General features: G+C 43.9%; 1 protein-coding gene and 6 long non-coding RNA genes across 14 annotated transcripts; 6 read left to right on the plus strand and 1 right to left on the minus strand.

Moving 5' to 3' along the window:
* Positions 1 to 1444: 1444 nt before the first annotated feature.
* On the minus strand, positions 1445 to 66852 carry FGD5 (FYVE, RhoGEF and PH domain containing 5). 2 transcript variants are annotated; one of them, XM_083869357.1, is made up of 21 exons: positions 66636 to 66852; positions 56214 to 59154; positions 41058 to 41187; positions 40504 to 40562; positions 40361 to 40391; positions 32264 to 32415; positions 31411 to 31567; positions 30912 to 30996; positions 29548 to 29598; positions 27957 to 28015; positions 24169 to 24240; positions 22608 to 22676; positions 17635 to 17718; positions 16051 to 16130; positions 13263 to 13362; positions 11132 to 11269; positions 9968 to 10070; positions 7977 to 8104; positions 6217 to 6345; positions 4402 to 4550; positions 1445 to 3680 (listed from the first exon to the last, which is right to left on the minus strand). In XM_083869357.1, the coding sequence occupies exons 1-21, from the start codon at positions 66646 to 66648 to the stop codon at positions 3644 to 3646; spliced, it is 4767 nt and encodes a 1588-aa protein (XP_083725483.1). In that variant the 5' UTR covers positions 66649 to 66852; the 3' UTR covers positions 1445 to 3643. The 2 variants fall into 2 exon arrangements, with proteins under 2 accessions (XP_083725483.1, XP_083725482.1); XM_083869356.1 differs by having other exon boundaries at positions 30912 to 30999.
* Positions 66853 to 97750: 30898 nt separating this feature from the next.
* On the plus strand, positions 97751 to 100276 carry LOC310913721. Of its 3 annotated transcripts, XR_014590877.1 has the most exons (5): positions 97751 to 97893; positions 97971 to 98012; positions 98111 to 98337; positions 98504 to 98625; positions 99539 to 100276. It is a non-coding gene; the product is annotated as an uncharacterized lncRNA (long non-coding RNA). The 3 variants fall into 3 exon arrangements; XR_014590878.1 differs by lacking the exon at positions 97751 to 97893 and having other exon boundaries at positions 97999 to 98175; positions 98264 to 98337; positions 99539 to 100275; XR_014590879.1 differs by lacking the exon at positions 97751 to 97893 and having other exon boundaries at positions 97999 to 98337; positions 99539 to 100274.
* Positions 100277 to 101962: 1686 nt separating this feature from the next.
* Positions 101963 to 104756, plus strand: LOC310913722. Of its 2 annotated transcripts, XR_014590881.1 has the most exons (4): positions 101965 to 102002; positions 102103 to 102293; positions 102373 to 102413; positions 102499 to 104756. It is a non-coding gene; the product is annotated as an uncharacterized lncRNA (long non-coding RNA). The 2 variants fall into 2 exon arrangements; XR_014590880.1 differs by having other exon boundaries at positions 101963 to 102293.
* A 4177-nt stretch (positions 104757 to 108933) lies between these two features.
* On the plus strand, positions 108934 to 109360 carry LOC310913599. Its single transcript, XR_014590850.1, has 2 exons — positions 108934 to 109098; positions 109198 to 109360. It is a non-coding gene; the product is annotated as an uncharacterized lncRNA (long non-coding RNA).
* Positions 109361 to 122099: 12739 nt separating this feature from the next.
* On the plus strand, positions 122100 to 124625 carry LOC310913723. 3 transcript variants are annotated; one of them, XR_014590882.1, is made up of 5 exons: positions 122100 to 122242; positions 122320 to 122361; positions 122460 to 122686; positions 122853 to 122974; positions 123888 to 124625. It is a non-coding gene; the product is annotated as an uncharacterized lncRNA (long non-coding RNA). The 3 variants fall into 3 exon arrangements; XR_014590883.1 differs by lacking the exon at positions 122100 to 122242 and having other exon boundaries at positions 122348 to 122524; positions 122613 to 122686; positions 123888 to 124623; XR_014590884.1 differs by lacking the exon at positions 122100 to 122242 and having other exon boundaries at positions 122348 to 122686; positions 123888 to 124622.
* A 1686-nt stretch (positions 124626 to 126311) lies between these two features.
* LOC310913724 lies at positions 126312 to 129105 on the plus strand. 2 transcript variants are annotated; one of them, XR_014590886.1, is made up of 4 exons: positions 126314 to 126351; positions 126452 to 126642; positions 126722 to 126762; positions 126848 to 129105. It is a non-coding gene; the product is annotated as an uncharacterized lncRNA (long non-coding RNA). The 2 variants fall into 2 exon arrangements; XR_014590885.1 differs by having other exon boundaries at positions 126312 to 126642.
* Positions 129106 to 133282: 4177 nt separating this feature from the next.
* On the plus strand, positions 133283 to 133709 carry LOC310913600. Its single transcript, XR_014590851.1, has 2 exons — positions 133283 to 133447; positions 133547 to 133709. It is a non-coding gene; the product is annotated as an uncharacterized lncRNA (long non-coding RNA).
* Positions 133710 to 142771: the final 9062 nt, after the last annotated feature.

A 142771-nucleotide genomic window follows, 5' to 3' on the forward strand; every position in this document is an offset into this window, starting at 1 on the left:
CAGTCGGGTCCTGGGAGATCCACCACCTGCTCGTGTGCCCAGGAATTCTGAGCTCCTGGAGCTGGGCCCGCCCTGTCCCGCCGTCGCGGCTTCTTCGGCTGCTCTTTTTGCGGTGATGTGGCCCTGCCCTGCCGGGACATCCCGCCATCCCCGGAACTTTCCACCATTCCAGCTGGTGCTCTCAGAGCCCTGCAGGGGCACGGAGATCCAACTGCCCCGGATTTTTGTGAAGCAAAGCCCCTCGAGGTCACTGGTTCTATTTTGTTGTTAATGCAGTAGTTGTTTCTTTTGCTTTGTTATACATTCCAGTAATGAACTGTTATTCCTATTCCCATATCTTTGCCTGAAAGTCCCTAATTGCAAAATTATAATAATTTGGAGGGATATTGTCTCTTTCTTTCACCTTCACAAGCGGTGGTATTTGCTAAAGGTTACAGCCAACATTGTTTTTTCTGCTTTTGTATCAAAGTAGCGTGCAAACAGGAAAGCCTGGTTGGTGTTCATAGCTGTGTGGTAAAAGCAGCAGAGAATCAGCCCAGGAAGGGTAGCAGTCCAAGGTCTTGACCAGCAGTGCTTGTCTTGGTGGTATAGGATCTTGTCATGTTGATATTCTCCGTCTCCAAATGACTTGTACTTTGATTTGGAAGAAAAATTTAATAACTGTTTAAAAATCAGATTTTAAGTAGGCATATGCCATAAAATAGGTCTAAATATTATTTGTAAATAATAACTAATAACCTTAACGCTTTTTTAGTAAATCAGTAATAAACAGAAAAACTGAAACAACAAATGGGAGAAGCTTGAATCCCAGGTGTTGGCTGAGCAGCTCGAACAATGTGACTTACTACTACATTTTTTTAATAGTATTTTTGAAGATATGGAACAAATTTTTTGTTTTGAATAAGTGTTGCTTAGCTATAAATTAGTAAGAAAAAGCTGTGTAAGTAAATCTCAGGTAGTAAACTGAGTATATGCCTCTGTTTTAAGATGTTAGCATTTTCTAAAAGGCAATTACTTGGTTAACTCTGAAATGAAAATTTCTGTCTCTGGTGCTTCGCTTTGCCCTAATTCAGCTAACGGTAGGACTGAAATTGTGAAAACATTTTCTTTTTCTTTTCTTTTTTTTTTTTTTTCCCTCTCTTTATGCTGCATTGAGACCATTTGTATCTGTAACTGAAGTCAAGATGAAGCAAAGTGGGTGGGGTTTACAGAACATAAATCAGTGTGACTGAAACACGTCATCATACCAATTAGGTCTAAATCCTGTTTTTACCAGAAGGCCTCCAGTACCATCTTCTGATTTGATGCTCTTCCTTAGTTCGTCAGAGAACTGTTTAATAGGCAAGTGTCTGTTAACAGTAACTGGAACTGCAAAGCTGGAATTTAGAAAGGTAATAATGGTGTAAAGGAAAAGCCTGTAGAACTGCATTTTTGTTTTGCTCTTTTATTTTTCTACATTACTTAAACCAATGTTTAATAGCACTGCATCTTATTTTTTACAACAAAATATTTCCACGTTCATTTCCTGCTTCTAACTGAAAGCTTCATACAACAGTCACTAAACGTCAGCACCTAAATCTTCATAGTATTGTCATTCTGTAGTGCAGTTTTGTTTTGTTTCAGACCATGGTTAGAGATCTTGCCCTGTACTCACTGTTGTCTTATTTTTCTTGTCAGTGCAAAATATTTTCAAGAGGGGATAAACATTTACAGTGCATTGGTAGCAAGGCCATGGCTCTTACATGAAACAAAGAGTTAAGATTGCTGTTCATCCATTAACTAAAGAATACAAAAATTTTAATTTTCTCATTTTTGGTTTCTGTTTGCACATGATAATATATGTTTAATGGAATGATCAGAGTCAGATGTATTAAAAAAAAAACCAAAACCAACCCAAAATTACATTTTCATTTAGTGATAGATGTGTATTTGTTTCTTTAAGCTTGTTTATTCAGGTGATAAACTGATCTACCTTACCATTTGGATATATATTATAAACCTTTAAAAATATGGACAATTCTAAAAAATTTGTTAGGGTCAAAATTTCAGATATCCATTAAGTTTCTTGAAGAAAGGGAAAAAGGAAAGTAATAAAAATTCCTACCAATATAATTTAATGTAAGTAAATTCTTGAGCATGTTATTTTTATACAAAGATATATTTTAATCCTAGATGTCGTTCTATTCCTCAGTTAAATATTATGACTGAGGAAAAATACTATGACTGAGGACAAAACCACTGTATTGCAATGATTAGAACATCACTTCTCAGTCTCCTTTACAAAACCCCCCAACCAAAACACTAAAAAAACCCACCCCCCCAAAAAACAAAAAAAACAAAAAAAACAACAACAAAAAAAAAAAAAAAAAAAAAAAAAAAAAAAAAATCCACAGAACAACCCCACCATCAAAAAAATTTAAAATAACCCAACAAACCCAAACCAAACCAAACCCCCCACCCCCCAAGCTCCAGAGATCCATATCCTCAGCTGGTCTAAAGCACCACAGCACCTTTGCAGTCACACAGACACAGCTGCCACTGAGAATCCGGCCCTGGAGATGTAGTGCATGGCAGCAGTCTGACACAGGACAGGTGTGGCCACAGGAGCTCCAAATGACTCCAGCAGAGCAGGTTCAGACAAGTGCATTTCAGCCCACCCAGCATATTTCCAATGCTGGTTATGTGGATTAAACTTCTGATGACATTTTTCGTAACAAGAACAGCAGAAACAACAGGAATTTTGAAAATTAAGATACAGTATTTAAATAGATGATAAAAATCTTAACACTACTAGGTAGACGTGTTAAATAAAAACTGTCTGTAGGTTTATAATAAATTAAAAATAACCTTTGGGTTTGAGTATGAAGTATTTAGAGAGAAGTCATAATTCAGCATCTGGATCTGTAGAGCTACCGGAGTGCATTTCAAAGTACAGCAGTGATATGACACTAAACCTTTAACATAAATTATACAGTGATTTGTGTAAAATTATAAATTGATAGTAAATAACTATGTTGGATCATAGTCAGTGAAGTGTTGGTAGACCAGGTAAATTGAAGGCGCCGTTCTTTCATTTTCTGTGGAAGCAATTTAGCATACGTAGGGCATGATATCATGCTGACACCTGTTAATGGACGAGTAATAAGTCAGGCCACAGAACTCCTTACAAACACGAAGAAAATGAAGCTGTAGTTCAATAAAAATGATAAAGTGCTTTAAATGATCATTTTTTGTTTACTGCATTGTTTCTCACGTCACGGTAGACATCAAAACCAGCCCAATGAAATATGAGTGCTCTGGAGTAAGTAAAACTGAGTCTGTTATTTACTGTAGTCAACATTTCCTGGTATATTTTCTGGTCTTGATGTTAGTTTACTGTGGGATCAGAAGAGAAGCTTATAGTACAGGCTGAACTTGCACAGACATAAATATCACCATAAATAATCTTTTATCTTGAAATTTTCATTTGCAACAATGTGGATGTAGGAAGAAGGAAGAAAAAGACCAAACTGGGAACAGTTCAGATCCAGCATGTGTGGCCAGTGGGCCTGAAATACACTGTTCAGTTTTGTAAGTCAGAAGAGGATTGCTGGAAATGTGTTCAAATCTGAGAATTTATTTCAAGTTCGTTGAATGAAAGCTGCTATAATATGGATGCTTCTTCCATGGCTTCAATCCACCTAAAAAGTAGAGGAAAGAAAAATGATACATGTAATTTTTTTCTTTTTTTTGCATTTTATGAAAGTAAGTATTTTAAGAACATAATGCTTGAAGAAGACTTTTCCATGCCAACTCTAATGAGGAACATAAGTTCCACGATTAAAGCAGAGAGCTGAGTACTGGGAGTCTTGCTTTATAGTACAATCTTGACCAGTAATTTATTGTAAAATTTCAAAGACAGTACAAATGCTTTCTTAGAATAGGAAAGATGAATCTGGTGAAGTATGATTTAAAGCAAAACCTCCTATAAACACTTATTTCTTTTTCTGTGTGTCTTAGGGTACTGGATTTTTATTACCAATTTTGTGACTATCTTATTATGTGAAAGTAGTAACATTATAATGGGAAATCCAAGCAATTATTTGTTGATGAGAAAACTAAGAAGTGGCTAAATTTAACATATAAATTAGAAGTTTCTCTACATCTTTGACAGACTTCTAGCTATGACTCTTGAGGCTCAGTTTCTTCTTTACCTACAGAAGGGAGCAAATTCTCCTTCCTGAAGGAACTGAAAAGCACCAAGTGGATTTTTAATGTCAGTCAGGCTAGTCACATGCAACTTGGCCTAATCAAAATTCTGAAAGCTGTTTGTTTTATCTGTTACGAAGGCGTTCTGAAGTGAAGGAGGAGGGAAAAACTCTGCATAAGCTCACTGGCTAATTTGGAACTCTATCCCCATACCTGTGTGCCGAATCGTTATCCTCTGCTCGGAAGCTATAAAAGAGTGTCTGCTTGTGGTAGAGATGAAAAACTGTATCTGTGCTTCCTTCCTCCTTTTCTGGGGCAATGGTGAAACCCAACAAAGGTAAACTTTCTGTAGCAACTTTGTCCTGAAAGTGAAGGAGTGAACCAAAATTTAGAGAGAAGGCTTGTAACAGTTTGAGGACTCTTTCTGAAAAGCAAATGATGCAACTCCTCTGTGACAATTTTGCAAAAGCCGTAGTGTGAATGTTCTGCTGGACTCATGGCTTTTAACCCAAACAGCAGCACTGCCTGTGTACTGCACATGTTTTATCTAGTCTGAGTCTTGAACACTAGCTCTCAAAGTCCAGTTCTTCATGGTCATCCACGTGGCCATGAAGGTCAAATTGGCCATTACTTTGATAGCTGTCTTTGACATTATGGTCCAGGAGGCAAACTTGAGATTAATCAAAGTACAGCAGCAGTTCTGAAAGCCTGAGACTCACTTCCAGTTATGTTTCTTTCAATCATTTTTGTTTGCTGGCTGCAAGTAGTAGTGCTTTTGGTATCTTGTAATTTCTTTTCACAGCACTAGTGACTTTTTAGAAATCTGCTCTTTTTCAAACAGCACACATGCTTTCCCAAAGGCTCTTTGGAAATTTCCTAGTTAGTAATGGAATTAATCAATAATTTACTCCCAGGAAACTTCTGTGAAAATTGCTTGGCAGATGCAGCTTTGTACAAGAAAACCATAAGCCTTAGTGAAATTACTGTTTAGCTGTTACTGATAGCTGCAGTTCTGGTCAGTATATTTAGGTAGATTATATATGTATATTGCCTTTGCCTCTGCTTTTGGAAGGTAAATTGTGGACTAAGAATGTGAAGTAAACCATTGTTGCTTTTTCCCTATTGCTGAACAAGAAATAATCACTTATAAGGTTAAAAGACATAAGGTAATTGTGTTGGATACAAAATTTGATGCTAATGGTCTGAACTGCTGGCCAAACCATGAATCCTTTCTTGACTCAATCTCCTCATCTGTTTAAAGGAGACAACATTGCTTCATGTGACCATCACAGGGTCATGGTGATGCAAGTTTAAATATCTGATATTTGCAAAGTATTCTAAAGACTTGAAGTACTAAGCATTGCTTTGACAGGTTTTTGCTTTCTATATCCTTTATTTGAGCAAAATGATTTTTTATGTTTTTTCTTATAAAATCTATCCATTATAACCAAACATTTCAAGTTTATCTGTATTACAGCTATTATAAAATAAGAAAAGAGATAAAATACATAAAAATGATCTAGTTGATACTCAGTCTCCTTGACTGTGAGGAAAACCTTACAGGCCAAATCAGCAGGAGTTGTTCTCACATCTGCAGACTCTCCTCTCCTTCCCTGTTGGTGCTAGTTGGACAAGCATGCCCTATTTATACTTGGCAAACTGCTAGACTCTCCTCCCCACCAGAAATGGACCATAGTCTCTCTATCTACAAAAAAATGTGGCAGTTACTAAATGCACCAGAGAACAACGAAGGATCTTGAAGTCTTTAGGTGTGAATATGTATGTTAAGGTTCCAAGTGGTTGACAATTTATAATACTATGAATACTAAGAAATCAAATAATAAAGGACAGCATGTGGGGGCTGCCAAGCTAGGACCGTGGCTGAGCCAGTCAGTTAGGACTAAGTCTCAGAAGCAGGGAGTTGTATGAACTACTATTTATACCTTTCCCATTTACTGGTCTCCTGCCTGAATGGAGTAAAGAAGGAGTCTCAGATAGAAAACTATTTCAAATCAGATTGCACAGTACCTCGTTGGCTGTGTAGGTGTAGAGGACTTTGCCTTTGATAACAAACCAGCGTTTCTTCCAGTGTCTTTTGCCTCCCTTACATCTGCTGAGGTAACCGCTGATGGTAGCTCCCTCTCCTGAGGCTGCCACCTGGAGCAGGGTAGGAGAAATCAGGATTTGTAACAGTAAAGGCTTTCCCCTTCCTGATTAAGCATGTTTGCATCACACCAACCAGTAAGTGAAACCATAAAGTACTGATAGAGAAAAAATATAAGCATGGTATTATGGTTCTTTTTAACTGTTTGAATGTTTATACTTAAACTTAATTCTCAGTAACTGTAATGGAAAATAAGCAGTTATTATTGAGGTCAGTAAGTTTACAGCTCTGAAAAGCCAAGCTTGTCCCTTTTCTCACAGCTTGGTGCTTTTTGTATTTTAAAAGTACATGGTTCCAGAAGTGAATTACAGTCTTGTGGCTGAACACTTTTGAGACATGGGTGTATTTAGGACCTTGCTGTACTTTTATAATAATATAATGTTAATCACTTTGGTAATGCCTTGGTTTCATTTTTGAAATAATATTTCTGAGAAGACTTGCTCCTCTCATGGAAATATTCTGAGGTATAAGTGCTTAATGTTCTTAAAAATCCAGGTTTTGAGTAGATGGAACTATACATATGCACACATAGAATGCAGTGTACACATTAGTTACAGCAGTAAATTGTAGTAGTATTGGATTTGGAAACAAAGGGCAGAGATTCAAAACCAACTTTTGTAACACTGATACAAGAGATGACAGAGAATTACTATAGCAGTGTTTTGCAGCAGAACAGAAATGTTCCAGGACTTGGAGTAATGCTATTGTGAGATAAAGATCTGCTGCTTCCCTGTGGATGGAAAGGTGATGTTTTTTTCCCTCACAAGGTCGAACTTCTGCTTGATAGCCCTTTGAGTGCTCAATTTGTGTGTTTGTATTACATGCATGTATCTTCGGCAGAATTTCATGAACAAACCTCAAGAAATTCCAGTGTCTTGACTGTACAATGAGTTCAGCACCCTAGTCTCTTTAGTACAATGATAAATGCCTGCAGGAAATGGGAGTACTTTACTGTACTCAAGTTAAGTGAGCAGTTCAGCTATCTAGAATCAATCATCAACGTGATTGGCACCTTGTTCCTGGAAAGAAAACTAGTACAATTGGAGAAATCATGGCCCATTGAAAGTAGTGGGCATTTTCTTTACATTGGTGAAACCAAGATTTACCCACTTGATTTGAATTAGTTTTGTTTGAGCTGGAGGAAAAGTGCCTGGTGAAACATGTATGCTCTTGAATCGACTGCCAAGGACTATTCATTATGTAAGTCTTTTTCCTAAGTAAGTGTTATTTTATTCCTCTTGAAATCAAAGTAAGGGTCTTGTCAAGAAAGGTAACGGAAGAACAGTGTATCATGCTCCATTGATCTGGCCTCTTGTTCTACATAGTACATCGAAAGCATTTTAGTTTTTTCAAGACTTCTTAGGCTGATGAGCAAATTAAAGTACCATACTCTAACTGGGTTTCTGGTGGGGCTCAAGACAGTTCTCTGGTATCTTTAGAGCTCAGAGTATTTTTGTATTTTAAACACTACTGTGATAAGAAAAAAAACAAAACTTGCATGGTGAAAGTAAACCAAGGCATGTTCTGAACCCACCACACACAGTATAAATTAAAATGTAGCTGCTGTAATATGAGCACACAGCTTTCTATAGTTCCTTGCCTTTCTCAGGCAGCTTGGTCCTACCTCCGTGAGAGCTGAAGGGATTCTCTTCTGTTTCTTAAAAGATGAATAATGAATATTGTGGAAGACAGAGAAGGCACTGCTTGAAGGCCTGGATGAAGTTGGAGGGAAGCTCACACTTAGTGGCCGCTCTGCAAGATTAAGAAAATTCAGAATTGGAAGGGGGAAATAGAAATAGATAAGTCACTATATATCAGGCTACAGAAGACACATGATACACTAATACAAATGACTAAGGAAAATGCAGTGCCTCCTCTATACACAGTTTTTATTTTAGCCTTTCTTTCAAATACTTTTTTATATCTGATGAGTGGGTTCTATGGCACCCTCAGTTCATGGTACTAACCTAAAGTTTCTTGAAAAGGTCTGTAAGAAAGCTGACAAAACACAAAACACAGCTTGTTGTGTTCTTATTTAAAATTACCATTAAGCAAATGGCTTAGGCCTACATGTCTGAGTTCATATCCTCATGACTTCACTTCTGGCAACACATTATTTGCGAGCTCTTAGTAAAGCACAGCATTAGTTTAGAGCGAATGTGAGTTACTGTTACTGGACACACAGTGGCTTGGGGATCCATTTTTGGCTGTTGTGACAGCATCTGTTTATGTGTTTACTTGGCTAGTGTGAATTTCTTTATTTAGGATGGTAAAATGGCGCTTCATCTGTCCACACCTTTTTTTTCTCGGCAAGGTAGTAAGCTTACTTTTAGAGACTGTCCACATGAGTAGTTGTGCAAGAAAATTATTTCCTGTTCACTCTCTGTTCATATATTTGTAACCCCTCTCTCCCTTTTGTCTTGTATTTGGATGTGTACTTAAATCAGAAAAAAACCTTACATAGTAGGACAATAGTAAAAAATTCTAGATAGGCAGTAGCTATTCTGCTTTGAATTCACACTTTCATCTGTAACTAGATAAGCTCACCCTGTAGAACAGCTCTTAGTGACTCTGCACTTAGCCCCAGTATTTCTTTTTGTAAAAGATACAACGTGGATGAGGACAGTGAAGAACCAGAAAGACATTGTTTAATTTTTTTAAAAAAATTCATTAGAAATGACAGGGAATAGTTATCACCTATAATTACATCACAAAATAAAATAGTTCAGTTAGAAAGAATCTGCTTGACCAATTAAGGGTTTCCCAAACATTAAAGCATGTTATTAAGGGCATTTTTTAAATGTCCCTTAAACACTGAGAGGCGTGGAGTATAGACCACCTCTCTAGAAAGTCTGTTCCAATGTTTGGCCACCTTGGGAAAATAAAGATTTCCTCATATCAAGTAAGAACCTTTCCTGCTGAAGTGCTGAATCTTTCTCATGTGTCTTGTCCGTGAATCAGACAGAGAAGAGATCAGCACCACTGTTTCCATGTTCCCTCCTCAGGAAGCTGCAGAGAGCATTGAGGCCACCTTTCAGTCTCCTTATCTTCAAACCAGGCAAGCTCAGAGCCCTCAGCTGCTCCTTGTAGGAAATTTTTTTTATCATTATTCTGGTTTACCCAAAGGCCAGGGGAGCTCTTAGAGAACCTGGCTTATAATCAGAATCCCAGAATGGTTTGAGTTGGAAGAGACCTTAAACCTCATCTTATTCCACCCCCTGCCATGGGCAGGGATGCCTTTCACTAGACCAGGTGACTCCAAGTTCCATCCAGCCTGGCCTGGAACACTTCCAGGGAAAGGGCAGCTGCAGCTTCTCCAAGAAACCTGTGCCAGGGCCTCAACACACTCTGAGCAAAGAATTTCTTCTGCATATCTAACCTAAGCTTCCCCTGTTCCAGTTTGAAAAAAGTTTGCTAAACTTCATTTTATTGCTTGCTTAAAAGTTTTAGTTGCCATACAGCCTGGCTCTCCCAGAGCCTCAATACACATGCCTCAAACTTGAAATGAGGAGTACCATTTAATAAAATGCAATATAGATGGAAGGTTCTAAATCTTCCCCGTTATATGAGCAGGAAATCAATTTGTCAGTTTTGCCAAGAATTCAGGAATCTTACCTCTTCTCTTAAGTTCCATGTAGCAGCTATCACAGACTTTGGCTACTTGATCTTTGAGATACTTCATGGGGTACTTGTTTCTTGAACAATTTCGACATACAATCTGTTTCAGCAAGAGTAGAGGCACTTAAACATAGTATAAATTTATAAATATGCATAAACAAAACAGATCCCCTGAGCTGCCTGGGAGAGGAAGTGGACCAAACATGACTCTCTCCTAAGTCTGTGGCAGTCAGGAAAGCTCTGCTGATTGAAATGTGATTGCCGTAGCTTTACGCTGTTGTAAGCCAAGCAGAATTGGTCACTCTATCACACCATTGCTGTGTCCTTCTTCACGGGAATTCACACCTTCCCAACCACTCTATCACAGAAAGACACTTTAATACTACCATTCTTTTTGTAGCTTTGTTAGTAACATCGTTTTCTTAACCAAGCTTGCGTGGGCGTCCAAACCCTGTGTATATACAAACTCTTTCTTTTCTGTGGAATTAGAAAAAAGATTAAATTAAATGCCTTTTTATCCTATCAAAAATCGCTGGTAGTTTTATTGAAATAAATTTTAAAATCAGGTTAAAAGACAGCCATGGTTTAAAACAGGATTGCAGATTTATATATACAGGCAAATCTTTCGAGTCAGAGGTTAAGGGACAAAACCAAGAAAGCTTATAGATCCCCTGAGCTTTAGGGCAAAAGGCAACAGCTCTTTGGAGCACAGAGGAGACTTTCCCATTAGTCACTGATCAAACCATGCTCTACTGCTGAGTTTCTTCACTTTCCTTGGAAGATCATTTTACTAGCTGTTTTTAGGGACAGGACATGGAGTAGTTGTGCTACTGCTCTGGTCCAGAACAAAGACTGCATTTTTAGTACACTGCTTCATTGTCTCCAGCTGTGTGTCAGATACAAGGGCTGCACTGAACAACCACTATCCTGTCAACTTTTAACTACCAGCCTTTGGGAGTTAATTTGACCTTGAGGCAAGGTTACTGTTATACCTTCTAGCAACATTAGAAACCTGGCTAGCTAATTTAGCAAAGTGCTCACTGGTTCTGTGAGAAGTCCAATTCTGGTCTTGATGTTGCTACAAAGTTTCAGGTTACAGCAGTGGCAGTCAGGGTCCTAGAGATGTGAATAAACCCCATGAGAAGCTTGCATAGCTCTTACCTTTCCGCAGGCATGGCAATGATGTCTCCTCAAAGTGAGGGTGAAGTCACAGCCGCAGTTCATGCACATCATGACATGGGACACAGGCACCAGCGTAGGAGGCCTCTCACCCAAGGGTATTCCAAGCCTTTCCCTTAGCTTAAAATCAAAGAAGAATAAATGAAGAAGCATCCACACTTCCGAAGTCCACTTCATCAGACCTGTTGCATTATATACAATTCTCATTTCAGTCTACTGTCACCTGCTAAGATCCCCAAATTTTCTCATTCCTAATGCACTTTTATATACGTGACATACAGCTGCTTTAGCACTGAAAGATTAGTACATGCTGCTGTTAAAGCCAAAGTCACAAGAAGTAAAAATCCACATAAATCTATTTTTAGTCAGGCCCTGACACTTCCACATCAGACAAGTATCTGACTAATTGCATATGAAAATTGCAGGTAGGAACACGAGTTAAAAGCATCTTTTTGTTAGCAGCTTTTGAAATAATATCCATAAAAAGCTCTACAACCTTCAATCGAAAAAGCACCTGAGCTCTTTGTCATTACACCTTGGACAGCTGTGTGATAAAGGAAGAGAGAATAAAGAAAACGGTAGAACCAAAGGCGAGTTTACCCCAATCCAAATCTGATCCATGCTTTCTGGTTCATCTCAGTCTGTGTAAGCAGCTTTAGGAAATGTATTTGCTGTTCCTAGTTCTTGAAATGCACCACATGGCCGTGATGTTCTGGTGCCTTTAAGCCTAGGGAGCCACAATCAGTGTGGAATTGAACACAATCTAATAAGCTGTGCTGAGCTGTGCTACTTCAGGTTCAGCACCAAAGTATTATGGGTCTGCCACTGTCAGCTCACAACAGCTCTGCATTTGGCACAAGTAGGACAAACTCTTGTGGTTTTGAAGGATTGTTTCCTATGTGGAAATTTGACTTCTGCAGACACACAGGATCTAAACAAAGACAAATCAAATTCCTCTAAGTTTCTCCATGGGCACATTCAAGCTTACACCAGAGGCAGAGATGCAAAAGAAATTATTTATTCATTTGTTGAAAAATAATTTGGTTTAGATTACTAAACTGCCTAATTTCCAATTTTTTTTTGTTAAATATTTGAAAGTAGATTAGATAGAGGCCAGAAAAAAAAGGCCTGATATGTTTTTGAGTTATTTTTTTACTTTCTGAGGTCTTCAAAATTAATTTATAGAATGGATAAGTTTGGAAAGGAATGCTGAAGATCACTTGGGTCAACCACTCTGCTCAGGCAGAGCCACATAATGGCAGTTGGCAAGAACTGTGTCCAGGTGTCTTCTGAACATCTCTAAGGATGGAGAATCCACAACCTCCTCAGGCAATCCTGGGTGCCAGTGCTTGATCCCTCAGGGTGAAAAAGTGTTTGCTGCTGTTTGAAGGAATCTCCTGTGTTTCAGTTTGTGGCCAATGCCTCTAGTCCTGTCACTGGACACCACTGAAAAGAGCCCGGTTCCTTCTTCTTTGTACCCTCCAGGTATTCATACAGTAGATTCTCTCTGAGCCTTCTCTTTTCCTGGCTGAAGAGCCCCAGCTTTCTCAGCCTTTTCTCCTATCAGAGGTGCTCCAGTCCCTCATCAGCTTTGCTGCCCTTTGTTGGACTCTTTCCAAGGTTTCTGTGTGTCGTACTGAGGAGCCCAGCACTGGACACAGCACTTCAGATGTGGCCTCACCAACACTGTTTCTTATTTAATAAAACTGGGGTTCTACATAAATCACTGGTGAAGTTTGCACTGGTAGTGATTTCATTGTGTATATGATATTAGTGTAATTAATGGGTAGCTTGGGTTTTTTTTTTTTTTTAATCTATGAAGTTTGTAGCTATTTTTAATTAATCCAAAATAACTACTTGTTTGTCCTTTAGGACAAAAAATCTTCCTCCAGAAGAACTAAGCAAAGGCCACAGGGTATGGAGTGTGATTAATGTTTCAGAGGTGGCCCATGAGCTGTGATGAATTTCATTATTCAAGCTTGGCACACTTGTTTAAATGAAAATAGAATGTCTGGCTACTAGGAACTCTGCATTGTATAACCTTCCTCCTTTCCCCTCTCTCTCTTTCTCTCCCTTTCCTTTTCAAGCATTGAAATATTTGGCCTCCTTTTACCTCCACGCTGCTGTGGAAAGTCGAAGTCTTGTGAGCTTTGCAGTCATCTGGGATGTGTTTGCTGATGCAGCTGTACCAGTCATCCCTTTCTGAGCAAGAGCTGGGGAATTAAATACAACAGAGCAGTCAATGCCATGCACAGCAGGGACTTAAAACGAGCTGATCAGAGGAGAAATGTTTCACTTCGTGAAATGTTTGCTTTTCCGCACTACTGCACTGAACTGATAATTTTCTGACCAGGAACAAAACTGCCTGTTGGACATATTCAGAGTGATGATTAGTGTAGCTCCATGCTTAGGACTGTGACTGAGAAGGAAATAAATGCCCAGAAAATTTTTCAAAGTAGTCTCTGGCTTTGCTGTAAACGGCTCAATCCCAGATCACACAGGACAATATGAAGTGTCTCTTTTTGTCCTGTCTGCCCTATCTTTTAGGCACTCTAGTGCCTACAGTGTTGGCATGTTTGGGTTGCTCAAAGCAGGTGTATTTATGCTCATCTCTACAGTGGGCTGCTTAGATGAATTGCATGCTGGGAAATGCAGAATTGTGTTGCCCACGGTAAAAATGTGAATGATTCAATTTTCCTTTAGCTTTTTCACAGACAACCGCCAGTCTCTTGGAACAGAAGAAGCCAGGACAGCCATTAGTGAAGGAAGCTGGGTGTCCCCTGGAGTTGCAGTTACACGTGGAGGCCAGTAGTTCTCCAGACTGGCCCCTAGATGCCCCATGTGCACAAGGCAAACCAGCGAGCACTTTGCATTTCCCTGCTAGTCCAGCTATCCCAAACAAGCAGCAGGGTGCCTGTTAGTTCAATGATGCATTTGCTCTGTTACAGCCATGAGGTATCCTGCCTGTTTTAGCTGTTTTTTCTGCTGACTTCAAACTGTGCACTTCCTGTTCATCTGAAACTCTGCACAGCTCTAGTGGTTTCCAGCCTCAGTCACAGGAGGGAATGCAGCTCAGTATGGTCTCCCCTCTCCAAATCACACCAGCCACTCACATTAAAGCTATCCACTAGACTTTGTTGTAAAAGCTAGCAGTGGCATTGTTGCCAGCTGCTGTTCAGCTGTGATTTCCTCACACTGTCCTCATGAAGCCTTGTCAACAAGACATCTGAGAACAATTTGTGTTTTGTGGTCTTTAAAAAAAAAAGAGCACCAAAAGAGAGGAAATGCCAGATTTTCTTGATGATCTTTGACTTGGCATCCCTCTGCACTATGAGCATAAGTCATTGTCTGAAAAACAACAGCCTGTGCAAAATTCAACAAGCCTGGAGCAGAAACTGAGCTAGTGTATGCACTACAAATTGGTTAACCTCTGGAAGCCAAGGAACTATGTTACAGGAGATTACAGAATGAGCAGCACAAGGAGAGGGAAGGGGCTCTATCCCAGCCTCTGTCTGCCTGTTATTAGAAGGGTGACCTTAGTTTAGGGTCCTGGTTCAATCTACTACCAAATAAACACAGCTCACAGTTGCCTCACAGACTTTGTTTAGGCTAATTAAGCATGGACTTGATATGAGTACAAAAGGCAAAGAAACATCCTAATAATGCAAGCAGTGCATCCCAAGGTGGTCACTACGGATGACAACTTCAGTTGCTCTGGGGAAAGGGGACATGCAACAAAATGTCCCTTTTGCAATAGAGAAGGACTGTACACATCTTGCTTTTATAACTGGAAGGTAATTCAGAATTATCGTGAGTATATTTTGAGGATTGTGAGGAGTGTGGAGGTCTAAGAAAATCTCAGATATGGTTATGGTTATAAAAGGAAATGAACCAAAAGGCTTTGACAGGTAGCTGAGCACTCCCCAGAGATGTTAAATGCTCTGGGAAGGATGAGAGCTCCAAATTCGGATTCTGAATAAGAAAGTGGCATCCCTGTATTTCTCTTGTGCTGTGTAATTTGGGAAGTCTGCTGTGTTTCTAGGAATTCTGTTGCGTGCTGTAGTTGCAGACTTATGGTGCAAAAGTCAGTATTTAAAAGCACTGAAGAACTTGTTATTTGGAAGAATTAATTTTAATACCACTGCTAGTGTGCTATATCTTTTGCAATAAACTACATGTGGAAAACAAACCAGTTGCCTTTCTGCTACAGCTGTAGGAAAATTAGCGGGATCATTTTGGGCTAGAACCATGAAAAATACAGTACATTGCTATCTTCTGATCAGAAAATGATCTACAATCTCTTTTTGGCACTGGCTTGGGATCCTAGGACAGAGATCTTGACTCCCACTTGCAATCAATACTAGCAGTACACAATCTCATTAGTGAAATTCCTTTTATTAGAAAAACCCATGAGGTTGCCAATAAGGTTTAATTTTGACTTTGACATTTAAGCACTATTAAATACTTTTGTGTCTGCCACGTGGTATGACCTAATTACTATTTTCTCCAGGAGTTTTACTGTCCTAGAGGTACGAGGTAACAAGGGAACTCATAAAAGGGGGATACAACTGACTCCTCTTGTCACAGGGAAAGAATGTGTGAGATAATGGAAAGTACCCAGGATTCTTCTTTCTTTTCTCTTCAAGATGTTATCAAGAGCCAACTTCTAGTCTTTAGAGAGTACATTATTTGAATTAGTTACAGTTTATGAGCCTCCCATTTATAATGACTGTTGATTGCATAATCGAGTACTCAGCCATTGTCTGTCACCAATAGCAGACTGAAAAATGCTAGTTAAAAAAGAAAGAGACACCACTTCAGTCTTGGGTATTGGTTGGACTAATCCAGTGACACAGCTCTAGAATGTAATACTCTCTGCCACGGACATTTGGGAACAGTACCTTGCTGACAGGGTCAGGCAATGTTCATCATATTCAATCTTCAGGATGTTTTGGGCTTTCTCTATCACTGGGCGACTGACCTAGGAAAAAATACCATGAACATGAATGTGGACGTGAGTTAAACTGTCTATAACCAGTACACCAGACAAGTCTCAATGCATATGACGTGTAATATCCCCACCATTTGTTTCATTTTTCAATGCAAAAAGATGGGCATTAGGGTTTTTTGTATTGCTGTTGTAATAAGGAATGAACTCTATTTCAATATCATGGTGTGCTGAAGGAAGAAAATTGCTTAATCCAGCCTATAAGGATGATCTATGAGGGTTCAGTTTTAATGACAAGCTTAGGAGATGTTTATTCTGCCAAGTGCCAGAGCATTTTGGTCTATGCTTGTAATGAATAGAAGTCACATTTTTTATGACATGCAGGCATTATACAGTGAAGCATTTCAGTTTTGTGAATGCCTGTCTGCAGCAAGGCTCTTCAACAGCAAAAAAAGGAAGCCAACTTAAAAGCCACAGCTCAGCTAAAATCTTTTCCCTAGCATAGAGTATATTAGTACCCTGCTAACAGCAACAGCTGAGGAGAAACATAGCGTCATGGTTTCATACATTTTTATTAACAAGTATTATTATGTTAGTGACTCTGTTTCAAATCTACCTCAGCAAGTACTTGCTCCACAACTCCTTTTCACTTAACAGTAGAATATTTTGGCAATTCCTAGGAATTGCTTGGATCCCTGCGTTAGTTTTAAACTCTTGGGTCCCTGGGGTGATCAGCCTCCATCTCCTTTTCACAACACCTTAAATTTTCTGTCATTCCACTGAGATTAATGATTAGTAATTCTCATCTTGTGTGTTTTCTAGATCATCAGACTTGTCACTTAAAATCTTCTTTCCTATACATACAACTTGGAATATTAACTATAGAACAGTTATGAAGGTTTAATAGACCTCTTTGGTCCAATATCTCCCGTTGGATAGGTTCTGGTGCCAATGAGTACTTAGGGAAAGAGTATAAGGACATCTTCACTGTGTTTGCAATTTATAAATTTATTGAAGAAGAAAGTGGTTTTGTATCACTGCATGAAATTGCTCTCAATACGCATTTTCCCCATAAAGTTGGCTCATTGTTTTTTGAACCATTAATGCTTTCAATGAAAACAGTTAAAAGGCACATGAAAAGCAGCCATGTGTAAATTTTGAGTAGCAGGAGTTTAAGACCAGGCAGACTAAGCTCTAGTGAATATGCTGAAGAGACCAATAATGCATTGGCTGGAGACAAAATGGGATAATAAATATTTTCTATTTCCTGTTTCATGATCAGAGGGCAATTGATTTTGGCTTGTATTATTTATACAGCCTGAATAAGGCTGTCATACTAAGTCACAGACCTAGAGATAATCTTTTTATGTTTGATTTTTACCATTTTTCCTTCTGTCTCCTATAAGAGATAAGGGAATGCCCTGGTAACAGGTCTGTCCCCTCTTTCCCCTTGCTGGATATGAGACATAAACCAGCAAAGCACCAGCAGCTGACTATAAAACTTTAATTCAAGCTTTTGATACAGATGAAGCATTACCTTCATGCCTGACACAGCCAAGGTGTTTTTAAGTCGGTATTTGCCATCCTTCTGGGGATATGTGTACAGCAGAACATCATTCATCTATATGAAAAGAAAGACAAAATCAATAATTTGCAATATGGTTTGCAGGCCTGTCTGCCCATTCTCCTGGGGGGGATACCCAGAACAAGCTGTAACTTGATGAACTGCTGGGGCTGTTACTGAACCCTAACATCCAGCCTAATGTCTCCTGACAGCTTCATGCCATTCCCTTGGATCCTGTCACAAAGAGCAGAAAGTGGTGCTGCTCCTCTACTGCCTCTCCTGAGGGAGCTGCTGGCCACGATCAGGTCTGACCCCAGTCCCCTCCAGGCTGAACAATTCAAGTGTTCTCAGCCACTCCTTGTATGGCTTCTCCTCCAGATCCTTCCTCATCTCTGTGTTCCTGCTTTGGATGCTCTCTCTCATAGTCATGAAGAAAGAAAGGGTTTTCACTCACTGCTGTCTCCTTTGCTACATGCAGAGTAAAGACCTTAGTGATGGCTATTTGAATGGTATGGACAGAACTAGCATCAGTACCAGTGGTTTCATGCATCCTCCTGCTTCAACTGTCCTGTGTTCCCTGAAGCAGTGAGGACTGGCTGATGATGAAAGCTGATCTTGCAGCCTCTCAGAAATCTGCAGTAGAGGAGATGGACTGCTAGTACCCTATGGGAAGTTCCCACAAGTCCCTAGGCTTCAGACACACTTCTTGTTTGCCAGAATACTTTTGAATAATTTGGATTCCCAGACTGCTCAGAATTTGATACTGAAGCACATACCCTTATTCTGCATTGCTCTATGCACAGACATGTTCTCCAAAACAGCAGTTGACAACACAGAGAAAGAAGGATACGTCTCATCTTTAATTCCCTGTTTTTCTGTTACTTTTTACAATTCTCCCTGTTGTGGCAGGTTTCCAGTAACATTAGAGTCAATGCAGGTTTTCTAACCTACCATGTTCAAATTGATTGATCCAAACAAGTTCATACCCTGCTGAACTTCTGGCATCCATATGTGATATATGCTTTGTCTAAAAGTTTCTACCACATGTTTGGTTTTTCTGAATTTTTTAAAGGCTAGTTAATTATGAATCCTGAGTTAAACATGCCCTGAGTGTCAGTGGAGCAGTCTGAATGTGTGCTGGAGCTGTGCTTTCCAAGTTGTGACTCCAAAAATCTATACTCCAACCCTGCCAGTTGAAGCATTAAACAGTCTCCCATTTGATAGCAGCTTCCTGCAATCCATTTTCAAAACAAGTGGCCTTTGTAGAGAAATTCTTAGTGGGGTGAGATAAGAGACAGGCTCCGAGTTGCAAAGTCTTGTGTCTGGGGGGCAGTCAGGGGACCTGCCAGTTTCAGCAGGCCATGCTGGGCTGCACAGAGGCCACAACATCCTTGTAAACAGAGATGGGGCTCAGGAAACAGACATACAGCAAAACTCACCAAAACATCCTGCCAGGAAACACCAGATTCAACAATACCATCAGCTTGCACAAAACAGCCAGTCCAAGTAACATTATGATACACACAACATCATAAACATATGAAATTTGTCTTTACACTGTCATGCCTATATAGGCTGTGCACAGACATACAGTGTTCCTTATGGGCAGATATATATTCACAGCACACCACTAAAGCATACCTTGATAGCACAGGCCAAGTAGGAGTCTAGCACACACTCAAGTTTTACAGCATATTTTAACTACAACTTCAGTTTGATGGGCTCATCTCCTGGGATGTGTAGAGATTAAATCCTCAGGGTTAAATTCTCAGGGTTATCCTTCAATGTGTACTCTTACTCTGAAATTCTCTCCAGGTTCTGGTCCTGATTTAGCTTCAGTCAGAGTAAGTTTGCTGCTAAGAACTTCAGAAAATGCTATTCATGTAAAAAATCTCTTTTTTTGTGAAAGCAAATACACTTATTCCATCAAAGCTAAGCCAAACTACACCTATACATGCTAGCTTCTGATCTTTTTTGCTTCACTGCTGACATGTGAAGCATTAAAAAGAAGTACTGAAAGGTTTGGGTTTTTAAAAATACGCAAACCTGAGCTTTGCAAGTGGCTTCAAAAGATTATAATACGGCCCTTAGAAGATAAAGGCTTTAAATGTATGTAAATTTTAAAGAGACAACGTTTAGGAAATTACTCTAGTCTGAGGGTTTTGGCATGAGTTTTTCTTCCACAGTGTCCCCAGGCATCATAATCAAGATAGCACTCAAAAGAGAGAAGGATATTTTTGTGTAGGTGTGGCCTATTAGTGAAAGGTATTGGCAGTGATGGTTGGTAGGGGCTTAACACCTATGCTTAAGACCATAAAGATACAATAACCATGCTGTATGCCAAGACAGAAATATGCTGACATAGCTGTGCAGTCGTTGTCTTGGTCTATTCACAGGCTCAATAGTCCTTTAAGCAATGCAGGAGCGGTAGGGGCATGCGCAGTGGCAGTACCACCACCAGTGAGAATCCATAGCAAGAGTAGTGACAAGCAGATAAAGCAAGACCATTCAGGTGTTAATGCAGGAATTACCATACTCCACAACACCTTTCCTGCAATATCCACCGGAGGAGCATTCATATAGAGGAGACTGGATTAAAAAGACAAAACACTGAGCTCAGAGGTAGATATTTGCCAATAAGTTTCAAGTAGTTGATCAAATCACCCTCCCCCTGCCCCTGCTGGAGATACAATACAGGAAGCCTGAAGTGATTGCAATTTCAGCAGGCTAGACCAGGAAAGCCAGGTTTACCCGTCTCTTGGTTTTTGAAAGTGACCATTATGACTAGCTCCACCCCATCCTTTTGATGACAGCACATTTGGTCACAATTTGCCTTGCCGACTGAAAGGAAGAAAAACCCCATTTTTGCTCAATACTGAAAGCATCTATTAACAAGACATTGGCTACTGTAATGTTGCCAGCTGTCAAGAGACACTTCTCTCTTTGCAGTTAACATCTGACTTCGAGCATCTAAACCTTCCCCAGGAAATAATTCCTAAACTAGAGAGTTCCAGAAAGTATTTTCTGTGCTTGCTTTGTTCCAGTAATACTTTTGGCCTCTTGTGACTTGTGACCTTCAAGCTGATATAACTATTTTGGATGACTTGAAATTTATATAAGTTTATCCCACGTTTAAATTACTTTCCTCTCAATGTTTATTATCAACCTGATTTCTGATCTTCCATTAAAATTCTCTATCAGTTACAATAGCTAATTTGTAACACTTCAGTGTTCGCCATAGTAATGGGTTATGGTGGCAGCAATACACACACTGGAACACTAAAGGGTAGTGATGGCTTGGAATTTTGTCCCAGCTTTAGCCACGATTCAAAAATAATTTTCAATACAAGAAAAGGCAACTGTTTCAAAAGAGAGATCAGTAGAGATGCAATTATCATCTGTTATTAAGTGGTCATCAGTAGATTTCAGAGTTGCTGCTGCTGAGAACATTGTTTAAGACCAGCTCCTGGAGTTTCTGGCATAGCCTTTTTCCTGTGACAGTCACAGAAAGTCATGATTTTGACATTTATAGCACTTACTACAGTCCATTGATGCTGACTGCATAAAACAGAACTGCAGCTATCTCATATTTGAAGATTTGCATGAAATCCATAATTTTCAGTGCATGAAAGTTTGAATTTTCCCAGAAACCACTGAAACCATCAAAAAAGTGCAGCACCACACTTTGTCCCATCCCACCTGATCTTTGATTATGACTGCAATATGTGATTGAGGAGAGAAAGAAGATTGTGCATACACTCATGCACAAATAGGAGTTATAAGCAAGAAGGAGAAATAAAAAGGAATATTGCAAAATATATGGCTTCTGTAATAAGCCATCTTTCCTTCTTATGATCTCATGGTGGAAAGCTATCAGCACTTAAAGGAGACAGAAAATATAAATTCCAGGCATATAATTAATTTATTTTAAAATAAATTCTGCAAGCAATATTTTAATGTTAATAGCAGTAGTAATGCTCAGCTCTTTATGGCTTTTTTTCTGGGAGGGAGCTCTAAAGAATTTTTGAAACTTTAACAGGTAAACAGGTAGCAAAGTTCTAAAACATGGGCAAGTATATCATACTCCCTTTCATATTGATAAGTGCATAAAAATACATGTGGTTACATAATAAGCTACCTGAAAAGTTGAGAACAGAGCTCAGGAGCTTGGAGTCACAGATACTCTTTAACCGCTCAATGGAGCGTGTAATGCAAAGCAGAAAGTGTAAGTGTTCATAGTATATCTCTGAAACAGTGGGGTTTCATTTGTTTTGATTTGTAAATACTAGCAGTAGGGTTGCGGACCCTTGTAAAGAGTATTCCAGCCAGGTGATGAAAGATCCATTTTTCCTAATTATCCTGGGAGAGTGTTGCAAACTGCCACTGAAAACTGTTCTAATCCAAACTAAGATGGAGGTGTGTGTTTAGAGGAACCACACTGAGGCAATGCACAAAGTTATCAGGTAATTTACATATATGTGGACAGCAGGAGCTAATATTCAGTCCTTCAGTTTCAAAGATATAAATCCCTCCCAAGTGTGACCAAAGGAAGTCTTCAGCTGCTTTAGCAGTAGGGTATTCTCTCTTGCGTCTGATTAAATCTTCTAAGGTCTTAGGACTTTCAAGTGTGCAGCCAAATTTCTGAAGGTATTTAAGAATTTTCATCTTCCCAATCCCCTTGAAAACTTGCACTTCTTTGCAGAATTGCGCCCTGGTGAAGGTTGTATGTAACTGTGGCACAAGCAGAGGGTTGCACAGCCCGTATCTCTGTATGTGGGGCCAATGGGACCTGTGAAAGGACTACAGCCCTATTATCAACAGGAACTAACTCACCACATCACTGTTGATGGTTAAATGACTTGCAGCCTAAAATCTGCCAGGCTTCAGGGTTGCACAAGTGCATTGAAATATATGAGAGAGACAGTAAAAATATAAAAAAATCTTACCAAGAACAAATGTCGAGGATGCCTGTTTTTGCCAGAGACTTTCATCAGCGTTCCCTCTTTAACAAAGATCTGAAGGAGAAAACAGCAGATTGTAATTCTGAGATTTCATTCTGAATCTTACGGCAAAAAGAGAGTATTTCTCCTGGGGAAGGAGCTACTCCAATGCCATTCATCAGCACAAGTAGAGACAGAGAACCTCAACACTTGTTTCTAGCCTTACTCCTTATGATCTGGCTTAGTCTTTTCCCAGGTTAGCTCTGCTGCCCTTCATGGCTTGCATTTGTGTCAGTACAAAATGGGTTGGAAACCCACCTGTTCTCAGCCCACTCTTTCTGCACTGTGGACTGTGCTCAAGAGATGACTGTCACAGGTTGAAAGCTAATATACAATGGGCTTTAGAAAAGAATTCTTGTCTTTAAAAGTTCTCTAAAATTGATCAGAGAAAAGCTGAAACCTTTGGTTTTAGTATGCTACATTAATTTAACTCTAATTGCATACATAATTTGTATAATTGTGCAAGCACAATACTTTTTCAGTCCATCTTGTTACTATGTATGTAGGTAGGACTGTGTGTGTAAGCAGCTAAACCAGCACACTAGAACTTCATTGCAGTAATGTTGGAAAAAGTCTGCCATAACATCACTGGATTAACAGTAATCTGCTCTTTTCAGGTGGAGAACAGATTCTAGTGTACTTTTTCACTCTTGAACGGTTTATAATCAAAGAGACAAATCCTGCAAATTCTGTATGCTGGGCTTTGTAGAGTTTGTTAAAGCATTACCTGGTAAGGGCAAGTGAGAATATTGATGTTAGAGAGAAAAACAAAGGTTGACCACAATATTTGGCTGATTAGCATTCTTATGCTATGAGTATGCATGGCTTGAAAATTGCTTCATGAATTTTGTTAAAGATATTGGTGGACTGAAGGGAAATTCAGAGTTGCAGAGCTCAAGAAAGAAATCTTTTGAAGCGTAGAAGCAGGTTGGAGCTGAGGAAACTGGGCAGGTTTGAAAGTAAGAAGAAGAAATTTGCATTTGATGTGGATAGCAAGACAGAGCTGTACACTCCCTCATGTTTGTGTTGCTGTGTTTCTTTAAAACAGCATCTTGTATTAAAAGCACCATGGGAGAATGGTGAAAATATAAATTTGAAAAAAAGTTAATTGCCCTAATTTAAGGTTCTTAGTCAGCTATATAAAGTACAGAGCCTTTTTAGGCTGCAAGCAATTCCTGATAGAGTTGCAGCTTTTTGGCAGGAGTATATAAGGAGGAAATCATTAGCTCCATCAAAATACACTGCACTTGTGGTGTCTGAGGACAGCTGAGATGAAAAGCCTGCTCTATGTAAAAGTAGAGACAATGCATGTCTTTCCCAGCATGACCTTCTTTTTGTTCACTGCCAGAGTGATGTTTTTTATACAAACCAGTGCTCCAACTCATATCACAATTGCTCAGTAAACAACATCTGTAGACATCTGAAACACGGCCATCTACATCTATGCAGATTTGTTGCTGGCAAGAAACAATGCCCTTATCAGCACAGGTCTGCCTGCAGCACTCACCCTTCCTGGCTGGAGGAGGCCGCTCTGCCCTCTCACACTGTGCTCAATGTGCACTAGCTTCTGCAAGTTTTCCTGGGAGAGAAAAACAGCATTTAGAAGGCTGCATGGAGACTGTTTTTATACAAGCAGGCAAAAATTCCCTCACCCCTCCTCACCATTTTATTTCTTTAGAACTGATATTACACAATTAGGTTTCAGAGAGAACTGGACCAAGGATTTACACCCAGTAAGTCTACTTCCTGCCTTACGGATTTTACAAAACCTCATCACCTGCATTCACGCCTGCTGTGACCTTCTAGAGTTCTTTCACCTGTGATTCTCTGGTTCACCTTCCAAAGGAACCTCTAATTTCATACAGTATTTATACATTGGCTTCTTTGCCACTTCCTGGCTCTGTGAACTAATGAAACAGGGACAGACGCAAAGAACAGAATCTGCTCCAAAGGCCTGTGCGTAAGTGCCATGACACACATAATCCAAAGCACTCTTTCACACTTTTAGACTGTTGCTAGGATTATCTGAAGATTTACATTCTGTGATAACGGATTCATGCCTTTGCAACAGGGCATTAGGCAAAGAAGCTGCATTTCTGTTTGGATGCTTTGCAAAAATCAGGAAGTTCCTGATTCAAGGTTATGATTCTGATGCTATTAACTATCTACCTGGCATTAAAGCACAGTCAGTCAGTGGGCACCAGCACCAGGCATGAACTTATCTATGAAGATGGTAAATAAGATTAACCTAGATAAGTATGGGCTCCCATAAAAAAACATCAGAATATAAGAGGGAAGAAGGGATGTCTGTACCGTTGCAATATTGCCAGTCTTTTCAAATATCCTTCCATTTAGCAGGTGAGGCTTTTAAAACAGAGGGTTGTGCATAGGATTCAGCTGTGATTTCTATCTGATCAGAACAGTAGAATGGGTGGCCCAGCAGCAGTGAATCATCACTGGAATATACCTAAAAATTAGGAGTATTCTATCTAAGTTAGCCACTGTATCTTCAGTTACACACCTGGATAAACTACAGAATAAGGACCATACTTGATATGGACCATACTTGGTCAGCTTTGTGACCTGACAGCCTTTGAGTACAGTTTTCTGCTACAACAGGCAATGGTCTGTTTTCCCTTTGCTCCATTGACTGGCATTAATGTACCCCTGGGATTAGTGAGACTTGATTAGATCATACACTGTCTCTGCCTGATACAAATCAGTGGTGTCTACAGGATGAGCTAATTAAGAAAGTTATCAGAGATACCAGAAGGAGCATATCCAAGTCAACATGATGGTATGTCAAGGCCTGGATTTCAGCTAACACAGTTCACATACCTATCTAGGCTTGTTTTTTGATATAAGCCTGAAATACCTCCCTATCTTACTGCCTTGGTGAAACACTGCACTTGTTTAGCATGATACTAAGTTTATTTCTTAATCAGTAACTGGATGTCCAATACATGGAAATACCTAGAAGGCTTGACCAGCACAGAGCTTCACTGTGCCCATGCAATGTAATTGACTGTTGACACATTTTCAAGAATTTGAGGTGTCAGGTATCTCTTTGCAATGCAGGAAGTAACAAATGGATTTTTTTCTAATAAATAGGGAAATAAAAATTAAAACAACATATAAAACAATAGCACAAGACATATCAGGGATGATGGGACAGCTGACTTTTGCAAAAGGTATTTGCAAAGGAGTTTCCTGTCACTGAAGGGTATTTTAGCCTGGCAAAACTTGTCCAATTGACAGCTTCCACAATGGAAACCTGTTTTTCATCTGCAGAAAAAGCAGTGCTCTCCCGTGAGAACACTCATGCCAGTGCTAGTACTACTCATCTGGGGTTTTACCAGAGCAAGAGGAGTAGTTGCAGCAGCCCAGCTTTTCTCAGGACTGCTGGCAGACTGTTGAAATGCTGATGTTTGCAATACGGACACATGTTCACCAGGAAATGGATGGAGAAGTACTGAACTCATTTCCTGAAGGAAGTCAAACAACTATCACATGTGAAGGATAGCGGTTTATCTGGGAATGTGGACAGCTGGGGGGGGCATAGTTTCCCATCACTTCCCCAGAATTCCCAGTTTATATAGCTTTCTTCCTGCGTCTTAAAACTACCATCATTCATCTTTCAAAGATCCTTCACAGTCCTACAATTAAGGAATAAAAGCTCCACCCAGATAGTACTGCAGAAGTGGGTGTCAGAAATATTGCTGTGGCCACTTTAGCAGGGAACTGCAGCTTCCATAATTTTATCATGATGTCTGTGCAACAGGAAAGCCTCCCCAAGGAATTCACCAGCTGTTAATAGCAACAGTGATTTATAGCTCTTAGCATCTCAGGGCCCCTAACAGATTGTAGACATTCAGAGAGCAATACAAATCCTGCTTCGTTCATCTCCTGGAATTACAGATAGACATAATACTCTGTGGTGATGGTGTGCCTTGTACTTTTGTTTGTACATCTGTAAGTTGAAAGTAATATTTTTTTACGTGGTAAAAATGCTGTGGAGATAGGTATGGTCATAATTTGCTTGAAAATCCTGGGTTAATAGTTTCCAGGAAAAAAACGCTGGAGTCTTATTGAAAAAGAGTAGATGTGCTCTGATGATATGATAAGAAATAAATGTAAAAATCTATTTGGAATTTGTGATGAAATTATTCCAAAACAGTTGCTGTTTGGATTATTATTGCTATTATTATTAATAGCAATTATTACACAGTCTGTGACATGTGTAAGACTCAGATGATATGATGACATTCTTTAAATTAAAGCATGGTTTAATAGAGGCAAAATGATTTCATGGCAATGCACACAGCAAATTTGATTTTAGCCACTTATATATATATTTCTAACTTCAAAGAAGTATTTATATAAATATCCCATATACCTAAGTGAAGTCTAAGGTAGCAGAGGTGCCAGGAAAAGATGTGTGACCTTGATCTGTTAGGAACCGAGCTCTTAAGAGTTCTTCAACCTCTAACACAAATATCCCTAAAGCTCTGATATCCCTAAAGCTCTCCAGATTTTTCTGGAAGGTTTTCATGAGATCTCAGGTTTTTGATGAAATACTTATTTTGGTACAAAGACCACTTTAATAATGGAAAAATATGAGTATAAATTCTTTGCCTGAGGAGAAGGAAAATCAGAATCAAGCCAGTTGAAAACTTTGCTTAGTAAGTCTGTAGTTTCAGAGTCTAGTTTATAGAGGGGTCAGATTAAATTCCTTTTTATGATAAAACTCTAGGCTTGTTAGACATCATCCCTTCAACCTACATCTGTTCTTTCATCTTCATAACTGATTAGCATGTTCTTCTCTAACAATGCAATCTCTTCATATGCATCCATTTTTTTCAGCCTTAAGAGCCTACCTGAAAACAAGCCCTTATTAAGAAGATTGATATTTCACTCCTTTCCTTCATCAGCATCATCTTAATGTGATGATGCTATATGTGATGTTTTGTTTCTTGTATTTCATGTTTTTGATGCCTGAACGATTATTAACAACCCTCTCACTGCTCAGGCAATGAAATAATAAAGAAGTGAGTTGAACTCCAAGAGGGGAAAAAATCCTTTTTGCAGCTGGCTATAGTGTCTTGCATCTTTCACAGTTGCACTAAATGGCATAGACCAACTCCATATCTGCAGTACTGTAAACCAGATCTGTATAAGCCCTTGAGCCTCACCTTGGAGGAGGCTTCAGAATTTAATGGACATATGTATTTACTTGAACAGATGTACACAAAACACACTATTGATCCAGGGAGCATGTGTCATGGTAGGACTCACCGCTTGGAGCATGCTGTCATTGGCTTGGTCCGTGATTTCAGAAATTATGAATAAGGCAGCTGAGGGATGAAGGAAAACAAACACTATATATCACACAAGAGTAGAAAAATAACTCAAATCCCTCCTGTTTGCAAGGGCATCCTTTGGCTTCTTTGTCACTTCCATAATGTAACTGCCTAGCAACTCTGACATGGCACACAGTGCTGTCTCCCCTTCTTCCCATCATCATTTTCTTGGGTGAAATTACATCATGTTTGTGCTGACTCAAAGAGCTTATGAGGACCGTTTTAAACATCTAGGATGGCACTTAATCTTTTTTGTAATGTTTTCTAGTGGCAGATGTTTTTGTCAATGTCTTGAGATACAGAGAGATGAATGTAACCCAACTTTAGCCACCAAATAGCATGGCAGTCTAAGCTGTAGCTCTTACTGCTGAAGGAGTGGACATATCATCCCTTTCTGATAGAAATGTGTATGCAGTGGTGACATGAATGAACTCCTGGATTCTCCACTGGCAAATAACCTGGGCTACAATGTGTTTGCTGGCACTAAAAGCAGTGGTGTAACCTGGCTCAGATCCCTATTTCACATCCCTTCCCATGTGGCACAGGGCTTTCTATCAATTTCTGGCCATACCTTGGCAGCATGCTGGCTAGGAATGGCACAAGCATCTCCTAACCACAAATGAAAATGGCAGTTGTGGTCAGAGGGCTTGAGTGTCTGCCCTGCTATTGTTTAAATTACTGGTATAGCTGTAGTTCTACTGTCGGTGACTAGGGTCCTAAATATTGCATGAATCTCTGTTCTTGGGGAGAATAAACTGACTTTCAGCACTCAACCACTGACTTTATTGCAATGAGTTGGTTTGGATTTATAGTCAGTGTAGGAGGGGTGAATTGATTTCATCAATACAATGTTACTGCTGCTTACTCCAGCCTCGAAACTACTCCCACAGGCACCACAACTAAACCTTGCTTTGATTTCAGTGTGAGTAAGAGACTTCTGCTTTGTCTATCTCATGTATTGAAAAGGATGGTGTTAGCAGTGGATTTGTTCCTGATTTTGCAGAACTGTTTTTTATGCAATGTCTTTCAACTTTATATAACCTTACGGAATCCAGAATACAGATACGCAACTCAAACCTCCTGGGTTTCGCCCAAGTTCACAGAGCAGAGTAGGCATACCATAGATAATGGTACACAGTCAGGCAGGGGGAGCCATCCAAATTGGCTTTACAATGACCCAGCCAAGTATTTACAAAGCCAAAGAGGACTAGGATTTCCTTGATGACTGGGGCAAAACTACAGTGTCTGCACTATGTCTGTATAGATGTTTTCTTCTTCTGTAAGTTCCATCACATCAAAACTATGGGAAGTCCACATGCTTCAATTAAAAAAGAAAAAAAGATAGGATTCTTGTCCTTAATAATTTGGCTAAACTAATAAGCAGTTCTTATAGATTTTACATCTAACCTATAAACTCAAAATCCTGAAAATAATCATCCTCTATATACTGTTAGTATAAAGATCTCACACCTCTTTAGAAGCAATGTTAGCAAAACAGAAGTTTTCTTCTGCCAAGTTCATTTTACCTTGAGTGGCTTCATACTCTGTAGAATCAGGGCAAAGATTATTCAAGTAATCTGTGGGAAATGAGCAAACAAACACAGAAATCCAACAATCAGAATACAGATCACCATAATTTGTAGTGTTGTTAGCTAAAGCATTAAATCCTTATCACAAAATCAGACGCAGGTTGGGGTTGGAAGGGACATTAAGTATCATCTTGTTCCAATCCCTCTGCCACGGGCAGGAACACCTTGCAGCAGTTCTGGTTGCCCAAAGCCCCATCCAGCCTGGGCTTTGAACACTTCCAGGAATGGGGCATCCACAGTGATGCCCCACACCAATTTATTCCCAAATAATTAAGTGTATATATAGACTCCTTCCAAGGCAAAACTCATCCTTGATGGTGTTTTACTTTGAGAATCAATGCAAGAGCACTGATACAAATTTGAGCTCACATAACTTGGCAAGTATAAATAAATAAACAATGTCAAAAATGTTTCAATCAAGAGAATTGCTGAGTAGCACCACTTTACAAATAATTGTTTTTCTAATTAATTCTGTTTTCCCAGCTGAATTCTGTTTTCCCATGTTGGCTATATTTACAGTTACAGTAAATGAATCATATGTTTTTTATAGGCACGGGAAGGAGACACTACTTCTGTACAGTCAGGCTTCAGAAAGCCTGCTCTCCTCACAGGCTCAGACTTGCTAGATTTGGGGTGGCTTGCAGTGAAGGAACATAACCCCCCTTGGAAAGACTCAAGTAGTAGTTATATATGTGGTCCTGAGTGTACAGGGAAGGTATAACAGTAAATGCAAAATCTGTAAGTGTACTGTTAATGTACATTTCTATCTCTGCCTCCTATGATGCAGCAAAATTGGAGTGGGTTTTTGACTAATCACTAGCTTTAGGTGCACTGTGGATAGGACTTATGACACAGTACTGGGTAGAACTGCTTTGTTAAAAAGAAGACAGCGCTTGCCACTGTCATACAGGATGCAGTGCAGTCTCCTTGCGAGGTAACCTGTCTTCTACTGTCTCTGATAACTACCCTTGACATCATAAAAAAATCAAACCTGTTTGCTGGCAGTGAGGGTGAACTCTGCCTCTCCTGATTCATGGAAGGAAAAAGCCAAGAAGGAATGGCTAAAAGCATCTGACTATACTTTTTGTGACCTTTCAACATGGCTGTCCCATAGAAGTGCCTGCCTCTTCCCATGCTGACATTTCCTGAATCCTGAACTAGGCATATTGAATTTTCCAGGAAATCCCATACTTGCTCTAGCCCTATTTTAGCTGTTATGGCATCGATACATTGCACAGTGGAGGCACAGAACATCAGGGGACAGTTTCTCTTTGGGTACTTTTGAGAGTGATTTTACTGACCTGTGAGCATCACACGATACTGGAAGACACGGTGTACCACTTTCAGAAGCTGGTGTTTCACACTGTAAAGGCTGTCACCAGAGTTCTGCTGTCCTCAGTGGAAGGGAAGAAACACAAAGATTAGCAGGATGCAAGCTCAGCAGCAAATTGTCATCTTAGTTATAATCCTAGTTATTAACTCAAATGCATCCTCAAAGAACTTGGTAAGTTAAAAAGTGAACTGAGAAACCACTTCACTGTGTTTCAGCCAAATATACTCACGGATCTGTATGCACACGCAGGAGTTGTGGGCAACAGAGATACAAACAAACACATCATGCACAATTCACAACGTGAAATTCTCACTTCAGTTTTTGCACCTGGGCTGTGAAAGAAGACTATTCTTCCATTCTACCCTATGTGTGAACACTGGTGGAGTTCCAGGAAAAAAAAAAATCCTTGAGTAATCCCCATGGTAAAGCCAAGCATTAGTGCATGTAAAAAAACATGTGATCCTTACCTCAAACTCCTGAATCATGGTAGCCAGTTGGGAATATTTAAGGCACGTTTCATCTAGCAAAGCCAAATTCCTGTCAAACTGCATAATGTATGCTGTGTGGTGATTAAACCTTGATTTTCTGGAGAGAAAAACATCAGCAACTTTCTGGTGTTCATCCCTAAGGCCACAGAAAGAAAAGAAGCAGCAAATAAACAAATAAGCAAATAAAAGTAAAGAAGTAGAGCCATACTTCTTGCTTATTGCATTAGACCCACAGTGGCTCTGTACACTGTGCACCTAAAGCATGGAAAACTTTAAAGTCAGGGAAAGACTTTGCCCTGCAAAGATGTTTGATGGAGTCCCATTAACAGGCTGCCAGTGTCCATTTGGCTTGGAAGCCTGGGGTAGCAGATCCCTGCCTCGGTGCTGGGGGCAAGGGGATCTCCCTTAACAGAGAGCTACACAGCTGCTATGTAAATTTCTGGAAGTGGATCTTCTTCAAGATCAGTTCTGATGTAAGTCGTTCCTGCCTCCCACAGCACAAGTCTGTGATCTTCAGGCCATGAGTTTGAAGCCACTTGGTGATGACTGAGAACTAGCAGGGGATAATGATATGAAGCTGCTGTTCTCACACTGACTGACGGGGGGTCATTCAGAGTTATGGGCTGTTCACTGCACATGTATTTCTGTATTTGATTTCTTAGCCTGACAGCCTCTACATTCACTTCCTTCCTATCTGTACGCAAAATCTGCCAAAGTAGTTCAGGTTCTACTCTTTTCACTTCTGCTGGAATGGTCAAGGGAACACAGTGAGTTCACCCACCTGCTGTGGAGGGTATGTTAAGGCCATCAAACTATGCCATTCTGTACTTGCCATTTAAGGACTCTCTCTTCCAGTTCTTTCAGGATGTCTTGATGTAATTCATAAATTTCAGGGAGTTCACTTAAACCCTGCTTGAGTTTAAACTCTTCTTGTTCATTTTCGTCACCCTCTCCAAGCACTTTCAAGATACCTTCATAGAAATCCTGTAAACAACAGCATTGAAGTGAGGCAAACAGACTTAAAATATTGTTTCTGAAATTATTATTACAATTTCTTGACTCCTAAACTATGATTTCTAAGAATTAAAAGATATGCTATCAACAGTGATAGTGTTCAGTATGCCAAGGAGATCATATAATATGTTTTTTTCATCCATTAGTTCATACACAGTTTCAGCTGAATTCCACAGTGCTATCAGCCTAAACTGGAACATTTCACTGGATCAAGCCATGAGATTCTTATGCCTACAATGATTTGGTATCTTTTTATTTACCTTGTCTTTTCCCCCTGCTTTTCTGAGTGTGGTTTGTCTCATTTTTACAGTGTTTCTTAACCAGAAACATAATTTTTAAAAATGAAGGATAAGATTCTCATCTCATTGGATCCAACAGCTTGACATGAAAAACACAAACTACACGCCTTGTGCTAGAATTTGAACTGGCTACACTTCTGAGCTTAAATTTAAGCTATAGAACAAATAATTTTCCCAATGAAACCTGAGTCCTTTCTTCTTCATTTTACAAATGATTTTCACCATGAAGTGGTTTATAAATTATGTAGGCATAGGAGAAATTTCCTCTGTATTAAGATATAGCCAGCTCTGGTGCTTAACAGGGCACCTATTTCAGAGTGCAGAGCAAAATGCTTTCCCAGGTTTGAGTTGCCAAGAAATAAAATTCTGTTCCCCGAACTTTTAGGGGACAATCTTACGAACTTCCCTGGGCCATAGTGGGATTTACCATGGCATTTCTCATGACTCTGGCTTCTGTCTAGTTAATTTTTTTTAAGTGAATAGGGTTATTAAAGAGGAGTCTAAAAAGAACTGACTTCCATAAAACTTGCTATGAGCAACTCATCAGAATATGCTTCACTGTAAATCTACACTTGACATTGGATTGCCACTTTGGGCTGATTAAATCAAGGTTGCTCCGTTGATTCCAGCATAGTGGGATCTGGTTGGTACGACTGTGGTCTTGCTGAAAGGTTCTGTTCTTACAGAACAAGTAGACTCTAGTCAAAGAACTTCAAAATTTCTCTCTCATCAATAGGAACTGACTCCAGGCAATATCAGGTTTTAGTCTCCTCAGATGCATTCCTGGCTTTTCTGTTGTTACTGTCAACTGCAATGTTCACACTGGGTGTCTACGAACTGGGATGACTGGATTATCTAATGGATACTAGCCAAGAGTCACACATGCAGTGTTGGGGTTTTTTAGCAACTAGAACTAGGTAAAAAAAAAAAGATCATGATGACATTTTTTTTATTAACTGTATCTTAAATAAAACAATATCATAAAGATTTCTGAAAAAATATTACTATGTTTCCTAATTATCTGGGTCTGATTTCTGCAACATGTCCTGCCTGAGTACCATAAATAATCCCAATGTTGTGCTTTTAGATTTTTTTTCTGATGTGAGTTAGCCCATCTAATTTTATGTTTCGGCTGGTATACAATCCAGAAAATTTTCAACCAACTAAGCCAATCAATTTGTCTTCTGGATACTTTTACTAAGTCCAAGGAATCTGCAACCTTCCAAAGTCCTCAGTCATCATAATTAATCCAGACCAGAGAAAGGGTTAGGGTTAGAGTTAGGGAAAGAATCTTAAGGGTTCTCTCAGCTTATTGTGCCTGGACAAGTGAATAGCTTGTAATTTACTACTGATGTGCTTAAGTAATCTATTATGTTACAAAGATGTAATCTTTTCCAAATTAACAGTTCTGTATCTGTCCACTTTCCACCACAACTGAGCAACAGGATTAACGCTCCTTTCCCACAGCATCTCAATGGATTTAATTAGTTATTAATTGTCTGTCCCCTTGATTATAATGAATTCTCAGACAAATAATTAAATTCCAGTTGCCTGGATAGACAGCTTTCTAATGATTAAAAAAAACCCTGCAGCATAACAGTAATCACTAAAAACATCCATTAAAAAATAATTATGTCACTGTTGAAAGTGCTGAGTGCCTGTGAAGCTGGTAATCAAATGCAAAGTGCTTTTCCAGTCTCACTAACTGTAATCAACCATGACACCTCAAGGTCCCTAAGTCTGTCACAAAAGCCCAATGTCTAAGTACAGGAGGTACTAAACACTGAGTCCATAAATTCCCTGGTGGATCAAAACTTCCTTAAAACAGCTTCATGAATTGAAGTTGCTCAGTTCAAGGTTCCGTAATGATAGCTACATCTAGGAGTGAGTGAGCCTACTGATCTCTTATGCCTCTACCTGCATGTGCATGGGAAAGCATAACCCAAGCTGCCTAGGTGACATGGAAGGTTAGCAACTCAGTTATAAAAATACGTTTCTGAAACATAAACCTTTTCATTACATTTTGGGCATCCATAAATAAGCCCTTTATAGCCATGGTGGCTCTTGGAGGGATCTGCACCACAGTCAGCAGCCCCTTTCCTAATGATGAAAGTGGCACTCCCGAATTAAAAAGTGGCACATCTCCTACAGTAGACTGAATGACCCCTGATCTGTATGGAGGAGTGATCTCACATTTCTCACTACTGGACTCAGCAGAAACGATGCCAAACGAACAGCAGAAAATGCTATGGCAGCAGCCGCAATTAGTCTCTTGTCCTGCCATGCAGGGTACAATCTAGGTCAGGAACCCTGACCTCAGCACACACTCACATGTAGCCAAATAGACACGTTCATCCAAAACACTGCAAATAAATTTCAGAACCAGCAGGCTGTACAGTATGCACTGAGAATACTGTACCAGTGCAGCTTTTTACCAGGGAATTGTCCTGATCCAGGTGTGCTGGTGTGGCTTCCTTCTCCTTTTAAGAGATATTCAGATTATCTGAAAGATATTTTGGCTCAACATTCCCACTGTGGAAGCTCCCTGGCCAATACATAGTTATTTTCCCACTGCCAATGAACACAACAATGAATAAATAAATGAGAAAAATTTCAGCCTAGTGTAAGTGAGGGCAGGCTATTCTTTTGTAACAGTCTGTCCTTAGGCTTCTATAAGAGCTTCAGAAGGCCTAACAGCAAGCTAGCTCTTTGTTTAGCCAGCACGTAGCATTCACTAAAACATTTAATTAGTAAAGTAGTGACTTGATTGGTCCAGCAGAACTTTGAACATCCAAGAAATTCACAGTAATAAAAAAGGCTCAGCAAATGATTCACTGGAAGTGTAAATAATTAGAAAGATGGAATTCTGTTTTGTCTAACATGTAGCAGTAGTTCCTAAATTAGGCAGTTATTTTTTGTTCTTGAGAATGTGCCACCCTCAAGAGTTCTGAAAGTAGCGTTTAATCAATGAGGTTTAATCTCAAGTGAGAGGCTTGAGCACTAAGATTATTTTGTTCTTTTTTACTTCCTAAGATTTATTTTGCAGTCATGAACATTGGGATGTCTAGTGCAGGGTTGAATTCCAAACTTCTCTGAAGTCTGGAGAACCAGCACATATTTATTCTTATCGTACCTATTCATATAGATATCTCCAAATGCTTAGGAAGCATAAATCTGAGTCTGTTTCTAACAATTGTGGTCCGTTGTTATGTGGAAAATGCAAACCAGGAAACAGGATCAATTTTCTTTTTAAAAGGAGGTGTTGGGGCTGATGTCTTTTCAGTGCAGAGCTGTCCTTAATTCAGTAAATATCTTGGAGGGAAGTAAGAACTACTTCAAAGGGGTTTATGCACACACAAAGAAGATGATTTTATGTACAAAAGCCAAAGGCAAAATAAACATGAACATGGTCCACTATCAGAAATGAAAGGCAAAATAAACATAACCGTGATACATTATCAAGCAAATGCTTGGTCCCATACAGACTGGGACCCTGAAGCAGTCTGAGTCACACTAAGTTTAATTTGTGTGCATCTTGTAAAGCCATTTGAAACAGACCAGCTATGGAGAAGCAAACAAACCATCTTGGTGATGTGTGAAAATTTAGGCTGAGAAAACCACCTGCAGCATTTTTTCAGGAGCCAGTACAAAGAAAAACATGTCAAGTGCAGCCTCATTGCTGGGGAAGTATAATAGGAGACAGAATGACAAAACTTCAAGATTAAATGATCCTGAAGGAAATTGAAAGACTAATCAACTTTGGAAAATCTGTGAGTACCAAGAGGTCATGAACTTGGACTAAAAGGCCCTGCCAGTTCCATCTGCTCAGACCAGAACGAGCTCTTAACTCACCGCTGCAGAGAACTGCACTACCTTTGAGTAGGGCAAGTAACAGCTAACCTTTGAGATTATTATCACTACTACCGCACCAACTGATACCAAGTTTGTGAGGTAACACAATGTTTCCAGTCTTTCAGTTCAATAGCAGAGTGGGTGTATGGAAATGTCATCATTTTGGCAATCAATCAGTTTATTAAAGTCTCCACTGAAAGGCCAAACAAATTCTGTTATACTGAATGAACAGCAGCACTAGCCAAGCCTGGAAATGAGATGGGAAATTGCTCTTGCTGCAGGCTAAGAAAAGCCTTTTTTTTCCCTTTCTGAAAGCAGCTAGGGTGTGGTTTAGTTCTTTCCCTTTATTTCCAACATGTGTGTTTACAGGAGAAGATGAAACTTGGGACTTGATAAGCATTTAGAAACAGCTTTCTTGAGAAAGCTGGTGATGGGAAACAGAAACGTATGCCTGGGTTGAGGAGTGTTGTCAAGGAAGTCTTTGGTTCTAACCAGCCATGAGTGGTATGTTGTACCTTGAGAGCAATTTGGTGACTGTGGTCACTCGTGGTTGCTTCTGAAATCTGCCAGTGGAACTTGTATCAACAGCAAGAGCACAGTATGATTTTTTGCTGATGTGGCTATTCCTAAAACTATTCAAATATGTGAAAAGGAGCAATTAGATTATTGCAACTTTTAATGTTATGAGAATATTGAAAATATTGCCTTGGTTAGGCAATATTACCCCAGCATTCTAAGGGACTTACATGTAGTAAAATTGCTAATAGTTTCTCTAGATATTCTGAACAATACCCTAGGCAACAGGCAAACATAAAGATCCAAAATCAGTTAAGATGGGAAAAGTGACAGTGTTTTCTAGATTGAGAGTGATTGCAATGGAGAAACCTGCAGATTATATCTGAGTGCCACTGCAGTAGGTAGGTATCCTACAGACATCAGCCTATGGCAGTAGAGATATGGAGTATGCCAGAGCAACAGGCAATCAATGAAACATGGAAACATACCCTGTGAGCCTGCTCCCATAAAGACTTTTGACTTCTTCTAAGCCAACGAGTGCCCGAACTAGCAGACAAGTGTGCAAGCAGGCTGCCTGTTTCTCTCTTCTCCCTCATTCTCTGACCCAGGTTCCATTCATACATACATCCTCAGTAGTTAGAAAGCCAACTCATACAAACAATTAAATCTTATCTGCAAAACTTGCTTGTTGGCTCTGCTGAAGAAAAGCCTCCTGTAACCCCTAAAGGAATGTATGGGTCAAGATACGTAAGAACTTTTCTACTCTACAAGGAAATAATTAATCAAAATTGTGATTTTGCCTTTTTTAAACTTCATACAGTTGGTGATTGCTCATCAGGTCTGATGGCTCCTTCCAATTCTAAAATGGATGAGATTTTATTAAATTTCTAACCCAGGGAATTGGGACAGGGAATGTCACAGTGCATGGTTACAGATATTCTGACATTTCACAACTTATATATGCCTTAACTTTGCCCACCAGTGCATTCATCCAAGGGTTTACTTTAGGCCCATTTCTTGCTTTCATTTGACATATTAACTTCTCTTTCTTTTCTTCTTCTCTTTTCCTTAATTACTTTTGTAACTAGGGAAATAATGAGAATATGCAGAATGTTCATAAGATCCCTTTACTCCAGTGGGATGGGCAGGCAAGGAAACAAATTTCACTACACTGGCATTTACTAGAGGAAGCAGAAGAGGGAAGAGACAGGGAAAGTCCTGAGGCATTTCTTTCCTGACCCAGTAACAGCATAGGCAAGGTACCCTGACAGTAACACGGTGCTATAGCAGCCATGAGGGCGTGCAGCCATTTATACTATGGATAAAGGCACTGAAGTGCATTTATAGATTTGGATCTATATAACAAAAAGTTTTCTGGCATTAGTAAGCCCCTTTTATCTCCTAGAGGTGTATGGAAAATACAGGATATAATGCAAATTAGAGGCCTCTCCCAGACACCTCCACTGTATTCACGCTCTACTTCAGGTCTGCTTTTACATGCTACCTATAACGTACCAAAGCATGAATGTATTTGGAAATGGAAAAAGATGAAGAATATTTTAATGAAGGTGCAGAGTGGCTAATACTTTCTGTGCAAGGTATTTTCCTGTATAGATATTTCTCTTCTCTGAGGCTGGCAGAGCCTTTTCCTTTTTCTTTTTCTTGGTGATACTTTTGGAAATATTAATTTCAGTAATGAGTTCTTTGAGTGTTCTCAGTGGTCAGAAGCCCTGTATGCCACAGGTGAAGAAACCACCCTGGCTTCCCCAGGGAACAGCAGATAGCTACAGCTATGTCTCACTGGTGTCAAATAATGTGTTTGGTGGTGCAAAAATCAGAGGAAAGCCAACACAGAAGAACAAAATGGCTAGGAAGGTTATCACAAATTTATCAAAGTTTTGGCAAATTAATTATCTAAGTCCCTTAAGGTGTCTGGTCCTACTGCTTTGGTAGATTGCTTGAGAGGCATGCCGTGCAGGAATTGTCTATCAGGCACTAAAGCTATTATTTCTGGGTGTTCTCTCATGTGTTTCTGACACCAGAATCTGTATTTTCCCCATGGTGACTAGCTGTGTCCTGGGTTACCCAAAATGTTTTGGTATTCCATACCTATCTGAGACCAAAATTGTTGCTGTCTCATTAAGACCCCATGGCATGACCAGAAACAGAACCAGAGGGTGCCTGTCTTTTTCAAGTTAAGGTGGCCCAAGCAGAGCTCTCTTGCCTCTTGGCTCTTGCTCTTCCTGCTTTTGTTCTTGCAGGGCAAGATAGCTGAGGCAGCACAGGTAGAAGTTACGCTTCGGTTTGCTTCTGTTTCTCTCTGGCCTTAGGAGGGAGTTGCTTCCGGGTGGCAACAGTAGCCCCCTGAGAAGCTGCATTTCAAAATCAAAAACTTTCAGAGTGAATTTTGCAACAGCTGTCTGCAGCACAAGGCTGGCACCGGTTTGGGGTTGGGCCACTGTTCTTTGTGTGCTTGAGCATCCATTTTCTCCCTAGCCCCCATTGGAACAGGGACCCGAGAGAGCAGCACAGCACCAGTGGCTTGGAGGCTGCAGCGCTGATGCTGGTTGGATGCCGCCAGCCTAAGGAACAGGCAGAGAGGCTGGCACTGCACATTCACTGAGTTCTTCAGTTCCCAAATTACAGACGCCAGAGGGTCCGGCCACCTTTGTCAACGGAGCTGCTGCCACTGGAGAGATGAGAGGGGGGAGGGCTGCTGCCATCTTTGTCTTCCCACTTGTAGTTGTCTGCGCCATCTTGGGAGAGGGCTTACTCTGCTCTTTGGAGTTTATCTTTGTTTTTAAAGTATCCGCCTCTTAAATTGTCTTAAACCAAAACACTGGGACACAGTATGGATACCCAGAGCACGCTGGCTATTACCAATCTGCATTATCAGAAAACAAAATGCTTAAACGGAAGCAGAGTGAGTCCATTAAAATCAAATCCCCATGTGTCATAGCTCTATTTCCATCTGTCCCACTCTGACAGGAGAGTGTTCACCTGTTTTTCACCATCTCTGTCTCTGCACTAGGTTAATTTTGTATTTTACGCCAGTCTCAGGCCCAACAAGCCCCAAATGTTGGCCAACACTTTTCCCCCTAGATGACAAATCATAAATTTGAATGGTTGGTTCACAGTAAGCCATTCCTCCTCAAATTCACTTAAATCCCTTTGGTACTTTTATGTCTTTTAAATAGTAGCTAAATAAAAGGGTATCTAGGTTTCAAGGATTAAAATTATTTACTTACCGTATGTAACAACTGGAGCATTTCCACATATCTGGGGAGAGAGAGACAAACTTTTATTAACTGCCATCAAATGAATACTGAAGGGTGGACTGTATAGCTTCAATTTCAGAAGAGCAACAGGTAGGCTGTAAAAGCAAACTCACATTTTTTCCGAAGTCATTAGCTCCTGGGCAATGAGGTAAGCTCTGGACTGGCCTTCTTTCTGTCAACAGAAGTCAGAAGCAATTAAGAAATTTCTCATTCTACAAAGTAAAGCAGTGTTAGAGAACACTTTGAACCAACATATTTTTATAGTAAAAATAGTGACCAGACTTTAATTCTTTGTTGTTCTGTGTCTGGCATCCTAGACTTTTGTGAAAGTCTTCTCCATCTGTCTTTTTTGACTCAATGTAATTTTAAATTTTCAAGATTGCAACTAAATGCTTTGGAGTGTGACATTTTTCCTGACATTCAAGTCAAGCCTTTCTTGCTGTTTATGTTGTCTCCACTGTCCATCTTCAGACTACATTCTTTGCCTTTGTCATGTGCTGTAGAGGTAAATTATTCCTAGTGCAGTGAAGGAGTATAGGACTGATGGCTCTGCCATTTCTGAATGAGCAATAGACAAAAAGCAGAGAGAGCTGAGAATCCAGGTTCTTCTGCAAGTTGCTTTTCCTTCTCCATGTTTCATGCATTAACCATTTTTAGGGTTTTTTACCTTGTTGGTGAGACTGGGATCACCAAGGCTGGTCTCGTCATCTTCTGAACCCTTTTCTTCCTCATCTGATGTGACAACTTCCACTGGTGTCACAGAGACTGGGCAGACCTTGTAGGGCTCAGTGTAGGCACTGCAGAAAAACAGAACAGAGTGGCTCAATGGTATTATTCCCAGACTTGCTGTTGCTCATATATATAGAATCTCTGCAGAACTGCAGGGCTTGGAAAGCAAGATTTATCAAGCAGGTGTTTTTTTTGGCTGCTAGGTTCAAAGGTTAGGTCATTTAGGCCAGCAGAAGACACTGAGAGGACCAATGGGAAGTTAACTGAACTTGTTTAAGCTTCCCCAAAAGATCAGTGTTTTGGCCCAGTTTGGAGTAAAAACTTCATGCTTAGTAGCAACCAGAACTGGTTTGTTTCTCCCTAGTCAACCCCTCAAAATAGATACAGCAAAATCATGCTAACACTTTAAAATGGAAGTTAGATATTGTGACAATGGGTTTTCTGGGAAAACATCAAAAGGATGAGAAAGGTATAATGGTAATAACAATGCCATCAATTCAACTACGAGATACTCAGGTTCCAGAATCCTCAGGTTGTTTCAGGGGAATATGAATTCAGGTCCAGAAACCCAGAGAAAGCTGTGCAGTAAGAGTACTGGACCTGGTGTGAAACACAGCCCCATGTAATACAGGCCTGTGGCTTCACAGCATTTTATTATTTAAAACTTTTTATTTTCAATTAAAATTACCAGTGAACTCAAAATCTCCATAAAGCATGACTAAAGCTGGTCTGTATACCCCTAGCTCAAAATTCCAGTTGCTAGATCTTGTTAAACCTGATGGCAGTCTTCCAGGTGTTGTTACTGTGTACTCACAAGCTGTATTCAAGTTGTCCCTTCATTTTGACTTTTATATGAAATAGATGAAGATTTTGGCGCCTTACTATGTCATGCCACCTATGATTTAATAATTCTAAAATCTCTGAATTTCATCCAATTATGCATTAGCATTATTCAGTTTACCAACCATTTTAGCATCACCTTTTGCTGCCATCCAGTTTTGATATTGCTCTTGGTACTGCAACACATAACTCATTATTCTGGCACTGGCAAAAGATGTATAGCAAACCGTATGTATCAGCTGTAACACCCGTCTACTCCTACCTGACTTGACTGATTTTTCACATTCAAGGATCGGATTTGGAGTTTTGACCACAGTGTCATTCTGGGAGTTTATATACAGCTTATACACCACAGTGCCCCCCAGCCTTTTACATTTCCAGGGCAAGATTTCAGTATTCAGCCAACAAGGTGAGTCTTTTGTCTTAAGAAACAAAATCTGACATCTCCATGTTTTCCAGTAGACATATTCGCCAGCCCGGGTGAGTCTGTAATGTGGGCCTGGATAACTCAGTTTATATTATTTCTATACTTCTCATTTGCTCTGAAATATTCACTTCCTTTCACAGCTCTGCTTCATCTCTTTTTTTTTTTCTTTACTATTCCACTTGGAGATCCCAAATGTGAACAAACCCAAGGCTTCAAAGCCAATACTAGAGTAACAGAAGGCTGGGCAAAGACAGTCTAATGTAAGTGAGAGGACAATGATGAGACTCCCAAGGTCACTGACTAGATTTTTATTTCCTTTCAGAAAGGAAACTCCCTGTGCATCTGCATTTACTTCTAAGCTGAAAAAAGAGCTATGTGTCTCCCATGCAATTGTGGCTGTCAACCTTTCTGTTATGCCTCCATCTTTTTTCTCATGTGCTAGTCCAGGAGTTCTCACAGGCCACCGAGTGCATTTGTCATGGGTGGGCAAAGGGCCAAGCAGTAACACTGTTCCTCACCATTTTCTACTCTGGCTTATGAATTGTAACTGCAGTTTTTCAGTGTGGATGGCATCATCACACTTTTGAAAACCTGTCCAGCTTCAACAGCAAAGGGACCTCAGCACAAGAATGAGGTAAATACAGGAACAGCTCAGAAAACCTATTAATAATTTAGCCATTCTCAATCCTTACTCCACAAGTCTTCTGCAGTTTGTAATTGTTTGTCCCAGAAGATATGAAATTAAGGTATTCCTTCCTTCTCTCTCTCTCTCTGATAAATGACTGTATTATGTTCATATAAGAACACGTTATAATTTGGCAAGAACGCCTTAATATATTAGTCTTGTAATCATTATTAATGGCATTACTAAAGGTTCATACAGTAGCAGAACTTGCAATATTCCTAAACTATTGCATGGCTTTGTTTGCAGGAGGCCTGCATCCCAGTGGCACCAACTTGAGTTTAAAGAGAAGTCTCAAAATGTAATGGATATCATTTGGACACAGGATAGGCACGTGTATATTTGTGCCGCCATCTCCATTGTCCTCTTCTCTGACCACTCCAATAGCATTCAGGTCTTTACTTCTGAGATTGTTCTGCATTGTCACAGAAGCTCCTGGGCAGTGCACCTTTCCTGATAACCTGTAAACACTTAATCCAAATAATTCACACGTCATTATCCATCTTTTATGTCTATGCTCCCTAGTACTCCTAGCTTCTGAAGGCTTGAATTGTGCCCAGGAATGACTAAGTGATACTTTTCTTTAGTTCATTAAAAGCACTGCTAACTGAGCTTACTGGAAGCAATGAACTTTAATGCAATGGAAGATGCAAATAAAAGTGTGTGGGTGGGAAGAACAGTCCGAGAGTTTGCAGTATCTCAGTAGACACAGTAACCCACAATTAATTATCTTGTGGCAATGATTTGGCTGGATGAGAACAGATTGCTGGCACATTATCTGCTGCTTTTTCAGCAATTGTCTATCATCATTCCAAGAGTGAGCCATCACAATAAAGGGAGCAATGGGCCTTCTGGGACAGGTCTGACATTTAATTGACTGAGTAAATGCAGGAGGATGTGGTGCAGCAAAAGTCTTTTTAGTTAGCACTAGTTACATTATAATTGGCAGAGCTGCTGATAGGTACAGAGTAGGGAGAAGCTGTATGGATGCACCCGAATAGTTATTTGTGTACTTTTGCCTCTGCACATGCATTGCTCCATCCAAAAAAGTGGTCTGGAGTCCACAGACTCTGGTTATCCTGCCCCTGTAGCATGCTTACATCTGACCTGAAGTGACCTCAGTGACTGAGGGAAAGGTGAAGCCATCACAGAGAGGGAAGCCAAACTAATTGGTGTATTAGCACTTTTAAAATGAAGTCCAGACATGAGTCTCTACTGCTGTGAATCCTGCAGAACACAGGCTGGGAAGTTTGAGCACACACGGTGTGTGCACAAGAGAACAGTGTTGAGATACACAACAGGTGTGAGAGCTCACAGAAAATTATTCACAAATTGACAAATACTGTATTTTCTGTTGCTTGAATGTGCAATTCTAAAAGAGATACATTTCCTTCTTTTAATTTCACATCTGTCCTTCAAATGACCTTGCAAATTCTAACCCATTCCTTAGCAACGATCACATCAATTTTTAAAGATTTTTAGAAGTTATTCAGTCAGCATTAGTGAGATATAAGGATTTTAGTGGGTGATTTAACAGTTGCAAAAGCACCCAGCCAAGGGTATTATAGTAAAAGTCTCTGAAGACCATGTATTCTTGTTTGCAAAACAATACAAATGCGCTTGGCTGTATGTTCATCTTTTAGGCAAACTCCCAAGTATGTCTTTCTTTAGAGTCCTTCTGCATGAAAAAAACAGACAAACAAAGAAAACAAAACAAAACAAAAAAATCTGAGTTGGTGAAAATCCAAACTTGAGGCCTGTGACTTCCATTGAGGTGATATAAGTCCTCTGTACCAGTAATGATCAGATGGCTTGCAGTTTGCTTTGTCTGCTTTCAATGACTTAAGTCACACATCCTAAAGAAAGGCTCATAAATCTCACTTGCCTTCTGCCTCATGGTCTATCCCCAAGCAGCAATCATGAGGGGAGAAGGGGAGTCCTCTTTCCTGCAGGCTATGCTTTCCTCAGCTATGCTTCATGATATCTATGGAGTATTCATCCTTTCCACCAAGTGGTTCCTTGTACATCCAAAGTGCAGCTGGTTAGGGTGTTGAAATGTGCTGGTAATGTCCCTTCAAATGCTAGTGCAGTAGATCCACCCTGCTGCCTAAAAGGTATCATCATGTGTGTTGGGACAGAGTTATAGCATATTTCTACCTTGCAACCGATTCTGCAGCTGGCAGTGGAAGTGTGCCAGAAATTTGTTGCTCAGTCAAGAGCAACACAGCATCCCCTTGAAGGAGTAAGAATTTGTGCAAGGTTCAGATGTCATGCAGTTTTAGTGGCACAGTGATCACAATCATAGAACAGAATTATAGGTGGTTTGGATTAGAAGAACCTTAAAGATCATCTCATTCCATCCCCCGGTCACAGGCAGGGACATCTTCCACTAGACTGGGTTGCCCAGAGCCTCATCCAACCTGGCCTTGAGCACTTTCCAAGGATGGGACATATCCACAGATCTCCTGGGCAACCCACCATTCTCTAGGTAAAGAATTTCTTCCTGATGTCTAATCTAAACCACCTCTTCTTTTAGTTTAAAACCATTAACCGTTTCCCCTTGTCCTATCACTATATGCCCATGTAAAAAGACACCCTCGCCCTTCTTTAAAAGCCCCCTTTAAGTATTGGAAGGCCACAATGAGATCACCTCAAAACCTTCTCTTCTCCAGGCGGAACAACCCCAGCTCTCTCAGTCTGTCTCCATGGCAGAGGTGCTCCAGCCCTCTGAGCATTCTTTTCCCTCCTCTGGACCCACTTCAGCAGGTCTTTGTCCTTCTTTTGCTGAAAACTCCAGACCTGTATGCCGTACTCCAGCTGGAGTCTCAGGAGGACAGAGTAGAGGGGGAGATTCCCTCTGCGTTAATCGTATGGGAGGGAGCAGGTCAGCATGAGATTCCTATTCCTATCTCAGATCAAAACAAGTGTGATGTGACCAGTGAGGACATCACAGCTCTCATCACAGATTACGCCATCACAGTTCCTGAGCACCTCCATCATTCTTGTCTGTCTGTCCTGGCACCGGGGACTTCTATAATTGGATTTCCATATTACAAAATGCAGTTTCTGGAGAAAAAGACTGGGTGGCTTATCAGTAATCATCAGCACCAGTTAACCTGAATTAGTTTCCCTGGACAAAATTGGTTTCTTTTGGAAGTAAGTTTTAATATATTTGCGGCTAAAGAAGGGTATGAATAAGTACAGACCTTAAGGAACCTCTGCTGTGTTGCTATCTGAAATGAACTAATAATTTGTCTCCATAAAATATATATTGCATAAAGGAAGATCAAAACTAATAAAACTCAAGGCATCAGCAAATGATACCTTGCTTAATGAGTTCCAAAAACTGTCCAGGGTGTGATGTTTCAACCGTTGTGACATCATTCGGTTAACAGGTAGCTTTTCATCATTCAGACACCCAGGCTACCTGGATTATCTCCTTGCTGCCTCCCTGTAGTCTTTCACTCTATCTCCCCAGTCAGTGTCAGGACAGAGAAGGAGAGAATAGATTTTTTCTTTGCATATGTTGCAAACTGCAAATTGGATGATGCAAATTAATTACTACCAATATACTTGAAGGCCAAAGAGCCCCCGATATATTTTCTGAAAATTTCTCATTGTTTCAAAAGTACCTGCAAGTAAAGATCATAGCAGTATTTGGCCAAAAATTTTGCCACAAGATGAAGAAAGCAGTAGAAGAGGCTAGAAATCACATCCTTGGTCCCATTCCTACATTGGAAGTAGTATATTAAAGGTCAGTAATTATCCACAGAGGGTTTACCATATTCAATGTTTACACATAGTGGCAATAGGAAGAAAGTGAACTGCCTGGGTTTCTGAGGTAAGCACCAACTTCTGCTCTGCCTGTTGTGGGGTAACAGAATGTCTTTTTGTCTAGGATGTTTCATCCGTTCATTAGTGAAACCATGTTTCTGGACCGTTAAAAGAAAATATATTCAAATATTTGCTAAAGAGAAATAGTGGTGTTGAGTTCATTTAGACAGAGATCCAGTGAAGCTCTGAAATGAATGACAGTTATGACCCTAAATTTTTTTTCTGTGTGTACTGGTGATTGCATTGGTAATTATTTGACCCGAGTCAGCAGAGCAAGCTTATAAGAACTACTTTGGAAGGTACAGTTTGTCTTTCTCTGTAGACTACATCCTCTACAAGTGTAACTTCCCTGAAGCCAGCTGAGTGGTGATGAGCTTGACACATTAACTCAGACCGCATATGCTAAATTTACAAATGACTACTAAATTGCTGCCCTAACGTTCCCATCCACAGACTCCACCCTGTGTCCAGACTCCACCCTCTGTCACAGAAATCTTAGCTCATAACTAATTATAATATATATTGGATGCAAGACCAGAATCTCACCCGGACACAGCTGGGTTATGCAAAACCCACATATATAAAATTCACACTATTCACAAGTGGGAAGGAAAAATAATCAACACATGCAAAGACCCCAACCCTCCATTGTTGGGCCAAGAGGATTGAAACCAGCCCTTTTCTGTATGCAGTATCCCTATCTCAAGTCCCAAGCCCAGGAGTTACTAGTTCAAACTCTCAGACACTGACATTCTTTTTGCAAAAAATTAAAATCATATGAACTGAATGCAGTGATAGTGATCTGAGAGATGCAATGGGGTGCTGAAATACCCTGTTTTATTAAAACTGAATTTTTATTTCCCTGTATCCATTTGTAAATGATTGTTTTAATTCATTCATCAAAAGGAAGGCTCATTACTAAAGGAAATTAAATCCAAGTGCATTTAAAGCCAATAAAAGGAAATGCCTATTAGTGCAGCATGTGTTTAGCTAGTCAGTTCCCCATGGCAGATCATCAAGGCAAATATTGTATCTGGAGTTTGAAAAGGGCAAGAAAGACATGATGTCTTCTTATAACATAAACAGCCTGTCAAGGCAAGGTAACACAGGGATAATCACATTTCACACTCTGAGGCATAAGCTGTTTGCTTGCCAAGGCCAGAAAGGGGCTCTTATGAATTCCACAAGCATTTCAGTTTGACTTTTGCTCTTTCTTGCATTGTTGTGCTGAATACAGGACAGAGGAAGAGGATTTTTGGTCAGGTGCATAAGGCTTTTGCTGTTTTCCAGACAACTTTAAGGACAAAACTCTCACAGCTTCAACCACTGCTCCTGGAGATGTTCACAGAACAACAAGTGCTGGTGCGGGTCTAGTTTTGGAGGGGAATGCAGGAAGTGAGGAGCACAAAGATGTTTGGGCACCATCTTAGGGAATGTCCTCTGGCCCAGCCCGGGGCACTATCAGTAGAGAAGGAATAGGAGAAAGCCTGAGGGTGAGGTTTCACTGGCCATGTCTCAGACGTGCTAGGATGGATGGCTTTGAGGTTTTTGCTTTGAGGCACCTGTGTAGCCAACCCACACTTCAGGCTCAGTGTTTCACTGCTGTCTATGAGCACCATTACTCTCCCCACCTCTGTGGCTTTAAAACACTGGGTGAAACAAAGCAGCAGCAAAAGCTGGACATGCCTGAAAACAAAACACAGCGTCCTTGTGCCTCAGACAAGTGGCATACCCCCTTCCTGCTCTCCCAGGCTTGCAGGAGAGGCAGTGGGCTGTGGTGGCCTCAGCTCGTGCTCAGCTTGGCCCTCCGGCCCTTGTGCTGCATTTCCTGTAAACAGGGAACAGTTCCTCCCCAGAGATGACCTGGCAGTGAACTAGCAAGGGCTGACGCTCAGCTGCACCACACCCAACGCCCCGCTGTGCCAGAAGGTACAATGGGGCAGCCGATAATACATAATATATTACTAAAGGCAGCTCTACCCTTTAGAGAGTCCTTTGAAAATATTATTTACATCATATGTCAGCTGCCACAGAGCTTTTACTTTGAATAAATCATTAGCTTCGCAGGCACCCCAGAGCTTTTATATCCAACAGCCCCAGCAGAGGTTTTCCTTAAGATTCTTTTTATGCTTCTCTTTTCCTTCTTTCCCTTGCTAAATCACAGCCCTGTTGATCTCCATCACCCTATTATTCCCCATCTGTGATAACCTTTTGCTATGTTGAATCTTTGCAATGCAAAGGAGATGGGCATAATGAAGACCCAGTGCTTGGCAGTGATGGAAGTACTGTGCTGTGAAGTTCTTCCTTCCCAGACCGTGCACACCACACATCTACATTACATTGAAACTTCATTCTGCTTTTCTGTGAAGGGATGGAAGATAACAAGGAACACATCCACTTATATTATCAGGATGGGTATCGAATTGCTGAGTAATCCCCAGTCACACCACAAATGGCCTCTGACTGTGAAACCTCCCAACACTTTTGCCCTATTCTCCTCTGTAAAATTACTTATCTCAGTGACAGTCTGACTTTGGATACAATGATGTAAAACTGGGGAGGATTCACCCTGACTTCAGCGGAGTCACTACATTTATACTTGTGATCTTTGAGCAGCATAAGGCCCTCTGATTTCACTCTGAACCCTCTCTAAGACTTATTTCTTCCTATAAATCAGGGAATTCATAAAATACATTGCAGATAGACACTTCAGAAAAAGGTGTGCATCAATCATTGTGTGGGAGTTTAGCAAATGGAACCAAGCAGAACCTAAGCATGTTTTTCACACACATGGCTCCTCTGGAGATGCTCCATGTTGGTGGATGGTTCTGCTACCTTACAAGCATAATGAACAAGTTTAAAATTTTATATAGGTAAGAATTTGGTCCAGATATGTTTCATAGCTGTACAACGAGCTTTTTGACTACCATGAGAACTAGAATATCTTTACAAGTCCTCTTCCTTAGTGTGTCTAGGTTTGTACACTACAGCAGTTGCTCTGTACTTTTGTACATATAGTTCTGAAACTCAGAGTACGTCCAGAATCACACTGTTGATTCTAGAATCTAGCCTGGATGTGATTAGGTGTCAGTCAGGCAAATGTGATCATCATAGCAGCAAATGCATGCAACTCACTATAATCCTTTCAGAATATCCAGTTTAACATAATTTTAAGTGATAATAGTAGAGAAAACTCAAAGGAGGATGCCAGCTTGGAAAATGTGTCAGTGAAACACAAACACAAAACTGAATTTGAATCAATTATCATTTGCTGCAGACAGACTTTTTAGTGATCTGTTTAATAATAGAAATCTGAATTCTTGGCACCTGATTCCAAAAGACATCAGAACTGGTGGAAGACAGAGGTGCTGGTTTTTGTTGTAGAGAACATTGCCTTTTTTTAAAGCTGTTTAGAGTTGTATTGGGAAACGACTTAAAATTAGTATTCCTAGAGCCTTTTAGATTACAGAGAAAATGATACTTCCAATGCAGGTAATGACAGTTTTCAGGGTTTGGGTGTGTTTGTTTGGTTGGTTTTCAAAGAAAGCATATATTTTTTTCTAAAATTAGGAAAAGTAGCAGTAACACAACACCAATACTTCACAAAGTCTGAATCTGCTGATAGACAAAATACTAATCTCTTGCAAATAGTACCTTGCTTAGAAATGAAGTTACAAACACCTTGCACAATAATGAGTCCTAATACAAGAATTGTCTCTAAGCATTGTTATGGTATTACTGAATTCAATTTCATTCATGCATCAGTAGAATTAACAGTTGGTTACGCACACAGTGGAATAAGGGCAGAACATGGAATTTCAAAAGTGGTATTAGGAATCGTAGGATACCCTTGGTTTGTAATTGCCATTTCCAAAATGGAACTGACAATTGTAATACATGGCTTTAAGAGATCCCCTTCAATGCAGTAACAACATCAGTCTGTCAGATCCAGCAGTAGAAGAGTGCCCAAGAGTGCAGAATGTAGAATGGAAAACTCTGATTACTGCAAAGTCTGGAACGTTAGCTCCATTTGTACAAGACTTGACCAAGAGACCACTGTTTTTCTTTGCTGGAACATCTCAGGTGTAGAATTTATTTTTGAACCTCACACAACTGAAAAAAAATTATTTCAGATGTTCTAGAAATTAAACAGGACTGTGTCCATTTTTGGGTTTTCAGACCAAAGCCTGTGGGTATTTCCTTCTCCCTGTGGCTGGTGTTGTAGGCATTGAGTTGTGAGAAAGTCATTCATTGTGATTCAAAGTCATCACTCAAAGTGATCTGGAAAACCAGATCTGTGAGAAGCAGAGACTAGGTTTTCTATATCTTAGGCTACAGCATATAGGAGTGCCTTTAAACTCTGTCAAAACAGATGTATGGTTCACATACAATTCTTTTGTGAATGTTTTCCTTTTGGAAAATGTTTCAGCTCATTCTAATTTCAGGTTCTAGTGTAAATCATCAAGGCGGTCAAATCACTAATTGCTGCTCATATCCTCAGAGGTACAAATGTACCCTAAATGAGCATCTGGCATAGTATCATTTATCATCCAGATTCCACTTATATAGTCACTTTTCCAACTATGACACATTTACTAATGTTCTTCTGAGTCCTGGATCCTCTTAGAAAAATATGATACATTTCATAAAATGAAACTGTCTGGTAATATGGCATATATCATAGATTGGAGATTATGGATATGCTCCTGATTATTATGTATTCATTTTTTGGCAATGTAATTTTGTCAATAAAACTTGGTACCAGCGTCTTTATGTTCTCTTTTCGTTTTGTTGCCAGTTTGATATTTGATACTTTCCATGGAAAATACTCACAGTAAGTTCAACTTAATGAACAATACACTCTCCTACAGGACTCTTTAAGATGGAAGACGAGTTGTTATATCCCTACCTTCTACCAGGATCAATTGCTTTATTGTCATCATGCAGCCAAATCTGGGGATAAACCAGGGGAAGCTAGGATCAAGTGAACTTAGTTTTCTTGCATTTCATAGATTCATCTGATTGTTAAAACAGAGTATTTCCAGAAGGAGAGAAACAGAGCTTAACTGCAAATCTGTAGGGCTGAAGGAAAGTGCTCTCTTCTGTCTTCTAAGAGGTCAGGTTCATTTCCCAGATTAAAATTAGAGTTGGCTGTACTTTTGTTTGGTTGAGGTTTAAGTCGGAAAATCGTGTTGGGAACAATTAAAAATTACATAGATCTGTAATATTTGGCTAGGATTAATCTATTAAATAATTCTGGCCTCTCTCCCAAATAATTGTGGAAAATGAAAACCATCTTAATTCTGCAACTCAAAAATATGGTTTAGTCCAGAATTTACTTCAGTATATATATATATATTTTACTTGCAAATGAAACAATCAGAAAAAATGTCACGAACCACAGAATTCCTTTATTGTCTTGGATTTTCTTCCTCAGGCTTTTCAATTAGGCATGCATATTTTATCTCTGTTGTAGCCACTGAAGCAATGTTTTTTCTTAAAACTGCAATCAAATGGCAAGATGAATTACTTGTCCAGACAACTTAATATATGTCACTCTCACAGTGGCTCTTTACCCTGGATGTATTCGCTGTGATGTAGTTTTATCTCACTGCCACTATCTGGATCTTTTATGCCTAGCAATGTAAAAGTAGAAAGTGTGAAGGAAAGAATTTGAGGTGCCCAGTTTTACCTCACATACTGCCCTTTTCTATTTAAGGACCAGAAGATTTGACTTCAAAGATGTGTTGTACTGTATGCAGTCCATTACTTCTGTAGGCATGTGTGCTAAGGAAGAGTCTTTTCTGAGTTCTTCTAGCCAACTCTCAGAACTAAGAATGCAGACTGATACCTGAAATGTAAGAGGATAAGAAACTTCCATCAGAAACACCAAACTAGCTATCTTTGATGAGGTCCACCTGCTCAGAGGGCCTATCGGGGAAATGCAGTGGGTTAATATCCAAGTTTTGTAAATGTATTCAAGGCATAAGGACGAATTGCCAACAGACTGAAGAGGTATTTCATTTGGGACAGCTGAGAATAGCTGGATGGAGACTGTGGAACAGACATGCAACTATCCCTTGTCTCAGTTCATCTGAACCTAGCTATTTTCTTTTGCGAAAAACAAGTTTGAGCATCCCTGGGATACTGATAAAGCTGGTGTAGCATGAGTCACAGCACCAAAAGGTGCTCACCAACGATAGGTCAAAATCTGTTTGCTCTAGTCCTTTGATGGATAGCATATAATTAATCCAGGCAATTGCTCAAGTGAAAGGATCCTTTTATAAACGTTTTAAGAGTATTCTTGGCAAAACAAATAGTGCCTCTTAAATATGTTCTTCCATCTATTAACTCTAATTGGTTGATTAAAGAAAAATTAGCATATGGGCATATGCTGTACGGGTCAGCATATGGGCAAATGCTGTACGAGTCAAAACCAACTAACAAACTACGTGTCTTCTTCCTGCCCCTATCTTCTAGAAAATGTCAGAAACACCTGGAAATTTTGTGTTGCTTCTCCTTTCACAACCAGTCTAGAGGTTATTTTGATTATCTCTAGAATGCTTCCCCCTCATTTGCTCTTTGTTGAGACAGAAACAACTATAGCCTTATGGTTTTCTTTGGGTCACAGTTCACCTGAATTAATTGTCATAGGAAAGGGGAGGTTGCACCTGTATAAAAAACTATCAGGTGCTTTAGCTGTACCTATTGCTTCAGCTGCATTTTCTATCCAAGGAGTGACAGACTTCAGGAGTTTCTAGTGGCCATTCTCTGTGCCCATCTGATGAAATACCACAGCTGTATTTCTCACAGCTGATTAAAATCCTGGTATTGCTGTTAGGATTCTCCTGCTAGTTGCATTGCAGCACACTTCAACTCTCTGTCCTTTTAAGCAAGAAAATTAAATGGTAAATCTTCTCATCAGAGTTTCTGTGACGTCCCCTCCCACCCCGCTGTTCCCCAGTCATACACAGTAGGGAAGGTTCCTGGTTTAGAATAATCTTTTATAACATTCACATTCTGTTCTTTGAAGTGTGATAGAAGAGTTGTCCTTGGCTATTCATCAACAATGTAGCAATTCCATAAGGTATCACCAGATGCTAAACACAAATGCTCTATAGGTGAATGCACAAAAAAGTTCTTCACGGGCTCAAATACCATGTATTTCAGGGGTTGAATCCAACACAGTTGTACTCTCAAATGTTAAAAAAAAAAAGCCTCTGGACATGAGCAAGCTGCAGTTCAAAGAATGTTTTATTCCTGTGTGGTTGTGGTAGAGGTATGCTTGATAAGTGTTCTTACTAGAAATCTTAAATCCATGGTAAGGCATTTTAGGCGAAACTACTTTAGCAGCAAATAAAAGATCCATGTCCGTACATTATGTATGCATGTGCAAATAGGTGCACCTGCTTGTTCACTTTACTTTGCTTTACAATTGGATCATACACTGTTTCTTCAAGTTTGTTATGCCACTGGATGTGTATGTACATGGGATGTGCATTTACATTTCATCAAAGCTTTTCAGGCACGTCTTTGTCTAAAACATGCTGACAAATACAGCAAATAATAGCTATCTCAGCAGTAATTACGTCTGCCTGGTGCTCTTCCCCTCCACCCTGGTTATCTTGATAGGGGCTGTACAGGAGCCTAGCCTTCATTTCACCTCCAATAGTAAAACTGCATGCACAACAAGCAGGAGGCTGAAGAATTATGTTCATGCCTTGACCTCGAGACTTCCTGAACCAGTTTTGATTGGCTCTCCCTTTGAAACTACAGGCTTCCACAGGAAGTTCATAAATGGGCCCAAGTCACAGCAATTGACGTAGTCCTAATATTTTTAACTCGGTTCTTCAAGAACTACCTAAAATGGGTGGTGTTTCACGGACACAAAGGACTGGTCAGCCTTTTCAAAAGCAAATGTCAGTGTGCCGGGTAAAATGCAAACCATTGCAAGCAAGTAACGTAGCTTTTGCTGCTCTGGGGATGTGGTGGTGGTGTGTTGTGAAGCTGCACTGCGCTCCATCATGTCCCCGTGCCAGCACCACTGGAGCTCCCGATACTGCAGGCAGCCATCTTCTCCAAAGAGCTAAACCACAGGCCCGTGTTCCACATCCCTCAGCTTCATTTGGATCCACTGCTTAAGCCTTGATGCAGTCTCTTTTCCCATGTCCTACTCACTACCCCACATCATTTATGTCTTAAAAAGACTCATTCAGAGATGTTAATGGAAAGTTCTTTTACCCCTTGAGTCTAAAATACCCCAGAGAGGTTTTTGAAATGCCTATGGTTTGTTCCATACACAATGACAAGAGAGACAACCAGAAAAAATAAATGTTGCAAAGAAACACAAGTTTTAAATCTTTCGGAGAATGATGGATGCAAATGGGCGTGAAAACCTTACTTGTAAGATTTTTATCTTTTTCACACAGCTCTAACAAAATGCCACTGCATTAAAGACATTCCTTTTCATTCATTTTCCTTGCACCTTGTTTTCTCATTACCTGCTAAACATGAACTTAATGGAAAACACTCTTCTTATTTACATCTCTGCATTCCACTGATTGTATGCAATAATTTGACAACAGGTTCAAATTCAAAGGTGTTGAGTGCATTGCTCCTACGTTCCTATGAAAAAGACACTTTCTTGTTTGCAAATAACCTAATGGAATTGGGATGAAAGATTGTTATTAATGTTAGAAGTGTGTATTATTTCAGAACTCTTTAATTCATTTCTAAGTTAGCAATTCTATCCAAGGGCCATAACAGCCCTTAAAGCATTTTCTAACATTTAAGTGTCTAGTCTGATTAGTTAATGAATTAGGATTTTCTGGTATATACTTAACTGATGTACTTTGAAGGGTAAACTATGTATATTTATTGTTTTGAGAAATTGACAGGAATTTAAAAAAGAAGCAGGACCCCTTCCAGCAAATAAGCTCTCTTTTCACTCAGTCAAGAAGTCAGAAACCTTTCTTACTGAAAAGTAAAGCAAGCTCTCCCCATTTTCCCTGCCAGCCACAAAAATTAGATCCACTGGGCAAACCAAACATTTTTGAATTTTCTTTGGTTTCTGCCTCCAAATCACAGGATCTGGATCCAGTATTCATTTACAAAGTAATGAGTTAATTTGATGTCATATTTTTTTTCACTTATAAAGGCTTATCTTGTATTCTTCCAATCTTTCTTGTAAGCAATTCCTGAGAGGGGTATAAGTCAGCCAACATGGAGAATCTGCCTATGATACCTAGCAAAGAAGGCCTTGCCTGTTTGGCCAAGGCTAGCAGGTCTTACATAATAATTTATTACAGTACCTTTCTGTTTCCTGGTCTGTGGTTTGCTGCTTGTTCTCAAAGCCAGTGAAGCTGCTCATATCCACATAGCCATCGTTCTCATTAGCAGCAGATAATGCCCTGCTGGGATCTTCAAAAAACTCAGTAAAAGTTCCTGCTCTGGTGGATCTTCGAGGAGGAATTTGTATGTTTTCATAGTCAGAGCTCATAGCAGGAATGTTCTCATAATCAGATGTGTCGGCATTGGGAAAAGAGACAGACCGAGGTTTCGTTAATGGGAGTGGCATGAAAGGAGGTCTGGACCGGTCCTCAAAGGACTCCACCCTGGACACAGTCCTGCTGAAGGGCTTGGGTGTTCCTTTTCTTTTACCATCCTTATAGAAAAGAACAGCTGAGGGAGACTCAGATGCACGGAGCTTCCCCACATGTGATTTTAGTTGAGGTGAGCTACTTAGGCTCCTCCCTTCCAGCTCCATCACCCTGGGAGGTCCATGATAGCTGGACTCTGATGAGGACCTTGAAGAAGAAACATTAACATCTACGTGGACTTTATTTTCACTTTTCTTCTTGAACTTTAGCGTAAGAAACCTCTTAAAAGAAGATTTCTTTTTCTTGGAATACTTAGCAGGTGAGTCGTTCTCTATCAAAAGTGAAGGTGAACTTTTAGTGATTGGCTTTTTGGTGATGTAGGCAAGTTCAAATGGGGGTGGTATATCAACAAGTGAGGATGGAGTAGATATGCCACATGATGAGAGATGATTTTGCTGCGAAAAACTACCTGAAGAACCATTGACACAAGGCAAAGATAAGTTGTCTTCTGTCCTTTTTATTCTAACACCATCCAGTACACAGACATCACTTTCTCTGTAAACAGAGATAGGTATCTCTCTCCCTTCAACAGAATAAGATCGAGGATAGAAAATAAAGCGTCTTGACTTGGTTGGTAAAGTTCTGTTGGCTTCCACTGATTTTCCTTCCAATGAAAATGATTTATTGCTTAAGTCTTCTGTCCCAGACCCATTTTGGGAAGAGGGTAAATCAGTTTCGGGTCCAGTTTCTTCTGGAACAGTCTCTGGGACATAACCTGGCATTTTCCCAGATAGAGATCGAGTTCTAGTGACAATACTTTTCCGATCAATGGGCAGCAAGTTGTTTTCACCATCCATGCCTAATTCACCCCTTTTACAGTGATCAGCCCCTAAATCAGTTTGCACATCATGGACAACTTCATTTTCTTCAGGAAGCACATAAGGATCATCTAGAGAATCACTGCTAGTTTTTCTTTCCTCTGATTCATCAGTCACAATGACCAATTTAGGGACTGCTGGATTTTCATGCAAAACATGTTTGGTCCCACATTCTACATTAATTTTGCCATGCTTACAGGTTTCTAAGTCTTCCTCAAGTGGGACCTTTTGAGGTGAACTTGGGACACTTTTGTTGAGGCTATTTGCTTCCATCTCATTGTCTTCAAGTTGCGACTCATCTGACTTAAAGGCTTCCACAGTATTTTCACTGTGTGCTCCAACAGTCACATCTTCCAGCCCTGGCTCTATCCCTAGACTACAAGGTAGACCATCAGAAATCATACCATCTTCATGCAGAGAGGCCCTTTCTGTTGGAAGATTCTCATCTGAATGTTCCATAGGTATTTCCTCACCGCATTCATTCTCACAAGGTGCAATCTGACAGCCATCATCCTTATTCTCTGCATTCACAGTTTCTTCTTCCCCTTTCTCAGAGTCTTTGCTTGCTTCACAGGCTACCTCTGATGTCTTCTCATCTCTCCTCTCAGTGATCTGGCAGCCATCACTGGCATTTCCTGCGTTTGTATTATTATGCTCATTTGGGTCTACTTCCTCTTCAGCTGCTACTTGATGGATGAACTCTGCTAAACCATTTTTGGCACCAGATTCATCTCCACACAGTTCTAAGCCAGGACCTGTTTCTTCACTGGCCTCCTCAGGCAGCATGTCAGGGCTTGCGCAGCCATCATTTTCTGAGTCCCTTTCCACTTTCAGATCAAGCTCTGTATGCACACTGTGGTCATCATTATGTGCTAGACACCCATCTGCCATTTCTAAAATCTCGGGCAGTTCCTCCTCCTCTTTCCCTGCCTTCTCACAAGCTGGGATTGATTCATCTGCAGGCAGTGGCATTGCAATGATATCTCTATAGGTATCACTCATTAGTTTCTCATCTCTGTTCAAAAGGTTATCCCTGTCAGTCTCACAATTATTACTGTCCTTGACTAGTTCCAGGTTGTAAGAAGTTTCTGGCTTGTTTTTATTTTCAGTAAAATCACCGACAACATCCTCATCTTCATCTACATTCTTGGTAGCATCATTATCCCCATCTGGGGAATCTAAGGACTCCTCACAAAGTGCTTTGGACTGGTCACAGTTTCCAGATGACTCCTTAGAGTCTGGTTCCCTTGGTTCAGCAGTATCGGAAGAGTTACAGCGCTCATCTTCGATGACTTCTTGGTTACTGGTATTCTCATCACTAGCAACGTTATCCTCTTCCTTCTCTACCTTTTCTGGAGTTTCTGAGGCTTCATTTTCCACAGTAGAATCTAGGTTCTGATCATGCTTATGTTCCAAATCATTACAGTCTTTGCTGGGCAGCTGAGCTTCAGGAACTACAATGTATTCATTATCTGCCTCAGATTCTAGGCAATCAGCATTGCATCGGTTTCCTTCACACAGCTCTCCATCAAGACACACTAGTTTCCCATTTGCACATTTATTTAAATTATTGTTGGTAGAAACACTGGATTTGCCCTCAGTGTCAGCTGAGAATTTTGGCTTGGGAGCAATAGGTGGTTTGGGACCCCTAGACACAGAGTTTGGGTTATGAAAAATATCAGCTCTTGGCAATGAAGGAGAAAATTTGGACACAGGTGCTGGAGAAAGATGACCAATAATCTTTGGTTTCGGTGCTAATGGTGGTTTTGAGATTTCTGGAGAAAAGAGACAAAAGTCATGTTAGTCATCTTGTTTTCTTATTAAAGCCAGCAGAATGTATCCTGCAATACACTTTATCAGTGACTTGTAATGCAGAAGTAGTCTAGCTAATAAAAGACTGAGCTCTGAAGAGAGAGCTGAAGCAGCAAAGCATATGGAGTGTCCTTCCATGTGGCACTGTAGCTATTCCAGTGAACATAGTTTAAGGTCAAAACTGAACTGAACTAGATGGAGCCCTAACACAGCTGGGGAAAGATGTACAGCTGCAGAGCCAAGGGTGTATCACACCTCAACCCAAAACATGAAGAGAGTTACTGGTTTAAACACAAGTTCTGTTTTCAGTGTACAGCTTCTTGAGCCCTTTAGTCAAAAGATCCTCCATTTCTCCTGTAGATGCCAGGATCCCTTGCAGGTACAAGCTTCTCTAAACATCAAAATGTATTTTAAAAAGTTAATTAATCTTGCAACATAAGGCCAAGCCTTGTATTTCTAGTGGTAGTGCTGACACGTATGTAGAGGAAATCAAGCAGATTGGCAATAAACTAGATTGAAGTGATGTGAATTAAATCGTATCTATATCACAGTTTTACTCATGGGAGTTTGCCTGCCACAGTCATTTCCAGCTGTCTTGGTCCTGAAATTAATATTCTTCAAAAACTAAATTAAATGCTGAAAGACTGCATAAATAGGCAGCAATAGAGATCCACCCTTGTGAGATTTTTTTGTGAGATAAAATATATATTGTGAAGAAGCCAGTATAACAAATAGTTACAGATGGCAATAAGTAAGGAAAACTGGTTTCCTCCTATTGCTGTTTCCTAGCCATCAATAGCTAATTACATAGTTAAGTGATCAGAAATCTCTAATTTGCACATTGTGGTGGGAAAAGGAGAGCTCTCCATTGTAAGGAAAAGCACACCACAAAATATTTCATCATGACAGAGACAGAAACAATTCTTTGTGCATAATCTTCATGCCCTACTCACAGGAAATAACAGAACAGCATCTCAAAAGACAAAAGTTGCGACACTGTTCCTATGTGCAATCCTATGGTACCCAAAATCATGGTAAAAGTTTCAGAATGTGTAGCTACTGTGCTGTTGTATTTAGAGTATTTTGAAATGCAGATTTTAAATACATAGAAGTGCAGACAGTTATAACTAAGCTGTGCACTGTACTGAGAAATACTGAAAGCAAACTGCTTGAAAAAGATTTTCTGATTGTCCCAATATTTGGTGGCATGACAATCTTCTTACTGTTATCCTAATAATATTGGAGTAGTTTGTACTGAACTAATACTGGTCTATTTGTTTGGTTAGACTTCAGGAGACATAAAAGGCTGTTTCTTCTGTTCTTCTTAACTTTCCTGAAATTTCTTCTGATACTCAGAAAGAAGCTGACAATTTGGCATTCTGATGTAATCAGAAAACAGTCTTTCTAAAGCTATGAGACACCAGAGAGATTTCATCTAAGTTAAAAACTCAATCAGTGATCTCAGCCCAGAAGGAACAAAAAGTCTGTTCTAAGCAGATGCCTTGTGGCATATACTGCTTAAGAATTATTCTGTATCTGCCAGCTGCATGTTGGAGACTTAACTCATGAAAAAGGAGGGAGAGAGAACTGTGTATTCACCAGTCTGCAGTTACTGTGGTGTTTCACAGTATCCACTGCTGCTTTAGGCTGCTGGGTGTCTGTCTAATCACAGAATGGGTAACTCATTTTTTCCTCCCCATTAAGTCAGAAACTTTATGTGCCAAACACTCCACCTTTGCTGAAGTAACATTTCATCTTTTTCAAGCAGCAGTTGAAGGCTGCGGAGCACCAGAGGCTCTTACCAGTTAAAAACAGGAAGGCAATAGAAGGGGTTTAGTATCTTGTAAGCCTGGTGCCCCAGCAAGATCTATCTTTTGCACTTTAAATTCAGTTATTGAAATCACTGAACATCCTAAACTAACTTTCTGGTAGCAGAATGAAGGATTTTTATATTAGCTAAAACTGAGTTTTTACACCTTACCACCATAATAAGACATTTTTAGCACTAACTCCAAGAAAAAAAACGCCACCATCTTGGAGGTACTACACCACTTCCTGCAGTACCTGGCCTTTCCAAAGAATGTATATCCAACAGTAGGATACACTAGTCTGTTCTTGGAATGTGACAAAACTTGAAGTTTCTACATTCTCATCCTTGTTCTTGTCAGAGAGCATCTGTACTGAAACAGCAAATAATGAGGAAAAGACTGGACTTTAGAGAATGCCAGGACCTTTCAAGCTTTGTCTTATAAACAAATTCGAAATAAAATAATGACATGAACTCATTTCCTTTAAGTAGAATAACCATGGAGACATCCACTTAAAAGAAATACAGCTTAAACAATTACCCACTTTTCCTCCAGTGTTAATTTTCCGCAGCAAAAAATATCAAATAATCTTGAGTTTTTCCTTCTACCTTCAGGAACACTGCTGTTGGAAGAGAACTTATGGTAATGGACCCTGTTCACAGTCTTGTAATAGGCATGGCCATGTCCTTCTCTTACACACTTGTGCCAGCTACTGGTGACTACTGTTTCCTTACATAGTTTATTTTTCCTAACTGCTCTGTCCATTGATCTTGCCTTTCACGAAGCTCCTTAAACAATTTTCCTTTTTCTTTGGTGGGGGTGTGAGGAAGAAGAAGTGGGAGGAGTGCAAGTGTTTGTTTAAAAAATAACCCAAACAAAAGAAAGCCCAGCTTCTTGCCTTTTATCACAACAATTTCATTCGGCTTCAATTTCTGCTTCCTTTGCTGTCTGAAACCACTTGAAAGGTTCTGGCTGTAACTTCTAAATGGACACAATGCAACATTGCACCATAAGTAATCTGTATGTTCACAAATAATTGTGCATGTTTATTTTAGGATGTATTTTATTTTGGAGGGAGACACACCCACCTTGTGCTTAAAAGGAAACTCTTGGGGAATACAAATTCCTTAAGCCTGCTCCTCCCCTTATTGTTCAGTGCTTCCTTGTACTGACAAGGACAGCTTCCTTTCCTTACCCACCTTCCTTCAGGCAACCCTGCATAGTTCTATTCCTGCCACGATCCATATGAAATTACATTATATTAGTCTCCTCCCATCCAAGCTTCTAAGCAGTCAACAGTAGTTGACAACAGCAGCTCACCTGGAACCGCTCTTCTGGAATAGCAATCAACTCATGCAGCCTTCACTGTTCCAAGTGTTTCTTTGAAACAGTATACATCTTGTAGTGCGGTATTACCAGAAATACTGCAACTACCCACTTTCAAATGTTTTCAAATTTAGGATTTTAAATTTAGCCTAGAGTTTCATTAAGGCTTTTAAAGGACCATACCTACAAAACACCACCACCGAGAATGAACTAAACACTGAGGTTGCACATTTGCCTGGATATATGTAGACATGTCGCAGGGCCATGGTCTTTGCTAGTGGCTCAAGAAAGCACATCGCTCCACAGTGCAGATACTGGTTCCAGCCTCGACTGGTGCTGCAATCTGTTCAGGCTTAAGATGCTACAAGTAGCTTTTTCTGACAAATGAACTTTAGTGGACCTGGGTTTCCTTCATGCCTTTGGCATTAATTCAACTCAGACATATGTTAAAATGGGAAAGGCACTGAGGACAGAGGGCAGAAATGCATTGTTTTCAGGGATTTGCAGAGGTTTTGAGTGGAAGTGACAGGGCAGATCAAGGGACAGTATAGCAACAGTGGGACAGTGGGATGGGACTGCACCAAACTCAAAATCCCAGTAGAAACCAAGTCTTGTCTGCCACTGCTTCTGCCCAGGAAGAAGGGATTGAAATCCACAGATGGAAAGTGTCTGAGAAACAGGACGTTTCAGATACTCTCAGAGGGAGAATATCCAGACAAGGACAACAGAAAGTCTTGTTCAACTGTGATCAGGAGCTTTATAATTTCACATAGTTGTATCAGAATGAAGTAAAACTGATTTTCTAGAAGGTTTTGGTTTAAAGTCAGCAAGAGGTGAACTATGCATCTTAGTATCATCATATTTTAATCCTGTAATTAATTGTTCATTTTAAAAATGAAGCCCTTATTTCCAGCTAGTGCTGCCTTGCTTCTATCTCCAGCTTGTATTTCCAGCATTTATTTATGTTTCTTCCATTGAAACATTCCATTTATTGTTGTTTCTTCCATATCATTAATTGTGCAATATTTGATGTAGAAATAGTTCTTTTTGTTTTACAGCATAGACATGCCTCACTTGTTTCACACTACTGGAGAAAAGTCTGAGATTACAAAAATTACATAAGAAGTGAAAACAGTTGCATGGGAGTCACTTGAAATGGAAAAGGTATTCAGAACAGGATTTTCAAACAATGTAGGAGTGCAAGTCTTCCTATAAATGGGATTATGGTCCAGATTCAGGTGCAAGTTTGACTTGAACAGGTATTAGATACTTACATGGCTTTTAAAAATTTGGACTGCAGGAACTTGAAATAGAAGGTCCTGGTCAAAATCAGCAGGCCCTTAAATGCCTGAGATATTTATGAAAATGGTACATCATGTTCTCTGCAAGTCTGAGAAACATCTATCCTCTCTTATGTTCTTGTGTTCAAAGGTACTCTGTATATAGCAAGAGGGCTCCACAGTGTGAAGACAGACCTATAGTCAGTAGTAACTGTCCCAACCATTCCCATGGGAATTTTATCATCTTAAAATTCATACCTGCAATATTAACAGCTGGGTTGTCAAAGCACATCCCACTCTGCAGAACTAAAATGCTGCTATGTACAGTTACAGGAATACATCCTCTATAATTAGATCAATGCATTATGACTCTGGGATATCAGATCAATACCTTACAAATTTTTGTTACTATGTAGCTTTACTGCAGTCATCTGTAAATATAATACAACAGCATAATATCCCACGGTGAAACACTGTTGGAGAAGGGAAAAAAATCAAAAGGCAATAAAATCAGGAAGGGGTATGTTTCAACACCACAAATATCTTGATCCTAAAAATTGTCCTATGTTTTCACTGTCTCTAGTAGACTGTACATATAAGTCTTGCTAGTAGGCTCAGCTATGAAAAACCACATGTACATGACAATCATGGTTCTAAAATACTACCATGTATTTCTTTTTAGTGTAATTGTAAGTGTTTGCGATGCTACCAGTTTGGCTCAGTTTTCACAACAGTAACTTAACACTGAGGCAGACAACCTGTTGTTTCATATACTGCTTCCTAAGAGCCAAAGATGGTTAAAATTCTCTGATATGTCCATACACCATCTTTTCCTATATCACTTTCAGTAGCAGCTGAAAGAATATACAGTCTACTTGTATCTCTGAACAATCTAGAGTCTAATGTCTGCAGATTTTTTCTATGGGCAGCATCATTTCAGCACCTGGCAAAAAAATTACTAGAGGCTGGAAGATCTTATATATGAGGCTGGTCTGGTCTCTTGTCTCTTACCACAGATTTCCTGTGGGCTTGAGTGGATTGCTCCATCTTTCTATTCATATCAGTTCTGCATCTCTGAGGATAGTCCATATCTCCCTTCCTGTTCTCTGTCTGTCATTATTTTAACTTCTGTGGGATCGAGGCTGCCATATATGCCTGCACATGTGACTCTACTTACTGGTGCTATGCATTACTTACTATATTACAAAGATAGCTAATGCTGGTGCCCAAGTTGTACCAGTTAATAAATATCCCTCTCCTTCAGATTCAGTAGGAAGTTCTGCTTTGCACTGATGGGGGAAGACATTCCTTGCATTGTGCAAACATACAAAACAAAGGCTGAGAAGGGATATGAGCACTCTATAAATACAATCTGGAGGTAAACACCAGAAGAGGAAAAGAACTATTTTTAAGCAAAAGGACAATGTAATCACAGAATAAATGGTGTTGAATCTGGTCTGGAAACCAGGAGTAGCAGGAGAGCTACCTGAAAAGTTTTCGTTTAGGACGTAATTGAAGGAATTAATAAAAGCAATTGTAACAGCGGGTGCCACTTTTGAAAATTAAGGCAGTCCCATTCAGTCCTACATTCCCAAAAAATAAAAACTGCTAATAAAGTTTAAATCTTTACAAATGGATACATCTGATATTCCTTACCCTGCGCTTCCACCGACAACAGGAGTAGATTAGAGCTGGTCTGTTTTAAATAATGGAAAGATGAAGAAAGAGAAGTAGGAGCATCATCGCTGAAGTTATTTTTAGCTGGTTTAATTTTCAAATTAGTTTGTCTCCCGGGATAGATAGAAGCCAATCCATACCAGGATCAGAAAATAGAATGGAAATATCACCAAATTTTAGGAAAGTGTCTCACTCCTTACTCCAAGGGGAAAGAGAACCTTTTTGCTTTAAACTCAGAGGAGTTGTATAAATACACTGATACAACAGTGGAGTGCTGGGTTTCACCTAAAAGAGTTTTCCCAATCCTATGTTCCTGTGCCTCTGCAAACAATGATTAACAGATTCCCAACACTGAACAGTTGTAGGACAAGGTACGTAGCGGTAAAGTCTCTGGGCTTCAAGATGTGCCCATACATGGCATGTGGGGTGCCCAGCCATATTCACCTGGGACAAGGAAACACAAGGGAAAATTTTAGGGCTAACAAAGAGCTAAAAAAGAGCTGCTCCTCTTCATCTTTAATTCTAGAAGCAGCTTTAAATTTTTCTAAATAACTCCAGCTAGCAATAATTGTTTCCTGTATGGTTATGGTTTTCACACACATGCCTCACCCCTAAAAATCAGAAAGCCTTGGTGAACAGCTTAAAGTTGACGCCAATTTTCCATTGGCTTCTTTTTATGTTTTAACTGTTGAATGCCTTGTGTCCTTATTCTATGTCTTTCACCTTCCCGGTTTCCATCAAGGAAAAATTCTGAAAAGTTAACAGAAAGGAGGAGGAAGGGTTTGGGTTTGCCTTAGAGTTCAAATTCTGCAAAACGGATTACCTTACCCCAAAAATACACTCTTGTAAAGAAAGTCACAGCAAATTCCCTGGGAACTTGGTGAACGGTTGAGTGTGTCCGAGGGAGCAGTCGGCTCACAGCCGTGTCCCTCAGCAAGCGCAGCCTTGCCGCTCTGCCAGCCTGGGTGTCCCCGGAACACCCAACCTCGCCCGCCCTTGATGCCTTACCGGCTGGGCAGGCAACGGGGCACTCACAGCCTCGGGGAGCCACTGAGCACCTGCTGGATCGCGGGATAAAGAGGGCCGGCCCTGGACGGAGTGTGCCCGGGGGAGAGGTGCAAGCCCCAGCGGCACGGCCCAAAATCCGCCGGCCCCGAAGGAGCAATGCCGGGGAGTAGGGGGATGCGAGCCCCGGAGGAGCCGTGCCGTGGTAGGGGGTGCTATCCTGGTGATGGGATGTACCGGCCCGAGGGAAGGAGGGTGCCGGAGGAAGGAAGCCCGGCCGGCGTTTGCCGACCCCGGAGAAAAGATGTCCAGAAGCAGAGACCCACCCGGGCGGGCCCGCGCACTTACCGGCGTGGTTCATCTTCCACCCCAACTTCGCTTGCCGGCTGCTCCTGGCGCTCAGCGCGTGGCCCCGGGGGGCCCGCCGCCCTCGAGGCCGCGCCCGGCCCTACAGCCCCTGCGGGGGCACGGAGCGCGGCGGGACGGCCGGACGCGGACGGCGGGCTGGGCGGGCGGCGGTGCCGGCCGGGGGCGGTCAGCCCGCGCGCCTCCGCCCTGCCCCGCGCGCGGCCCGTCGGGGGGCGGTGGCGGCGCCGGGGCCCCGCACGGCCGGCGGCGCGCGGGGCCGGACCGGGCGGGGCAGGACCGACTGCGCGCAGGCAGCGCCCGCCGCGGGCGAGTCCGGGGGTCCCCGCGGGGAATGGAGGGCATGGATGCGGCACGGATGCCCGAGCGCCCCAATATTTAAAGGCGCGGCGGGGTCCTTCAGCCTCCTTTTCGCGTGCGCCCCCCCCCCCCCCCCCCCCCCCCCCCCCCCCCCCCCGCTTCGTGTCCCCACTCCCTTTCCATCGCCCTCGTTCCCTCTTTGGGCTCTACTTGATCCCCTTCACCCTCTTCTCCATCACCTCTCCCGCCTTCTCCTGTCCCTCCGTGTCGCCTCCATCCGCCCCCACCCCTCTCCTTCCATCCTTTTCTCTCTCTTCAGCCTTTTCCTCCTGCCCATTCTTTCCTTCTCTCCATAATTTTCCCCCTTCCGTTCATCCACAATCTGTTCAATCACACACACGCTCCATTCCCGCGAGGAACATGACCGCCCTAGCCTAAGACCCCTCCAGGGAACGAGGCTCGGGGAGGCCCCCGCCCTTCCCCGGGCGTCTTTCTCTAACCGCGAGCATCCCTGCAGAGCAGACAGCACCTGCTGCTGGAAGCGGGATCTGAGCGCAGAGGAGCCAGGCACGGCCCCTCGCATGCAAACCACGCTTGCTCAGAGCAGTTTCAGGCAACCACAGGCTGCTGTCTGCAGCCCTCTCCCATAATCCATAATCTGGCTCAGCCAGGTTAACGTAGGTACCTAGTTTTCGGGCTGGTAGCAGCACTAACACCCAAACAAAATTGGATCGCCCACTTCCTCTCAAAGGAGGCATAATATAGCCTTGCTACGTTTCCCAGTGGGGCTGGTATTTCTCACGCAAGTATGCACAACTTGGCAGATTTCCCTCCCCTGGCAAAGAGGTCTCAGGAGGGCTGAGCTGACCTCAAGATTCGCTTCCCTAGTCGGGGAGGGACCCTTCCTTCCCAGAGCAGGATGGTTGTTTGAAGTAAGCCCAGAGTCCTGCAGGCCAGCAGGCTGGGTATGGGGAAAAGTTGCACGTTGTATCTGCTCAGTGTCCAAGTGGGGGTGTGAAGCAGTCAGTTCTTGCTTTGACATTTTAAATCCCCCAGGAACCATGACAATTGCTAACACCATCCAGAGAAACTTAATTTTACCTACCGTTCTGTCTTGCAAAGGACCTAATAGCTAACATCACCCTGCTGGCAGGTGCTCTATAGGCACCTATAGGCTATATAGGCAGAGCTCTTTTTCTTGACCTTTCAATGCGGTCTCATTGTGACTGATGGGGTGCGGGGTGCCTTGCACTGTAGTGCACAGACCTCTCAAGAGAGAAAGCAAGCAGTGAGGGAAATGGGAATTAAACCCTTCTTTCTATGGACTTGACTGTCTCCCACTGAGGCTGGTATCCAGGAATGCTGAGTTGTGGTTCTCTAGGGGACCCTGGTTGTATCACTATGGCTCTAAGCGTGCGTTTGCAATCCTTTCTGGTTTTGCAGATGGATAATTTCACAGTAACCCCTCTTTCATAATTACTCTGACTGACATAAATGCCTATATATTCCGTCATAGCACAATGTGTCTGGTCTGTGCCCTGAAGCGGGGAATGAATTGGGTTTCCCTAGTCCACTTATGACCAGCTCTCATGCAGCCTTCTCCCATCATCAGGTATGGGTCTGTGATTGTATTCTTGCTACCTGCAGCCTTGATGTCTGTGTCAAGCAACATAAATAACATGTCAATAGAAAGCAGCATATGAAATAGCTTCAAGAATATAGATTTTAAATCTGGCAAAAGGTGGGGAAAAGTTTATGGGACACAATGGAAAAAGAATGCACAATTTAAAAAAATCAAGCACAGTACAAGTGATTTGGGAAAATATTCCTTAAATATGTTTTCCAGGAGAATAACTTTTTGGTTAAACAGCTGCAAAAAACTGAACAGTAGGGAAAGGGGCTGCAGGAAGGCAAGAAACATGTTTTCATAGAAGAATTGAGAATGTTGGCTGCAGAATTTGGAGGAATTTCCTAATAAACTGAAAAACATAGTCTAAATTGCAAAGTTTTCTTATACCTAGATACGTAATGGAAGAATGATTAAATATGTTACTATCAAAACAAAGTCATTTTAAAAGAGATTTTGCAAATAAACTAGATGATCTTGTAATTAATGTACTATTTCTAAAGTGCCGTTCACACAAAATCTTTTTTGGTCTGCTGTAGGACAAAGAACCATGATAATAGTTCATAGGTTTTGAGCCAAATGATTCATTTGTAAAAATTTGCACTTTTTCAGTGGAAATAGCTGAAGGCTCCAGCGGAACCCTATACTTAATGACAAGGAGACAGCTCCTGCTCCTAACATCATGCCATTAGCTCCAAGCCTGGCTAAGGGGCAGGCATTGCCCGAGATAAATTTTGTGACCTAGCTCTGTAGAGGCTGACTGCTTTTCACAAATTTCTGATGGCCTGTGCTCAAATCTGCTTCCTACTTTGAAGGGCAGCAACCTGGAGTTGCTGACTCCTTTCTTTTGTCAGATCTGATTGGTTTGAACCTTGAACTGGTTTGTGGTGGATAAAAATGTAACCAAGCACTGTTACAAGATATTACACTCTTCACACTAGGGAATGTATTCTTGCGCAGTTCGGACGAATTTTGGGCACCTAAAACTGCTGCAAGGGCAATTAGATTACAATTTGGGTTTAACAGGGAAAACCCCCAAAAATCTGTGCAACTAAAGAATACATAGCAAACAAAAGCCTTATATTCTTTTTATTATTAACCTAAAAGACAATCCAGAATGTAATTTCCTGTACTGAAATGATGAAAAGCTGCATGAATTTTGTAGCTAAAGGCAAATAAGAAGCATAAAAGAACTGCTTGAAAAATTGTCTGTTTATTCTGTAATCCTCTTGAAAAATAATGGGGAATGATCTGCATTACAAATGTAAGAATGGGAAGGAGAATGTATGCAAACATGTTCAGGAGATGCTTAATTTTTGCAGCCAGAAGAGGAATCTCTGCTTTTGCAAGCATATCCTGCAATTAAGGTTTTAAAGGGTGGAGTCCACACCACATAACACATTCCTTGAAGCAAGCACAGTTCAGAACAGAAAAATGTTTTTCCCTAGGGAGAACCCTTGACTTAATTGGATGGAGGTGAAATTGACACATCTAATTTCTTAAGTCATCTATTGCAATAAGTGAAGCATATATTTTAAAAATAAATTTGACTAGTTTTTTATAATGAGATATCTTTTAGCAAAGGATTACATAACATAATAGGGATTAACATAACCCAACTACCCATTTCATGAACTTTAGGAATTTAAAACTCAGATGAATGTTCTAAGTTTGTAGGTCCCCATCCAGCAGATGTTTTAAGCACATGTTTAAACCAAAGCAAGTGCATATAATCTGTTTTAAGTAGGGTAACTCCATATACTTAAGTGCTCTGTAAGATCAGAGCTATCTGGCATGCTGGAGTCTTCTTTTTAAATCACTGTATCATAAGCCAACATCCTTTTTGCCATTTTAATGGACCTCTATAGAGTCTGTCTATCATAATACACGACCAATGCATCCTAATTGTTATTTTTAAGCCTCTTTATGTTCCGTAGAGGTGTTTCGCAAGATGAGGTTTGCTTCTTTATAAGCAGTCTTTCAGTGCATTTTTCATGAACTTTCACCTTCCTGTCTCTTTTTCTTTAGGGTTTATAGGTTTGGAGTTTCCTTTTCGCTGTTTCGGTGTCCGTGGCCTACTGCAGTTACTTGTTTTTCTCCAGACTTTCACACCCTCGCAGATGCTGTCCATTACATAAAGCACGAGAGGAAATAGCATCACAAAGAATCAAATGGTGAGCTGGGAGCTGAAGGATGGCAGACAGGTGCTTCAGACATCACTCAAAATAACCAAGTGTAAGTGAGGAGCAATACCATTGAGGGTCAAAAGTTATGTAGTTATACAATTGATGTCAGCGAAATAAATATCAGTTACCACGTCAAAAAGGCTGACTTGGCTTAAACTCATCAGCACTGGGGACAGAGCTGAATTTCAGTTCTTGAAGTCAGTAAACACTCCTGCTGAATTTCCTTTAAAAAAGGGAGGGAAAAAACCCTCACCCAGCTGGAGAAATTTTGACTGGTTTCCTGTGTGTGATGGGACCATGCATTTGATACCCCCAATAAATGTAATAGCAGTGCGTCATCAACAAGAGAAAAGATTTCAGCAACGATGGTTAGTCTGAGCATTGTTTTGAACCACAGCAATTAATTACACACCTCATTTTTCATGGCTATGTACTGGGTGCAATTTGTCGTATGAGAGCTACATATAGAGAGGAAGACAAACGCCCATTTCCTTTCAGTATTTGGATTTGTTTTGGTCTTGTGCCAGTGAAAGTCTCAGTCCAGGCACCTTCCACCACAAATCCTCACTTTAAAATTGCAACCTACTTATCACTAGGGCCTTTTTGGCTGTGGTAAACCTTGGCTGCATTGATTAGCACAGCCACTGACCCAGAGTGGGGCTGGCAGCTGCATTCTCCATTTCCTGCCCAAGCATCTGCTGCCCGATTGGAGAAAAGTAGTTCTTAAACCTTCTTCAAAACAGGAAACTTCTCTTCTCCCTGCTTCCTGAGATACAGGAACCGTCTCCGAAGCAACCCGCAGACAAAGACTCATATTAACTAGTGAGGTGCCATAACAGATATAGTGGGAGTTCATAATTCAAGCCATAACCTATCCTGAAAGCTTGGAAAGTGCCTCTTGATACACCACTGCTCCCACCTCTCTGTGCCTACACTGCAGCCTCATTAAGCAGTCTGTATGTTAATTAGCAGATGATAATCCGATTCATTGGAAGCATTTGTAAACGCTTTTCATCTTCATGATTAAATATTGATCTTATGCCACCAATCTGTGGACATAAATATATAATGTTGCCCCTGTGACTTTGCATTGGAGGGGTGACTGAAAATGGCAACATTGCCACTCTCTCTTTTAATTTTTTTAATGACAGTACAAGTATCATTTGACTAAAAATATTGATATCTCATGCTTTGCTCATTGAGTAGTTTCCCACTTATGATCAAGTCTCCTTTAGTAGTCACGAGTGGAGCTTTCAGCAAATCACTTGCAGTTTGAATGCAGTCCACTGTAGTCCTGGAGAAAACTACATGCATGCTTGTAGTTTGCATCACTGAAGGCCTGTTACTAGCAGAGCCAGTGAAGCATAGCTGAAATTAGTATAAACTTCTCTAATTCTGCATTCATAGAGAGTGTAAAAGATTTTACCCTAAAATTCTGATTTAGTGGGTACTTTTAAAAAAGCCTGCAGGTCAGCTGTATCTGATATGGGGTTAAAGTGCACTTCAGAGCATAAAAACAATTGCAGCAGATGAAAATGATAAACAGTGAGAAATCTTTGTTCTTGTTATTGGGTTTGGACATAATTTCTACCTACATGATCATCTTTTCACAGTAAATGCAAAGCCCGTCAGCTCCACCCGTAAAACGGAGCAATTTGGATGTCTTGGTAATTTTTCTGGTGTTAGGCTTAAGGAAATAGAGCAGTAGGATATAGCAACATTTAGAAGTCACCCTTTCCTTTGCATTCGGCTACTTTCTCACCAAATACTTCCTGACAGTAGAGTGCGGCAATGGAGAATCCCCTCAGACTGTCCGATTTCCTGCCAGCAAGCTATGCTGTTGATCCTAGAGTGGCTGCCTTCAAAATCTAGACAAATTATTTTGCCTATGACTGTACCTCCAGTAATCAGCAGGTAACGGGGGACGCCGTTACGTACTTGCGGCTTATGCCTGCTGTGACCCAGGCCATCTGAATTGCCAGTAGTGCAGAACCATACACTTTCCATGATTTTTGTAATCCTTAGTTAAGACAACAGTGATAAACCATTTTGTACTGGGGTGATTATAGCTGATTATTTTTCTATGATTAAAACAGAGATACAGAGGCATCTTTAAATTTCTTGTTTTGCTCTGCATACTTTTTCATTAAATTAGAATTCAAGTCATGCTAGTTCTGGGCCATTTTTTGCAGCTCTGCATATTTTCTGAATGCTCTTCCTATCATAACGAAGGATTTTTCCAAGTCTTCTGAAGTTCTGTGGTTGCAGCATAGTGGGCACTGAGAAAATGATGTGGGGAAATTAGGAAAAATAATTTGTTCTAGCTTTTTTTTTTTTTCCTTCCTTGAGCACCTCTTAGTGGGAGAAGAGTTTAAATCCATTTTTGCAGATCCTGTTGAGCACTGGTATGAAAGGACTCTGAAAAGAAGTGTTTCCTTTGGGAGGAACTTTCTCTGCTGTAAGCTGAAAAGAGAAGGGAACCAGAGAGGCTGGGAAGAAAGAGGTCTGTTTCTAGAGGTCAGTGTGAACTGTGAAAGGGGTTTTGCTCCTAGTTCACAAGACCATCCTGGACCCTGAGATCTGCCAGACTGCTTACATTAAATGGGGGAAAGATTGGCTTTGACTGAACTGTGCATCTGGTGTACTCCACAGAGACTTCCCCCACTGTGGATCCCTCGTGCTCCAAAACCGGGACCTTTCTGAGTCTGCCACGGCTCCTATTGCTCCAGCTACTGCGAATGGTGTGCACACAGCCCTGTCTCAGCCTATGTATCTATCCTTGGCTGATTATCTAGCTAATATTTACAGCAGCTGGATAAATGAGTGGGTTTTTAAATTATCTCCTCTATGATTAGCTTTGGTAACATCCATTCACAAAAAAGGACGACTTTGACTGACCGGGGGCAAAAATACACTGGATAATACTGAAGATTCAAGTGGCAAAAGACCTAATCAAGTTTTAGGGAGCAGTAAAAAACCCCACAAAATCAACAAATGAAAAACATGTTTTTCATTTTCCAAGAGTGGGGACCTCAATGTCCTTCATTTTTCAGTGATAAAAGGACCTATTTGCTCCTGGCTTTCAAAAAGAGAATATTATTTTGTATGTGTTTTACCAACAGCTGATAAATATTTCTGCAGATGGACTTTCAAAGAAAAACATGTTTTTCTATCTCTACCAGCTTTTTACTTCCTTGCTTTACACAATTGCAGGACAGAGAGTGATCAGTGAGGAAGGTGGGGGTAGTTGTGCCTATTACTATATGTCCTTTTTTCCCACATCCAGTTTTGTTTACAGATTTAAAACATGGCAAAACATGTTTTTCTTCATCAGGAAAGTAAATTTTATTTTGCTGCTGACTTAAAAAAATTATATTTATATATATATACCTATCATCCTTCCCCCCTGGAACAGAAAGTCAAACTGATGTCTTGCATTTAATTTGTAAGTAACATTTTGAGATCTGCTGGCATTTTTCAGATTGGCAGCTGAACAATTGCTTGGGAGGGCTTGTGAGTTTGAAGAATAAGTGACAAAAATATTCAGAATGATTGTAACTAGGTGTCTGTTGTATGTATGGAAACGCTATGTTCTTACACGTACTGGTAGGTCTGTGCAAATCCATAATTTGATTCTGAATTCAAAAATGAACCTAAAGTTTTCAGCATGGTAAAAGCTGAAAAACTGTGTAGTATCAGCTCACTTATATTGCAATTATTGTAGATTATAACTGTAACAGACTGTCTTGTAACAAACACCTTGGTTCTTATTAAACATGTACAACATCAAGGTGAGCTTCTTAATATTTATGACATAGATATACTAAATGCAGCTATAATTAGAGATGCTAATTATAGCAGTGTAAGACCTTATTGGGTCTTAAGTACTGCCTATGACCACGCATTCTAGAAAACCAGGATGTAAATGTACAAGCATATATTATTGAGTGTGTATGAAATTTTCAGATGCAGTTAGTGGGGCTTAAATGCTTCAAATTTGTTCCATCCTGAGCTGCAGAAATGTTGTCTTATAGCTGTAGTGGCAGCTTTAGGTGCTGTGAATGTTAATGGATGTTAATTAAAATCTTTAATTTGCCTTGCAAAAAAAATGAAGAATCTACATTTTAGAGGCTACTTTGAAAGTTTCTTTATGGGTGTCTTCTGCTTTTAAATTCTTACTTGAATTCATATATTATTTCTAATTAAAATACTTTGGATTCTTGGTGGAGTGATATGAGTGAATAGAAAACTATATGACTCTAGACAAAGCTATTGCCTTACATTTCCCTGGAAAGCCATATGTCCGCAAGGGATCTTGTGCAGCTAAAACATGGCTATTTTGAATTTTAACAAAGGTGAAAGTGAAATAAAATCTGGGGGCTTTACAAACCTGTTGATAGTGTAGTAGATATTGGTGAAATAAAAATACTTCGTCTGGTTTGACAGTTTGTCAACTTTCCACCTGTATTAAACATTGAGTAGTGCGTTAAATATCATCCCTGTTACCTGTAGGGGAAGTAACTGTCATCTGTCTTCTTCAGCTGATTTTTTGTGCCAAAAATGACAAAATTTAAGTGTTGTTAGTGACATCACTCTGGCCAGTGTGTGCTGTACAAAGGGAAAGCCTTTTTTAAATTAGGTATTGGAAGAACCAAAATTTTCATGGGGACTGTTAAACTGGAAGCTGCTGTGAGTTGCTTCTTGTCTAGGTCCACATGGCAAAATGTGTTACTTCCAGCTGCCAGGGGAACCTCTTGGGATGCCACGTAACTGCATGGTGCCGCTGAATGGAATTAAGGCAGTTTGTAAAATACAGGAGAAGAATGCTTAGACAGGCCAGCTAGCTCGTGACCATCACACATTCTGTACTTTTGCCAAGGATCTAGTTTATACCCTGCTCAGTTTGTCCTTTTCCAAGTATTACTGTGATGGACAGGTAGACAGATTCTTTGGACTATGCAGTATGTGGCTGAGCAGGTCATCTGCTATTTTACATAAGTCAAATCTACATGTTGCACTTCTGCTATCACTGACTGCTGTCTGAGCAGAGTTCACAGAGCTCATTGTTATTTCTTGAGGAGAAGGTCTGCTGTCCATCTTAATGCGTCCATTTTCCATGGGAAACATTGCATCTTTTTGCCTATATTCATTCTGGTTGTCTTCCTCTTACTTGGATGCTTTTGAGAGGGCTGGAGGGGTCTATACCAATTCCCTGGTGCATGACTTGCATTAAATCCAAGACACAAACATTTTGGCGGAGCTTTTTCCACCCAAGACATCAATAGGGACAGGCAGAGAGGAACAGTGTCTTTTCCTGATCAAGTATGGACTACTCTCAGGCATATACCACTGAATAAGTAACTGCTGTTGAGCACTACAGTAACTGTTAAAATACTTTGGCTTCTTGGTGGAGTGATATGAGTTAACTGTTGTATTGGTGCAGTAGTGTTTTTTTACCTAGGGGAAAGTTCTGAGAAAGCAACAGAAGTCTCCTCCCTCAAAACTCCAGCACTTCTGTTATAATTATTTCCTTGGAAAAATTAGCTTCCCATTTCCAGCCCCTCTCCAGAAGAGCTTCCAGATCCCCCTGTGCAGCTTTGACTTTTGCAGGCTCAGGAGACCACGGCAGTATTGCTTTGCCCTGGCTGCCACAGAGAGCCCTTGGCCTCGCACACACTCTGGCAGTTCACGGCCCGCAGGCACTTGGCCCTTCAGGCTTGTGCCAGGGACGATCAGCCCCACAGCCCACCCCTGCTCAGCAGCTGTGGAGCAAAGGGGTGTTGCTGTTTCTGGGGCTGTCTGGCAGGGCAAGACTTCGGTTCGGTAGAGCCGAAAGAGACACTGCCTGTGTCAGCTTGAATGTACGAATACAGCTGCTGTTTATTGCCTTGTTTTTCAGGGAAAGCCTTCAGTACGTTCAGAGACTCGGAATTTCCACTATTTTTCTCAGCACTCCCCCCACTCCCTTGGCCTTCAGACACACACATTGTGTTGTTTTGACGTAATTTCGAGCAAATATTTTGCCACCGAGAGGCAGTGCAGGGTCACCGAGGTCCTCCAGGCTTGGGCTTCAGGCTTTTAGCCCTCCCCAGTAAACAATAGCTCTATAACTCATTAAAACTCCCTTTTGATTACTTTTTCCTGTTTCTGATTGTTTTGGAGCAGCAGGGGTGGATTCCACACTCAACAAACTTCTTTTTCCTGCTGCTAAATTTAAATGTCTCTGAACTGAAAGGATTTGCTAATCTCTTTGGCAGTAACTCCATCAAATAGAAATTACAACTTTAAACAAGATTTAGCAAGATTTAGACTATTTCTGAATGCTAGAAGGCAGTTGTGACTTGGTTTTGCAGAATAATTTTCATGTCTAGGATTTTTATTTAACTTTTTTTTTTTTTTTTTTTTTTTTTTAAAGACAGAAAAGTTACCCAGACCCTAGTACCTTCTCTGTTGGCTATTGTACCATCCTAATTTTCAGAATTAGTAATTTAGTAATACTCATGTTTTCCCATTGTGGCCTGCATGAAACCAAGCTGGTAGTCTTACTTATCTCCTATTTTCTTCAAATTCATTCATTATCTTCTGTTTCACATCATTGATTCAGCACTCCTATTTCTGTCTCTATTCTCGGAATACTTTTTTGCTGCATGGTTTGCTCCTACTTGCAAGTCAACGGATTTACATGATCTACCTACAAAACTCCCTTGCCCAGCTGACTTTCTTGGCAATTTGTGTACTCCATATTTTATTTATAGCAGGGGTAAACTCCTGAATTGTTTCCAGCAACCTCTAGTTTCCTTGTAGGCCAGACATAGATTGATAAATTAATAATTTTCTTTGATGGACAGCTAGGAGAATTTAGGAAAGTGAATTGCAAAAACTCAAGTTCAAGGGATAAATATGTGAAAATTTATCCATCCACATCCTATTATCGCATACACTGGCCACACATACCTAGGCACTAACCTGCTCAATCTGTACTAATCTAGCATGAAACCTGCTTTTCAGATACAGCGCAAAAAGTGATAAAAATAACCAACTGCAATGTAATAGCACAGGTCCCCATGTGGATTTAATTAGCAATGACTTCTTTCATTTTAAACCCACAACTAGGATCTCTGGGAGAACAACATATATACATATAGAACATGTATAAAAGATGCAGTGTGTCCTAACAACTTCCTTGGAAATTTGCTGGTTTTATTTGCTGTTATTATTAAGCTTGTCAAGGAAAAAAATATTTTTCCTGCCCAAAGAGCGGACATCTTGAACAAAAGAGAAACAGACTGCAAAAGCAGATAAATACTGTTGGGTATATAATCCTTCACTTTGTGACTGCCCCCCACTTCCCCTCATCATCCTCCACACCCTGCTAGTTTGTTCTTTGATTTTTGTTTGGTTTTTTTACTTCTGTTGCCATTAGCTCAGTTTTAAGCACTCTCTGAGCAGAACAACTGTAAAATGACACAGTGTAGTAGATCCTAGAGTGCCTAGGACTCTGTGCCTAGAAGGCAGAGTGACAAATAAGACACTTCCTGGAAAGAATTACACAGCTTTTTCTTTAAACAGCTTGGCCACTAAAGTTGTTCTTGACAGGATAGTCCAGGGACAGAGACCGAACTGTTCTGTCTGTAGCAAGTGTTGTGTAGTCGCAAAGTTTTTCTACCACAGTAATGAAGCCATTGTATCTGCCCATAAGGACAATGGATTGAGGTTTAATAGACAAATTGGGTATCATCTGCTCTGAGTTACACAGAAATTCTCCCCTAAACCTCTTGGAAAGATATAAAGAGTATAAACTAGGTGCTCTCCAGAGGGATGAAGACTGCCACCAAGTACACAGCTCTTGCGTCCTAATAGGACACAGGTTTCCATTCAGCAGGTTTCCATTGGCTTCACCAGGATTGCATTGTAAGAGAATTTGGCCTTGTATTTGTCTTCCAGCCGTCTCCAAGGACCAGGCTTCCATAATTGCATTATTTTGTATTATGTAATCCACCTCAGTTAAACTCCTGATGGGTCAAGTCAGCTTAAGTGACAGATCGTGGTAGCTGACAGATAATGCATCCTATCATATTGGTATGTCCTGGCCACCAGCCAACCTTACAATTCCTGTGTTCTGTTAGTTGACAGCCTAGTTTGAAGACGACGAGCTTTTCATAAGGTTCAACTGAACTGTCAGGCATATAAATTATAATCTGCTTACTGTGTATAGATACATACATGTAGAAGCATAGAATCATAGAATTCTGAGGTGGAAAAAAGCCACCAGGATCACTGAGTCCAGCTTCTGGCCCTGTGCAGGAAACCCCCAACAAATCCACGCTGGGTTATAGAGCGTTGTCCCAACACTTCTTGAACTCAGGCTACACTTGTCTATAGGGGCAAATATCTAAGAGGGGTGTTAGTGAGTCCTTTAGTCTTAAAGAAGTCATTTCTGCTGCTCCTGTCTTGTATCCTGTGCTGCAAAGCAGTGAACTTTCTTTTGCGTACCTAAGCAGTTCAATATCTGTGTCCAACCTGTCACTGAGTAGCAATCCACCTGCTACTCCTGATTCCCTGATTCATTTCCTGTACAGCTTTGACTGCATAATGACAAGAAGGTTTGTCTGCTTCCATAAAGATTTTTGAGGAGAAACACTTGAGAAGGAGGTGATGTAAATAATCTGCAACCTATGCTTCAAAGCCATTAAGTTGGCTTTGATGTCGAGAAGACAAATCTTCCTGGACATTTGCATTAGACCAGACTGGAAAATCAGATCAGCCATTGTTTATAGCATAGATCAGACTTTGTGGAAGCAAGATTTGCCCTTGGATTTGCCTTGGCAACTTTCTGTTGAACCCGTGTGCTATATATAATCTGCATAAATTAAAGTGAACCTTTCATCGAGCATTCAGGAGCAGACTCTGTTAACAGCTTTTGTTCAAAATAAAGATTGCTCCATGTAAGTCTGTATTATGCAAGTAAGAGTCGGTCACAAGGATTGCTGGGAAAATCCAGATTGTGGTTATTTTCATGAAAATAAAAACTGATCTTCATTATTCCTAGAGAGTTCTTGCCCAGGAGTTAAAATGACTTGTCTCAAAATAGAGTAGCAGCTCCTCAGAGACGCATTGTGGTATTTAGGTAGAAAAAAATTGTTAGGAGCCCATGGTGCTTTGGAGCCAGCAGACTGCCTGCGATCATCCTTGCAAAGAGGTTCACTGGCCATACACAGAGAAATGCAGCTGCCATCTGCATCCTAGGTAGGAAAAGGATGACAGCAACAGTCAGTCGGGATGCGACATGGTGAATGAAGGGGAGAAAACAACTGAAGATCTTCCTGTAAAGTTATCTCATTTCTTAGATCTGAATCTATCTGAATTTCACCTTATTTCTAACTGCTTTATGAGGTATCTCAAGCTGTGTAAACAGTAAAGCAATAATAGCAGATCACAATGCACTCATCACAGACCATGAAGAATAATAGCCTTTGAGTCAAGCAATATGCCCTCTCTAAACAATATAATGCTTCTTGCAGACAGGAATATTAATCACCCCAGCAACTGACAGGATCTGATGGGAGAGACTGTTATTAATATTATCTCCCTTGGAAACATTTGCAATGGTAAGAGTAATTTTAATAATGTTGGAACAAAATTACCTGGGTTGGCTAGCTTCATAGCAAATGGGAACACTGAGGAAGGCAACACATAAATAGAGAGACTAATTCATGAAGGAGGTGGACCAGATTTCTCTGTTGACAGCTCAGACATGATAAGGAGAGGGGGAGGGAACTTTTTGTTTTAAAGGTTGTATTTGCTTCATCAATTGTTAAAATCTTGTTAAAAGTCTAATTCAGTTATCATGTTTTTGTTGCCATCCAGAGAGAGCGAATGTATGTATTAGAGGGGCCTTATATACAATTTTTGCCACAGGCAATTTACTATGATTATATTATTCTAATCTGCCTGGTTCCCATGGAGTCTCATCATATCAGAGGCAGATGAATATTAACAATCACGTCTCTCTCAAGAGAGCTAATAAAAGAATGGAGATCTCACATTTAGGTTCAACACAAAGAGCTTTGAAATGGCCATGGAATTATTGACAGCAGTTCTCAAGATTCCTAGTTCAGTTATTTACTGCTCGGCTTGAGCACAAGCCTTTTCTATACCTGTGCCAAAACCCAGCAAGAATACAGTGGAAATAATGAATTTGTAAGCTAAATAATGAAGCATGTGTCAGAAGAAGAACTGACATAAGGGTTTAGTAGGAAAACAAAGTGCCAAGAGCGCTGCATTTGATTTCTTCCTTTGTTACATTTTGCTTTACACGAATGTGCCATCAGCCTTAAAGCATTATATACAAATTAACAATGAAAAAAAGAGATAAATTTGAGCAGTGCTTTAGCCAGATGGCAAATTGCCCAACATTTTTTTACAAATATTAAAACGAATAACTCTCTGGGTTAAGACTTATCTCTGAGTACCCAGTATGAGACATTCAAGCTGTGTTGATAGCTTTGACTGGCAGTGAGTCCACCAATGCTGTATCACATTCTCAATTGAAAAACTATAATCAGACATTTGTCTCTAAAACTTCTCAGGCAAAAGGAGGAAAAATTAATTAATTTGTAGAAATTGAGACATTTTCAAACCTTTTCTTTCTGGACCAATTTTCTTTAATAGCAGTATCAACTAAAGAGAAAATTTAGGCTCCTCTCAATGTAGTTACAAGATGAACAGAAAGTAATTACCCATATATGAATTATCTTATCCCTGGAAAGGGAGTGGTAAGACCCTTATTTAGTTGCTCATGTAAACAAGATGCTGATAAGAAATTTTGAAAAAAAAAACAACTCTCCCTGGTTGCCTCCATTCTAGAGCTTAATCATTTAAAAAGGGGGCTAATACTACTGTTTCAGCCCCTCCATATAGCCTGAGATAGATATCAAGCTCCATTCAAGATGTTAATAGACTGTGATGAGACTATGTTGTTACTATGGCCTGATATCTCAGTTCTCTATTTACAAGAGCACCTACTTAGGACACTTTGGTTAAAAGGAATTCTATTGGAAAAAGCCAGTTTGTCTGAAAGGCTTTGAGGAGGGAGAGGGCAAAATGATGGAAATTATTAATCTGTGCCTTTTCCACAAAACAAGCTTCTTTTAAAATGAACGATGTGACAAGGGTGGCTCTGCAATGCCTACTAACAGTCTCTCTCCTGAGCATGAGAAATATCACATCAGTTAAAACAGACAACAGTGACTATTCATCATTTCCTGCTACCTACTTGGCATGAAACTGATTGTAGAGCTAAAAAATTCCCCTTTGCTTTGCGTAGGTTTTTCCTGGTCCCACATGGATCCTCATCTAACTTTGCCAGTCAGTCAAAAATTGTCAGAATGGGTTCCCAGTAACAGGTTGTCTAATGTGATGAGTAAATTCTGAAACCAGGGTTAGTGACCACAGAGCAATCATATGGAATGAGCAAACCATGCAATGGACTATGCCTATTTTGGACAAACAAATCTCTCTTCAGTCATTACCTCCAGGTTCAGCACAGCACAGCACAGCATACGCATGTGACAAAGAGTAAGCACAATGTTATTTTCTGCTTGTAGTTGCTGGTGTCCTTCTTCTTTACCAACATCATCAATAAGCTTGAAATAAAATGTGGGTTCAACCATTTAATGTGGTAAAATGAGGTGACATAGCAGACATGAGATAAGGACATATTTTCACTTGGAAACAGCCCTTTCAGTCTCTGCAGTGCCATAGAAGCTACAGCATAAAACTGCAACAAAAGCCTTTCCAACATCATAGTAGGTCTTTCACTCACTACTTCTGCCTTGTCAACTGTTGTAAAATGATCTAAGGAGCCTTCACATGTGTTCCTTCTCTGCTCCTTGACACAAGTAGGTCAATCAAAGAAGGAAAAACTCTGCCAATAACAGGAAGGCACTAAATAAAACCAACCACAGGATATTCCTGTGACTCTCTCAGAGGAGTAGTCCCTGTTTGGAGAGAAAGAAGCTTTCAGGAGCAAACACCTAACATTCCTACTCCTTCACAGTAATATTGTGAGTTCTGAAACCCCAATCCAGCAACACCTTAGTACCACTGGTGGTCGCTTCATGTTAAAAGAGTCACAGCTACTTTTCTTGCACTTCAGAGCTATTGAAGGAGCAGACAATACTGGGAATGTATTGCCTACAAAGCCTTCCCCTCCTTCATTGTGTTCTGGTTTTTGTGACCTTATAGTGGCCCCTCATATCATTTTGCTCTTAGGAGGGAAATGTCTCTATGAGGAGAGAGGGTCAGAGCAGCACAATGCATGGGATTGCATTTGTCTTTGTGTTTCCACTCGGAGGGGCTTCAAAGTAACTTATGGCAGGAAGGTGAGACACATATATAATGTCCCTGTGGTTATGTGAGGAGGGGTTTTGTACACTAGAGCAGTGTTTAAACACATCACTGCCTCCTGTCTATGAGAAGGGACACAGGAAAACTGCTTTGATTTTTGTATTTTGTCTCAGATGTAGAGAAACAATTTTAAATAAGGTACAGGAAAGTAGAGAACCCAGCATAAAAAGAAGAGGACTTTTGTGTTGATTGCTCCTAATGTATTTTTTCACATGATTGCTAAATAAAATTGTCTTCTAGGGACTTTCTGTCTTTTAAATGACAAAGAGGTTTGGTCAGCTTTCTCACTCACTTGCAGCCTCTGTTGTAGTTTGGCAGTATTTGAAGATCTTTGTAAAAGGGTCTTGAGCCAAAATTAAATTTTGTGCTCCAAGCCAGTGCCCACGAAAACACGATCTCTTCACCTTCTGCTCCATCAGGTTCACTTACAATCTTCTGGGAAATACCAAGAAAATCAGTAAATTCCTATGGGGCAGAGAGCAATTTAGGCAGTGTTGAGAGCTGGCAGCTGCCAGAGGCATACTGAGGAATGCACCCAGCTGGCATGTGCCATAAAATAGCTGATGCCAGAGGAGTTTGCACACCTCTTCTCACCTGGTAGGAAATATGCAGGAGGGTGACTATGAGAAGTGGCATATTTCATATCAGAGAGGCTGCTTGGTACCCCTGCTTGTCCCAGCAGGTCCATACGGAATCTCCAAAATTATGCCTGGATGAACAGAGGATCAACAACTGCTCTTGACTTGTATTGATGTCTTAAAAAGTAGATGTGATATTCTCTTGGCAAGGAGAATGTGGGAAGCCTGCAGGTAGCATGACATTAGTTAGGATGAGCATGTGCTGTGAAATTCAGATCTATCTCAGAAACAGGTTGTCCAGTTTTGATACTCTAGACCAAGCATACACTGGAAGCAGGAGTAAAAAGAGAGAGAAGCGGGAATTAGGCACAGACCTACAGTAATGTTATTTTTGTGATCTAATCTTAAGAGGCTCAGATCCTACTGGAGCACTTCTTTTAAAACTCTCTTCTTGTTCCCTAGCTTTCAATTCCTGTGAGTTGTAGTGATGAGGAGAATGGCTTTGCCTCGCCCTGGAAGAAAGGCCACAACTACTTCATCACCCTCTAGCCTCTGCCATCTCCAGAATGTACTTCTTTATCATTGGACTTCAGCTGCAGCTGTCAACTAAAGAAAACTAAAAGTATTAGATAAGAGAAATACCTCCACCAGGCCGACTCAAACAATGACAGAACATTCCCTTAGTGTTCAGGCATAGTGTTTTGAATCTCTGTCCACTGCAGCACCAGCCAGGAATTCCTGACAACTTATTACTGAATGCATTCAGATTTTTTTTTCTGCATAAATAAGAGAGTAGGTTTGTGACATTGAGAGTTTGTCTTTACTTTGCAGTAATTTATTATCCTGTTATCGTTGTTTGCAAACATCTATGCTCAGCACTTGCTTCCTTGTAGCACTGAAATACTAAGTGTTCTAAAGACTAAAGCTTAACCATAAGCCATAAACTCAATAAATTGCTGTATGCATTAATATGGAATTAAAATCCTTATTTGGGTGATTTACTTTAGGCGCATATGTGACAAAGGAGCCTATAAAAATTACAGGATACTTGTATTTTTTTTCCTGTTGCTGTAACGCATTGATTACTTGGCATTTTAAAATGTGTTTGGGTGTTGGGGAGGGGTTTTGTTGTGGTTTTTGTTGTTGTTGTTGTTGTTGTTGTTGTTGATTTGTTGTTGGGTTTTTTGGGTTGTGGGGGGTTTTTTTTGTTTTTTTTGTTTGTTTGTTTGTTTGTTTGTTTGTTTGTTTTTTGACTCTCAGACAAACATAGGTAACTTATCAAAACCGAAACCTGAAAAGTGATGTATTTTTACAGCTGGAATCTTGGCTTGGACGAAATGTCTTCTTTTTCCTGTTTTGTTCAGGGCTCTCAAATATGTTTGTTTGTTTGTTTGATTGATTGTTTTTCTCAGTATCTGGCGCTCTCCTTGCTACACATTCTTCCTAGCTGGAGATCAGGAGCAGCGGCGAGGGAAGCCGGGAACAGACAACCGAGCAGCCTTTTGTGCCCTCACGTCCAGCGGTAACACTTTTTGGCCACCCCAACCCCGCGCCGAGCGGATCGGGGCCGCACCCGCCGCCCCTCCGCAGAGCGAGGCCGCCGTGCGCCGCTCCCGGCCGAGCAGCAGCCGCAGCCGAGCGACAGCCGAGCGACAGCAGCCGAGCGACAGCCGAGCAACAGCAGCTGAGCAGCTGAGCAACAGCCGAGCGACAGCAGCCGAGCGACAGCCGAGCGACAGCAGCCGAGCAGCTGAGCAACAGCCGAGCGACAGCCGAGCGACAGCCGAGCGACAGCCGAGCGACAGCCGAGCGACAGCCGAGCAGCCGCAGCCGAGCCCCGCGGGGACGGCGGGACATGAGCGCGGCCCAGCCCGAGAGCGGGACGGGCACCGGGGCCCGCCCGTGCCCCCCGGCGCTTCCGTCCGAGCTGTGTCCGTGTCCACGCCCGCCCCACACTGCCTTTTCTCTCCCGGCTGGCGCAGCACTGCCTGGGCCCCGACCAAGGGAGCGCATCCGCGCGGGGGGCCGCAGGTTTGGGATGTTCCCTGCCCGCCGTGGCCGCGTCCGCCCCGGGGCAGAGGAGGGGCCAGGGAGGGGCCTGGCGCTGCGCCGGGCGGTGCCCCGTTCCCCACCGTGGCCCTGCCCCGCCGCTCGCCCGCCTCTTGGCCGTGCCTGCTCGCTGGGGAGCCCAGGGGCCGGAGCAGGGCCGTGGCCGGCGGGCGGAGCGCCTGCCCCTGGTCCGGTCCGCGCTGCCACCGCGGCCGCAGAGCCCCCCGAGCGAGGGGCGGACCCGGCCACGCCTGATGCGCGCAGTGCCACGGCTTGTTTTTACTGAAAAGGGTCCGAGCGAGGGGCGGGCGGGGGGTGGGATCTGTGCTGTTGTGAGGTGCTTCCTGCCGTCTCATTTCCTCCCCTTAAATTCTATCAGCAAACTGATACAACCAAGCTTCTCCATGTCTCGCATTAGAGAGCCTGGGGACCTTGGTAAAGAGTGCAAATAGATTATATAAACACCCCCCCTTCAAAAGACAAAACAAAAAAACACACCAAAAACTACCCCCAAAACAAGACAAAACAACAACAACAGCAAAAAAACCTCTGCTTGTCATCATGTGCGTTGCTTTAGAATGGGCAGGAAATTTGGTGTAGGTACGGATCACTGACTAGCATAAGATAGAGCAGGAGATAGAAAAGGAGGAGATTTGGTAAGTGAAGTAATTCAAGCCTTCAAGAGTAAGCAGGGAATTAAAGGCTGCCACCAACAGCATTCTGGAGAATTAAAAAAAAAACGAAACAGAAAAAATAAGTTCAAGGAAATTACAGGGCAATATCCTGTGTAATGGTCTGAAAAATAACCACTGATATTTGCAGCTTTATGAATAGTAATATGATGTAGCAATAACTACAACCTCCTTTGCCATTTAAAAGTAATATGAATAGTAGCAATAACTCATGCACCAGTTTATGTCTGTGGCATGTTTTGTTTGGTCTGCCCATGCTCATGTGCATGGCACCCTAAGAATCCTGAAGGTGATCGGTGGCAATGGGAAAGACATTATAAGACAAGAAAAAAAGAGTTTAGTCTCTCCCTCTTTGTTCCTCTGTTGGGAACAAAGGATGGAGTAAATCTGCTCCAGGAATGTGTGGTGAAGGACTGAATTGCAGGAAAGAGGAGTATTTATAAGCTGTATCAATATATCCATGAAATTAGGGGTGCAGCAGTGATGAGGGTGATTAGAGTTGGCCCAGGCCTGTCAGGATGAGCCATAAACAACCCAACTGAGCCCCTGAAGCCTCCATGGATGTTTGAAACACTTCCACAGAAAGCTAAGGCAGTAATGATTCCGAAGGAAAATATGCAGGGGATGGGTTATCATCAGTGGAGAATTTCCTTGGGAATTATTGACCTCAGACATACGCAATTTTGGAGGTGAAATTCCAATTTCAGCCTCGGGCACCTCCAGAAGAAGAGGGATCCTCATCCATAGCCAAGAAAGCCCAGTGCCCCATCGTGCCAGGTGCAGACAATGAACTGTCCAGGGAATGAGGAGCAAGTCCCCTCTGCCTCTGCCCTCACAGTCAGTGGCAGCAGCTGCAGGTGACAGCTGTCACAGCATGATGAGGGGACAGAGCAGCCCCAGGTGTGAGCTGTAAAGGATAATGAGGGGGCGGGTCCTGCCGGGGCTGCTGAAGAGGGGAGCCTGAGCTCACTTTGGCCTAGAGCAGCTGGGGGAGAGGAGCTTATGCTGGGCTCCTGGGTATATCTCATGGAATGACACTGAGAGCCTCTTATGGGGCTGGGGGAGCACTTGGACATGGAGTATCGCTTTAGCAGGTGCCAAAGGACAAGCCTTTGTGCCGAGCAGCAACAGGTGAGTCAGTGTGGGTTTGTAGGGGGGACTTTTCTCCTTTCCCTTTTCAACTTTGTCTTGCCAATCTCTCCCTCATGCCCCCAGGAAAAATAATGGGAGTTCTGAGGACAAAAGGAGGTTCTTTACGGGAATTCGACGTGGGGTTATTTTTTTTAAATTTGGTAGTTGAACTACGGGTAATAAGAGTTGGCTTTTTTTTGGTGGACTTCTTTTGAGTTTTCTTTTCTAAAATTCATACATTTGTGTGGTTAGGGTAGTGGTGTTTCTGGTGCAGCTCTAAGCATCCCTTATTGTTTGTATGTTTCAGGTGGTCCACTTGTATTACAGTGAGATCCTCTCACCCACCGGCCAACAGACCTGCTGAGATCATCTGTGGATGTTTGGTTTTCTCTACTGTAGCTGAATAAGAGACAGCAGCCCGATGACAGCAGGAATTTGCCAGAGGGTGAGGTGGCCTTCTTTGGCACCTGACGTGGATTTGCATCCCCAGACGTCCAAGAGATGAGTTGAGGGCTTGAAGCTACAGAAGAGGATGAAAGGAGGGTGCCAAGTCAGGGGTCACTGGGAGAGATTTTTGAGTCAGGTTTGGAGGTGGGGATATCTAAGATATGACTCCTTAGACTCCATCCTCTCAGTGCTGAGGTGTGCAGGGCAGATCAGTCCCAGGGCTTGTCGTTTTACTTGTCTGTTGTGCACTCTGTGTCTTTTGGGTGCCTTGTGTGGTGTGTCTTTTGCCTTAGCCCTTTGAGGGGCCTTTTGGAAACACCAGACGTTGTTCTTAACATCACCCTATTCCTTGGCCAGGTGCCAATACCATTGAATCTTTGACTCTGGAGCTCGGAGGCACATTGGAATCCATCTCTCTTCACAAGTGTCCAGTCTAATGTCTTTCCAGGTCTAGTTCTGAGCCGTATCCCCAGCTGTGCACCACCACGTTCCATTCTGGCGGATTAGGCCTTGTAAGAATGCAAAGCTGGGTAGAGGATTCTGACTGTAGGATTCTCAGGCATCCATCTTTGTGTCTCTTGGGATAAGTGATCCCGTTGGCATCTTCTTCCTGCAGGGTTCTCTGAGCCTGGTCAGCTCCCCATCGGTCTTACCTCGATCATCTCATTGCGAGTTTTCTCGGTCCTCAGGGTCATTCTTCCTGCTGAGATATTTCTGTCCCTGTTGTGTCCCCCCTTTTGTCCTGTCCTGTGTCACGAGTGTTGGTGTGTTTGGCCTGGAGCTGCTCTGCCTTGTTGCTTAGTCTGGGTGTAGGAGTAATGGGACAAGTCTTGGGGACTTGAAATTTGTCATGTAGGGTGTCGTTGGACTGTAGAGGGTATTGCCAGATTGAGAAAAAGTGTCTGGAGCTGTCGAGTTCTCCTGCAGCACTTTGACTTTTGTCCTGACTTTGTTTCAGATGCAGATGGATTAAATCTGTGGCAGAGTGCCCCATCCTGTGTGAGGGGCTCCCCTGAGAAGGTCAGTCATGGTTTGTGTTTGCAGGGGAGTGTAAATGGTGGCCATGTTACAGCACTGTTCTTTGTCTTTATTTTTAGGAGATAAAGCCAGATATCAACAGTGAAGGTAAAGTGGACAAGGTGAGCAGTGACTGGTGGACAGAAGCAGTTACTATTGCTCAAGTCTCACTTGCTGGTGCAACTCTAAGCATCCTTTATTGTGTGTTTTAGTTGGTCAACTCACATTACGCCGAACTCCCCTCTCACCAACTGGACGACGGACCCATTTCGCCTCTCTCATGAGCCCTCTGAGAGCATTACAGGACTCTGTGATGAAGCTTTATCTTCTTTTGAAGGTGACATTTGGGTAGACTTTAACAACTTTTGGGGAGGTAGGGGGGAGGCATGAGTGTCCATTCAGGTTTCAGCAATGCTGCAGCACCCTGTCTGCCCTCTAACCCAGGTATACCCTGCAACAGAGGAGATGAAAGCAGGGTATGGTGGGAAGAGCCTGTGAGAAATATTGGGTGGCTGAGGGATACTTGTGTCACCTCTGAAATAAATTCTTCTGTCTCCTCACACCTGCTGGTTTGCGGTGCAGTTTCGGCACATTTTGCTGCTGCTTTGGTTCTTAACTGGAAATCCATGGATTGCTGGATGATTCCCATGGGTTCTCCTTTTTTATGGGAGCTGCACGGTGAGGTCAGTATTCTGAGGGAGGCCCTGGCAAAGTTTCCAACGGGAAAGACACGGAGCATCCTGGGGGCTTCTCCCACCCGAGTTTCTCCTGGAGCGGGCTGTGTGTCATGCTGGATGTTTAACCTGGTTTTGGGGTGTTCTCCTTTGGTCCCGGCTCTAACTGCTGCCCTGAGCCGAGGCCTTGCTGTGTCTCAGCACTAAACCCAGCAGGTGCGTCCTGCTTTTCCAGCCCTTTAATCCCACGGGCAATCCCAGATTCCCGGAGCTCCCCTGGGCACAGCCTGGACTCGCTCCCTGGGAGCTGCACTTCAGTCTGCCTGAACCAAGGACCTCCTGTTTGAAGCTTTATTCCTGCTGTTTTTCCTCTTGCAGGTAGTTGGCAAAAAAGGAGAGAGCCAAGGAAATGAAGCCACTGGAAGGCCTTATCCCAGTCCAAGGTTCCCACTTTTCTCTCTGAGTCCAGGATAATTGCTTGACCATAACCAGAGACTATCTGTTGGCTTTCCTGCCTTTTCCAATAAATTTGTTTTCAGCTGAAATGTGTTCCTGGTGTTGTCATCCTCCTCCTCAATGGATTTGTAAATAAAGTTCCTGACTTTTGCCACCTCTAATTCTGTTATTCCAACAATTGTGGCTCTTTTTTTTCCATTCAAACTTCCCAAGTCTGCTGAGACTTTCAGATGTCAATCTACAAGTAAGATTGGAGTTTCTTTGGATTGTTACTCCTACGAAATACAGATAATTCTTGGATAATAGTAACTACACCTGTTAAATTCCCCCTTCTCTTTAAAATCAGAGCAGAGGAAGCAGAATTTAAATCATCATTCCGTGAACTTCCACCACTTTCATGACTCTTCTGAAAGTTTTCAATGTTAGAAAATCCTGAGCTTGTTTTCCAGGCAAGCTGGGGTTTAGATATTATTCCTTTTTTTTTTTTTTAATTTCATTTTTTTCTCTCCCTCTGATTTTAATAAGGGAATATCCATTGCAAATGCCAATTTTCCATCCTAATCAGAATTTTAGTACCTCTTAGAGCATGTTTCCAAGGAATTTTACCAAATTAAGGTTGGTAAATCAGGCATTTTTCAGCACCATATCCACAGAACTTTGTGAATTCCAGGAAAACTGGCTAAGTGTTTAATTACCATAATTCATCCCTTTGTAGAGTTCAATTTACTGCATTTTTAATTACATAAATCCCATTAAAATTTAAATCCCAGCCTAATTGCTGTTCCTTGGACACAATGGGGTGGTTCTTTCCTGCCTTGGCACATTTGGATGTTCATCCAAAGTGAGCTTCCTGCTGAAATAGCGTTTGTTTCCAAGCAAAACTGGGAGTTGTCTAGAAACCTTTGTTTTCTGGGAGGCACGGAATTTGTTTTCCCTATCCCTGCATAATTCAGGATACTCCCAGAGCTGTGTTAGGCAATAATGGCCTGAGGGGTGAGCTGCATTTATTTATTTTGTATTTTGTTTTATTTATAGTTTATTTTACTTTGTTCTATTTTTTTATGCACTTTTATGTTACTGTGTTTTATTTTCTCATGTAATTTTTTTAGTATTTTAAAAAAAGGACTTATATTTTTTCTATTTTTTTGTTTTGATTTTTCTTTTTTTATTTTCTAATATTTTCTTTTTTACTTTTTAAAATTACCTTCCATTTTTAATTTTTTAATTTATTTTAATTTTTATTTGCTTTTCATTACTTTTAATTTTTTTTTCCCCTCCACGTCTTCTTTGTTCCCTTTTTTCCCTTACTCTTTCTTACCCTGAGTAGGTGGAAGTTTGTCTGTCAGCAAGAAAGAAGTTGAAAAATGACCTCCATGTCCATTGGGTGTCTGGATATAATTGAGACTGCATTAGTGAAAATTCTCTGTATTTTCTGCAAAATTAAAAAGCCTTAACAGAGAAAGGTGTGAACACTGTGGTACCTTTTTTTCCTTTCAAGTCTCATTCTACCCATGTACAGTATTACCAGGAGTAACTTGATGTCAGGTGTTTTTCAGAGGTAGCAATAAAACTAAGTAAACATTTTATTTTGTAACTCTCTGAACCTCCTTGTTTATTAGCCAAGAAATCCAAAATTAAGCAAACAAACAAAAAAATCCCAAAACAAACCCCCCCCCACAACCAACCCCCCCTCCCCAAAAGCGTGTTTATTATTTTAATAAAGATTAAATATTTACCCCTTAGAAAACCAGGATCCTTCAATTCTAATTAGCTATGGTTCTGATGTCTTTGGTTAATGAATTAATATAGTTTAAAATATCAAGAAGTAAACAGAAATTGAAAAAAAAAAAGTAACAAAAAGAGATCTATAAAATACGAAAAATAATATCAATAGATGCAATCTATATTATTACATGTTCCCTCTATTATAATATGTAAAATACACCTAATACAATGTACATGATATAATAAAATTGTAATGATTAATAGAAATATCAAAATAAGAAATAAAAGAAATATTGAAGTGTAGCCTAAAATAAATGCTTTTTTGGTTTTGGCTTAGTTGAGGGCGGGGTTCTCGTAGTTGTTGTGGTTGGGGGTCTTTTGGGGCCTTTATTTTCGGGGATGTTTTGAAGGGGAAATTTGGCCACGTTCTTTTCTGCCTCCGCTCCGTGCGGCAGCGCTGCCGCCGTGTGGACACAGAGCGGTACTGCAGCTCCCCCCTGAGCCGATCTGTAAGGCAATGCTGCCATCCTGTGGATAAAAAGCGGTACTGCAACTCTGCACCGGGCCGCGCTTTTCGCAGTGCTGCCACCATGTGGATAAAAAGCTGTACTGCAGCTCCCTCCCGAGGCGCGCAACAGCCCTGGGCTGTGATTTGTGCGGCAATGCTGCCACCCTGTGGATACAGACTGGTACTGCAGCTCTTCCTCGTGCCAGTCCCAAAAGCTGTGCAGCAGTGCTGCCATCGTGTGGACAAAAGTGCGGTACTGCAACTCTCGACCGTGCCCGTCCCCGAGGGCCCGCAGCAGCTCCGGTCTGTGAGCTCACGGGCAGTGTTGGTGCCCGAGCGCCGAAAGATCACGGCCAAAAAGGCGGGAAAAAATGAGAGGACCCCCGGGCACGTGGCAGCCGGCTGCCTGCGCGCGACCTGGACCACGGAGCCGTCCGGGAGCGATTTTCCGCGGCGTACGGACGTGCGCGGACACGGGATGGGGGCTGAGCGGCGCCGAGACAGTGTTTGGGCAGGCGATGTGGTCAGGCGCCTGTGAGAGCAGCCGAGGGGGACATTTGGGGGGCGTGCCACAACCAAGATGGCGGCGCTTGACCTTCTAAAGACGGCGACCAAAAGGGCGGGAAAAAGAGAGGACCCCATGTTTGTCTATCTGACTGCCTGCACAAAATGCCGAGCACGGCGCCGCCCAGGGGCCATTTTCTTTGGCGTTTCCTGGTGTAGAGACACGGGCTGTAAGTTCACTCGCGCCTCAGCCGGGTTCAGGTTAGTGGATTTAGTCAGGCGCCTGTGTTAGACACCAACGGGGACCTTAACGGTGCCACAAAAAAGATGGCGGCTGGACCGGAATCGGCTTCAGCCACAACTAAGATGGCGGCGGGGAGGGGCGAAAGTGACGTAATGCTCCTCGCATCCGAAAATAGACGGGGGGTGACGAAAGTGACCGAGAGTTGCCGAACATCCGAGAATAGCCGACGGCTGACGGAAATGGCCGAGTTTAGCCGAACAGCCGAAAAGAGCCGACGGCTAACGGAAATTGTCGCGCTTCCCCGAACAGCCGAGAATAGACGACGGCTGACGGAAATGTTCGAGTTTCCCCGAACAGCCGAGAATAGCCGACGGCTGACGGAAATCGCCGAGTGTAGCCGAACAGCCGTGTCCAGCCGAGTTTCCCCGAACGTCGCCGCCCTCAGCCGAACCGAACGAGCTGTTCCATAGATTTATTTTTCCCAATGCGTTTTGAAATTACACCAGAATCTCTCCTCTCTCCTCGGACCCGGCTCGGCTGAGCTGTGAGGGGCGGGGCCGGCCCCTGGAGAAGGGCGGGGCCGCGGGGGATGGTCCCGCCACCATCCCGGGCAGGGCGGGGCGCTGAACGGAGCCGGGGCGTGTGGGGCAGGGCCGGGGGCGGGGCCGGGCGTTCCAGGGGGCAGTGCCGGGGTTCTCGGTGTTTGGGTTTTGTCTGGGCTTGTCAGCCAAGTCATAAACAAGCCAACTCGGCTCCTGAACTCTCCAATGAATGTTTAAAACGCTTCCACAGAAGAACAAGTTAAGAGTGATTCCAAAGGAATATTTGTAAATGAAGGGTAACGATTTCTGGGGAATTTCCTTGGGAATTATGCACTTCACACGTACAGAATTTAGGAGGTGGAATCCCAGTTTCAGCCTCGGGCACCTGCAGGAGAAGAGGGGTCCTTATCCACAGCAAGGGAAGCCCGGTGCCCCATCGTGTCAGGTGCAGACAATGAACCGTCTCGGGAATGAACAGCAAGTCCCCTCTGCCCTCACCCTTAGAGTGGCAGCAGCTGCAGGTGAGAGATGCCACAGGATGGGGAGGGGAGAGAGCAGCCCCAGGTGTGAGCTGGGAACAGTGAGGGGGGACAGAGCAGGCACAGGTGCAGCTGTGATGGATAACGAGGGGGCGGTTCCAGCCGGGGGCTGTTTAAAAGGGGAGCCTCAGCTCAGTTGAGTATCGAGCTGTGAGGAGTGAGGACTTTATCCTGAGGTTCTGGGTGTGATTCATGGAGAGACTACAAGAGCATTTGGATTTGGAGCATTTCCTCGGGAAGCGCCGAGGGACAAACCTTTGTACCAAACAGGTAAATAACCCAGTGCGGGTTTATTGGGGGGACATTTTCCTTTTCAGCTTCGTCTCACCAATCCCTCCCCGGTGCTCCCAGAAGAAAAAGGAGTTATGGAGACAAAAGGAGTTCAAATTGATTGGAGAAACTCCTTTTTTTCTGTTGTTCTCTGTGTTTAAAGTGGCGAGATTTTCTTTTCTCCTGGAATTTTAATTAATAGTGGCCCTTCTATGTGGCTTCTTTTCAATACGAGGTTCTTAGGTGGTGTGTAGTGTTTTGTCTGACTTTTTTGGTATTATTTATTGTGAGTAATTTGGTTTTTGAGTGAAGGTAACCTCATGGGTGAGTTTGTTTGTATTTGAGGTAGAACTAATTTAAGTAGCTTTGTTTAAAGAGACTTCTGAAATGTGTTATTGGGGTTTTGTGTGTTGTATGGAGGGATTCAGGTTGGGTAGAGCTGGTTTTTTTTCTGTTTGGTGGTTTTTAATGATTTATTGTGTAGCTTTATTCTCTTTGTAGGTGGTGTGATGAGGGATATGTGGTGTATTTATTTCATGTTTGGTTTCATAGCTCACATGGTCAGAGTATTTTTGAACTGAGTTTTGTTACTGAGTTGTTTTTGGGGGATATTGTGTTTTTCAAGAGTTTGTTTTCTAAAGTTCACAGTGGTGTAGTTGGCTGTGGTGTGAGGTATAGGGGAGGTTTTTATTTATTTAGTCGTGGCTTTTATCATGGCAAGGGTGTTGTGTTTGTTTTAGTGAGTTTGAGTCAGTGTGATGTCGTTCATTTTTTAGGGTTTCTTAATATTTATAATTAGATTATTGTTTTATGGGATTTGTTTATTTAGCATGCTTGACTACAGTGTATGATTTATAGTTTTGGATAATTTAGGGGATATTGTTTGTAGCCAAATGGATCTTTTGGTTTTGTGTGTATTTATAGGTGGTCTGTTTGTTTTGATGGTTCTGAGGTATGATGGGTTCATTGAGTCAGGAATAATTGGTTTTGGTGCTGTTAATTGAAGTATATTTGTGCTGTTTTTATTTTTGTGGATTGATTTGTTTGTTGTTGTGGTTTAGGGTAAACCTGAGAGGAAACTTTTGAATAGGGTTTTTTTTTTTTTTTTTTAGAGAGTAAAGCAAAATGGTCTCTCTTTTAAATTGGTTTGTGAAAGAATTTCTTTAGGAAGAAATGGACAAAACTATTTATTTAACAAACAAAGTGGTCACAAGCATAAAGAATAAATAACATAAAATAATAAAACACTTTGTTTTTCTGAAGGGAGATGGTAAATTCAGAAAGCCCTTGCTGTGGCTGTAGCTCATCTCCTTTGGTCTCTTATCAGCTGTTCTGGTGTTGATAAAATGCTGAGGTCCAGGCCCCGTGGCTGCAGGTGCAGCTCTCGGTGCTTCTCTGGGTTTTTCAGTCTGCAGCAGGTTTAATGAGCCCAAAGAAAAAGGGGAAATAATCAGTGCAGGGAACTTCTCTGCCCTAAAACTAACTAAGCGCAAAGGAGATCTGTGTGCTGCAGTCTGTCTGTGCTTGGGCTGAATACACTGGACAGGGAATGCACAGGAGTGAACACTGTTTTCTTAAAACAGGCTGCGTGCTTTTTATTTCCTTGCTTTGCTCTCAAAATCAGTCTGAAAGTACTGAAGGTGTTTTTGAAGTAGTTATTTGAAATTTTTGAGGGTTTTTGGTGTTTAAATTATTTATTTTGGAGGAAGTTTGTTTGAAGTTTTTGCTTAGTTATAATGAAATTATTTTATTTTTAATTAGAAGTTTTATTGCAGTTAAAGGTTGAGGCTTTTTTTGTTAAGTTAGTAATAGATAATAGGCTTTGATTTGGTATGTAGTGATGGGATTGGTGTATATGGTGTACATATGTGGACTAAGGATTTAAAATTCTGTGGTTTTGATGTGCTAGGTTAATAAATTTCTATAGGTCAAGGAATATAAGTTTTTCTACTTTTTATGTGGTTAGAGGCAGGTATTTCAGTTGGGGGTGTTCTGGGTGTATATTTCAGAGGTTTTTTGAGGAGAATGGAGATGGGGTTATTTTTAATATATTTGGAAAATGGACTAGGAGTAATAAGAGTTGGCTTTTTTTTAATGGACTTTTGTTTGTGTTTTGTTTTCTAAAATGGATATATTTGTGTGGTCAGGGCAGTGGTGTTTCTGGTGCAACTCTGAGCATCCCTTATTGTTTGTGTGTTTCGGGTGGTCACTTGTCTCACACTGAGATCCTCTCACCCAACAGCCCTGCTGAGATCATCCGTGGATGTTTGGTTTTCTTTACGGCACCTGACTGAGACAGCAGGAATTTCCCAGAGGCAGAGACAGCCTTCCTTGGCCCCTGATGTGGATTCTCATCCCTGAACATCCCAGAGATAAGTGAAGGCCTAAAAGCCACAGAGGGAGTGAAAGTGGGCTGTGGGTTGGGAGTCACCGGGAGGGATTTTTGGGTCGGGTTTGGAGATGGGGATGTCCAAGCTGTGATCCCTTTAGGGCACAGAGAGGGAAGGCCTCACAGTGCTGAGGTGTGCAGGGCAGAGCAGTCCCAGGGCACGTTGTGTCATTTGTCTGTTGTGCACTCTGTGTCTTTTGTGTGCCCTGTGTGGTGTGTCTTTTGCCTTAACCCTTCAAGGGGTCTTTTGGAGACCCCAGGCATCGTTCTTAACATCTCCCTGTTCCTTGGACAGGCACTGATATCATTGAACTTTGATTTAGGTGCTCAGACACACATCAGGATCCATCTCTCTTCACAAGTGTCCAGGCTGGTGCCTTTCCAGGTCTTGTTCTGAGCTGTATCCACAGCTGTGCACTGCTGTGATCCATTCAGGCGGATTAGGTCTTGTCAGAATGCAGGGATAGGTAGATGAGTCTGACCTTAGGATTCTTGGGCATCCATCCCTGCATTTCTTGGGATCAGTGATCCCGTTGGCATCTTCTTCCTGCAGGGTTCTCTGAGCCTGGTCAGCTCCCCATCGGTCTTACCTCGGTCATCTCATTGCGAGTGCTCTCGGTCCTCAGGGTCGTTCTTCTTGCCCAGATATTTCTGTCTCTGTTGTGTCCCCCCTTTTGTCCTGTCCTGTGTCACGGGTGTTGGTGTGTTTGGCTTGGAGCTGCTCTGCCTTGTTGCTTAGTCTGGGTGTGGGGGGAATGGGACAAGTCCTGGGGACTTGAAATTTGTCATGTAGGGTGTTGTTGGCCTGTAGAGGGTATTCCTAGAGTGACACAAAGTGTCTGGAATTGTCAAATGCTCCTTCAGCACTTTGACTTTTGTCCTTTCTTTCAGATGCAGATGGATTAAATCCATGGCAGAGTGCCCCATCCCGGGTGAGGGGGCTCCCTTGAGAAGGTCAGTCACTATTTGTGTTTGCAGGGAAGTGTAAATGGTGGCCTTGTCACAGCACTGCTCTTTGTCTTTATTTTTAGGAGGTGAGGCTGGATCTCTGCAGTCAAGGTGAAGTGGACGAGGTGAGCAGTGATGGGTGGACAGAAGCAGTTACTATTGCTGAAGTCTCTCTTCTGGTTCTACTCTAAGCATTCACTGGTCTTTTTTTGTTTTATTTTAGGCGGTCCCCTTGGCAGATGTGCTGGCCCAGGATGCCAGAGGAGGGCAGATGGGTGCAACATTAAGGTTCACTTGTGTCCCGCTTCAGTCAGAGCAGGGAGGTTGCTGTTTCACAGTAACTCGGTATGATTTTTCCTTTTTTGTTTCTTTGCAGGTGCTGCTGCTGCCCCAGGTGTGCCAAGGAATAGAGGGAGGGGGTGAGTCGGCACATGGGCAGGTGGCCCCCAGGTGAGTGCTGTGCTCAGTGTGTCCCTTTTCCTTTTGCTGGGTTCACTCTGGGCAGCCTCTGGAGTGGGGTGAAGATCTGAGGGGGAGGTGGGACAGCGGTGCAGAGGGGACCCAGGGATGACTCTTCTGGAGGGGAATAGTCACATTTTCTGTTCTGTGGTCCCAGGTAGTGTGAGGAGGTGCACAGCTGGAGTTTGGATATGGCAGCACTGAGGGAACGTCTCTAAATCCACGGTGCCAACACGTTCATTTCTGTCCAGGATGGATTTTGTCCGCTCATATTCAAAAGTTAAGTTGTTGGGGTTGGTGGTCAGGTGAAGGGGAAGAACCTTTTCAGTCCCAGGAGGCAATTTAAAGTTGCCTTAGAGGAGGAGAGGGCCCTCAGGATGGACCCCTCAGGAGTAAAGGGAGAGGGTTTCTCCTTAGCATCACCTGAGCCTTGGCCAGGCAGGGCAGTCCCAACCCATCTCTGCATTCTAGCAAGATTTGCACCGTTGGTCGTCTTAGTCTTTGAGAGTCCACAGGGTTAAGGTGCAGTGGGAGGAGATTCTTGGCCTTGCCCGCCTGGGCATCCTGGGATCCGTGTCCCAGGAGCATCCTGGGTTGCAAGGTGTAGGGTAGTAGGGTTCAGCAGGAGCGCGCAGAGCACTTCAGCAGTGACCTACAGAGGCTGAAGGCTGAGGGAGGGCTTGAGAGGTAAAGGACTCACAGGCTAGAGAGCACACAGTGAAAATCAGGGGTGCAGGCTGGGATACAAGTCAGAGTACAGGTGTACCAGCCCTCACAGCACTGCTACCAACACTGTGTTTCCCTGAGAGCAGGTGCAGGCAGCAATCCTAATGCAGGACAATGCCAGAAGCCCTGAGAGGTGCAGGCAGTAAGCCCAAGGCTAGGGCCAGGCAGGAAGTGATAGTGGGGGGCAGAGTCCACAGGGTTTCGGTTCGCTGGGGATGTCCAGCCTGCATTTCTTTCCTGCTCTAACTGGGGTTGCTCACACCCCTAATGGAGGCTGTGGTGGGTGGGCTCAGTACCAATAATGTCTCTAAGACCTTGGCACTGCAAGAGTCAGCCTCTGAGCACAGCTGAAGTGTGCTGCCCAAGGACCCAGGCATGCTTAGGAGAGGGGGAGTAGCAGAATTGCCAGGTTTTGGGGGATGTGCTGGTGAGATTATGCTTTGCTATTTGGTTTTCTTTATTGTAGCTGACTGAGAGACAACAGCCCAGTGACAGCAGGAGTCTCCCAGAGGGAGAGGCGACCTTCTTTGGCACCCAATGTGAATTCCCATCCCCAGACATCCGAGAGATAAGTGGAGGGCTTGGAGTCACCGAGGGGATGAAAGCGGGATGTGGGGTCAGGGGTCACCCAGGAGGGGTTTTGTGAATCAGGTTTGGAGATGGGGATGTCCAAGATGTGACCCCTTAGGCTGTGTAAAGGGAAAGTCTCATTTTTGATCAGTGCTGAGGTGTGCAGGGCAGAGCAGTCCCAGGGCACGTCGTGTCACTTGTCTGTTGTGCACTCTGTGGTTTTGGAGCATCTCATATCTTTCATGTCTTTTCCCTTTGCCCTTCAAGGGGCCTTTTAAAACCCCTGGCATCAATCTTAGCATTTCTGATCTCTGCATTCCTCAGCCAGGTGACTTTGACTCGGGTGCTCAGACACACATCAGAATCCATCTCTCTTCACAAGTGTCCAGGCTGATGCCTTTCCAGGTCTTGTTCTGAGCTGTATCCACAGCTGTGCACTGCCACCATCCATTCAGGTGGATTAGGTCTTGTCAGAATGCAGGGATAGGTAGATGAGTCTGACCTTAGGATTCTCAGGCATCCGTCTCTGCGTTTCTTGGGATCAGTGATCCCGTTGGCATCTTCTTCCTGCAGGGTTCTCTGAGCCTGGTCAGCTCCCCATCGGTCTTACCTCGGTCATCTCATTGCGAGTTCTCTCGGTCCTCAGGGTCATTCTTCTTGCCCAGATATTTCTGTCCCTGTTGTGTCCCCCCTTTTGTCCTGTCCTGTGTCACGGGTGTTGGTGTGTTTGGCTTGGAGCTGCTCTGCCTTGTTGCTTAGTCTGGGTGTGGGGGGAATGGGACAAGTCCTGGGGACTTGAAATTTGTCATGTAGGGTGTAGTTGGCCTGTAGAGGGTATCCCTAGATTGACACAAATTGTCTGGAGCCGTCAAGTTATCTTGCAGCACTTTGACTTTTGTCCTGACTTCCTTTCAGATGCAGATGGATTAAATCCATGGCAGAGTGCCCCATCCCGGGTGAGGGGGCTCCCCAGGGAAGGTCAGTCACTGTTGATGATGAGAGTCACATATTTCACATTTATTGGCACTCCAGTGCAGGGCATCTGCATTTACAGCTCCAAACAAGTGAGTCCCTTGGTAACCCCCCCCGGGGAGCAGCTGGAGCCTGCTCTGGGCTGGGCTAGGGGACCAAACACTTGGGGCTGACACAGCTCCACACTGAGGGGGCTTGGGAAAATGCCTGGCTTTGTCCAGGATTTTTTTTTTTTAACCGTTCTACAAGGTTTTAGTTGTCAACTTGGTAAAAATAAATGCTAAGGACTTCAAACCATGAGGGGCTGGCAAGTTATGCACACCAGAGACAGCTTTTTTGTTTTGTTTTTAAATAGCTGCGAGGCTTATATCTTGATTTTCAGACTCTCTTTTTTTGGCCGACTTTTTGTTAAAAATCTTATTTTGAAGTGCCTCAACCAAGGACATCCTGTTTGAAACTTTATCCCAGTTGTTTTTCGTCTTGCAGGTAGTTGGTAAAAAAGGATGGAGCCAGTAGGAAGCAAAGCCCCTGGAAGGCCTCATCCCAGTCCAGCTGTTGTTTTGTGTTCTTTAAAAGATTTTATATTTATTTTTAATTTTTAACTTTTTTTAATATTACTTTTAGATTTTTTTAGATTTTTATTTTATTTCCATGTTTTTATTTTTTGTATTTTTAATTTTTAAAAAACTTTTTATTAACTTTATTCAATTTTTTTTAAAATTTTTATTTTTTCATGTTTTCTTTGTTCCTTTTTTAAATACTGTTTCTTACCCACAGTATGTGGAAGTTTGACCCTAAAGGAGAGAAAAACCAGGAAAAGTCTGACATCAAAGAACACTAAATTCATTTGTGCCATGCTTTAATATGAAAAAGATAAAGGATAGCATGAAAAAAGACCAAGCATTCTCTGTTTTCCAGGAGCCTCCCATTCTCTGCACACTGACCACCCTTCCGGTGGACTTCTACACAGAAACCATTAACTTATGTTTTCTTTGGGTTTTTTGTTTGTTTGTTTGTTTGTTTTTGTGTTTGTAGTTTGTTTTTTTTTTTTCCTCCATTCTCTTTCTTACCCTGAGTAGGTGGAAGTTTGGCTGTTGGCAAGAAAGAAGTTGAAAAATGACCTCCATGTCCATTGGGTGTCTGGATATAATTGAGAGTGCAGTTAGTGAAAAACCTCTGTATTTTCTGCAACATTAAAAAACCTGAATGGAGAAAGCTGTGAACACTGTGGTGCCTTTTTTTTTTCCTTTCAACCCCTTAACAGGTCTCATTCTCCCCATGCACAGTATTACCAGCAGTAACTTGATGTTGAGGTGTACTTCATTGTTCTTTGTCTTTATTTTTAGGAGGTAACATGGGATATTGGCACTCCAGGTGAAGCAGACAGGGTGAGTGTTGACTGGTGGATGGAAGCAGTTGTTGCTCAGGCCTCAATTTCTGGTGCAACTCTAAGCATACACTGTTGAGTTTTTTTGGGGTTTTTTTTAGGTGGTCCACTTGCAAGGCGTTCCAGTCCTGGATCCCAGCAGCTTGGTGGGTACAAGTTTAAGATATACATGTTTCAGAGTTCTGTCAGACTGGAGCAATTGTGTTTTCACAGTAACTCAGCCTGCTTTTTGCTTTGTTTCTTTGTGGGAGCTGCTGCGGCCCTACGGATACCAGGGAAGAGAGGCAAGCAGGTGAGTTGACATTTTGGCAGGATGACTCAGGTGAGCGGTGTCTAACAGCACGCTAAATGTGTACCTTTTCCTTTTGCAGGTACCCTCCGGGCAGCCTCAGGAGTCAAATGGCGATCTGAGGTGAGCCGGGGTAGCGGTGCAGGGGAGGCCTGGGGATTACTTTTTCTGTCAGGCAATTGTCACATTTTCTGTTTTGTTGTCCTAGGTACCGTGAGGTGCGGAGCCCAAGACTGGATATGGCAGCACTGAAGTGGATGTGTTCTTTTCCATTGAAGATGGATTTTTGTCCGCTCATCTTCTGAAAGATAAGTGTTTGGGCTGGTGTTTGGGTGAAGGGGAAAAAGCTTTGCAAAAGGAGGCAATTCAAAGTCAGCTTAGAGGAGAGAGCCCTAGTGGGACGGGCCCCTCGCAACTAACGGGAGAGGGTTTCACCTCGGCCTCACCGGAGGCTTTGCCGGGCAGGGCAGTTCCGCGTCCTCGCGTGTTTTGCGCCGTCGTCCGTCTTCGAGTCTCAACATCCTCGTGGACGTTTTCACCCGAGGAGGTCGCCTTCAGGTCCAGAGCTATCGCCACGGTCACCCGGCAGTCATCGCTTCCTTCTCTCGGCCTACCCAGCTTCTCGAGCATCCTATTAACAACTTAGGCACTAGTTCTTGTAAGGAGTTCTGTTTCGTCATCACGTGCTATTGCCTTAAAGCTTTCTTTCCTTTGGCATCATCAGCCTGTGGCTCATCTTGTGCTAGGAGTCTTGGGTCCATAAGGTGAAGCTGCCTGGCAGTTTCAAGTTGTGTCTGCTGTGTTGTCTGCGTCTGCATTGTGTTGTTTGTGTCCCTTGTCTTCTGTGTGATAGGCCTTTGTTACATCCAGGCGCTTTATCCGCACCATTCCGGCCCCCTTTGGCCGTACTCTCCTCGCGTACTTTCCCGGATCATCCTTATTCCGGCCTCGTTACGTTTTGACTTTTTGAGGCCGGCACACGGACACTCGAGCGTTCTCATCTATTTTCATTCTCAGCTTGGGTAGCGCCGCCTTTTCAGATGCCATTCTCTTGGACTTTTATAGGGAGGGTATTAGATTCCCCTCACGTGCCTGCAGTATCTTTCAGAGTTATCTGAAGTCAGCACTTGTATTCTACCTGTCTCTGCTCATGTTGTATGTGCCAATGTTGAATGCGCCAATATTGCGTCTCTCAGTGTCGGCTTATATTGTGTGTGCCTACATTGTATCTGAGTCTATTGCATCTCACTATGTTGGTTCATATTGTATGTGCCTACATTCTATCTGAATATGTTGTATGTGACTATGCTGGCTTATGTTGTATTGTACTGTATGTAACTATGCTGTATCATACTATGCTGGCTTATGCTGTATCCTATTGTATGTGACTATGCTGTATCCTATTGTATGTGACTATATTGGTTCATATTGTATGTGCCTACATTGTATCTGAATATGTTGTATGTGACTATGCTGCCTTATGCTGTATCCTATTGTATGTGACTATGCTGTATCATATTATGCTGGCTTATGCTGTATCCTATTGTATGTGACTATGCTGTATCCTATTGTATGTGACTATGTTGTATCAGGCTATCTTTTGCCGCTTATGTGTGAGCTGCCCTGCCCTGGCACATAGTGTTAGTGAGGTAGAACAGTTGTAAAACTTCACAGTTCACCTCTTTTCTGTGGAGTTTTGGGCATAAGAGATATGGGCCTGGAGTGGGGATAGCTTGCTGTCAGATAAGCGCTTGTTGACCACCTCTTGTTGTCTTCCAGGTCCCTGAGGAGGATTAGCATCTCTGTGCTTGCTGATGCTACAAGTTTCCTGGAATCTACCATGTACGCTGAAGAATGATTGTGTGTGTATGAGAGTCCTCTGTGTTTGCTTGTGTTTGCCTGTGTGTGTGTGTGCGCTGACTGGTTTGACTGGTTCTAACCTTGTGTGCGTGACTTTTGCCTTTCAGGTTTTTCAACACATTTTAAATTTAGAATAAAAAATCCCCAGCTCGGGGTTTTTTTTTAATTTTCCCCCCCAGCTGGGTTTTTTTTCCTCAGTTCCGGCCGGTCTGCAAGGCGATGTTCATCGCCAAAGTTTGGGTGCCGACGGCCTGTGGACTGGGGTTTTCGTCAGGCAGGCCCGTTTGTGTCGAGGCTCCCGGGAACCACGTTCCCGAGGAGTGCTGCGAGGCGATGTTCATCGCCAAAGTTTGGGTGCCGACGGCCTGTGGACCGGGGTTTTCGTCAGGCAGGCCCGTTTGTGTCGAGGCTCCCGGGAACCACGTTCCCGAGGAGTGCTGCGAGTGTGTGTTGATGATTGGGGGTTCTTGGGAGGTGCTTTGAGGTGAGAGCGAGGGTGGGTTTGTGTGCAAGCTGAAGGAGGTGCGTGTGGTGGATGACTGTTCTATGTTACATGTGCTGCTTTTGTTTTGCATTTCCTGTACCAATAAAATGAGATCTAATGGATGTTTCAGAAGCAGAAAAACTGTTCTATTGTCTCAATGTGTATTTGGCTTGCGGTTCCCTGTATTGTTCCGTATTTGCATTTGCTGCCGTGTTTCCATGTATCGCTCTGTACGAAGCTGTACTTTTATCAGCGTGTCTACGGGTTGTATCTGTACTTGCATTTGTATATGTTGTTTCCATGTGTTTTGCTGAAGTGTAAATAAAAATGTTCATTCAATAGTAGTTGAATCCACCTTAATTAAGATTCCCTCCCGCCCCCTCTGCCCCCCTTTGGCTCCTGTCTTCATTTGGTGTCATTGAGTCATTTTCTCTCACTCTATTTCTTGCTTTCCTTCACTCTGTTTCCCTACTTCCAGGTAAGTCTATTTATTTTCCTCTCTATATCTTCATGCTATTTCCTTTTCTCTCTCACTCTGCTTCTTTCTCTCTTAACTCTTTATTTTCCTCTGTTGTTCTATTTCTAGCTGTTTCTCTTTTGCTTTCATTCTGTGTTTCTCTCTAGCTCTGTTTCTCTTTCCCTGTGTTTCGCTGTAACTCTATTTCAGTGTAACTGTTTCTCTTTCTTTCTCAGTCTGTTTCTCTGTTTCTCTCACGCTCACTCTGTCTCAGTTTCACTCTAATGCTGTTTCTCTTTTACTTCCACTCTAACAACTCTGTTTCTCTCCAAGTCTCTCTTTCGCTCTAACTCACTGTGTTTCTCTGTTGCTCTGACTCCTTTTTGCTTTGTTTCTCTGTCTGTTTCGCTCTCTCTCTCTGTTTTTTCTCTGTTTCTCTCTTTCTCTTCCTTTGTAATTTAAAGTTAGAAATAAAGTTTAACTTTATTTCTAACTCTGGTGCAGTGGTAGGAATTTTCATGCGGCCAGGGAACAAATATTAAAAAAACCTTTAAATAAATAAAAATATTTGGTCCCTGGCCGCATGAAAATTCCTACCACTGCACCAGACTTATTATTTTTATTCTTTTTTATTTATATATACACCCAATAGCCCCCCTATACACAGGGTATACATACTGTATGCCCCCCTAATTAGTCCTCCAGGTGGGAACAGCTGATTATAGATGACTGCTTAATCACCACACCCCCCACTCCCACCTGGACCACTAATGACCCAATTAGCAAGTTGAATAATTAATCACCCTATGCAAATAACCTAATTAATTACCTACACATATGCAAATCACTCAATTAATTATGCTGGTGATCTAATTAAATATTCAAACCACCCAATTAATTATGCAGGGTTACATTTACATATAGGGTTACATGTGGGGTTGATTTTAGGGTTCAGAATGCATTACGGTCAAAGGTCAGGGGGTCAGGGTCAAAGGCCGGGGGTCAGGGGGTCATAGGTTAAAGGTTGTAAGTCAGGGGTTATAGTTAAAAGGTCATATGTCAGGGGTCAAGGGTCAAAGGTCAGGGGTCATAGGTCATAGGTCAAAGGTCAAGGGTCATAGGTCAAAGTTCAAAGGTCATAGGTCAAAGGTCAAGGGTCATAGGTCAAAGGTCAAAGGTCAGGGGGTCAAAGGTCAAGGGTCATAGGTCAAAGGTCATAGGTCAAAGGTCAAGGGTCATAGGTCAGGGGTCAAAGGTCAAGGGTCATAGGTCAAAGGTCAAGGGTCATAGGTCAAAGGTCAAGGGTCATAGGTCAAAGGTCATAGGTCATAGGTCAAAGGTCAAGGGTCATAGGTCAAAGGTCAGGGGGTCATAGGTCAAAGGTCATAGGTCAAAGGTCAAAGGTCAGGGGGTCAAAGGTCAAAGGTCAGGGGGTCAAAGGTCAAGGGTCATAGGTCAAAGGTCAAAGGTCAGGGGTCAAAGGTCAAAGGTCAAAGGTCAAGGGTCATAGGTCATAGGTCAGGGGTCAAAGGTCAAGGGTCATAGGTCAAAGGTCAAGGGTCATAGGTCAAAGGTCAGGGGGGTCAAGGGTCAAAGGTCAAAGGTCAGGGGTCAAAGGTCAGAGGTCATAGGTCAAAGGTCGTAGGTCAGAGGTCAAAGGTCAGAGGTCAAGGGTCAAAGGTCAAGGGTCATAGGTCAAAGGTCAGAGGTCAAGGTCATGGGTCAAAGGTCAGGATTCAAAGGTCAAGGGTCATAGGTCAGAGGTCAGGGGTCAAAAGGTCAGGGGGTCAAGGGTCAGGGGGTCAGGGGGTCAGGGGGTCAGGGGGTCAGGGGGTCAAGGGTCAGGGTAGCAGGTTAGGGGTTAGGGTTAAGGGTTAGGGGATAGCAATAAAACTAAGTAGACATTTTATTTTATAACTCTCTGAACCTCCTTGTTTATTACCCAAGAAATCTAAAACTAAGCAAACAAAAAAAACCCCAAAACAAACCCCCCCACAAACAATCCCCCCAAAAGCACGCAGAAAGAGAAAATTATTTCATTTTATATTATTACTTTTACATTATTTTTATATTATTTATTAGAATTTATTTTTATTTAAATAAAGATTAAGTGTTTACCCCTTAGAAAACCAATCTTTCAATTCTAATTAACTCTGGTTTTGATCTGTTAGGTTAATGAAGTCATATAGTTTAAAATATCAAGAAATAAATGCTACCAAAAAAAATAAAAATACAAAAAAATAAATATATACATAACAAAAAGACAACTACAACATCTAAGAATAATATCTTTAGTTACACTATTATTACATGTTCCATATATTATAGTATGTAAAATATACCTAATAAAATGAACATGATATAATAAATAAATTTTAATAATATAAATAGGTAGATTATATAAATAGATAAATTATACTAGATAAATACATGAGATAATAGAAATATCCTAATAAGAAATAGAAGAAATATGGAAATATAGCATAAAATTAAGGCTATTTTTGTTTTGGCTTTGTTGATGGCAGGGTTCTCGTAGTTGTTGTGGTTGGGGGTCTTTTGGGGCCTTTATTTTCGGGGATGTTTGGAAGGGGAATTTTGGCCACGTTCTTTTTTGCGTCCGCTCCGTGCGGCAGCGCTGCCACCGTGTGGACACAGAGCGGTACTGCAGCTCCCCCTGCCTGGCACCGGGCTGTGATCTGTGAGGCAATGCTGCCATCGTGTGGATAAATTTCGGTACTGCAGCTCTCCCCCGTGCCCGTAGCAGCCCCGGGCTGTGAACTGTAAGGCAATGCTGCCATCTCGTGGATAAAATGCGGTACTGCAGTTCTCCGCCGTAGCAGCCCCGGGCTGTGAGCTCACGGGCAGTTTTGCCGCCCGAGGACCGAAAGATCATGGCCAAAAAGGCGAGAAAAAATGCGAGGACCCCCGGACGCGTGGCAGCCGGCTCCTTGCGCGCGACCTGGACCACGGAGCCGCCCGGGAGCGATTTTTCCGCGGCGTACGCAGGTGCGCGGGCACGGGATGGGGGCTGAGCGGCGCCACGGCAGTGTTCGGGCAGGCGATGTGGTCCGGCGCCTGTACGAGCAGCCGAGGGGGACATTTGGGGGGGATGCCACAACCAAGATGGCGGCGCGACTCGCGGCGCTTGACCTTCTAAAGATGGCGGCCAAAAGGGCGGGAAAAAAGAAGACCCCATGTTTGTCTAGTTGACTGCCTGCATAAAAATCCCGACCACGGCGCCGCCCGGGGACAATTTTCTGCTGCGTTTCCAGGTGTAGGCACACGCGCTGTGGGTTCATCCGCGCCGTGGGCGGGTTCAGGGTAGACATTTTAGTCAGGCGCCTGTGTTAAACACCGATGGGGTCCTTAAGTGTGCCACAACCAAGATGGCGGCGCGATTCGCTGCGGCCGACCTTCTCAAGATGGCGGCGGGGAGGGGCAAAAGTGACGTAAGGCTCAACCTCACCGAACAGAGCCGGGGAGGGACGAAAATGACCGAGTGTTGCCGAACAGCCGAGAAGAGCCGACGGCTGACGGAAATCGCCGAACAGCCGAACCCAGCCGAGTTTCCCCGAACGTCGCCCCCCTCAGCCGAACCGAACGAGCCGCGGGCAGTTCCGGGGCGCTCCCGGCCGGTGTCCGCCCTCACTGCCGCTTCCTCGGCGGCCCATTCAAGGCGGTGTCGGGGCCGCTGCCGATCCCCCGGCCGGCGGGCGGGCGGGCGGGACACGCTGGCGCTGTGCCCGGAGCTGCAGCACTCGCTGTCGCCGCTGGAGCCGTGCCGGGCGCTCCCGGGAAAGGCAGCGAGGAGAAACCGGTAAATTAGAATTAATGTAGAGGGGACAGGGCAGGCACAGGTGCAGCTGGGATGGATAACGAGGGGCCGGTTCCAGCGGGGGGCGGTTTAAAAGGGGAGCATCAGCTCAATTCGACATCGAGCTGTGAAGAATGAGGAATTTATCCTGAGTTCTGGCCGTGGTTCACGACGAGACTGCAGGAGCATTTGGGTTTGGAGCATTTCCTCGGGGGACGACAAGGGACAAACTTCTATGCTAAACAGATAAGCCACTTTGGGTTTATTGGGGGAATGTTTTTTTTCTTTTCAGCTTCGTCTCACCAATCCCTCCCCGGTGCTCCCAGAAGAAAAAGGAGTTATGGAGACAAAAGGAGTTCAAATTGATTGGAGAAACTCCTCTTCTGTTGTTGTCAGTGTCTGAAGTGGAGGAATTTTCTTTTCAGCTGGAATTTTAATAAATAATGATGTTTCTATGTGGCTTTTATTCAATATTATGTACTTAGGGGAGATGTAGTATTTTGCGTGACTTTTTGGAGTATTATTTATCGTACATAATCAGGTTTTTGAGTGAGGATAACTTTATGGATGGGTTTGTTTGTATTTGAGGTAGAATTAATCTAAGTAGCTCTTCTTGAGAGACTTCTGAAATGTGTTATTGGGGTTTTGTGTGTTGTGTGGAGGGATTCAGGTTGGGTAGAGCTGGGTTTTTTCTGTTTGGTGGTTTTTAATGATTTATTGTGTGGCTTTATTCTGTTTGTAGACGGTGTGATGAGACATGTGGTGTATTTATTTCGTGTTTGGTTTCGTAGTTCACATGGTCAGAGTATTTTTGAACTGAGTTTGGTTTTGAATTGTTTTTGGGGGATATTGTGTTTTTCCAGGGTTTGTTTTCTAAGGTTCACAGTGGTGTAATTGGCTGTGGTGTGAGGTATAGGGGAGGTTTTTATTTATTTACTGGTGGCTTTTATCGTGGTGAGCATCTAGTGTTTGTTTTAGTGGGTTTGAGACAGTGTGATGTAGTTCATTTTTTAAGGTTTCTTAATATTTATGATGACATTATTGTTTGTGGTGTTGTAGAGGTTTGTTTATTTAGCCTGCTTGATTAGAGTATATGTTTTATAGTTCTGGATAATTTAGGGGATATTGTTTGTAGTCAAATGGATCTTTTGGTTTTGTGTGTATTTATAGGGGGTCTGTTTGTTTTGATGGTTTTGAGGAATTATGGGTTTGTTGAGTCAGGAATAATTGGTTTTGGTGCTGTTAATTTGAGTATATTTCTGCTGTTTTTATTTTTTGTGGATTGATTTGTTTATTGTTGTGCTTCTCTGGGTTTTCCAGTCTGCAGCAGGTTTAAACAGTCAGAAGAAAAAGGGAAAAAGAAGTCTTTGCTTTAGCTGGCTAAAACTAACAAAGAGCGAAGGAGATCTGTGTGCTTGGGCTGAATACACTGGACAGGGAATGCACAGGAGTAAACACTGTTTCCTTAAAACAGGCTGCGTGCTTTTTCTTTCCTTGCTTTGCTCTCAAAATCAGTCTGGAATGTACAGAAGGCATTTCTGAAGTAGTTATTTTAAATATTTGAGGGGTTTTGGCATTTAAAATACTTATTTTGGAGGAAGTTTGTTTGAAGTTTTTGCTTACTTATAATGAGATTATTTTATTTTTAATTAGGTGTTTTTATGGGTTTTTTTGTAGTTAAAAGTTGAGACTTTTTTGTTATTTTATTAATAGAAAATAGGACTTGTTTTTGTATATAGTGATGGGATCGGTGTATATGGTGTTGACTAAGGATTAAAAATTCTGTGGTTTTGATGCATTAGGTTAATGAATTTATATAGTTCAAAAGACGTGGGTTTATGCTTATTTAGTTAGAGGCAGGTCTTTAAGTTGGGGGGGTCCTGGGTGTATATTTCAGAGATTTTTTTGAGGGGAATGGAGATGGGGTTATTTTTATTATATTTGGAAAATGGACTAGGAGTAATAAGAGTTGGCTTTTTTTTGCTGCGCTTTTGTTTGTGTTTTCTACAATTGATATATTTGTGTGGTCAGGGCAGTGGTGTTTCTGGTGCAACTCTGAGCATCCCTTATTGTTTGTGTGTTTCGGGTGGTCACTTCTCTCACACTGAGATGCTCTCACCCAACAGCCCTGCCGGCACCAGGAAATCGCCGCCGCCGTCCTCTCGTGCCCGGAGCCCCGGCAGGACGCCGGCGCAGCGCCGGCTGCGGGCGGAGCAGGAGCGGCTCCTGCCGCCCGCAGCGCTCCCGGTCCCGATCGCGACCGCAACGCCGCCGCGCCCTCAGCCCGGGCCCCGAACCCCCCGGCCCCGATCCGCCGGCCCGGGCAGGAGCAGGGCCGTGAGGGGACAGCGGGGGGGCTCGTGGAGCCGAGCTGGGATTGGCGGGGCCGGCGCTGCCTCCGCTTGTGATTGGTTGGGCTCACCTGGCCGGCGCTTCCTCAACAGGGATTGGCGGGGCCGGCGCTGCATCCGCTTGTGATTGGCTGAGCTGGCCGGCTTTGGGGCATAAATAGCGGCCTGAGGGGCCGGGGGGGTCAGTCCGGCGGCGGGGCGGGGAGCGGTGTTTGGAGCTGTGCGGTCGGTCGGTCGGTCGGTCGGCCGGGAGGAGCGCCGCTGCACCGGGACGGGATGCCCGCAGCTGCCGGCCCGGGGAGCGAGGGTGAGCACGGACGCGACTCCCGCGTCCGCCTGCGCCAGTGTCTGGGGGCCGCCGGTGTCCTGGGGCAGTGGCGCCAGCCGTACCCAGGGCGGCCGGAGGCCTGGTGCGGGGCCTGGTGCGGCGCAGGACGACCGGCTGTGGCTACCAGGGGCCGGCGAGAAGCGCTTCTGTAGTTTCTGGATTTAAAGCAGTGTTTACAGGATCAGAAATAAAGCAGCAGTTTTTTGCACTTTTTCTTATTTTATTTTGCTTTTATTAGAAGTAACTATGTTTTTCGTATTTGGTGCATCTTTCCATTATTTTGCTTGTTTCAGTGCGCTATTTTTGGCTCGTGGTTTTTTTTTTTTTTTTTTTGTGGGTTTTTTTTTTCTTTCTTTTTTTTTTTCTTTCTTTTTTTTTCTTTCTGTTTTTGTTTTTGTTTTTTTCTAAATATCTGATGTTAATTCAGTAAAGGTTGTAGGGCTAGGGCTGAAACAGCAGTTGTGAGCCCAGTAGAGACAGAAAGCCCCAGGATGTGGAATAAAGCCCTTGGCACTAGAGGCACGCCCAAAACAGTGTGGAACGGTGGAAATGCTGGGGCTGGAGGGTTCTCCCCACGGGAGAAGGGGATGGAGCTGCAGCTCAGGGCCTGCAGGAGATGCCTGGGGGGTTACCAGCCCTTGCCCCGTGGTACCCAGCAGAGGCTGAGGCTGTGGGGGCTCAGAGGGCTCCAGGGCCTGAGAATCAACCCGTGGACACCTTTTGGGATGAGGGAGCAGGGGCCCAGTGGCTCTTTCCAGCCCCTGGTGCTGCCTGGGGGAGCTGAGGGGGCTTTTGGACAAATGCTGGGCTGAGACCCAGGGGAAGGGGGGAGATACGTGTTGGCCTTCGGGCTTCAAGTGTCCCCAAGGTTGAGAACCCAGGAGGGTGGGTGATACAACTCCTAAAGACATTGAAGTGATGACAATGACTGACTTGTGGCCTTCTCAACAGCCCCGGGCTGCAGTGAGAAGCAGTAGCAGTTTTAGCTGCAGGCAGTGGGAAGCTGAGGAGCTGGAGCTGAGACAGCAGAGCTGGAGGAGACACAAAGATGGTAGGCTTTGGGGTAAAACCCCTGGGGGGCTGGTCTAGGGAATATGGAGCCGGGACGGGAACTGCGGGCTGGAGCTGAAATCACTGTAAGGGCTGGGGTAGGGACTGGAGAGCTGTTGCTGCAGTAAGGATTAGCAGGTTGGGGCTGGACTATGGGTACAAGAGGGGAGCTAAAACAACACAGAGCTACAAAAAATCCAAAAATCATACTCTGAGACCAAAAGCGGCACGATGTGTCACTGATGGGAAGACGTGAAGACAGAACAGAAACAGAAGAGCTGGCAGTGAAATAAAGCTTGTGGGTCAAGAGCTGAAATCACTGGGGCTGGGCAAGGGGACTCTGCAGGGCTCCGGCTCAAAGCCCTGCAGCGGTGGCATAGAGACTGCCAAGGCCATAGAAACTCTAGGGCTGACATAGAGCCTGTAGGATGGGTGTGCTGAAATAAATAGTCCTGTGATACTGCTGTTGGGGCTGGGTCTCGAGGCTGAACACGGGAGAGGGCGTGTGGACAGCTGAAAGTGGGAGGGGCTGGAAGAGGGCTGAAGTGCCGGCGCTGCTGGGTTATCGCCTTCGTCCTTGGGGGGGAGGTGCTGTATGGCCAGGGCTGAAATCACTGTTGGGGCTGGGCTATTGACTGCACGGTGGGCACAGACACTCTCGGGTCGGAGCTAAACCGTGGCAGAGCTGGGGCCAAGACAACCATCCTGCCCCGTGACGGTGGAGAAATTGCTGCTGCCAGAGTCGGAGAAACCCGTGCATGCTGCTAGAAGAAACCAGCTGGCTGTCAAATAAAGCTTGTGGGTCAACAGCTGAAATCACTGGGGCTGGGCAAGGGGACTCTGCAGGGCTCCGGCTCAAAGCCCTGCAGCGGTGGCATAGAGACTGCCAAGGCCATAGAAACTCTAGGGCTGACATAGAGCCTGTAGGATGGGTGTGCTGAAATAAATAGTCCTGTGATACTGCTGTTGGGGCTGGGTCTCGAGGCTGAACATGGGAGAGGGCGTGTGGACAGCTGAAAGTGGGAGGGGCTGGAAGAGGGCTGAAGTGCCGGCGCTGCTGGGATATTGCCTGCGTCTTGGGGTGGAAATGCTGTATGGCCAGGGCTGAAATCACTGTTGGGGCTGGGCTATTGACTGCAGGGTGGGATTGTGAGTGAAAATGGAATCTGCAGAGCTGAGAAAGGGACTGAGAGATGCCTGCTGAAATGATGGAAGGGCTGGAATAGTCACTATGGAGCAGGGATGGGGACTCTAGGGCTGCAGCTGAAAAGGACTGTGTGGCTGGGATATTGACTCTGGGCTGGACTCAGTGATCGTAGGCGGGGAGCTGAATTTTTGCAGAGCTGGAGTCAAGACAAAGATCTCTAGCAGTGTGCTTTTTGCATGGTGGAGCTGCTACCTAGAGCCCCATAGGCATCTCCTGTGGAAAAGCCACTGGCGGAGGATTCGGGCTAAGCAGTCAGACTCACATCACACACGCCGTGGCTAGGCTCAGCAAAGAGAGGCAAGAAGGGCCTTTTTGTACGATGAATTCCAGCAAGGTTTTTTCCAGCACCCTAAAGGGATCAGGGACAAAAAGACCTGGCCATGTGCTGTGCACAGGCCTAAATAGGGATCAGGAACCAATGGTCTAAGGGCACGGGGGTGCTACTAAGAGCAGGGCAGGGCTCAGTGATCTAGAGAGGGGACAGGAGCGGACACTGGGATACCACCACCAATAGGGAAGCAGGGAAAAGAGAAACTACCAGGACCGGGGGAATGGGCACACAAGAAACTGGGGCAAAGCACCCAGGAAGCGCCATTCTTTCAGCCTAGGCAGGCAAGACTCTATGCTGCGTCCTTCCAAGGCAGGAGCCTGGCAATTGCCCCAAGGGGTTCCAGGGACTCCACAAGAGAGCAAAGACTTACTGCTCTGTGGGCAACCAGGCCTCAAATGATGAACTCTTGGCTCTCCCATGCAGCCTCATTCCCCTTCCTGCAAAGGCTATGTGTGAGCTGTGATGGCACTCAGGGAGTTCACCCCTACAGAGCTGCTGCTGCTGCTGCTGCTGCTGCTGCTGCTGCTGCAACCCCTGCACCGACTTACGTGCCCATAAATCTTACCGCAGGTGATGGGAGGGAGAGCTCACCTGTGCTTCCGCCACCAAAATACCCAAGCAGAGGCTGTGGCCACAAGAAGCAGCATCACAATGCTGATGCTGATGGCGGGGAGCGGCGGGATTTGGGGGGTCCCGGGGCCGGCACGGGGGTTCCCCGCGGCCCGGCCCGGCCCTGCCGGCACCAGGAAATCGCCGCCGCCGTCCTCTCGTGCCCGGAGCCCCGGCAGGACGCCGGCGCAGTGCCGGCTGCGGGCGGAGCAGGAGCGGCTCCTGCCGCCCGGAGCGCTCCCGGTCCCGATCGCGACCGCAACGCCGCCGCGCCCTCAGCCCGGGCCCCGAACCCCCCGGCCCCGATCCGCCGGCCCTGGCGGGAGCAGGGCCGTGAGGGGACAGCGGGGCGGGGCTCGCGGAGCCGAGCTGGGATTGGCGGGGCCGGCGCTGCCTCCGCTTGTGATTGGTTGGGCTCACCTGGCCGGCGCTTCCTCAACAGGGATTGGCGGGGCCGGCGCTGCATCCGCTTGTGATTGGCTGAGCTGGCCGGCTTTGGGGCATAAATAGCGGCCTGAGGGGCCGGGGGGGTCAGTCCGGCGGCGGGACGGGGAGCGGTGTTTGGAGCTGTGCGGTCGGTCGGCCGGGAGGAGCGCCGCTGCGCCGGGACGGGATGCCCGCAGCTGCCGGCCCGGGGAGCGAGGGTGAGCACGGACGCGACTCCCGCGTCCGCCTGCGCCAGTGTCTGGGGGCCGCCGGTGTCCTGGGGCAGTGGCGCCAGCCGTACCCAGGGCGGCCGGAGGCCTGGTGCGGCGCAGGACGACCGGCTGCGGCTACCAGGGGCCGGCGAGAAGCGCTTCTGTAGTTTCTGGATTTAAAGCAGTGTTTACAGGATCAGAAATAAAGCAGCAGTTTTTGCACTTTTTCTTATTTTATTTTGTTTTTATTAGAAGTAACTATGTTTTTCATATTTGGTGCATCTTTTCATTATTTTGCTTGTTTCAATGCACTATTTTTGGCTCGTGGTTTGTTTTTTTGGTTTTGGTGGATTTTTTTTGTGTGGTTTTTTTTTGTTTTTGTTTTTGTGGTTTTTTGTTTTTGTTTTTTTTTTCTTTTGTTTTTTGTTTTTTTATTTTTTCTAAATATCTGATGTTAATTCAGTAAAGGTTGTAGGGCTAGGGCTGAAACAGCAGTTGTGAGCCCAGTAGAGACAGAAAGCCCCAGGATGTGGAATAAAGCCCTTGGCACTAGAGGCAGGCCCAAAACAGTGTGGAACGGTGGAAATGCTGGGGCTGGAGGGTTCTCCCCACGGGAGAAGGGGATGGAGCTGCAGCTCAGGGCCTGCAGGAGATGCCTGGGGGGTTACCAGCCCTTGCCCCGTGGTACCCAGCAGAGGCTGAGGCTGTGGGGGCTCGGAGGGCTCCAGGCCCCGAGAATCAACCCGTGGACACCTTTTGGGATGAGGGAGCAGGGGCCCAGTGGCTCTTTCCAGCCCCTGGTGCTGCCTGGGGGAGCTGAGGGGGCTTTTGGACAAGTGCTGGGCTGAGACCCAGGGGAAGGGGGGAGATACATGTTGGCCTTCGGGCTTCAAGTGTCCCCAAGGTTGAGAACCCAGGAGGGTGGGTGATACAACTCCTAAAGACATTGAAGTGATGACAATGACTGACTTGTGGCCTTCTCAACAGCCCCGGGCTGCAGTGAGAAGCAGTAGCAGTTTTAGCTGCAGGCAGTGGGAAGCTGAGGAGCTGGAGCTGAGACAGCAGAGCTGGAGGAGACACAAAGATGGTAGGCTTTGGGGTAAAACCCCTGGGGGGCTGCTCAAGGGAATATGGAGCTGGGACGGGAACTGCGGGCTGGAGCTGAAATCGCTGTAAGGGCTGGGGTAGGGACTGGAGAGCTGTTGCTGCAGTAAGGATTGGCAGGTTGAGGCTGGACTATGGGAACAGGAGCTGAGCTGAAACAACACAAAGCTAGAGCAAAAGCAAAAATCGTACTCTGAGAACCAGAAGCAGCATTTTGTGCCACTGCTGGGAAGATGTGGAGACAGAAGTGAAACAGAAGAGCTGGCAGTGAAATAAAGCTTGTGGGCCTGAAGCTGAAATCACTGGGGACTGCAGTGCTGCAATTGCAATCACAGTTCAAAGGGGATAATGAGTGTAGACCTGGGAAGCGACTGTGAAATGGGACACGTGCCCAGGGGTTGGTAATGGAATAAAGATTAATGGGATGGAGGTGGAATAGCATTTCTAGAGCTGAAGCTGAAACCGCACAACTAGAGACAAAAAAAGGACCCTGTTGTCTCAACCTGGAGCAGCTACACCTGGCGCAGACAGGCAGGAAAAATGAATGTGGAGGTGGAAGAACCGGGCTGGCCGTGAAATAAAGCTTATGGGTCAAGAGCTGAAAACTCTGGGGCTGGGAAGGGCTTTCTAGAACCGCTGAACACCTGAACTCTGAACACATGAAATCAGCAGAGAGGTGGGATAGAGATTGTTAATGGCAGAGGACAATCAGTGTGTCAGGGAGGGGCCCATAGGTCCAAAAGCTGAAGGCTGGAGATGTGTGGGAGGGACAAAAGCTGAAATAAGGTCTTGAGCATGAAGTACGATGACAGGCTGCAGCTGGGAAAAGCCCAGTCAGAAGGCGAAGACAGGGGAAAAAAATTCCAGGCAGCAGCACTAGGAAAAAAGATATTCAAGCTGGGTTTTCCTGACGCCCCCTCCACACTAATATTACACTGTCCTATCCCTGTTCCTGTCAGATGCATCAGCACTAATGCAGGTAACGGCTTTTGGATTTCAGACCTGACCAGGAAGGATGGTTTCTGTCCTCTCAACCCCTACACAAGGGGAAAGGATGCTTTGGGTCGCCCCCCTCCTACTCCTGTCATCTCCAGCTCAGGCTGCCCCTGCATCACTTACCTCATTCTGGGGATGGGGCTCCCGGGGAGGAAGGGACAAGCTGTTCTGCCTAGTCCCAAGCTAGGACACGGCTGGGGAGCCCCAACTCTGCTCTAAACACCTGGGGGTGGGCCTGGCAACTCCCCTTTCCTTCCCACCAGCTTTGGTGAGGAATCCGCTCCCCCTCCCCAAGGGGCCAAGGGATTGGTAAGGGATTTTAGCAACCCTTGGATGGCCCTTGGTGCAGGCAGCTCTTGTTTAATTTCTCTTCCTTCTTTTAATATCTTTCAATTATTTCTTAAGCAATTACTGCAATTAGGATATACAATAAGGACAGCAGGATTTCTGCCTCGTTGGATTGGGAAATCCAAGCCGAGGTCCTTGGAGAGACTGAGGGGATGGGGAGCTGAGCCTCAGGCTGGGTTTTGACAGTGGAAGTTTGGTGAGGAAGAAAAGAGAGATCCCCCAAAAGTGATTAAGGTCAGTTCTGCTGGCTTTGGGTGCTCCTGCCCCCAGAAAATCATTCTGGTTAAATGGGACTTGAAGAAGCAGGGGGCGGGGCCCAGAGGCGGCCGGGGGCGGGGCCGGGCGTTCCAGGGGGCGGGGCCAGCAGTGCTGGAGTTCTCGGTGTTTGGGTTTTGTCTGGGCTTATCAGCCAAGTTATAAACAAGCCAACTCGGCTCCTCAACTCTCCAATGAATGTTTGAAACGCTTCCACAGAAGGACAAGTCAGGAGTGATTCCAAAGGAAATATTTCAAATGAAGGGTAACGATTTCTGGGGAATTTCCTTGGGAATTATGATCCTCAGGCATATGGATTTTCGGGGGTGGAGTCCCCGTTTCAGCCTCGGGCACCTGCAGGAGAAGAGGGGTCCTTATCCACAGCAAGGGAAGCCCGGTGCCCCATCGTGTCAGGTGCAGACAATGAACCGTCCCGGGAATGAACAGCAAGTCCCCTCTGCCCTCACCCTCGGACGGGCAGCAGCTGCAGGTGAGAGATGCCACAGGATGGGGAGGGGAGAGAGCAGCCCCGGGTGTGAGCTGGGAACAGTGAGGGGGGACAGAGCAGGCACAGGTGCAGCTGTGATGGATAACGAGGGGGCGGTTCCAGCCGGGGGCTGTTTAAAAGGGGAGCCTCAGCTCAGCTGAATATCGAGCTGTGAGGAGTGAGGACTTTATCCTGAGGTTCTGGGTGTGATTCATGGAGAGACTACAAGAGCATTTGGATTTGGAGCATTTCCTCGGGAAGCGCCGAGGGACAAACCTTTGTACCAAACAGGTAAATAACCCAGTGCGGGTTTATTGGGGGGGCATTTTTCCTTTTCAGCTTCGTCTCACCAATCCCTCCCCGGTGCTCCCAGAAGAAAAAGGAGTTATGGAGACAAAAGGAGTTCAAATTGATTGGAGAAACTCCTTTTTTTCTGTTGTTCTCTGTGTTTAAAGTGGCGAGATTTTCTTTTCTCCTGGAATTTTAATTAATAGTGGCCCTTCTATGTGGCTTCTTTTCAATACGAGGTTCTTAGGTGGTGTGTAGTGTTTTGTCTGACTTTTTTGGTATTATTTATTGTGAGTAATTTGGTTTTTGAGTGAAGGTAACCTCATGGGTGAGTTTGTTTGTATTTGAGGTAGAACTAATTTAAGTAGCTTTGTTTAAAGAGACTTCTGAAATGTGTTATTGGGGTTTTGTGTGTTGTATGGAGGGATTCAGGTTGGGTAGAGCTGGTTTTTTTTCTGTTTGGTGGTTTTTAATGATTTATTGTGTAGCTTTATTCTCTTTGTAGGTGGTGTGATGAGGGATATGTGGTGTATTTATTTCATGTTTGGTTTCATAGCTCACATGGTCAGAGTATTTTTGAACTGAGTTTTGTTACTGAGTTGTTTTTGGGGGATATTGTGTTTTTCAAGAGTTTGTTTTCTAAAGTTCACAGTGGTGTAGTTGGCTGTGGTGTGAGGTATAGGGGAGGTTTTTATTTATTTAGTCGTGGCTTTTATCATGGCAAGGGTGTTGTGTTTGTTTTAGTGAGTTTGAGTCAGTGTGATGTCGTTCATTTTTTAGGGTTTCTTAATATTTATAATTAGATTATTGTTTTATGGGATTTGTTTATTTAGCATGCTTGACTACAGTGTATGATTTATAGTTTTGGATAATTTAGGGGATATTGTTTGTAGCCAAATGGATCTTTTGGTTTTGTGTGTATTTATAGGTGGTCTGTTTGTTTTGATGGTTCTGAGGTATGATGGGTTCATTGAGTCAGGAATAATTGGTTTTGGTGCTGTTAATTGAAGTATATTTGTGCTGTTTTTATTTTTGTGGATTGATTTGTTTGTTGTTGTGGTTTAGGGTAAACCTGAGAGGAAACTTTTGAATAGGGTTTTTTTTTTTTTTTTTTAGAGAGTAAAGCAAAATGGTCTCTCTTTTAAATTGGTTTGTGAAAGAATTTCTTTAGGAAGAACTGGACAAAACTATTTATTTAACAAACAAAGTGGTCACAAGCATAAAGAATAAATAACATAAAATAATAAAACACTTTGTTTTTCTGAAGGGAGATGGTAAATTCAGAAAGCCCTTGCTGTGGCTGTAGCTCATCTCCTTTGGTCTCTTATCAGCTGTTCTGGTGTTGATAAAATGCTGAGGTCCAGGCCCCGTGGCTGCAGGTGCAGCTCTCGGTGCTTCTCTGGGTTTTTCAGTCTGCAGCAGGTTTAATGAGCCCAAAGAAAAAGGGGAAATAATCAGTGCAGGGAACTTCTCTGCCCTAAAACTAACTAAGCGCAAAGGAGATCTGTGTGCTGCAGTCTGTCTGTGCTTGAGCTGAATACACTGGACAGGGAATGCACAGGAGTGAACACTGTTTTCTTAAAACAGGCTGCGTGCTTTTTATTTCCTTGCTTTGCTCTCAAAATCAGTCTGAAAGTACTGAAGGCGTTTTTGAAGTAGTTATTTGAAATTTTTGAGGGTTTTTGGTGTTTAAATTATTTATTTTGGAGGAAGTTTGTTTGAAGTTTTTGCTTAGTTATTATGAAATTATTTTATTTTTAATTAAAGTTTCATTGCAGTTAAAGGTTGAGGCTTTTTTTGTTAAGTTAGTAATAGATAATAGGCTTTGATTTGGTATGTAGTGATGGGATTGGTGTATATGGTGTACATATGTGGACTAAGGATTTAAAATTCTGTGGTTTTGATGTGCTAGGTTAATAAATTTCTATAGGTCAAGGAATATAAGTTTTCTACTTTTTATGTGGTTAGAGGCAGGTATTTCAGTTGGGGGTGTTCTGGGTGTATATTTCAGAGGTTTTTTGAGGAGAATGGAGATGGGGTTATTTTTAATATATTTGGAAAATGGACTAGGAGTAATAAGAGTTGGCTTTTTTTTAATGGACTTTTGTTTGTGTTTTGTTTTCTAAAATGGATATATTTGTGTGGTCAGGGCAGTGGTGTTTCTGGTGCAACTCTGAGCATCCCTTATTGTTTGTGTGTTTCGGGTGGTCACTTGTCTCACACTGAGATCCTCTCACCCAACAGCCCTGCTGAGATCATCCGTGGATGTTTGGTTTTCTTTACGGCACCTGACTGAGACAGCAGGAATTTCCCAGAGGCAGAGACAGCCTTCCTTGGCCCCTGATGTGGATTCTCATCCCTGAACATCCCAGAGATAAGTGAAGGCCTAAAAGCCACAGAGGGAGTGAAAGTGGGCTGTGGGTTGGGAGTCACCGGGAGGGATTTTTGGGTCGGGTTTGGAGATGGGGATGTCCAAGCTGTGATCCCTTTAGGGCACAGAGAGGGAAGGCCTCACAGTGCTGAGGTGTGCAGGGCAGAGCAGTCCCAGGGCACGTTGTGTCATTTGTCTGTTGTGCACTCTGTGTCTTTTGTGTGCCCTGTGTGGTGTGTCTTTTGCCTTAACCCTTCAAGGGGTCTTTTGGAGACCCCAGGCATCGTTCTTAACATCTCCCTGTTCCTTGGACAGGCACTGATATCATTGAACTTTGATTTAGGTGCTCAGACACACATCAGGATCCATCTCTCTTCACAAGTGTCCAGGCTGGTGCCTTTCCAGGTCTTGTTCTGAGCTGTATCCACAGCTGTGCACTGCTGTGATCCATTCAGGCGGATTAGGTCTTGTCAGAATGCAGGGATAGGTAGATGAGTCTGACCTTAGGATTCTTGGGCATCCATCCCTGCATTTCTTGGGATCAGTGATCCCGTTGGCATCTTCTTCCTGCAGGGTTCTCTGAGCCTGGTCAGCTCCCCATCGGTCTTACCTCGGTCATCTCATTGCGAGTGCTCTCGGTCCTCAGGGTCGTTCTTCTTGCCCAGATATTTCTGTCTCTGTTGTGTCCCCCCTTTTGTCCTGTCCTGTGTCACGGGTGTTGGTGTGTTTGGCTTGGAGCTGCTCTGCCTTGTTGCTTAGTCTGGGTGTGGGGGGAATGGGACAAGTCCTGGGGACTTGAAATTTGTCATGTAGGGTGTTGTTGGCCTGTAGAGGGTATTCCTAGAGTGACACAAAGTGTCTGGAATTGTCAAATGCTCCTTCAGCACTTTGACTTTTGTCCTTTCTTTCAGATGCAGATGGATTAAATCCATGGCAGAGTGCCCCATCCCGGGTGAGGGGGCTCCCTTGAGAAGGTCAGTCACTATTTGTGTTTGCAGGGAAGTGTAAATGGTGGCCTTGTCACAGCACTGCTCTTTGTCTTTATTTTTAGGAGGTGAGGCTGGATCTCTGCAGTCAAGGTGAAGTGGACGAGGTGAGCAGTGATGGGTGGACAGAAGCAGTTACTATTGCTGAAGTCTCTCTTCTGGTTCTACTCTAAGCATTCACTGGTCTTTTTTTGTTTTATTTTAGGCGGTCCCCTTGGCAGATGTGCTGGCCCAGGATGCCAGAGGAGGGCAGATGGGTGCAACATTAAGGTTCACTTGTGTCCCGCTTCAGTCAGAGCAGGGAGGTTGCTGTTTCACAGTAACTCGGTATGATTTTTCCTTTTTTGTTTCTTTGCAGGTGCTGCTGCTGCCCCAGGTGTGCCAAGGAATAGAGGGAGGGGGTGAGTCGGCACATGGGCAGGTGGCCCCCAGGTGAGTGCTGTGCTCAGTGTGTCCCTTTTCCTTTTGCTGGGTTCACTCTGGGCAGCCTCTGGAGTGGGGTGAAGATCTGAGGGGGAGGTGGGACAGCGGTGCAGAGGGGACCCAGGGATGACTCTTCTGGAGGGGAATAGTCACATTTTCTGTTCTGTGGTCCCAGGTAGTGTGAGGAGGTGCACAGCTGGAGTTTGGATATGGCAGCACTGAGGGAACGTCTCTAAATCCACGGTGCCAACACGTTCATTTCTGTCCAGGATGGATTTTGTCCGCTCATATTCAAAAGTTAAGTTGTTGGGGTTGGTGGTCAGGTGAAGGGGAAGAACCTTTTCAGTCCCAGGAGGCAATTTAAAGTTGCCTTAGAGGAGGAGAGGGCCCTCAGGATGGACCCCTCAGGAGTAAAGGGAGAGGGTTTCTCCTTAGCATCACCTGAGCCTTGGCCAGGCAGGGCAGTCCCAACCCATCTCTGCATTCTAGCAAGATTTGCACCGTTGGTCGTCTTAGTCTTTGAGAGTCCACAGGGTTAAGGTGCAGTGGGAGGAGATTCTTGGCCTTGCCCGCCTGGGCATCCTGGGATCCGTGTCCCAGGAGCATCCTGGGTTGCAAGGTGTAGGGTAGTAGGGTTCAGCAGGAGCGCGCAGAGCACTTCAGCAGTGACCTACAGAGGCTGAAGGCTGAGGGAGGGCTTGAGAGGTAAAGGACTCACAGGCTAGAGAGCACACAGTGAAAATCAGGGGTGCAGGCTGGGATACAAGTCAGAGTACAGGTGTACCAGCCCTCACAGCACTGCTACCAACACTGTGTTTCCCTGAGAGCAGGTGCAGGCAGCAATCCTAATGCAGGACAATGCCAGAAGCCCTGAGAGGTGCAGGCAGTAAGCCCAAGGCTAGGGCCAGGCAGGAAGTGATAGTGGGGGGCAGAGTCCACAGGGTTTCGGTTCGCTGGGGATGTCCAGCCTGCATTTCTTTCCTGCTCTAACTGGGGTTGCTCACACCCCTAATGGAGGCTGTGGTGGGTGGGCTCAGTACCAATAATGTCTCTAAGACCTTGGCACTGCAAGAGTCAGCCTCTGAGCACAGCTGAAGTGTGCTGCCCAAGGACCCAGGCATGCTTAGGAGAGGGGGAGTAGCAGAATTGCCAGGTTTTGGGGGATGTGCTGGTGAGATTATGCTTTGCTATTTGGTTTTCTTTATTGTAGCTGACTGAGAGACAACAGCCCAGTGACAGCAGGAGTCTCCCAGAGGGAGAGGCGACCTTCTTTGGCACCCAATGTGAATTCCCATCCCCAGACATCCGAGAGATAAGTGGAGGGCTTGGAGTCACCGAGGGGATGAAAGCGGGATGTGGGGTCAGGGGTCACCCAGGAGGGGTTTTGTGAATCAGGTTTGGAGATGGGGATGTCCAAGATGTGACCCCTTAGGCTGTGTAAAGGGAAAGTCTCATTTTTGATCAGTGCTGAGGTGTGCAGGGCAGAGCAGTCCCAGGGCACGTCGTGTCACTTGTCTGTTGTGCACTCTGTGGTTTTGGAGCATCTCATATCTTTCATGTCTTTTCCCTTTGCCCTTCAAGGGGCCTTTTAAAACCCCTGGCATCAATCTTAGCATTTCTGATCTCTGCATTCCTCAGCCAGGTGACTTTGACTCGGGTGCTCAGACACACATCAGAATCCATCTCTCTTCACAAGTGTCCAGGCTGATGCCTTTCCAGGTCTTGTTCTGAGCTGTATCCACAGCTGTGCACTGCCACCATCCATTCAGGTGGATTAGGTCTTGTCAGAATGCAGGGATAGGTAGATGAGTCTGACCTTAGGATTCTCAGGCATCCGTCTCTGCGTTTCTTGGGATCAGTGATCCCGTTGGCATCTTCTTCCTGCAGGGTTCTCTGAGCCTGGTCAGCTCCCCATCGGTCTTACCTCGGTCATCTCATTGCGAGTTCTCTCGGTCCTCAGGGTCATTCTTCTTGCCCAGATATTTCTGTCCCTGTTGTGTCCCCCCTTTTGTCCTGTCCTGTGTCACGGGTGTTGGTGTGTTTGGCTTGGAGCTGCTCTGCCTTGTTGCTTAGTCTGGGTGTGGGGGGAATGGGACAAGTCCTGGGGACTTGAAATTTGTCATGTAGGGTGTAGTTGGCCTGTAGAGGGTATCCCTAGATTGACACAAATTGTCTGGAGCCGTCAAGTTATCTTGCAGCACTTTGACTTTTGTCCTGACTTCCTTTCAGATGCAGATGGATTAAATCCATGGCAGAGTGCCCCATCCCGGGTGAGGGGGCTCCCCAGGGAAGGTCAGTCACTGTTGATGATGAGAGTCACATATTTCACATTTATTGGCACTCCAGTGCAGGGCATCTGCATTTACAGCTCCAAACAAGTGAGTCCCTTGGTAACCCCCCCCGGGGAGCAGCTGGAGCCTGCTCTGGGCTGGGCTAGGGGACCAAACACTTGGGGCTGACACAGCTCCACACTGAGGGGGCTTGGGAAAATGCCTGGCTTTGTCCAGGATTTTTTTTTTTTAACCGTTCTACAAGGTTTTAGTTGTCAACTTGGTAAAAATAAATGCTAAGGACTTCAAACCATGAGGGGCTGGCAAGTTATGCACACCAGAGACAGCTTTTTTGTTTTGTTTTTAAATAGCTGCGAGGCTTATATCTTGATTTTCAGACTCTCTTTTTTTGGCCGACTTTTTGTTAAAAATCTTATTTTGAAGTGCCTCAACCAAGGACATCCTGTTTGAAACTTTATCCCAGTTGTTTTTCGTCTTGCAGGTAGTTGGTAAAAAAGGATGGAGCCAGTAGGAAGCAAAGCCCCTGGAAGGCCTCATCCCAGTCCAGCTGTTGTTTTGTGTTCTTTAAAAGATTTTATATTTATTTTTAATTTTTAACTTTTTTTAATATTACTTTTAGATTTTTTTAGATTTTTATTTTATTTCCATGTTTTTATTTTTTGTATTTTTAATTTTTAAAAAACTTTTTATTAACTTTATTCAATTTTTTTTAAAATTTTTATTTTTTCATGTTTTCTTTGTTCCTTTTTTAAATACTGTTTCTTACCCACAGTATGTGGAAGTTTGACCCTAAAGGAGAGAAAAACCAGGAAAAGTCTGACATCAAAGAACACTAAATTCATTTGTGCCATGCTTTAATATGAAAAAGATAAAGGATAGCATGAAAAAAGACCAAGCATTCTCTGTTTTCCAGGAGCCTCCCATTCTCTGCACACTGACCACCCTTCCGGTGGACTTCTACACAGAAACCATTAACTTATGTTTTCTTTGGGTTTTTTGTTTGTTTGTTTGTTTGTTTTTGTGTTTGTAGTTTGTTTTTTTTTTTTCCTCCATTCTCTTTCTTACCCTGAGTAGGTGGAAGTTTGGCTGTTGGCAAGAAAGAAGTTGAAAAATGACCTCCATGTCCATTGGGTGTCTGGATATAATTGAGAGTGCAGTTAGTGAAAAACCTCTGTATTTTCTGCAACATTAAAAAACCTGAATGGAGAAAGCTGTGAACACTGTGGTGCCTTTTTTTTTTCCTTTCAACCCCTTAACAGGTCTCATTCTCCCCATGCACAGTATTACCAGCAGTAACTTGATGTTGAGGTGTACTTCATTGTTCTTTGTCTTTATTTTTAGGAGGTAACATGGGATATTGGCACTCCAGGTGAAGCAGACAGGGTGAGTGTTGACTGGTGGATGGAAGCAGTTGTTGCTCAGGCCTCAATTTCTGGTGCAACTCTAAGCATACACTGTTGAGTTTTTTTGGGGTTTTTTTTAGGTGGTCCACTTGCAAGGCGTTCCAGTCCTGGATCCCAGCAGCTTGGTGGGTACAAGTTTAAGATATACATGTTTCAGAGTTCTGTCAGACTGGAGCAATTGTGTTTTCACAGTAACTCAGCCTGCTTTTTGCTTTGTTTCTTTGTGGGAGCTGCTGCGGCCCTACGGATACCAGGGAAGAGAGGCAAGCAGGTGAGTTGACATTTTGGCAGGATGACTCAGGTGAGCGGTGTCTAACAGCACGCTAAATGTGTACCTTTTCCTTTTGCAGGTACCCTCCGGGCAGCCTCAGGAGTCAAATGGCGATCTGAGGTGAGCCGGGGTAGCGGTGCAGGGGAGGCCTGGGGATTACTTTTTCTGTCAGGCAATTGTCACATTTTCTGTTTTGTTGTCCTAGGTACCGTGAGGTGCGGAGCCCAAGACTGGATATGGCAGCACTGAAGTGGATGTGTTCTTTTCCATTGAAGATGGATTTTTGTCCGCTCATCTTCTGAAAGATAAGTGTTTGGGCTGGTGTTTGGGTGAAGGGGAAAAAGCTTTGCAAAAGGAGGCAATTCAAAGTCAGCTTAGAGGAGAGAGCCCTAGTGGGACGGGCCCCTCGCAACTAACGGGAGAGGGTTTCACCTCGGCCTCACCGGAGGCTTTGCCGGGCAGGGCAGTTCCGCGTCCTCGCGTGTTTTGCGCCGTCGTCCGTCTTCGAGTCTCAACATCCTCGTGGACGTTTTCACCCGAGGAGGTCGCCTTCAGGTCCAGAGCTATCGCCACGGTCACCCGGCAGTCATCGCTTCCTTCTCTCGGCCTACCCAGCTTCTCGAGCATCCTATTAACAACTTAGGCACTAGTTCTTGTAAGGAGTTCTGTTTCGTCATCACGTGCTATTGCCTTAAAGCTTTCTTTCCTTTGGCATCATCAGCCTGTGGCTCATCTTGTGCTAGGAGTCTTGGGTCCATAAGGTGAAGCTGCCTGGCAGTTTCAAGTTGTGTCTGCTGTGTTGTCTGCGTCTGCATTGTGTTGTTTGTGTCCCTTGTCTTCTGTGTGATAGGCCTTTGTTACATCCAGGCGCTTTATCCGCACCATTCCGGCCCCCTTTGGCCGTACTCTCCTCGCGTACTTTCCCGGATCATCCTTATTCCGGCCTCGTTACGTTTTGACTTTTTGAGGCCGGCACACGGACACTCGAGCGTTCTCATCTATTTTCATTCTCAGCTTGGGTAGCGCCGCCTTTTCAGATGCCATTCTCTTGGACTTTTATAGGGAGGGTATTAGATTCCCCTCACGTGCCTGCAGTATCTTTCAGAGTTATCTGAAGTCAGCACTTGTATTCTACCTGTCTCTGCTCATGTTGTATGTGCCAATGTTGAATGCGCCAATATTGCGTCTCTCAGTGTCGGCTTATATTGTGTGTGCCTACATTGTATCTGAGTCTATTGCATCTCACTATGTTGGTTCATATTGTATGTGCCTACATTCTATCTGAATATGTTGTATGTGACTATGCTGGCTTATGTTGTATTGTACTGTATGTAACTATGCTGTATCATACTATGCTGGCTTATGCTGTATCCTATTGTATGTGACTATGCTGTATCCTATTGTATGTGACTATATTGGTTCATATTGTATGTGCCTACATTGTATCTGAATATGTTGTATGTGACTATGCTGCCTTATGCTGTATCCTATTGTATGTGACTATGCTGTATCATATTATGCTGGCTTATGCTGTATCCTATTGTATGTGACTATGCTGTATCCTATTGTATGTGACTATGTTGTATCAGGCTATCTTTTGCCGCTTATGTGTGAGCTGCCCTGCCCTGGCACATAGTGTTAGTGAGGTAGAACAGTTGTAAAACTTCACAGTTCACCTCTTTTCTGTGGAGTTTTGGGCATAAGAGATATGGGCCTGGAGTGGGGATAGCTTGCTGTCAGATAAGCGCTTGTTGACCACCTCTTGTTGTCTTCCAGGTCCCTGAGGAGGATTAGCATCTCTGTGCTTGCTGATGCTACAAGTTTCCTGGAATCTACCATGTACGCTGAAGAATGATTGTGTGTGTATGAGAGTCCTCTGTGTTTGCTTGTGTTTGCCTGTGTGTGTGTGTGCGCTGACTGGTTTGACTGGTTCTAACCTTGTGTGCGTGACTTTTGCCTTTCAGGTTTTTCAACACATTTTAAATTTAGAATAAAAAATCCCCAGCTCGGGGTTTTTTTTTAATTTTCCCCCCCAGCTGGGTTTTTTTTCCTCAGTTCCGGCCGGTCTGCAAGGCGATGTTCATCGCCAAAGTTTGGGTGCCGACGGCCTGTGGACTGGGGTTTTCGTCAGGCAGGCCCGTTTGTGTCGAGGCTCCCGGGAACCACGTTCCCGAGGAGTGCTGCGAGGCGATGTTCATCGCCAAAGTTTGGGTGCCGACGGCCTGTGGACCGGGGTTTTCGTCAGGCAGGCCCGTTTGTGTCGAGGCTCCCGGGAACCACGTTCCCGAGGAGTGCTGCGAGTGTGTGTTGATGATTGGGGGTTCTTGGGAGGTGCTTTGAGGTGAGAGCGAGGGTGGGTTTGTGTGCAAGCTGAAGGAGGTGCGTGTGGTGGATGACTGTTCTATGTTACATGTGCTGCTTTTGTTTTGCATTTCCTGTACCAATAAAATGAGATCTAATGGATGTTTCAGAAGCAGAAAAACTGTTCTATTGTCTCAATGTGTATTTGGCTTGCGGTTCCCTGTATTGTTCCGTATTTGCATTTGCTGCCGTGTTTCCATGTATCGCTCTGTACGAAGCTGTACTTTTATCAGCGTGTCTACGGGTTGTATCTGTACTTGCATTTGTATATGTTGTTTCCATGTGTTTTGCTGAAGTGTAAATAAAAATGTTCATTCAATAGTAGTTGAATCCACCTTAATTAAGATTCCCTCCCGCCCCCTCTGCCCCCCTTTGGCTCCTGTCTTCATTTGGTGTCATTGAGTCATTTTCTCTCACTCTATTTCTTGCTTTCCTTCACTCTGTTTCCCTACTTCCAGGTAAGTCTATTTATTTTCCTCTCTATATCTTCATGCTATTTCCTTTTCTCTCTCACTCTGCTTCTTTCTCTCTTAACTCTTTATTTTCCTCTGTTGTTCTATTTCTAGCTGTTTCTCTTTTGCTTTCATTCTGTGTTTCTCTCTAGCTCTGTTTCTCTTTCCCTGTGTTTCGCTGTAACTCTATTTCAGTGTAACTGTTTCTCTTTCTTTCTCAGTCTGTTTCTCTGTTTCTCTCACGCTCACTCTGTCTCAGTTTCACTCTAATGCTGTTTCTCTTTTACTTCCACTCTAACAACTCTGTTTCTCTCCAAGTCTCTCTTTCGCTCTAACTCACTGTGTTTCTCTGTTGCTCTGACTCCTTTTTGCTTTGTTTCTCTGTCTGTTTCGCTCTCTCTCTCTGTTTTTTCTCTGTTTCTCTCTTTCTCTTCCTTTGTAATTTAAAGTTAGAAATAAAGTTTAACTTTATTTCTAACTCTGGTGCAGTGGTAGGAATTTTCATGCGGCCAGGGAACAAATATTAAAAAAACCTTTAAATAAATAAAAATATTTGGTCCCTGGCCGCATGAAAATTCCTACCACTGCACCAGACTTATTATTTTTATTCTTTTTTATTTATATATACACCCAATAGCCCCCCTATACACAGGGTATACATACTGTATGCCCCCCTAATTAGTCCTCCAGGTGGGAACAGCTGATTATAGATGACTGCTTAATCACCACACCCCCCACTCCCACCTGGACCACTAATGACCCAATTAGCAAGTTGAATAATTAATCACCCTATGCAAATAACCTAATTAATTACCTACACATATGCAAATCACTCAATTAATTATGCTGGTGATCTAATTAAATATTCAAACCACCCAATTAATTATGCAGGGTTACATTTACATATAGGGTTACATGTGGGGTTGATTTTAGGGTTCAGAATGCATTACGGTCAAAGGTCAGGGGGTCAGGGTCAAAGGCCGGGGGTCAGGGGGTCATAGGTTAAAGGTTGTAAGTCAGGGGTTATAGTTAAAAGGTCATATGTCAGGGGTCAAGGGTCAAAGGTCAGGGGTCATAGGTCATAGGTCAAAGGTCAAGGGTCATAGGTCAAAGTTCAAAGGTCATAGGTCAAAGGTCAAGGGTCATAGGTCAAAGGTCAAAGGTCAGGGGGTCAAAGGTCAAGGGTCATAGGTCAAAGGTCATAGGTCAAAGGTCAAGGGTCATAGGTCAGGGGTCAAAGGTCAAGGGTCATAGGTCAAAGGTCAAGGGTCATAGGTCAAAGGTCAAGGGTCATAGGTCAAAGGTCATAGGTCATAGGTCAAAGGTCAAGGGTCATAGGTCAAAGGTCAGGGGGTCATAGGTCAAAGGTCATAGGTCAAAGGTCAAAGGTCAGGGGGTCAAAGGTCAAAGGTCAGGGGGTCAAAGGTCAAGGGTCATAGGTCAAAGGTCAAAGGTCAGGGGTCAAAGGTCAAAGGTCAAAGGTCAAGGGTCATAGGTCATAGGTCAGGGGTCAAAGGTCAAGGGTCATAGGTCAAAGGTCAAGGGTCATAGGTCAAAGGTCAGGGGGGTCAAGGGTCAAAGGTCAAAGGTCAGGGGTCAAAGGTCAGAGGTCATAGGTCAAAGGTCGTAGGTCAGAGGTCAAAGGTCAGAGGTCAAGGGTCAAAGGTCAAGGGTCATAGGTCAAAGGTCAGAGGTCAAGGTCATGGGTCAAAGGTCAGGATTCAAAGGTCAAGGGTCATAGGTCAGAGGTCAGGGGTCAAAAGGTCAGGGGGTCAAGGGTCAGGGGGTCAGGGGGTCAGGGGGTCAGGGGGTCAGGGGGTCAAGGGTCAGGGTAGCAGGTTAGGGGTTAGGGTTAAGGGTTAGGGGATAGCAATAAAACTAAGTAGACATTTTATTTTATAACTCTCTGAACCTCCTTGTTTATTACCCAAGAAATCTAAAACTAAGCAAACAAAAAAAACCCCAAAACAAACCCCCCCACAAACAATCCCCCCAAAAGCACGCAGAAAGAGAAAATTATTTCATTTTATATTATTACTTTTACATTATTTTTATATTATTTATTAGAATTTATTTTTATTTAAATAAAGATTAAGTGTTTACCCCTTAGAAAACCAATCTTTCAATTCTAATTAACTCTGGTTTTGATCTGTTAGGTTAATGAAGTCATATAGTTTAAAATATCAAGAAATAAATGCTACCAAAAAAAATAAAAATACAAAAAAATAAATATATACATAACAAAAAGACAACTACAACATCTAAGAATAATATCTTTAGTTACACTATTATTACATGTTCCATATATTATAGTATGTAAAATATACCTAATAAAATGAACATGATATAATAAATAAATTTTAATAATATAAATAGGTAGATTATATAAATAGATAAATTATACTAGATAAATACATGAGATAATAGAAATATCCTAATAAGAAATAGAAGAAATATGGAAATATAGCATAAAATTAAGGCTATTTTTGTTTTGGCTTTGTTGATGGCAGGGTTCTCGTAGTTGTTGTGGTTGGGGGTCTTTTGGGGCCTTTATTTTCGGGGATGTTTGGAAGGGGAATTTTGGCCACGTTCTTTTTTGCGTCCGCTCCGTGCGGCAGCGCTGCCACCGTGTGGACACAGAGCGGTACTGCAGCTCCCCCTGCCTGGCACCGGGCTGTGATCTGTGAGGCAATGCTGCCATCGTGTGGATAAATTTCGGTACTGCAGCTCTCCCCCGTGCCCGTAGCAGCCCCGGGCTGTGAACTGTAAGGCAATGCTGCCATCTCGTGGATAAAATGCGGTACTGCAGTTCTCCGCCGTAGCAGCCCCGGGCTGTGAGCTCACGGGCAGTTTTGCCGCCCGAGGACCGAAAGATCATGGCCAAAAAGGCGAGAAAAAATGCGAGGACCCCCGGACGCGTGGCAGCCGGCTCCTTGCGCGCGACCTGGACCACGGAGCCGCCCGGGAGCGATTTTTCCGCGGCGTACGCAGGTGCGCGGGCACGGGATGGGGGCTGAGCGGCGCCACGGCAGTGTTCGGGCAGGCGATGTGGTCCGGCGCCTGTACGAGCAGCCGAGGGGGACATTTGGGGGGGATGCCACAACCAAGATGGCGGCGCGACTCGCGGCGCTTGACCTTCTAAAGATGGCGGCCAAAAGGGCGGGAAAAAAGAAGACCCCATGTTTGTCTAGTTGACTGCCTGCATAAAAATCCCGACCACGGCGCCGCCCGGGGACAATTTTCTGCTGCGTTTCCAGGTGTAGGCACACGCGCTGTGGGTTCATCCGCGCCGTGGGCGGGTTCAGGGTAGACATTTTAGTCAGGCGCCTGTGTTAAACACCGATGGGGTCCTTAAGTGTGCCACAACCAAGATGGCGGCGCGATTCGCTGCGGCCGACCTTCTCAAGATGGCGGCGGGGAGGGGCAAAAGTGACGTAAGGCTCAACCTCACCGAACAGAGCCGGGGAGGGACGAAAATGACCGAGTGTTGCCGAACAGCCGAGAAGAGCCGACGGCTGACGGAAATCGCCGAACAGCCGAACCCAGCCGAGTTTCCCCGAACGTCGCCCCCCTCAGCCGAACCGAACGAGCCGCGGGCAGTTCCGGGGCGCTCCCGGCCGGTGTCCGCCCTCACTGCCGCTTCCTCGGCGGCCCATTCAAGGCGGTGTCGGGGCCGCTGCCGATCCCCCGGCCGGCGGGCGGGCGGGCGGGACACGCTGGCGCTGTGCCCGGAGCTGCAGCACTCGCTGTCGCCGCTGGAGCCGTGCCGGGCGCTCCCGGGAAAGGCAGCGAGGAGAAACCGGTAAATTAGAATTAATGTAGAGGGGACAGGGCAGGCACAGGTGCAGCTGGGATGGATAACGAGGGGCCGGTTCCAGCGGGGGGCGGTTTAAAAGGGGAGCATCAGCTCAATTCGACATCGAGCTGTGAAGAATGAGGAATTTATCCTGAGTTCTGGCCGTGGTTCACGACGAGACTGCAGGAGCATTTGGGTTTGGAGCATTTCCTCGGGGGACGACAAGGGACAAACTTCTATGCTAAACAGATAAGCCACTTTGGGTTTATTGGGGGAATGTTTTTTTTCTTTTCAGCTTCGTCTCACCAATCCCTCCCCGGTGCTCCCAGAAGAAAAAGGAGTTATGGAGACAAAAGGAGTTCAAATTGATTGGAGAAACTCCTCTTCTGTTGTTGTCAGTGTCTGAAGTGGAGGAATTTTCTTTTCAGCTGGAATTTTAATAAATAATGATGTTTCTATGTGGCTTTTATTCAATATTATGTACTTAGGGGAGATGTAGTATTTTGCGTGACTTTTTGGAGTATTATTTATCGTACATAATCAGGTTTTTGAGTGAGGATAACTTTATGGATGGGTTTGTTTGTATTTGAGGTAGAATTAATCTAAGTAGCTCTTCTTGAGAGACTTCTGAAATGTGTTATTGGGGTTTTGTGTGTTGTGTGGAGGGATTCAGGTTGGGTAGAGCTGGGTTTTTTCTGTTTGGTGGTTTTTAATGATTTATTGTGTGGCTTTATTCTGTTTGTAGACGGTGTGATGAGACATGTGGTGTATTTATTTCGTGTTTGGTTTCGTAGTTCACATGGTCAGAGTATTTTTGAACTGAGTTTGGTTTTGAATTGTTTTTGGGGGATATTGTGTTTTTCCAGGGTTTGTTTTCTAAGGTTCACAGTGGTGTAATTGGCTGTGGTGTGAGGTATAGGGGAGGTTTTTATTTATTTACTGGTGGCTTTTATCGTGGTGAGCATCTAGTGTTTGTTTTAGTGGGTTTGAGACAGTGTGATGTAGTTCATTTTTTAAGGTTTCTTAATATTTATGATGACATTATTGTTTGTGGTGTTGTAGAGGTTTGTTTATTTAGCCTGCTTGATTAGAGTATATGTTTTATAGTTCTGGATAATTTAGGGGATATTGTTTGTAGTCAAATGGATCTTTTGGTTTTGTGTGTATTTATAGGGGGTCTGTTTGTTTTGATGGTTTTGAGGAATTATGGGTTTGTTGAGTCAGGAATAATTGGTTTTGGTGCTGTTAATTTGAGTATATTTCTGCTGTTTTTATTTTTTGTGGATTGATTTGTTTATTGTTGTGCTTCTCTGGGTTTTCCAGTCTGCAGCAGGTTTAAACAGTCAGAAGAAAAAGGGAAAAAGAAGTCTTTGCTTTAGCTGGCTAAAACTAACAAAGAGCGAAGGAGATCTGTGTGCTTGGGCTGAATACACTGGACAGGGAATGCACAGGAGTAAACACTGTTTCCTTAAAACAGGCTGCGTGCTTTTTCTTTCCTTGCTTTGCTCTCAAAATCAGTCTGGAATGTACAGAAGGCATTTCTGAAGTAGTTATTTTAAATATTTGAGGGGTTTTGGCATTTAAAATACTTATTTTGGAGGAAGTTTGTTTGAAGTTTTTGCTTACTTATAATGAGATTATTTTATTTTTAATTAGGTGTTTTTATGGGTTTTTTTGTAGTTAAAAGTTGAGACTTTTTTGTTATTTTATTAATAGAAAATAGGACTTGTTTTTGTATATAGTGATGGGATCGGTGTATATGGTGTTGACTAAGGATTAAAAATTCTGTGGTTTTGATGCATTAGGTTAATGAATTTATATAGTTCAAAAGACGTGGGTTTATGCTTATTTAGTTAGAGGCAGGTCTTTAAGTTGGGGGGGTCCTGGGTGTATATTTCAGAGATTTTTTTGAGGGGAATGGAGATGGGGTTATTTTTATTATATTTGGAAAATGGACTAGGAGTAATAAGAGTTGGCTTTTTTTTGCTGCGCTTTTGTTTGTGTTTTCTACAATTGATATATTTGTGTGGTCAGGGCAGTGGTGTTTCTGGTGCAACTCTGAGCATCCCTTATTGTTTGTGTGTTTCGGGTGGTCACTTCTCTCACACTGAGATGCTCTCACCCAACAGCCCTGCCGGCACCAGGAAATCGCCGCCGCCGTCCTCTCGTGCCCGGAGCCCCGGCAGGACGCCGGCGCAGCGCCGGCTGCGGGCGGAGCAGGAGCGGCTCCTGCCGCCCGCAGCGCTCCCGGTCCCGATCGCGACCGCAACGCCGCCGCGCCCTCAGCCCGGGCCCCGAACCCCCCGGCCCCGATCCGCCGGCCCGGGCAGGAGCAGGGCCGTGAGGGGACAGCGGGGGGGCTCGTGGAGCCGAGCTGGGATTGGCGGGGCCGGCGCTGCCTCCGCTTGTGATTGGTTGGGCTCACCTGGCCGGCGCTTCCTCAACAGGGATTGGCGGGGCCGGCGCTGCATCCGCTTGTGATTGGCTGAGCTGGCCGGCTTTGGGGCATAAATAGCGGCCTGAGGGGCCGGGGGGGTCAGTCCGGCGGCGGGGCGGGGAGCGGTGTTTGGAGCTGTGCGGTCGGTCGGTCGGTCGGTCGGCCGGGAGGAGCGCCGCTGCACCGGGACGGGATGCCCGCAGCTGCCGGCCCGGGGAGCGAGGGTGAGCACGGACGCGACTCCCGCGTCCGCCTGCGCCAGTGTCTGGGGGCCGCCGGTGTCCTGGGGCAGTGGCGCCAGCCGTACCCAGGGCGGCCGGAGGCCTGGTGCGGGGCCTGGTGCGGCGCAGGACGACCGGCTGTGGCTACCAGGGGCCGGCGAGAAGCGCTTCTGTAGTTTCTGGATTTAAAGCAGTGTTTACAGGATCAGAAATAAAGCAGCAGTTTTTTGCACTTTTTCTTATTTTATTTTGCTTTTATTAGAAGTAACTATGTTTTTCGTATTTGGTGCATCTTTCCATTATTTTGCTTGTTTCAGTGCGCTATTTTTGGCTCGTGGTTTTTTTTTTTTTTTTTTTGTGGGTTTTTTTTTTCTTTCTTTTTTTTTTTCTTTCTTTTTTTTTCTTTCTGTTTTTGTTTTTGTTTTTTTCTAAATATCTGATGTTAATTCAGTAAAGGTTGTAGGGCTAGGGCTGAAACAGCAGTTGTGAGCCCAGTAGAGACAGAAAGCCCCAGGATGTGGAATAAAGCCCTTGGCACTAGAGGCACGCCCAAAACAGTGTGGAACGGTGGAAATGCTGGGGCTGGAGGGTTCTCCCCACGGGAGAAGGGGATGGAGCTGCAGCTCAGGGCCTGCAGGAGATGCCTGGGGGGTTACCAGCCCTTGCCCCGTGGTACCCAGCAGAGGCTGAGGCTGTGGGGGCTCAGAGGGCTCCAGGGCCTGAGAATCAACCCGTGGACACCTTTTGGGATGAGGGAGCAGGGGCCCAGTGGCTCTTTCCAGCCCCTGGTGCTGCCTGGGGGAGCTGAGGGGGCTTTTGGACAAATGCTGGGCTGAGACCCAGGGGAAGGGGGGAGATACGTGTTGGCCTTCGGGCTTCAAGTGTCCCCAAGGTTGAGAACCCAGGAGGGTGGGTGATACAACTCCTAAAGACATTGAAGTGATGACAATGACTGACTTGTGGCCTTCTCAACAGCCCCGGGCTGCAGTGAGAAGCAGTAGCAGTTTTAGCTGCAGGCAGTGGGAAGCTGAGGAGCTGGAGCTGAGACAGCAGAGCTGGAGGAGACACAAAGATGGTAGGCTTTGGGGTAAAACCCCTGGGGGGCTGGTCTAGGGAATATGGAGCCGGGACGGGAACTGCGGGCTGGAGCTGAAATCACTGTAAGGGCTGGGGTAGGGACTGGAGAGCTGTTGCTGCAGTAAGGATTAGCAGGTTGGGGCTGGACTATGGGTACAAGAGGGGAGCTAAAACAACACAGAGCTACAAAAAATCCAAAAATCATACTCTGAGACCAAAAGCGGCACGATGTGTCACTGATGGGAAGACGTGAAGACAGAACAGAAACAGAAGAGCTGGCAGTGAAATAAAGCTTGTGGGTCAAGAGCTGAAATCACTGGGGCTGGGCAAGGGGACTCTGCAGGGCTCCGGCTCAAAGCCCTGCAGCGGTGGCATAGAGACTGCCAAGGCCATAGAAACTCTAGGGCTGACATAGAGCCTGTAGGATGGGTGTGCTGAAATAAATAGTCCTGTGATACTGCTGTTGGGGCTGGGTCTCGAGGCTGAACACGGGAGAGGGCGTGTGGACAGCTGAAAGTGGGAGGGGCTGGAAGAGGGCTGAAGTGCCGGCGCTGCTGGGTTATCGCCTTCGTCCTTGGGGGGGAGGTGCTGTATGGCCAGGGCTGAAATCACTGTTGGGGCTGGGCTATTGACTGCACGGTGGGCACAGACACTCTCGGGTCGGAGCTAAACCGTGGCAGAGCTGGGGCCAAGACAACCATCCTGCCCCGTGACGGTGGAGAAATTGCTGCTGCCAGAGTCGGAGAAACCCGTGCATGCTGCTAGAAGAAACCAGCTGGCTGTCAAATAAAGCTTGTGGGTCAACAGCTGAAATCACTGGGGCTGGGCAAGGGGACTCTGCAGGGCTCCGGCTCAAAGCCCTGCAGCGGTGGCATAGAGACTGCCAAGGCCATAGAAACTCTAGGGCTGACATAGAGCCTGTAGGATGGGTGTGCTGAAATAAATAGTCCTGTGATACTGCTGTTGGGGCTGGGTCTCGAGGCTGAACATGGGAGAGGGCGTGTGGACAGCTGAAAGTGGGAGGGGCTGGAAGAGGGCTGAAGTGCCGGCGCTGCTGGGATATTGCCTGCGTCTTGGGGTGGAAATGCTGTATGGCCAGGGCTGAAATCACTGTTGGGGCTGGGCTATTGACTGCAGGGTGGGATTGTGAGTGAAAATGGAATCTGCAGAGCTGAGAAAGGGACTGAGAGATGCCTGCTGAAATGATGGAAGGGCTGGAATAGTCACTATGGAGCAGGGATGGGGACTCTAGGGCTGCAGCTGAAAAGGACTGTGTGGCTGGGATATTGACTCTGGGCTGGACTCAGTGATCGTAGGCGGGGAGCTGAATTTTTGCAGAGCTGGAGTCAAGACAAAGATCTCTAGCAGTGTGCTTTTTGCATGGTGGAGCTGCTACCTAGAGCCCCATAGGCATCTCCTGTGGAAAAGCCACTGGCGGAGGATTCGGGCTAAGCAGTCAGACTCACATCACACACGCCGTGGCTAGGCTCAGCAAAGAGAGGCAAGAAGGGCCTTTTTGTACGATGAATTCCAGCAAGGTTTTTTCCAGCACCCTAAAGGGATCAGGGACAAAAAGACCTGGCCATGTGCTGTGCACAGGCCTAAATAGGGATCAGGAACCAATGGTCTAAGGGCACGGGGGTGCTACTAAGAGCAGGGCAGGGCTCAGTGATCTAGAGAGGGGACAGGAGCGGACACTGGGATACCACCACCAATAGGGAAGCAGGGAAAAGAGAAACTACCAGGACCGGGGGAATGGGCACACAAGAAACTGGGGCAAAGCACCCAGGAAGCGCCATTCTTTCAGCCTAGGCAGGCAAGACTCTATGCTGCGTCCTTCCAAGGCAGGAGCCTGGCAATTGCCCCAAGGGGTTCCAGGGACTCCACAAGAGAGCAAAGACTTACTGCTCTGTGGGCAACCAGGCCTCAAATGATGAACTCTTGGCTCTCCCATGCAGCCTCATTCCCCTTCCTGCAAAGGCTATGTGTGAGCTGTGATGGCACTCAGGGAGTTCACCCCTACAGAGCTGCTGCTGCTGCTGCTGCTGCTGCTGCTGCTGCTGCAACCCCTGCACCGACTTACGTGCCCATAAATCTTACCGCAGGTGATGGGAGGGAGAGCTCACCTGTGCTTCCGCCACCAAAATACCCAAGCAGAGGCTGTGGCCACAAGAAGCAGCATCACAATGCTGATGCTGATGGCGGGGAGCGGCGGGATTTGGGGGGTCCCGGGGCCGGCACGGGGGTTCCCCGCGGCCCGGCCCGGCCCTGCCGGCACCAGGAAATCGCCGCCGCCGTCCTCTCGTGCCCGGAGCCCCGGCAGGACGCCGGCGCAGTGCCGGCTGCGGGCGGAGCAGGAGCGGCTCCTGCCGCCCGGAGCGCTCCCGGTCCCGATCGCGACCGCAACGCCGCCGCGCCCTCAGCCCGGGCCCCGAACCCCCCGGCCCCGATCCGCCGGCCCTGGCGGGAGCAGGGCCGTGAGGGGACAGCGGGGCGGGGCTCGCGGAGCCGAGCTGGGATTGGCGGGGCCGGCGCTGCCTCCGCTTGTGATTGGTTGGGCTCACCTGGCCGGCGCTTCCTCAACAGGGATTGGCGGGGCCGGCGCTGCATCCGCTTGTGATTGGCTGAGCTGGCCGGCTTTGGGGCATAAATAGCGGCCTGAGGGGCCGGGGGGGTCAGTCCGGCGGCGGGACGGGGAGCGGTGTTTGGAGCTGTGCGGTCGGTCGGCCGGGAGGAGCGCCGCTGCGCCGGGACGGGATGCCCGCAGCTGCCGGCCCGGGGAGCGAGGGTGAGCACGGACGCGACTCCCGCGTCCGCCTGCGCCAGTGTCTGGGGGCCGCCGGTGTCCTGGGGCAGTGGCGCCAGCCGTACCCAGGGCGGCCGGAGGCCTGGTGCGGCGCAGGACGACCGGCTGCGGCTACCAGGGGCCGGCGAGAAGCGCTTCTGTAGTTTCTGGATTTAAAGCAGTGTTTACAGGATCAGAAATAAAGCAGCAGTTTTTGCACTTTTTCTTATTTTATTTTGTTTTTATTAGAAGTAACTATGTTTTTCATATTTGGTGCATCTTTTCATTATTTTGCTTGTTTCAATGCACTATTTTTGGCTCGTGGTTTGTTTTTTTGGTTTTGGTGGATTTTTTTTGTGTGGTTTTTTTTTGTTTTTGTTTTTGTGGTTTTTTGTTTTTGTTTTTTTTTTCTTTTGTTTTTTGTTTTTTTATTTTTTCTAAATATCTGATGTTAATTCAGTAAAGGTTGTAGGGCTAGGGCTGAAACAGCAGTTGTGAGCCCAGTAGAGACAGAAAGCCCCAGGATGTGGAATAAAGCCCTTGGCACTAGAGGCAGGCCCAAAACAGTGTGGAACGGTGGAAATGCTGGGGCTGGAGGGTTCTCCCCACGGGAGAAGGGGATGGAGCTGCAGCTCAGGGCCTGCAGGAGATGCCTGGGGGGTTACCAGCCCTTGCCCCGTGGTACCCAGCAGAGGCTGAGGCTGTGGGGGCTCGGAGGGCTCCAGGCCCCGAGAATCAACCCGTGGACACCTTTTGGGATGAGGGAGCAGGGGCCCAGTGGCTCTTTCCAGCCCCTGGTGCTGCCTGGGGGAGCTGAGGGGGCTTTTGGACAAGTGCTGGGCTGAGACCCAGGGGAAGGGGGGAGATACATGTTGGCCTTCGGGCTTCAAGTGTCCCCAAGGTTGAGAACCCAGGAGGGTGGGTGATACAACTCCTAAAGACATTGAAGTGATGACAATGACTGACTTGTGGCCTTCTCAACAGCCCCGGGCTGCAGTGAGAAGCAGTAGCAGTTTTAGCTGCAGGCAGTGGGAAGCTGAGGAGCTGGAGCTGAGACAGCAGAGCTGGAGGAGACACAAAGATGGTAGGCTTTGGGGTAAAACCCCTGGGGGGCTGCTCAAGGGAATATGGAGCTGGGACGGGAACTGCGGGCTGGAGCTGAAATCGCTGTAAGGGCTGGGGTAGGGACTGGAGAGCTGTTGCTGCAGTAAGGATTGGCAGGTTGAGGCTGGACTATGGGAACAGGAGCTGAGCTGAAACAACACAAAGCTAGAGCAAAAGCAAAAATCGTACTCTGAGAACCAGAAGCAGCATTTTGTGCCACTGCTGGGAAGATGTGGAGACAGAAGTGAAACAGAAGAGCTGGCAGTGAAATAAAGCTTGTGGGCCTGAAGCTGAAATCACTGGGGACTGCAGTGCTGCAATTGCAATCACAGTTCAAAGGGGATAATGAGTGTAGACCTGGGAAGCGACTGTGAAATGGGACACGTGCCCAGGGGTTGGTAATGGAATAAAGATTAATGGGATGGAGGTGGAATAGCATTTCTAGAGCTGAAGCTGAAACCGCACAACTAGAGACAAAAAAAGGACCCTGTTGTCTCAACCTGGAGCAGCTACACCTGGCGCAGACAGGCAGGAAAAATGAATGTGGAGGTGGAAGAACCGGGCTGGCCGTGAAATAAAGCTTATGGGTCAAGAGCTGAAAACTCTGGGGCTGGGAAGGGCTTTCTAGAACCGCTGAACACCTGAACTCTGAACACATGAAATCAGCAGAGAGGTGGGATAGAGATTGTTAATGGCAGAGGACAATCAGTGTGTCAGGGAGGGGCCCATAGGTCCAAAAGCTGAAGGCTGGAGATGTGTGGGAGGGACAAAAGCTGAAATAAGGTCTTGAGCATGAAGTACGATGACAGGCTGCAGCTGGGAAAAGCCCAGTCAGAAGGCGAAGACAGGGGAAAAAAATTCCAGGCAGCAGCACTAGGAAAAAAGATATTCAAGCTGGGTTTTCCTGACGCCCCCTCCACACTAATATTACACTGTCCTATCCCTGTTCCTGTCAGATGCATCAGCACTAATGCAGGTAACGGCTTTTGGATTTCAGACCTGACCAGGAAGGATGGTTTCTGTCCTCTCAACCCCTACACAAGGGGAAAGGATGCTTTGGGTCGCCCCCCTCCTACTCCTGTCATCTCCAGCTCAGGCTGCCCCTGCATCACTTACCTCATTCTGGGGATGGGGCTCCCGGGGAGGAAGGGACAAGCTGTTCTGCCTAGTCCCAAGCTAGGACACGGCTGGGGAGCCCCAACTCTGCTCTAAACACCTGGGGGTGGGCCTGGCAACTCCCCTTTCCTTCCCACCAGCTTTGGTGAGGAATCCGCTCCCCCTCCCCAAGGGGCCAAGGGATTGGTAAGGGATTTTAGCAACCCTTGGATGGCCCTTGGTGCAGGCAGCTCTTGTTTAATTTCTCTTCCTTCTTTTAATATCTTTCAATTATTTCTTAAGCAATTACTGCAATTAGGATATACAATAAGGACAGCAGGATTTCTGCCTCGTTGGATTGGGAAATCCAAGCCGAGGTCCTTGGAGAGACTGAGGGGATGGGGAGCTGAGCCTCAGGCTGGGTTTTGACAGTGGAAGTTTGGTGAGGAAGAAAAGAGAGATCCCCCAAAAGTGATTAAGGTCAGTTCTGCTGGCTTTGGGTGCTCCTGCCCCCAGAAAATCATTCTGGTTAAATGGGACTTGAAGAAGCAGGGGGCGGGGCCCAGAGGCGGCCGGGGGCGGGGCCGGGCGTTCCAGGGGGCGGGGCCAGCAGTGCTGGAGTTCTCGGTGTTTGGGTTTTGTCTGGGCTTATCAGCCAAGTTATAAACAAGCCAACTCGGCTCCTCAACTCTCCAATGAATGTTTGAAACGCTTCCACAGAAGGACAAGTCAGGAGTGATTCCAAAGGAAATATTTCAAATGAAGGGTAACGATTTCTGGGGAATTTCCTTGGGAATTATG

The sequence above is a fragment of the Zosterops lateralis genome, assembly GCF_965231275.1.
Source record: "Zosterops lateralis genome assembly, chromosome: 11".
Taxonomy (NCBI): Eukaryota; Metazoa; Chordata; class Aves; order Passeriformes; family Zosteropidae; genus Zosterops; species Zosterops lateralis.

What these genes read in the sequence shown, in the direction of transcription:
- FGD5 (XM_083869356.1), bottom strand. An exon ending in CCATGATTCAGGAGTTTGAG is followed by an intron (nt 31,000 to 31,410) that starts GTAAGGATCACA and finishes CACTGAGGACAG; the next exon opens with CAGAACTCTGGTGACAGCCT. An exon ending in GTATCGTGTGATGCTCACAG is followed by an intron (nt 29,599 to 30,911) that starts GTCAGTAAAATC and finishes CATTTCCCACAG; the next exon opens with ATTACTTGAATAATCTTTGC.